Consider the following 137,737-nt stretch of genomic DNA (forward strand, 5'->3'; position numbering starts at 1 on the left):
GTGCTTGTATTTGTTTTGTGTGCACATGGCTTTTGTCTTCTTTCCTATTTGCCATGTGCTCTCGTCAATTGTCTTGACCCCACCCATCTTGTTACCTGATTATTGAAGTAATTTTCCCCACATGTGTTCCCACTCGTTACCATCCTCATTAGCTCCCTATTTATTGTCCTTGTGTTTGCAGTCTGGTGGCTAGTTCGTTGTTGAATATTTGTCTGTGTATATTGTGCCTTGCCTTGCCAGTCAAGTTTGTCTGTTTTTCCCCATGGGGTAGTTTTTGTTTGTTTGTTTTATTTGTATTACTATTAAATAGCCCTTCTCTCTGCATCATTGAGTCCTCGCCTCATCCCTCTACCCAAACCCTGACTCTACTGTATTAGTGCACTACAAAGACTCTAAATGTCTACCTTTTCTAGGCATGTTCCCCGAACTATACCTTAAGACGCTGCTTAAGGTCAACATTCTTACATGTGAAGTTACAGGTGCTGTCCATGACAGTGGTGCTGAATTAGTTTATATCAATGGCAGTGTTGAACGCATTACATGTAATGCAAGTTGCATAATCAGATTACTTTTTTAAAGTAAGTAGTAAAGTAACACATTACTTTTTACTTTACAAAAACAATATCTGAGTTACTTTTTTATTCCAATTTATTGATTGACAGCACTCCTGTCCACATGTTGAGAACAATCTGTTACTGTAGTTCAAAAATAAATATGGATATGCATTAATTAATCTCATTAACACACACACACACACACACAAACACAGATTCAGTATTCCTCACAATTTATACAAATAATGCAGCTCGGAATATGACACAAACCTGCAATAATTAAATGTTTAGCAACACAAATATATTTTATGTATTTAATCCCATTCTATAAACCAATGTCTTTGCTTCTGACCTTTGATGATCCAGTTCAACCATACTAATAAGCAAAGATTACTCTACACACACATTTCAAGTGTGTTGAAATTTGTTCTTCTGCATTCTACTGTAAAGATGCAAAGTTACGTTCCCTTCAACATGAGACGTATTCATTTCACTATTGGTGTAAAAAGGTATTTATATTTGCCAAAATTATAACTTCTTTATTTGAAAAACAAACAAGTCCTGTCCAGATTTAAATAGTAATGCAAAAGTAAATACTTTCCATAAAAAGTAACTAAGTAATGTAATTAGTTACTTTTTTGATGGAGTAATGCAATATTGTAATGCATTACTTTTAAAAGTAACTTTTCCCAAGACTGATAGATGTCTCAAGAATTGATTACTCCCCCTGCAGGGGTGCTTCACTGCATCATCTGTGAAAAAAGCTGTGTTCATTATAAAAGAAGCACTTCAGAAAGAGTCGATTCATCTGGAGTCATGAGATCTTATGAAAATAATCAAAGTGAGTGCTGATGGGTTGGCGATAAGGATATGTGTCCAGTCAATAAGGCCTATTACTCGTGGGATTCTGGCAATGGCATGAAAGCACTGATGCTCCTCCATCACTTTGTGCCTTGTGAAAGGTGTGCAGATATGATATGTACTAAATGGTTCTGCAGGCAGCGTTGTCATTGATTTAAAGGGGGGGTGAAATGCTCGTTTTCACTCAATATCATGTTAATCTTGAGTACCTATAGAGTAGTACTGCATCCTTCATAACTCCAAAAAATATTTAGTTTTATTATATTCATAAGAGAAAGATAGTCTGTACCGATTTTTCCCGGAAAAACACGAGCGCCTGGAGGCGTGACGTGTGGGCGGAGCTAAAGAATCACGAGCGCCAGTTGCGTTGACAGCGTTTGGAAGCTGTGACAGCTGTGAAGGCTGAAACTGAACGAGAGCAGCAGCAGCAAGGACTCGCTCCGAGCAGGGCTCGAACCCGGGTCTCCGATGGGAGGCGGACGCACTAACAAGGAGGCAGAGGTATTTTAAGCAGTTTTACTCACCGCCTGTGGTTCCAACACAGAATCGTGACCCTTTTTCGTTGGGACTGCATCATCCTTAAGAAATAAACGATACGCAAATCCGTCGTCAAACTGGGCTTTGTTTGTAAAACAAGCATTTTAGAAATGCAGGGAACAAACACAAACACTTGCACAACTCTGTTGATGCTCTGTAAAAATAAACTCCATCCACTGGTCCCTTAATGCTGTTTTTTCTTTGGTAATCTGTGCAGGGTTGTCTTGCCCTGGCAACCAAAAACACACTTCTTTTGTGACATTTCGCGACGCTCTCGCTCTGATCAGTGATTGTCTGTGCACAGCCTCTCTCTGCTCTGCTATACGGGAGCGCGCGCTCTTCCGGCAAACGTGCCCTCAGGACTCATATAAGGAAATTCCGCTCCATCTAACATCACACAGAGCCATACTCGAAAAAAACTTTCCGAAACTTGTGACAAACCGGAAGGAGTATTTTTGGAACAGAAATACTCCTTCAAATGTACAATTTAATTTTTGAAACTTTGTCCATGTTTAGCATGGGAATCCAACTCTTTAACAGTGTAAAAAAACTCAGTATGCATGAAATAGCATTTCACCCCCCCCCCCCCCCTTTAAATTAAATTCAATTAAATTTATGGTTTTAGCAGAGGCTTTTCCAACTTACAGTGTATAGACTAATGGTGTGCCAGCTGATGAACCTGTGGATAATAGAATAACTGTATTCATTGCATGAAAACACTTAAGTTAGCCTAAATGAACACTGGGTGTATTACAACTTCAGAATTATATTCGTATAGACTGAGATGTAAAGAACTGTGACTGACACAGATGTCAGTATGCAAATTAGGGGAAAGAAGTGGGCAAATACACAAATATAGAGGAAGTAAAACATGAAATAGGGGTTTTTAGAGTAGTAAACAAATAATGTGATGCTAAATGAGTGACGAAAGCAGATAAAATAGTCATCTGTTTGAAGCTGCAGACAGAAACATCAGACTCAGGAAAGAAATCATGACCTCTAAAGTAAGAATAACTCATAATTTATTCTTAAATAGGATTAGACTTGTTAGTTTAATAATCGTAAATGCTGCTTTTTTTATAATTACATGTTCACGTTTTATTCCTAGATTTCAATATCCAATGCATTTTGTGTTTTTCAAGTAGTTTTCATCTTCAAAAAATGGACCAGACTCTGTATTTCATTCTTCTTCTCATTGGTGAGTGTGTTTGTGGTTTTATTCATGATTTCTAGTTTCATTTGTTATGAAAAGCATTAAAGCAGCGTCTCTCTTTCACAGCTCTCTGCTCCGTATCTGAATGTGTTCAGCGTCAGTATCACTTTATAAATGAGAGGAAGACCTGGACTGAAGCTCAGAGATACTGCAGAGAGAATTACACAGATCTGGCCACCGCTGACAACATGAACGACACGAACGAGCTGAAGAAGAGTGTGAATGATGGAAGTGTTCAGAATATCTGGATTGGGCTGCAGAAGACACATTGTGATGAATGGCACTGGTCTTCAGGTGAACCTGTGCTCTATCTGAACTGGGGACATAAAAAACCAAATCTTGGTGCAGAAGAATGTGTTAAGAATGCAAATGGACAATGGCATGATGTGATATGTAGCACGTCCCTAACTTTTATTTGCAATTCCTCCAATAACAGTAAGTGCATCTCCCTACAATGGCAACAAACATTAATGTATAAAAAGAAGCACAGAGTTTTCGACCCTGCTCCTGGACTCCACTGCCCTGTGAAGTTTCTATCCAACCTGCTTCAGCTTGTGATTATCAGCTGATCCTGAAGAGCTTGATTTGCTGGTTCTGGGGTGTTTGATTAGGGTTGGAGTGAAACTCTGCAGGACTGTGGCTCTCCAGAACAGATGTTGTCCACTGCTGTACACCGTTCTGACACAATACTAATCGCTTCTACATTTTAATGTGGTCATACATATAAACAAGCTGAAGTCAGTTTCTGTAGAGACAAACTAATGTTGGCCTGGAGAGAGAGAGAATAATTCATAATTTCTTTATAAATTTAGCAATTATTTAATTGCCTATAGCAGGGGTCAACAGGGATGTCTGGTGTAGGAAATCAACATAACCCTGTATTCAAATATTATTTAAACTGTGTTAAATATTTTGCAACCTTAAATAATTCATAACTTCTTTATAAATTTAGCAATTATTTAATTGCCTATAGCAGGGGTCAACAGGGATGTCTGGTGTAGGAAATCAACATAACCCTTTATTCAAATATTATTTAAACTGTGTTAAATATTTTGCAACCTTATATATATAAATATATTAAATTATATTCATGCATTTAGTAGTACTTAATTTTTACATATCATGTGTTCCCGGGGAATCGAACCCCCAACCTTGCGCTTGCATGCTATATATATATATATATATATATATATATAATGGTTTTATATTTTGAAAAATATAAAACAATATAATTTTAATGGTTTAATCAAACATGTAGGGTCATTAATAACTAATAGCACCTCCGGTCATCAGTTTTGGACACTACTGAATGGAATTCTGTCTCTTCTTGATGTTTACGAACAAAACTCTGGTTCAGTTCTTGTCTTATCGATGTAATTTTATTGTGTTCACTTTTACCCATATTACAATATTTTGTTTTGAGATTTTTACTCTCAGAAATGAGTCTTTTTAAGTAGATGTTTCAAAACAAATACAAATTTGTGATCACTAGCTTCAGAGTCTGTGATAAACACCTGAACACTGTGAGCTGTGAGATACATTCAGCTTTCAGTATCTCAACACAAAATAAGTATTTAAATGATGTGTTTCTGATGATAACCATGAAGTATTTAAGAATAATGAACAAACTGATTGATGAATCTGTTTTCATCTGTTTTTCTTAAAGCAATCACAGAACTTGTCTTTGTCGATCAGCTGAAGAGTTGGAGAGCCGCTCAGAGTTACTGCAGACAGAATCACATTGATCTGATCAGTGTGAGGAACCAGAACGAGAATCAACAGGTTCAGCAGTTCATTAGTGACAGATATTTATCTGGATCATGGATCTGGATCGGTCTGTTCAGAGACTCATGGCAGTGGTCAGATCAGAGTGACTCTTCATTCAGAGACTGGGACACTCGTGAACCTGATAATAATGGAGGAAATGAAAACTGTACAGCTGTTGAACTGAATGCTCAGGGGAAATGGAATGACGTCTCTTGCACCAATCAATATCCTTTTGTGTGTTATGAAAGTGAGTAGATCTTCACAACACACACTCCATCGGTCATGGTTTGGCAAGGGAGGACCTAGATACCGAATTAACAGGGAGAAGAGTTTATAAACAAGAGTGAGAACTAGGAATGTGCACATCGATGCTGCAGTATCGATATATCGACACTCAGAAGGTTCTGTTTTGGTATTGATATTTTCTGCAAAGTATCGATACTTAATTTTATTTATAATTTCTTTCTAAATAAATGTTTTAAGTAGTGTGTGCAGGCCAATCGGGACGGTGTGTGTATGATATAAAAAGAAAAGGTCTCGCGGACCCGGTGGTATGACGTTAACACCGATTGGTCTGCGGCTGCACGCAGTGCAATGTGCCATTCACCATCACAATACGGCATGCATGGTTGCGACTTGTGCGAAATATGACAGCAGTACCGCCGCTCCCTATACGCAGTCTGCGTAGGGCACCAACTCCCAGTGGGGGCACCATCCCAGCTGCTCAATAAAAGAACCATTCTTCCATCCGCGCTCACGACCGCTTGCACCTCATGTTTGCGGCTGAATGTTCATACTTGATGGATGGACATCAATGCCCGGTTAAAGGACATCAGCAATCCGGCCTAGAAAAAAGAAAACTATGAAAAAACGAAGTTGGCTTGATGTTGGACAGTCTCAAATTTAGGCACCGTCTCTAAAGTTACATGTGATATTGGTATACACTTTTCTAACGTCAGTAGCATTTGAGGAGAATGACTTACAGCCATAAAAACAAATGTAATGGTTCATATAGGTGTCAGCTATAATGCACAGTTGAATTGAATGTTTGATATTTCTTAAAATAAACTGTAAATCATATGTAAATTGTGCTACTTTTTTACATGGGCTCAAACACAAATTTGAAGCTCAGTAGCATTTGAGAAAGACTTGCAGTCATTAAACAATTGTAATGTGTTCATTTAGGTGTCAGCTACAATGCACACCTCATACATTTTTAACATATATTAAAAAAAAAAATCATAAGACACTTAGGTAAAAATGAGGCCTGTTTATCACTTTCAGGCACATTCCTGTGAAAGTTTTTTTTCCTCAGGTTCCCTTACGAAAATTACCCAAGGTTTTAACAATAACACCACAAATCATCATTCTTGTAGCCATAGTAACTGCATATACATATATATCACAAGCTCACAAGGCAAAAGGAAAAGGCAAAAGGAGACCTGGTAAAAGCTCAAGGAACCACAGGCTTGACCGACCCTGTTGATGGGAACTCTTGAAGCACCAAGATGCCTGTCAGGTCAGAAGAACCAGCGACCAGGGAGGACCAACCCAGACAATAAAACAGGAGAGACAAGAGATAGACAGATCAAAAGCAAACCAATGCCTAGGGAGAAAAGAAAACTTAAACAAAAAATAAAATACTACAAAAAAAAAAAAAAAAAAGACTGGACCTAAATGAAAACAAAAGGATAACAATTGGAAGAAGCTAGGAATAACTAGAACTACCAAAAAAAAAAAAAAAAAAAAAAAAAAAAAGCAGCTACGATAATGAAAAAAAAAATAAATAAATAAATAAATATGAGAACTAAAATAAAAACTAAAGACTGGAACTAGACTACAGACAGAAACAAACAAAAACTAGAAAAAAAAGAGAGAACTAGACAAGATGCAATATACTGAATAAAGAGTATAAAAAGACTAAATATGCAAGCTAGAGACTGCACACACAAAATAAACCAGCAAAGACCAGAGGGAAATGAGCATAATATAAAGGGAGCAGAGCACACAAGGATCAGGTGAACACAATTAGACAAACAAGAACTAAACAAGGGGGTGTTGTGATTGAAAATGAGTAGGCAGGACAAGAAGAGCACACGGCCAACATAAACAAATACACAACCATGTGCTCAGGCACAAAATAAACAGAAACACATTAAACAAAGATAGGTCAGACCCTGTTAATGGCAGGGCAGGATTCTGACACCATCATCACCTCCAGATCTCTTAAAGTTCACTCTACATGTCTGACATGACAAATTCATCCCCAGTGTTTGTTCTGCATGTTGTTTTTGATCAGTCTCTCTCTAGTTTCTGCTTGTGCTTGGTTTATCTGCAGATCCTGAACTGATTGTGATCAGAGAGAATGTGACGTGGTCTGAAGCTCTGAGATACTGCAGACAGAATCATGTGGATCTGGTCTCGGTTCATTCAGAAGAGATGCAGCGTCGTGTGATGAACGTGGTTAAACGTGCGTCTACTGCGGATGTGTGGTTGGGTTAACGTCACTCCTGCACTGTGGGCATCTGGTTCTGGGTGAGTGGAGATACCGTGTGCTATCAGAACAGGGCTCCAGGGAACGGCACATCAGAGGAGGACTGTGAACACACAGTGAGATCTGGAGCAGTTCAGTCTGGAGGAGATCAGCGCTGGATCAGTCTTCCTGAGACTCACAAACTCAACTTCATCTGCACAACTTAGAAAGAGTAAAGAACATGTGAATGCCTGCATGTTTACTTCCTTTATCTTCCTCTTTCCAGGTGTGAAGGTTAAATTCGTGTACTATTTTTCTACAGATAATGTTATATACATAGTTCATGCAATCTTTCAGTAATATATTACTGAGCTGTGAAGTGTAGATGGTCTGTATTTCTCCAGGTGGATGAATCTGTGTAGGTGGAGGTTGGTTAAGGACTTACAGTTAGAACTGCTGTTTTTAATGTGTTTGCTTTTACAAACTCTTTCAAAATGTACTTTTGTGTTTTATTCAGTAACGGCAGAATTTTGAGACATTCATCTGCCAGTTTAATTTTATTAGGGGTCCATAAGCACATCATCTTTATATCATTAGATAAATTGTTGTAATGTTTTCTTTTAGTGTTATAATGAGAAAATGTGCTCTAATCAAAGTAAAAGTAAATTAATCAATGTGACGGAAGTGTATAATATGCTTTTTGAGTGTTTTTTGTTTGTTTGTTTTTTGGGTACGATGGTGTGGCTACCTCTATCTTATGTTTAACTATTTTATGTATTATAAATGTACAGTAACTTTAGTAAATACTTTTTGCCTGAGATTGTGTGAGCTCTGTGTTTCTCAGCAGAATGAATTCAGGGTTATTGTTAAAAAGGAAGAGGTGAAGGTAGGGTATACAATATCTTGTGTTTGTCTCCATGAACTCAGGATCAAAGATTGAGCAGATGATGATCACTATCATGATACTAACAAAGTCTAGTTGGATTGGTTTGGTTTTGTCAACTCAAAACTCCCATCATGGTTATGCTCCTGGTTTCTGAAAACTTTTTTACATTTTACTGTCACCCCGTCCCGAACACGGGACACCTAGGTTACGTCACTATATTACAATTAAATCTAATCTAATCTTGTCAAACTATACATCGTTGGAAAGGTCTAAAGCCCCGTTCACACCAAGAATGATAACTACAAAGATAACTATAAAGATAACGATATTAGCGTCCACACCAGCTAATTATATCGTCTGTTTATCCTGAGCGCATGTGCGTCTGCCGCTTTAAATCCTCGAGCTCGTTACAGCAGGATGGATTCTGATTGGATGTCAATGTTTGTATCGTTCTGAAAATCGTTCTGAAAATGATTCCAACGATACCGTTTCTCTATGCCTTTATCGTTATAGTTGTAGTGTGGACTCTGCTATTCTTTAATATTAAAAACGATTTTTAGAACTATATCTTTATCGTTATCTTTATAGTTATCGTGCTTGGTGTGAACGGGCCTTAAGACTCCAAAATATATAATTTAGCAATGTTTTTTTTTTTTTTTTTTTAATATTACGTAGGTAAAGTAAAAGATTAATTTATGACAAGACTGCACACTCAAAAATCTACATTATAACAGGAGTTTTGACCTTGGTTTAAAAAAAAAAAAGACTTCCTTGTTGCCTTTTTCTCTATCACATTTCAGAAATCATCAGAAATGATATATCGACTGAAAACTTTAAATCACAAAATTCATCCTTTAAAACCCATTTTAAAATCAGACATTGCATTACCATGTAAACGGTACATCAATATCATGTTACAAAATGTTTTCATTCATGAATTATACACATTTAAGTTTGGATCGTGCACTATAAAGTATATGTTCAAAAACGTGAGTGACAGTTAAGGGGTAATCTTACTTTTAGGGATGAATCAAAAACACAAAAAGGTTCTGTTGGTGTCTGAACCCCAGAATTTAAAAAAAATAATAATATACATGTATGACTTAATACTTCATGGTTAAGTTCATCTGTTTCAGGATTTTACACAGAAACGCTTTGTTGTTCATTGACGTCATGAGCGGGCAGCAAAGGAAAACACAAATGAGGAGAGATGAGATAAAGTCAACATTTAACCACAGACCTGGGGCCTGTTCTTTGTACGTCGCTAGCTGGATTTGAATGTTGATGATTTGGCGTGATCTTGGATCACTTGGTTCTTCGAAGCTCATCCCGGAGCTGCTGTCATAGCAACAGGTCCGTAAGCTTAAACATGCTCGGGAGCAGCTTATTTCATGTAAACAGGATTAGATCACTTCTTTTCAACCAGAACTGATACTCAAAATATGTCTGCTACCACCGCTACTTTATTACAAGAGTATCATACTGATCCAGGGATAATAATTTAAAATAATAATCACTAAAAAAATTATAAAAAATAATATAAAAATGCTGTGTAGTCGATAACAGCCTACTATAGACACAGCCAGTTTTACTCACTGAAATATTTATTTGTCATAAAATTATTACTTCATAATTGTAATAGAGTCTTACACACATGCTACACAGATAATAGAGTCGTGCATTATTTTGAGTAATGACTGCTATTATAAGAGAGGCTTGATGGAGTGCAGGAGATGCAGATAACATGATATTGACCCTTAAGAACCTTTCATTAATGCTGTCACGTAACAAATCTGTCCAAATATAAAATGAAATGAATAGATAACTTCTACATTTAAATAAAAATCTAAAGACTGCACAACTATTATTAATTGCGAATCTAAATAATTGGGAATCATGAAAAAAAATTATAATAAAATAAAAACATGTATCTATTATCTCTTTCATGTATCTATTATAACATTTATGTAGTTTTGTTTGCTTGGCTGTTTCCTTATAAAAGTCGAGAAATTTGTCAAGTTTTTCGCCGGGTGTAATTTTAAATTATATGACGTCATTACGTTGCCGTCTTGCCACCAGCCAATCGCTGCACTGCTGATCATGGTTTCGAGTATCGATACATATCCCCTTTTAAGACAACACATGAACGTGCAATTATCTCAGATAACTCAATCCAGCGATACTAATCATACACAACAGGTGGGTTTGAAGAACCCAATTAGCCGGATCATGATTAGCCAAATGATATCATCTTGGATGTGTCATTTGATCTCGGATGTAATAAGCGACGTACGAAGAACGGGCCCCAGATGATTTCTATGTATGGCACCATTTGTCACTTTTGTAATCAAGCCTATGGATGGATATTCCGGACTTATTTAAAAAGGAACTGTAGATTGTACTTTTCAACTGTTTTCCATATGTGGACACAAAATTGTGACATAATCGAAACGCAAATTTAAAATGAAAAAGCAAAGTCCATTTGCAACTTTATTTCCAATATCTTATGAGTTATATTTAAATAACAATATTAATTACCAATAGGGCTGCACAATATTGGAAAAAAACGGACATTTCAATATATAGTCTGTGATATATTTTGTGATGTGTATAAATATGGGAAAATTACTTTTGAATCCATAGCTGCCAGAACAATTAATAGAGACACACTACTGCAACACTGTATACACTGTAATCAGTGAGTAAAATTTGAGAAATGTAAATAACATCAAGTAAAAAAACACATCAAGAAGAACAAAATAGTGAAATAAAGCAACTATTATCAACCTGGTACAACAAATAAATATGTAATTCTAAGAACAATTGCCTTGAATGTGCAGCAAAAGACAACTTGCAAAAAAGTAGATCTGTTTTTGAAAATCAACTCATCATCATGACGAGGGTCCTCACACATTTTATGTTTCTAAACGAAACATGGCTTGAAGACAACTGCAGTGCAACAGTCCTCAATGAAGCAGCCCCTCCTAACTTCACTTACATGAGTGTCTTCAGGACTGTTAGGAGAGGTGGGGGTGTAGCTGCACTATTTAAAGATGTCTATCAATGCAAGCAAGTGTCATTTGGTCAGTACTTGTCTTTTGGATATCTAGGGATTGTGCTGAAAGGTGCTCCACGCATTTTGTTTATTATTATTTATTATTATTTTGCCTCCAAAATACTCTCCAACCTTTGTTGAAGATGTCACAGAAATGTTATCAATGATTTCCTCAGAGTTTGACTGGTTTGCTACTGCAGGGGATTTTAATATTCACATAGATAATGCAGAAAACAAAACTACAAAAGAAATGATAACGGTTCTAAACACTTTTGACCTGATTCAGCATGTGCATGGACCCACACACAAAGGTGGACACACTCTGGATCTAATCATCAGTAGGAGTCTAAACATTTCATCCATTGTTATTAAGGACATAGCACTATCTGATAACTTCTGTATTTTCTTTGATATATTGATCTCTGCTACCACTGAATCTAGATCTGTCTCTGTAAGAAGGAGATGCATTAACGAGAACACAAGTGTATTATTTATGGAGGCTATTTCTTTAACACCAAGCATTTCTGCAGACTCTGTTGATATTCTCCTTGATTCCTTCAACTCAAAAGTTAAGAATGTTATTGATGATATTGCTCCAATAATAGTCAAGTAATGCAGAGGTCAGACAGATTCGCCAAAATATCAAAATGATACTTTGTCTATTTTTGAAACAATTGATAGCAAAATTCTGGAAGACCTAGTGCAGCAACTAAAATCGTCAACCTGTTGTCTTGACACACTTCCCACATCTTTTTTCAAAAGTGTGCTTGACTGCTTCAAAGCAGATCTCTTAGAAGTGGTGAATGCCTCACTTCTTTCTGGGACGTTTCCAAACTCCTAAAAAACTGCAGTTGTTAAGCCCCTCCTGAAAAAGACCAATCTTGAGAACACAATTTTGAGCAATTTTAGACCAATATCTAATCTTCCTTTTATAGGCAAAATTATAGAAAAGGTAGTTTTTAATCAGCTGAACAAATACTTAAACTCAAATGGATACCTGGACAATTTTCAATCTGGTTTCCGACCGCATCACAGCACAGAGACAGCATTCATTAAGATAATAAACGATATTCGCTTAAATTGTGACTCTGGCAAAATATCGGTGCTGGTATTGCTAGACCTCAGTGCTGCGTTTGACACTGTCGATCATAACATACTACTAGAGAGACTGGAAAACTGGGTCGGGCTTTCTGGGATGGTACTCAAATGGTTCAGATCATACTTAGAAGGGAGAGGCTATTGTGTGAGTCTAGGAGAGCATAAGTCTAAGTGGACGTCCATGACATGCGGAGTCCCACAAGGCTCAATTCTTGCACCGCTCTTGTTTAGCCTGTATATGCTCCCACTAAGTCAAATAATGAGAAAGAACCAAATTGCCTATCACAGCTATGATGATGATTCCCAGATTTACCTAGCCTTATCTCCAAATGACTACAGCCCCATTGACTCCCTCTGCCAATGCATTGATTAAATTAATAGTTGGATGTACCAGAACTATCTTCAGTTAAATAAGGAAAAAACTGAAGTCATTGCATTTGGAAACAAAGATTAAGTGTTCAAGGTGAATGCATACCTTAACTCTAGGGCTCAAACAACTAAAATTGATTCTGGAGTGATTCTGGAGACAGACCTTAGTTTCAGTAGTCATGTCAAAGCAGTAACTAAATCAGCATACTATCATTTAAAAAACATTGCAAGAATTAGATGTTTTGTTTCCAGCCAAGACTTTGAGAAACTTGTTCATGCCTTCATCACCAGCAGGGTGGACTATTGTAATGGGCTCCTCACTGGCCTTCCCAAAAAGACCATTAGACAGCTGCAGCTCATCCAGAACACTGCTGCCAGGATTCTGACTAGAACCAGAGAATCTGAGCATAACACACCAGTCCTTAGGTCCTTACACTGATTGATTTTAAAGTACTTTTACTCGTATATAATTCACTAAATGACCTTGGACCGAAATATATTGCAGATATGCTCACTGAATATAAGCCTAACAGAGCACTCAGATCACTAGGATCGAGTCAGTTAGAAATACCAAGGGTTCACACAAAACAAGGGGAGTCTGCCTTTAGTTACTATGCTGCCCGCAGTTGGAATCAGCTTCCAGAAGAGATCAGATGTGCTAAAACACTAGTCACGTTTAAATTTAGACTTAAAACTCATCTGTTTAGCTGTGCATTTATTGAATGAGCACTGTGCAATGTCCGAACTGATTGCACTATATTTTCACTGTTTTATATATTTTTTATTTTTCTTATCATTTTCTAACTGTTTTTAAATGTTTTAATAATTTTAAAAGTTTTAAAATTGCTTGTTTTATTTGTATTTTCTTCTTCATGATTATTTTACTTTCTTTTATGTAAAGCACTTTGAATTACCATTGTGTACGAAATGTGCTATATAAATAAACTTGCCTTGCGTTGCATTGCCTTGCCTAAGGAGAAAGTTGAGGGGCCAGTGGGCAATTTTAAAGGCTACACATAATTTAGACCATATTAAGCAAAATATCTGTTTGCTTATGAGTCTCGTATAAGTCTGTCTGTTTCGTTTTCTTCCAATACTGCTTCATTGCCCCAGTCTTCCTCTTCAACAATCTTCGGTTGCCTCTCTCTCCTCAGACAAGGAATGTTATGGAGCACTACACAAGCAACTACAATGTCACATGCCCTAGGTGGAGTTACTGCTTCAGGCACTGAAACCTTGACTTTATCAGCCCAAATGCCATCTCTATACGACCTCTTGTGCGTGCATGGGCAATGTTGTAGCGGTGCTGTGCCTCTGTCTGGGGCTCCTGATAGGGAGTCAAGAGGTAAGGCAGGCATGGGTATCCCTTGTCTCCCAGCAAAACTCCTGAGAATTCTCCTGCATAGATGGAATGAATATAAATAGATTTTTTTTGTTGGTTTTTTTTTTTAAAGACTTTTTGCGATTTAAGTGATTACTAGCATACCTCTTGCTAGTTGCTGGTAGAGAGATGAGGCTCTAAAGATTCTGGAGTCATGCACAGAGCCTGGCCATTTGGGCTCTACATTTTTGATGATGCAATCTGCATCACTAATCATCTAAAACAAATTAAACCTGTAGGTCACTACATTTTAATTGCAATGAAATAAACACTGGTGCCCAGCTTAGTACAGAACACTCTAGGTGTTAGGGTGCTAGAGCATAGCCTTCAATATCATCTCAGTGGGACCGTACCTGTACATTGATGCTGTGTACTGATTTCCTATTCACAAAGTCTGCTTCATGTGGACCAGACGGACACTTAATATTTACATGGGTGCAGTCCAATGCACCGATAAAATTTGGGAAACTTAGGAAATTTTTTTGTTTTAAATATGTCCCATGTAAAATCAACAGTCAAAAATATATTTCCATGTTTTATAGTTATTTTAACTTACCAGCTATTCCATAAAAGGCATGTTTAATGGTACGAATAGCTTTGTGGCCAGGGAATGTGATGAACACATTGAGTAGTCTTATTAAAGAAAGGTACACAGTTCGTACAGAGCGGCAAACTGATGCTTTGCTGATATTCTCTGCATCTCCAACTGTGTACAAAAATGTTCCACTGGCAAAAAAGCGAAGTGCAATGCACACTGTCAGTGGGACTGTGAGCGCTCTGTTGCGGCGTGTATTATTTGCACTGTATGGGCTTAGTAATCTACAAATATATGCAATCTCATCTATATCACTCACACAGGTAGCTGTCATTAAAAGCCAATGGGTCTGACCTGTCTCTGAAAGTTCTCTCTCTTTGAAATGCCCTCCGCAAGACTATAGCTCCCTCATCCACCACCTCATCTATGAAAGAACACGCCATGGTTAAGTTTGGAGACAAGTTCAGTTCCCTCTATACTTTTAATTAATTACCCAACTCACCAATTAAACAAACAAGTTTTGAACATTTCTTAGTGTATTTATACCTTATAATTTCTTACACTTACATTTCCTTATTTATTTATAAAAAAAAAAAAAAAAAAAAAAATATATATATATTCATAGTGGTTAAGTAAAATAAAATGACATCGAAATACCAGCAGGTGAGTTTAAATGTTATGCTCGTTAAGCCTGAAATCAGACTTAGCCCGACAGTTAGCCTGACCCGGACCAGGTTAATTTGCCAGCATAAGTTGCCGGGGTAACTGAGTTTGAACTTTTTTAAGTTTGATCTATGAAACCGAATCTACCAAAAATAAGCCTGACTAACCGAAATAAGCCTGGCTTATACTCTAATCTTGGTTTATTGAACAGCCCCTAGGTATGTTCATTATTTTTATTTATTTTTTTGTTTTTGTTTTTGTGTGTGTCTTGAGAATATTCAGTTAAAAAAGCTAATTTGTTTTGGCATGTTACTTATATCATGTTAGGAATAAACTAAACATTTAGAATTTTTATCTAAGTGTGTTTCTTCTGAGTTTCTTTATGTGAGTTGTTACGCTCATTTGTTTTTAAGTCTCTCACAAACAGACAAAAAATAAGCCTCAACAGCGCAACCTTAATAATAATTTCCGATTGTTCAAATGGTCAAAATGTGGGGCCCCAGGCAATCGCTTGCCTTGACATTGCTACACCTCGGCGTAGATCTACAAAGATTTTCAAGTGCTAATTAAGTTATGATGCTTTTGGGAAACAGACCGTAATATTAAAATGTCGTAAAATCATTTTTAGAAGCTGCTGGAAAAACGCAAGTCAGGAATGACACTCTATTCACTTAATAGGGCTAGAAACTGTTCTATTTAGCTGCTGCAGTTTGCCCAGAGACTTCAGTATTTGATTACATGGTAATCCTTAATTTTTTTTTTAATGTTGCCAGATAAGAGAAACTAAAAAAAAAAAAAAAAAATAATATTTAATATATATTTTTTTAATATTATACACAACATAACTAAGAAACGAGCCTCATAAAGCTCTACCTTGCTGAATTGAAGAAAGTGGTGAATCTGACTGGTTTCTACTACATAAATAAATAACTATATTGTGATTCCCAGTAAAAACTGAGGCTTTACAGATCTACAGCAGTATGCTGTACAGTATACGTACACATTCTCACTCCCAGCCCGTCACGTATTGACGCTTTGTCAGGACCCCTTGGCGTCACTTTTAGGTACTGCTTCTGGTTTAGGTACTCCTTTAGGTCATTTTTTTTTGATGTGCAGGATCTCCTTTGCTTGAAATAAAAACTATTGCGTCAATATGCCGATGTGAAAGGCAGTGGGAATTTTACTGTCATGACTAACTATTATATTGGGTAATAACATTGTCATCATTGCATATGTATGTATTTTCATTTATGAGGTTTGTTTATTTTTTTTCTGATTTCCTTTCAGGAGCTGGGGTCCAATGAGTGGAGGATGTTTTTTTGGTGGTGGTGCTGCTGCTTCAACGTTTGCCGTGTGACACTTTTTGAAGTGTGTGCGTTTGTGATCTGAGTTTATGGTGTGGTGTGTAGAAGTGTGCTTTTGGATAACTAGTGCTGATTACTCTGGTGGGTAACCTCAGCCCTGTAAGTTAGTGTATTTTGTTTCTTGTTTTTTTTGTTTTGTTTTTTTATGGTGAGAGTATAAACTGATTTTGTGTAATGTTTTGTTTATTTCTGGTGTAAATTCGTTTTGTTTCAATTAATTTAGTGTTATTTGATTATTTTCTTTAATGTGAATTTGTTACAATTTTGTTTAGTGTGTTTGTTTTTCATGGTCATTGGAGCGTTGCTGCCAGAGAATGCACCCCATGACCAGACAATTTTAAATGCCTTTCCTATTTTAAAATTCAGTGTTTCAATAAACTTTTTGTATTTTTGATATCCACATTTTCCACCTACCTTAATTTATGAGAATCGGATCTGTGTGACCTAATAACAAACTTTGGGGTTATTTTTATTTCCCGGGTGACCTGGGTGGCATAGTCAACAAACTCAAATGTGTTTAAACTGTACCGCCCCCTCCGCCACACATATTTAATTCAATTAATTTCAAGCTTATTTGTATAGCGCTATTTTTGATACAAATCATTGTAAAGCAACTTTATAGAAAATTCTGTTTCGACAATATTTAGTAGGAGCTTATAAGTGGTGGCTGTCAGTTTATGTGCATATGACAGGAATTTTCAGAAAATTCAGAAAGACATAGTCAACCAGACAATGAACACTTAACAGCAACTATTATATGATGCAATCACACTTGTAGCAATATTTGTTAGTTCTGTTGTTGATTCAGGGTTAGCATCATCTGAGGTCCTTTGAGAAGTTGACATGATCTCTTCTCCGGGTGTTCTGGATCCAGACTGAAGCTTTTTCTTCTCTGTTCAACAGAATAATTAAGAACAGCGGTTATAGTAAAAACTATAGAAAACACTTGTGCCTCTACATTTTCCTCTTTCTCACCAGCCTCTGTCTTCTGGCTTGCTGTTCCCTGCTCTCTTTCTGTCACTTACATTTTCCTCTTTTCTTCCTCTATCTCCATCTCTTCATCTGATCTATTACTTTCCACTCTCTGTCCATCTAGGAACAAGGCTCAATTTACTATTTCAACATTAATCTATTATTTTAACCATCAGTACTACTCTTGCACCTAATCAATAAGTCCACCTTAAATGTTGATACAAAACATTAAAAAAACTGATACACTGGAATATAGTGATTAATATTATTATTACTGTAGTAGTTCTTGTTGTCTAAAATTGAACACCTTTGCAATGTTAACAAATGACAGGCTACATGTGTTATTCATCTCCTTCACACTGCACTTTGATGGCAGGTATATTATTCATTTTATAATGACATTGATATTTGTAAATTTATTTCCAGAGAGATATTATTGTGTTTACAGGGTAAAGTGGTCTTGCTGTCATAAACACTGTTGCTATTGTAGAAAAAATATATATTTGTGTCACATTTAAAATATAATTATATTTTAATTCCTTTCTGAATTGTTTTTTATTTTCATAATGATAATTCAGACAATGAGAAAACCTGAATAAGCCTTACCAGTGTTATGATAATTATTTTTAAGGCACTCTGCGTGTTAAAAAATAAATAAATACTGTAATATAATAAAAGTTTAGTCAAATAACATAAAAAGACCAGACCCCTCGATCAGGGGCGTCATGCATTCATGATTTTTGAGGGGGCACATTGGGGGGTATAAGTCATGCTACGAAAGCACTGTATAACTGATATAGGATTATGTTTTATTTATTTTTCCTTTAATTCAAAACAATTCTAAACATGCTTAATATATCAGGAAATATCTCGATTCTCAAACGTGAAAGTAAACGCGTTTTGCACCTTTATAGATTGTTATTTGATCAATATATGGAATTGTTATTTGATCAATATATGGAAAAGTAGTGTTATCTATTAACTACACATAATACCCCGACTTTTTACTTAAGTGCCATAAAATATTTTCAATATGACTGAATTTGCATTTAATGTAAATTTTAATAACAATATTGTAAGTTACTTATTTTAACACTTTCATTTTACAGAGAGTAAAGAAAATTTACATTATCAAAGAACATTTTCATTCAGTCTAGCCAGAGTTCAGGCACTCCCATTACAATCACTGAAGCACTTTACATTAAATTATGCACATCTGCACTTTTGTTGTTTCTGATGAGAGAATTCGCTAAATAATTCAGTCAGCGAGCAAGTGAACAAAACATCGCGTTTCAGTGGCGACTATTCTGCATGTCTCTGATTGGCCATTGCATTTATAAGCGCAACAGAATCTTTTCTGATTGGTTATCATGAAGCGTTATACGAACGCGTCTATCTCTTGCTCAGCTCCAGCCAGCGAACACAGATTTGAATTTAGCATTGAATTTGGAAGCTGCGTTTAAAATCCACTTTGCCCAGAACTCTTATTAAATAATTTAAATAATGTTTATAAGTATGTAATTCTGTTAAATAAGGTTCATTTTCATATTGATTGATACCGACTGACGTAAGTCAGATGTAAGTATGGAAATGAATGGAAAGAGATATACACAAATATAGAGGAAGTGAATATGAAATAGGGTTTTTAGACTAGGAAACAAATAATGTGATGCTAAATGAGTGATGAGAGCAGATATAATAATCATTACACAGTTTGAAGCTGAGGACATAAACATCAGACTCAGGACAGAAACACACAACCTCTAAAGTAAGAATAACTCACAAGTTCATTCTTTAACTAGAATTAGACTTTGAGAAGTTAATATTGTCTGACTTGTTGTGAATCCTGTCATGCCGCTAAGATTTTTTTTTTTTTTTTTCATAATGTTTTACTCTAAAATGAAAATGAGTGTATTCGATTTTTTTAATGCATTTTTTTCATCTTCAGAAATGGGCCAGACTCTGTATTTCATTCTTCTTCTCATTGGTGAGTGTGTTTGTGGTTTTATTCATGATTTCTAGTTTCATTAGGTTTGATCCTGTTATGAAAAGCATTAAAGCAGCGTCTCTCTTTCACAGCTCTCTGCTCCGTATCTGAATGTGTTCAGCGTCAGTATCACTTTATAAATGAGAACAAGACCTGGACTGAAGCTCAGAGATACTGCAGAGAGAATTACACAGATCTGGCCACCGCTGACAACATGAACGACACGAACGAGCTGAAGAAGAGTGTGAATGACGGAAGTGTTCAGAAAATCTGGATTGGGCTGCAGAAGACGGGTCGTGATGAATGGCACTGGTCTTCAGGTGAACCTGCGCTCTATCTGAACTGGGCTCCTGGACAACCAAATCTTGGTGCAGAAGAATGTGTTATGATGGAAAGTGGACAATGGTATGCTGAGGGATGTAGCACGCCCCTAACTTTTATTTGCAGTTCCTCCAATAACAGTAAGTGCATCTCCCTACAATGGCAACAAACATTAATGTATAAAAAGAAGCACAGAGTTTTTGACCCTGCTCCTGGAGGTCCACTGCCCTGTGAAGTTTCTATCCAACCTGCTTCAGCTTGTGATTATCAGCTGATGCTGAAGAGTTTGATTTGCTGGTTCTGGTGTGTTTGATTAGGGTTGGAGTGAAACTCTGCATTTCTGGAATTCTGTCTCTTCTTGACGTTTACGAACAAAACTCTGGTTCAGTTCTTGTACCATCGTAGTAATTTTATTGTGTTGACTTTTACCCATATTACAATATTTTGTTTTGAGATTTTTATTGTCAGAAATTAGTCTTTTTAGGTAGATGTTTCAAAACAAATAAAATTTGTGATCCATTCAGCTTTCAGTATCTCAACACAAAATCAAAAATCTTTAAATGATGTGTTTCTGATGATAACCATGAAGCATCTTAAGAATAATGAACAAACTGATTGATGAATCTGTTTTTATCTGTTTTTCTTAAAGCAGACACAGAACTTGTCTTTGTCAATCAGGCGATGAATTGGAGAGACGCTCAGAGTTACTGCAGACAGAATCACATTGATCTGGTCATTGTGAGGAACCAGAACGAGAATCAACAGGTTCAGCAGTTCATTACTGATAATCATTCATCTGAATCATGGATCTGGATCGGTCTGTTCAGAGACTCATGGCAGTGGTCAGATCAGAGTAACTCTTCATTCAGAGACTGGGACACTGGTGAACCTGATAATAATGGAGGAAATGAAAACTGTGCAGCTCTTAATGCTCAGAGAAAATGGTTTGACGTCTTTTGCACCAATCAATATCCTTTTGTGTGTTATGAAGGTGAGTAGATCTTCACTAAACACACACACTCCATCATCACCTCCAGATCTCTTAAAGTTCACTCTACATGTCTGACATGACAAATTCATCCCCAGTGTTTGTTCTGCATGTTGTTTTTGATCAGTCTCTCTCTAGTTTCTGCTTGTGCTTGGTTTATCTGCAGATCCTGAACTGATTGTGATCCGAGAGAATGTGACGTGGTCTGAAGCTCTGAGATACTACAGACAGAATCATGTGGATCTGGTCTCGGTTCATTCAGAAGAGATGCAGCGTCGTGTGATGAACGTGGTTAAACTGGCGTCTACTGCGGAGGTGTGGTTGGGTTTACGTCACTCCTGTATTTTGGGCATCTGGTACTGGGTGAGTGGAGATACTGTGTGCTATCAGAACTGGGCTCCAGGGAACGGCACATCAGAGGAGGACTGTGAACACACAGTGAGATCTGGAGCAGTTCAGTCTGGAGGAGATCAGCGCTGGATCAGTCTTCCTGAGACTCACAAACTCAACTTCATCTGCACAACTTATGAAGAGTGAAAGGAAACACAGAACTTTATGCAAGATAAGAAGAGCTTGTGTGTTTACTCCCTATAAACTTTCATTCACCACTTTGTAAAGTAATAATTTGAATAATATTTGTGTCAACAGGCAGTCGCACCTGAGGGTTAAAAATACAGAAACATTGTGCTCACTGAGCGCATGTGTGTGTGTGTGTGTCTTTTTCTTACTTCATTGAGTTTTGTGACGGTCAAAGAGCATCATAGACTCTCAATTAGATATACATTTATACTAGTTTATATTTATTATGATACAAATAAAATAACTGAAGTGTGTGATATGAGGTTTATTAAATTCATTTGTGTTTTAAAGATCTGTGTATGTTACTGCAGATACTTCTCTTTCTTATATTGAGTTTCATGTAACAGTGTCTTAAGATTATAAATGACTTGTTGAATATGAATCAGTGAGCACCAACATTGTGCGTCTCAGCTAAATGAACTAATGTTTATTCTTTGAGGAGAGAATGTTGGGTATAACATCTCTAGAAGTATTTTACACTAAATATTAAAGAATGTGTCAAAACATCAGCTCAAATAAACTCCTGTACAACCAGCAATCTCATCTCTTTCTTTGACTGTTTCCTAACACCAGAATTATAAAATCCAACTTGGTTTCAATCATAATTCATTAATATGTTTGATTGGAACGGTGACTCCATTGCAGGAAAAAATAAATAAATAAAATTAGCACTGTTAAAAAATGAGAAATAAACTGATGACTATATGTTGCTAATTAGATCAAATTTATAATCTGTCACTCTGGAATTAGGACTTTTCGCTGACTTTTTGTCTTCCTCTGTTGAACCATGGATATACTCAAACTATTTTGCATCCTTTCCGCACTTTTCTCATATCTCTCAGTACCTTGCGTTACTTCATGCACAAACAATGTTTTAGTAATCACTGAGACATGTTTGCGTAACTCTATTCCCTACCCTGACCTACATTTATGGGGAAATCGAAGGGAAGTCGTGGACTAATGGTTAGAGAGTTGGTCTCCCAACTGAAAGGTTGTGAGTTCGAGTCCCGGGCCGGCAGGAATTGTAGGTGGGGGGTGCATGTACAGTTCTCTCTCCACCTTCAATACCATGACTTAAGTGCCCTTGAGCAAGGCATTGAACCCCCAACTGCTCCCTGGGTGCCGCAGCATAAATGGATGCCCACTGCTCTGAGTGTGTTCACAGTGTGTGTGTATTCACTGCTCTGTGTGTGTGCACTTCGGATGGGTTAAATGCAGAGCACAAATTCTTAAATGTCACTTGGTTACAACCTGTTTTGGCAGAATAGGTCATCTAAGGGTGGGGTGGTGGCTAATCTTTTCATTGCACCTTTCACCAGGTCAGAGTTGATCATACTTGGCGATCTAAACTGGGACATGCTTAAGCCCCCTGAGAATGTTGTACAACAATTTGACTGCCTAAACCTTCATCAAATCATAAATCTACCAACTAGATACAACCCAAAAAAGTTGTGACAAGGCTACACTGATAGATGTTGTTTTTACAAACACCCCACTCATGTACCTTTCAGGTGTTTTTTGCAATGACCTCATGACCACTGTTTCATTGACTGTGTTAGGAAACAAACTTCTGTCAAACAGCCTCTCGTAATCACTACTAAATGCATTTTGAAACATTTTGATGCTCAAGCCTTCTTACGTGATCTGACCAATGTAAACTGGTATAGAGTCAACCTCATTCCCACCGTGAATGATGCATGGTTGTTTTTTAAAGATCTTCTTACTGCTGTGATCAACGAACATGCCCCAAACAAAAATATATGCATAATAAACTGCAAAAGCCCATGGATTAATCGTGATTTAGCTGTTCTGCTTCAGCAAAAAAATACAGCCTGGAACAAAGCATGTACGACACATTCTGTCGAAGACAAACTTTTATTTCGCCAAATTAGGAATAAGGCCACACAAGCAGTAAGGGAGTCTAAAGCTGGATTCTTTAAAAAACAGTTCACACTTTGTGGTGTGAATCCAAAAGCATTTTGGAATATGGTAAAACAACTTGAAAACAAACCCGGACCATACCATTGTCCCTAAAAGTGGATGACATTGTTGTTGTCACTAATAAAAATTCCATGGCTGAAGCATTCAATCACCACTTCATAAATTCTGCCTTTGTTTCCAATGCACTAAACCTTAATGCTACAGTCCCAGCAGTTTCTAATACCTGCAGCCTTTAAGCCCCTTCTCACAGTTTTTCTATTCGGCCTGTTTTAGTGGGAGAAGTCCTGAAGGAATTGACTGCTCTGGATCCCAATAAAGTAGCTGGGTCAGATGATCTTGCCGCCTTTTTCATTAAAATAGCTGCCCCTGTCATTGCGGCTCCTCTTACAGCCCTCATTAATCTCTCCCTCCATACAGCCGAGATTCCACCTGCTTGGAAAGAAGCAGTTGTGCTTCCCCTGTATAAGGGTGGTGAACAGGCTGACCCAAACAATTACAGGCCAATCTCCGTCTTGCCTTGTGTGTCTAAAATTCTGGAAAAACTTCTGGACAAACAACACTGTGCTGCTATTTTCATTGACCTTGCAAAAGCTTTTGACTCCGTGGACCACAATACACTCATCCACAGACTTAGCAGCATTGGTGTCACTGATCACTCACTGGTTTGGTTCTCAAATTATATGTCTCACCGGGTTCAACGTGTAAGATTTGAAAACTGCTTCTCCCATTCTCTCCAAGTTACCAGGGGTGTCCCCCAAGGCTCCATATTTGGCCCTACACTATTCTTAATTTATATTAATAACATTCCCCAGGCAGTTGGTAATTCACTCATTCACTTATATTCTGATGATACAATCCTTTATGCCACAGGTTCCTCCCCTGAGGCTGTTCAAGCTACCCTGCAAGATAGCTTTGACCAACTACAGCAGTCTTTTACACATCTCAAACTCACTCTCAATACCTCCAAATCAAATATAATGTGGTTTTACCATAAGGGTACTACGCCTCCTCCTGCAGTTAACATCACTACCTGCAAGGGGACTATTCTAGAACAAGTCACTGTATATAACTACTTGGGCATCTAGTTGGAAACTTTACTTTCTTTCACCATTCACATATCAAAGCTTCAATCAAAAGTCAAAGACAAGCTTGGGTTCCTTTACAGAAGCCGCTCTTCATTCACCACCTCTGCCAGACTTACTCTCATTCAAATGACCATTCTACCCATGTTACACTATGGAGACACTATATACAGGGTTGCTTGCAAGTCCTCTCTTTCAAAACTTGATGCTCTTTATCATTCTGCTATCAGGTTTGCCACAAATGCACCCTTCAATACACACCACTGTGCTTTATATTCATCTGTTAACTGGCCCTCCCTTCACAATCGCCGTAAAATTCACTGGTTCACCTTCATTTACAAGACACTTCTTGGCCACTCACCTCCCTTCTTAGGTCACCTGCTGCAGCCAAAGCCCATCACATATAACACTCGGTCCTCACTTCATCTTCAACTAAACATTCCCAAAAACTAATTCTGGGTTTGGTCTTACATCTTTTCAATCTGCTGCCGCTCGCGATTGGAATGCTCTGCAAAACATTGTCAAGCTAGATAAACTAATTTCATCCTTCAAAACTAGTATATCATACTTGTTCACAGACAAATGCAGTTGCTTCAGTACATCATTATCTAAGTATTTTATTATTATTATTATTATTTTTTTTTTTTACAGTAAATAGATTGATGATGTTTGTTGTTTTAATATGTATTTATGTAAATGCTAACCTGTGTTTCTAATGTTCTGTATTTATTTTAGCCCTACTTCCCTTTCCCTAAGTGGTCCTTCCGCTTGTCAGGCCACCATTGTAAATAAGAACCTGTTCTTAATGACTTGCCTGTAAAAATAAAGGTTGAATGAATGAATGAATAAACAGTTTAACCAAAATTATTTTACATTTGTGTGTAAAGTCTGTCAGAAATATCTGTGTACCTGATGGCAGCTGTCACACACAATACAAACAGGAAATCATCAAAGACCATAATCTCATTTAACAACAGCAACTTTCACCTTCGTGGACTTTAAAGGGGAAGCAGTTACAGTGTAACTTTCCTGTTTTTGCAATAAAACTGATATATTAGACTGAATGAAATGTAAATAAATACAATAACACTCACTGTTTATCCCAATGTTTCAAATCAGAGATGCAAATATTGTCCAGCCTGAATGTCTAAATTTGGTCTGGACATAAACAAATGAATGAGGATGTATTTGTATGCAAAAATAAGCATATTTTATCTGAGATCTAAGTCGTGCCTGCAAAATTAGCAGAAAGAACTATATTCCAAACACTGTGGGCACAAGCTACTCTCCTCAAGACTTCAATGACACCAAAGTGCACCTTTACAAACACAACAGATTAATCACCAAAGTATCTCAGGAAAAACACTCAATGTGCAGGGTTTACTCCACGAGAGTCAATCTGACTTCAGGAGACAACGAGGAACAGTAAACATGATATCTTCTGCCTGACAACCTCAAGAGAAGTGACAGGAAACACTGACCTTAACACTGCAATCATAGACTCAACCAAGGCATTCAATACCGTATGTTGTGAGGGGCTTTTGAAGATCATGAGTAAGTTTGGTTACCCTAAAAGATTAATTTGCATAGCATGCCAATTCCAAAACAGCATTGTGTGCTTGATGATAGAGATCTAGCTTTCACAGTTATAAATGGAGAGAAGCAAAGCCGTGTGTTTGCCCCCACACTGTTCAGCATAGATAAGATCAAGGTCCATGTGGCCAGACTATGTCTTTATCCTAACATTACGCCATATTTGCTGATGACTCCGCCCTGAATAAGTGAAGTTCTTATGACATGCAGGACGCCACGGAACTGTTCTTCACTGCATGCAACAACTTTGGCTCGACTATTAGCATACTGAAAACTGTGGTGATGTACCAGCCTACACTACTGGAACTACACTACACTACCAGCCTACGATCAGGAATTTCATATGCTTCTGTGTCGACCATTCTGGCTACTAAGGGAATTTACAGCGGTCATATTCACAGCTGTTTACATTCCTCGTCAAGCCAACACAGACCAGGCACTCAATGAACTGTATCGGGATATAAGTGAGCAGGAAACCGCGTACCCAGATGTGGCATTTGTCACGGGGGACTTTAACAAAGCCAAATTCAGAACGAAAACTCCAAAATATTTCCAACACATCAAGTCAAGTCAAGTCACCTTTATTTATATAGCACTTTAAACAAAATACATTGCGTCAAAGCAACTGAACAACATTCATTAGGAAAACAGTGTCTCAATAATGCAAATTGACAGCTAAAGGCAGTTCATCATTGAATTCATTGATGTCATCTCTGTTCAGTTAAATAGTGTCTGTGCATTTATTTGCAATCAAGTCAACGATATCGCTGTAAATGAAGTGACCCCAACTAAGCAAGCCAGAGGCGATGGCGACAAGGAACCGGAACTCCATCGGTGACAGAATGGAGAAAAAACCTTGGCAGAAACCAGGCTCAGTTGGGGGGCCAGTTCTCCTCTGACCAGACGAAACCAGTAGTTCAATTCCAGACTGCAGCAAAGTCAGATTGTGCAGAAGAATCATCTGTTTCGTGTGGTCTTGTCCTGGTGCTCCTCTGAGACAAGGTCTTTACAAGGGGATCTGTATCTGGGGCTCTAGTTGTCCTGGTCTCCGCTGTCTTTCAGGGCAGTAGAAGTCCTTTCTAGGTGCTGATCTACCATCTGGTCTGGATACGTACTGGATCCGGGTCACTGCAGTGACCCTCTGATCTGGACACAGACTGGATCTGGTGGCCACGGTGACCTCGGAATAAGAGAGAAACAGACTAATATTAGCGTAGATGCCATTAAGAAGCATGTGGCAGGGCATCAACAACATCACAGACTGTAAAGGGAATAAACCAGCTTCTGTGAACATCGTCACCGCTCTACCGGATGAGCTTAATAACTTTTATGCTCGTTTCGAGGCTCACAACACGGCACACAGAGAGCGCTCCCACGGCTGCTGCAGAAGATGTGAGGTCACTCGCCGTCTCTGTCGCGGATGTAACCCGATCCTTCCGATGTGTAAATATCTGTAAAGCTGCGGGTCCCGATGGCATCCTAGGTCTTGTGCTCAGAGCATGCACAGTCCAACTAGTCGGTGTTTTCACATACATTTTCAACCTCTCCCTCTGTCCGTCTGTGGTTCCCTCATGCTTCAGAAAACATTCTCACTCCCAGCTCGTCACATATTGACGCTTAGTCAGGACCCCTTGGCATCACTTTCTGACACAAAGGGTACACTGTTAGGTCATTTTTTGATGTGCAGGTTCTCTGTTAGTTTAGATAAAAAAAAAATGTGAAAGGCACTGGGAATTTTATTATCATGACTAACTTTGGTATTTTATATTGTTCAGAAGTTATAGGTTTAGGGTAAAACTGGGGTTGTATTCCAGTCAAAGCATAAATTTATATAAAATTATTATTATTAATTTCAAATGCATGCAAACCATTAAACTAAGGCAAACAACTGGAAAGAATTGAGGACCCTGCATGTCAAAAAGTGATGCTAAAATGATACCCCTGAACAATGAAAATGATGCTAAAGGTGTATGTTGAGCGTCAAATCGTGATGTCAAAAGATCCTGACCAAGTGTCAATGAGTTAGGAGTGATAATGTGTTGTGTAAGCAGGTTCTACAGTAAACATTTGTAAACATACAGTAATAGTGTTTTGTAAACTACAGAAGTTTGTTACAGTGTTGTTTTAGGATGATTTTGGTGTTTTTTTTATTTTTTATCTGTAGTTGTTTAAGTCTGTCAGAAACGTCTCTGCTGTGGCAGCTGTCACACTGTTGCTATGCAACAGGAGGATGGCAGGAAGAGTTGGTGATGCAAACAGGAAGTAGACTCATTTAACAACATTAAGTTCAATCTTTGTGAACTTCGCGTCACTGGACCTTTAAATTGAAACACATTTACAGTCTCATTTTTCTGCAATAAAACAAAACTAATGAATAAGACTGAATGACGTAATCAAATGGGACTAAAATAATACACTCATTGTTTATGCTTCAGTTTCACGTCAGTGATGTAAATACTGTCCATCCTGAACATCTACATGTGCTGTGGACATAAACAAATGAATGAGGATGTGTTTACATGCAAACATATTCATGTTTCATAAACAAAACAAAACAAAATCCAGTAAACAGCAGGAGTAGGAAACAAAAATATTAGGATTTTCACAAAGAAATGAAATCTAAATCTTTGCACTCCATTCAATCACAGTCTAGTATCTAGATTGAGTATCTAGACAGAGAACATCAGACACATTTCTTCTGAAACAGAAGCAGATGATGGTATTTTATTTTGGATGATGAGAGTCTTTTCTAACATTATAAATGGACCTCAGGGTAATAAATACACAATATGAGCAGATTAATGGAGGCTGGTGTCTGTTGTTCATGTCTGCTGTGTCTCATCTTCACCAGCAGAGCCCTCGGCTCTAAAGAGGAAAATGAAGGACAAGAATCTCTCTTTCTCTCTTTCCTCTTCATCTTGTGTTTTTTATTATTATTTCTAAAACTCTTCTCACAATAATCACAAGTATTCTATCTTCTCACACAATGGTGCCTCAAACTGAGGTTTTAAATGTTAAAATGGTAATTAAATAATGTTTAGAAGTATGTAATTCTGTTAAATAATGTTCCTTTTCATATCGACTGATACTGACTGACGTAAGTCAGATGTAAGTATGGAAATTAATGGAAAGAGATATACACAAATATAGAGGAAGTGAATATGAAATAAGGTTTTTAGACTAGGAAACAAATAATGTGATACTAAATGAGTGATGAGAGCAGATATAATAATCATTACACAGTTTGAAGCTGAGGACAGAAACATCAGACTCAGGACAGAAACACAACCTTTAAAGTAAGAATAACTCATAAGTTCATTCTTTAACTAGAATTAGGCTTTGAGAGGCTTATATTATCTGTTATGGTATTATCTGATTTGAATCCTGTCATGCTGCTAAGATCTTTGTTTTAAATTTATTTTTAATTCATAATGTTTTCCTCTAAGATGATTTTTTTTTTTTTTATGCATTTCTTCCTCAGAAATGGACCAAACACTGTATTTCACTCTTCTTCTCATTGGTGAGTGTGTTTGTGGTTTTATTCATGATTTCTAGTTTCATTAGGTTTGATCCTGTTATGAAAAGCATTAAAGCAGCGTCTCTCTTTCACAGCTCTCTGCTCCGTATCTGAATGTGTTCAGCATCAGTATCACTTTATAAATGAGAACAAGACCTGGACTGAAGCTCAGAGATACTGCAGAGAGAAACACACAGATCTGGCCACCGCTGACAACATGAACGACACGAACGAGCTGAAGAAGAGTGTGAATGATGGAAGTGTTAAGAAAATCTGGATTGGGCTGCAGAAGACGGGTCGTGATGAATTGCACTGGTCTTCAGGTGAACCTGTGCTCTATCTGAACTGGGCTACTGGAATACCAAATCTTGGTTATGAAAAAGAATGTGTTATGATGTCAGGTGGACATTGGTATGCTTTGGGATGTAATATGTCCCTAAGCTGCATTTGCAATTCCTCCAATAACAGTAAGTGCATCTCCCTACAATGGCAACAAACATTAATGTATAAAAAGAAGCATAGAGTTTCTGACCCCTGCTCCTGGAGGTCCACTATGGAGGGATTGTATGGTCAGATTATAAACTAAAAGTCTAAAACTAAAAATCTAAATTTGAAACTTTTAGTCCAAGTAGAAAATTACTTTGGTATTTAGGATTGGGCATTTGGCATTTAGGATTGGGCAGTTTCTATTTAGGGTTGGGCATTTGGTCATTTAGCATTTAGGATTGTGGATTTGGGGATTTAGGATTGGACATTTGAAGATAGAGGATTGGGCATTTGAGGATTGTGTGCGAATTAGGAGGTGCGGCCCAAATACTGGAGGCAGGGTTTGAAAGGGCTGGTGCGCAGAGGCACCTTATGGACAGCAGATATAAATAGAAAATGCCCAATCCTAAATAAAAAATGTCCTATCCTAAATACCAAAGTAATTTTCTACTTGAACTTTACGTTTCAAATTTAGATTTTTAGTTTTAATTTAAGACTTTTAGTTTTAGTCTTTTAGTTAATCTGACCAAATAATTCCTCCATAGTCCACTGCTCTGTGAAGTTTCTATCCAACCTGCTTCAGCTTGTGATTATCAGCTGATCCTGAAGAGCTTGATTTGCTGGTTCTGGTGTGTTTGATTAGGGTTGGAGTGAAACTCTGCAGGACTGTGGCTCTCCAGAACAGATGTTGGCCACTGCTGTACACCGTTCTGACACAATACTAATCGCTTCTACATTTTAATGTGGTCATACATATAAACAAGCTGAAGTCAGTTTCTGTACAGACAAACTAATGTTGGCCTGGAGAGAGAGTGTGAGAGAGAGAGAGAGAGAGAGAGAGAGAGAGGGGAAGAGAGAGACTTTAACTATTAACCCCCCCCCCCTTATTACAAAATATTCAAGGTTTAGCTAAACCTTACATAGATTAAAAAGTAATTTAAAACACAGACATACAACAATAAATAGCACAGAAACAAGGCAAGACAATAGCACAATTAAATATAAATTTGTAAAGCATCATCAAAATCAGATTCACATATGCACTGGTTAACTCCCCAAATGTGATTGAAAGTCTCCAGGTCTTTAACCAAGGAATAGTATGCATATTCCACCTTTAATCTAGTTTTAATTAACCCTTTTAAAATTAACATTACATCAGTTGACCCAGCATTATTTATTTTGCTTTTACGCGAAATCCATATTCCCATTTTTGCTTGCCCAAACAAAAAATTAAACAAAACATGGATCTGTTTCCGTTTCTGCTATACTTTGGACCATATTTAAATAACATGGGTGAAAACACTTCTCCCAAAACTGTACACCATTCTTCTAATTGAGAAAATAAAGGCACAAGCCTCCCACATTCACTCAAAAAAAGTGAAAAAAAGTGAGTGGTTTGATAACATGAATGGAATTTTTTGAATCTATGCAAACTCCTTGTGTTGTGACAACACAATTGAATGAGGTAGAATCTATGTGAAATAGTAATGTCCAACCCAATTTATTCAGTTTGCTTCAACGTAAACCAGTTAAGTTAACTCAACATGTTTTGGTTTATTACAATCTAGCCAAATTTGTTTCACTCTATCAACATAAGGAGGTTTGTTTCAAATTACTCATTTCAATTATGGACAGTGGTTCCACACAATTAGTTCTAGTTACTTTAACACAATATTTTCTATTTAAAGGTGCCATATGCAAAAATTGAGGTAAAAATATCCATAACATGACCTACACGCATCAAAAGAATGAGAAGAAATAAGGGCGATGATGTCATTAAAAAATGTCAAGTTATAGTGCTGCAGAGATATCAACCTTAATTAGCATTAGCATTACTAGCCCCGGCCTAACAGGTGTCGTAATACCAGTTTCGGCCATGGGAGGCGAAATGCGGGCAACATAACCACCAGCCAACCTGCAATACACAAATAACTTGCACGTCTTGTGGGCGTACCTGAACCTGATGTCAATCATGTGGAAAGTACAGCCCACTAGTTAATTTCAGTTCAGGGAAGAGAGAGAAATTATGGCTCAAGCCCTTGGCAAGAGACCACCACCCGCTACAAGAAAACAACCGTGCTCGGAATCACAAATCAAATCCGATAAGAAAAGGAGCCAAACCAGAGTAAACATCAGCACTGCTTTCAATCACTGGAGACAACTGATGGACTTGAACTTGGAACATTTCTTTTCGATTCGTAAGTTAGATGCTGTTAGGATTTCGCTAGAAGTTTGTTTTATATGTTTGTGTATTTGTTTTCGGGAAGTTATAACAGCAATGTATCGAAGGCTGTTTGATAAACGTGCTAATGTTAGCGATGGCTAACCATAGCTGCGTTTGATAATTAGCTAGCTATAACTTAACGTTACTCATTTTATTATATCATAACTAACCTGCTCTGTCTAGTCTGTTATTCTGTGTCCTGTTTGCTTCGTGGTTTTTCTGTGCGTGACAAAATTGATGTGTGGCGTGAAAGTGTGTGAAAAGAGTCAATAGCGTGTGTCTCTCGGTGAATGCTTGAGAGTTGGCACATTAGTTCCCAAGCAGGATAAAGGACAGGTTGATTATTGCCGTTTAGCGTTTTTATTAATCTATGATGTGTCCCTGTTTGCGTACAGGGACATAAAAAATAAATTAAAAGTGATACGTGGACCAAGGTGTCTGAGATTGTTCATTTTAAATAAAGGATCCTAATATTTCGTCCACAACAATATTTAATGAGGTTAACTTATAACTCCTTGTGGTTAGTCTGCACGAGATCAACAAGCTTGTTTGCTTTGCGGCCGCTTTAAATACAAAATAAGCATTCGATCTACGTCAGAGCGTCTGAGCGCTCACAAATCTTTCTGCACCGTCATGAGCAGAATGGCAAGAGCGATTTTTGACACTCTAGATGCCGGCGGTGTGAACGCACAGTTAGGCTTCGGCTATGGCTGTAGTGTTGTTGTGAAAGTAGGGGCGGAGCATAGAGACTATGCCGTTTCTCGTTTGTTACTCTAGAGTAGACCAATTCATTTTATTGAGGCATATTGCCCCCATCTGGTATGGAATGTGGAGTATGACTTGATTTTTTTTGCCAAACATTACTGATGGCACCTTTAAAGTTACTCCCTTCAACAAAGCATTTTTTGTGTGATTTGTCTTGTAATGAGACAAAAGACAAGATGTCACAAATGATCAAAGTGTATTTGTTAAACAATCAATCAATAATTACACACAGTAAAATACAGTTTAAACCACATTACAAACTTACACAAAATAGCAAATAAAATTCTAATTGGCATTCATGGGCAACCAATCAAACCTTATTCCAGGAACAGGAACTGGCTCCAGAAATAACTTCTTCGGTATTCCAACTGTGTACCTGAGTTCAGAAGGGTTGCTCAAGTTCAGCCCATATATCAGTCCCAGAAACATGGTTTTGCAGACTGTAAACTGCTATAGGTCCTGAAGAACTGTATCCTTTAAAACTCCAACTTCTGCTGGACTGTCTTCAATGTAGTAGTAGTAGCCCTTTATTGTCACTAGTCACAAGTACCAGCGAAATTAGCCATCAACCTGTCCATACATACATACATACATACATACAATATGACAGTGGGGTAGACAGGACAGGAAGACAGGGTATTTGAGGAAGAAATAAGTACAGCATAACATTAGGTAAGTGAGGAGAAAAAAACCAACACCCAGACTATGCTCCTTATGGGAGCACAGTATGAGAACAGGAAAAACACCTCAGCACAAAAAAGCACATAATCAATACACCATAGACACACGACTTTGCAACTGGGTACAGAACTTGGGGTGGTTGAGGTAATCCAGCGCAGGCAAACAGCCATCCGGTCCCAGCAGCTTGAAAGCGCTAGTCACAGACCCGCCTGCCAGACTGGAGGAACAAAGCTGCGAAGGCGGGGGATGGGGGTTGGGAGGGTGAATGCATATCTGTATATGTGTAAGAGTTTGTGTATTTGTAGGCCTGGAGAGTTGAGACTCTCTCTAGATGCTTCAGTCCGCAGATTTTACAGCGTCACAGCAAGTTGCCATGGAGACGTCCTTGGTCAGGTCCTAGATAGAGTCAACAATCAGCAGGTGTCTGTGGGAGAGGGTGAAGGAATGCAAGAGAAGTCAAGCTGCCCTGCTCGCCTGGGAGATTTTTGTCATCCAGCCAAGGCTGGTAAAGAAAGCCAAAAGAAGATAAGATACCAGTTGTTTGGTCTAGTAGCCGCATTTCTTTTCACGGTCACTATGATTTTTCATTGTCCATTGGTCTCCAAATTCTCCAATTTCTTTTCCAAATCCGTGAGTTTCTTCATGATGTTATCCATATTGCGGTTAATAGTCTCAGTCTCAATGCTGACCGCTCTGCCCATTACTACAATCATGACGGGCAGCCTTGTGAGGCTTTGGACGGCTGTTCCCGTCTTCTTAATTTTCCGATAACCCAGGGCAAAGCCTAATCCAATCAGCAGAAGACCTGTTATCATGGTTCCGAATAGGTAGATGTCTTCAATGTCCTCCACGGAAAGAGTCGCCAGACACACGACCCGCCAATTCGCCCACGCGTCCATCGTGTAGCCAGCTGCAAACGTTCCAGCAGGGCAGTCAGGTTCCCCCGAACCCAGGCTTCTCATCGAGAAGATGGTGTCAATTGCGTTGAGAGACCAGTTTATCAAATCCATATTCCAGGAGAGCAGTGCAGAGAGAGTCTCTCAAGTAGACAAGACAAGAGAAAACAAGCGAAGCAAGGAAAGGCAGGGAGGAGAGGAAAGAAATGCGACCGCCTCCGTTGAGAGCAAGAGAGAAGTGCTTCTCATTCATCTTCTTATGGGAAATCCAGGCAAGCAGTCAAGATGGGATTCTAACAAACATTACAGTGGAAAATGATACACACATCTGGAACCTGTACGGTAAACAACAGAACTGGAATGTTCCCAGACCCAGAAACAAAGTAAGGACATCAGTAAAACAGTCATGTGACACCAGTGGTTCAACCATAATTTTACAAAGTATTACAAAAATACTTTTTTGTGCAAACAAAACCAAAACAGCGACTTTATTCAACAATTCTTCTCCAAATCGCGTCTTCCACCATTATCAACAGCACGTAAATAAATACGCATGGTGCTGCGGACCTAGAACACGCTGACCTAGAACACGCAAGAACTGAGCCTTGATTACATGCAGAGGAAAGCAATGTTCATGCCTCTTGTTACTATGCATAATGGCGGCATATGTGATTTGGAGAAGAATTGTTGAATAAAGTCGCTATTTTTGTTTTCTTTGCACGAGATGTATTCTTTTACCTTTGTAAAAGTGTGGTTGAAGCATTGATGTCACGTGAACTGTTTTACTGATGTCCTTACTATGACTCTGGGAACATTTCAGTTGCATTGCAGCCTTTATGGAAGTTCAGAAATCTTTCGTATTTTCATAAAAATATTAGGGATGAACCAATTGACAGGACACAAATCGGAAACCGGACGGTTTTTGCTTAAAATATGCGATTGGTAATCGGCCGGTCTTTGGAATTTTTTTTGGCCGATTTTTCCGGAAGTGCGCCCGCGTGCTTCGACTATATTACTTCTGTGTGAAAGCAAACACGTCCCGGGATTGATTCCAGCATTGAACCCGGGTCGGGGACCTAGTAACATTGCTGGGTTCAATCCCGGGACGATCGCTGTGTGAACAAAAGCCAGATCTAATGCCAGATCTAATGCCGTGTCTAAGTGATGACGCACGTTATCGTGCGATTCTTTTACCAGCTGTTTTGAAGGAAGATGCAAACTGTATGAAGCAGAGATCAGTTAGTTCCTCAATTTCCATGGTGACACCGAGATCGTTCGCCAGATTCAGTGAAAGTATTACCTGCCTAATGTTTTCGACTCGTACATTACACGTCACTGGTTTAAAGTCATTGTATGACCACACCGCCATGTTCATAAACAAAGCTTCAAATACTTTCACTGTGCTGAATCAGGGGTCTCCAAACTCGGTCGACATCTCATGGTTAGACATTTATTGATTATTTATCTTTTGCTTTTAAAATATACAAATAATAACAAATAAAGGTAATTACTTCCACTATTGAAAGTCATTATGTATTACTAATACAATTAATTTGTACAAATATATTTGGAACACAAAATGAGATAAGAGAGAAACTCCTATTCGCCATTTGATTAGTTATATGAGTAAGTAGCTGAATGACGAATCATTCTGTCTCTTAACATCTCTTATTGTAAGCCATATGTATAATATAAAGTAAAGGTAAGTGATAGGACATTTTATTTTTGGATAAACATTTTATTAATAAATACAATCTCTCTTAAAATACCTTATTGGGTTATGATAATCAAAACAGTTTGGTTTGATCTAGCGCAGAACTGAAACTTTAATGAAATATTTTCCCCAATTATAAAATGATTTTATTATTAGCTAGAGCCACACTGGAGAGCTGCTTTATAACAGTAAATCAAGTTATAATTCTAGCGACACTGACTCTGTATTTTCATGTTTAATATTGAAAAGCTATCGATTGCATAAAGGACTGTTATATAAATAAACGTGACTGGACTTTTCTTTACTGGAGTGCCTGGAGAACCTCAGAGTTCGTGCAAACATCCACATCGCTGTAATCAAATGTGTTCTTAAGAGCTGCTTTTACATCGCGGTCAGTTTTTTGTTGTGTTTATGCAGTTATTGAGAGGAAGGCGTGCAGTATATATTTACATATTCATCCAAGGTTCAGATCGGATCGGTTTCCTCAAACTGAAGTGCTATCTTCTTCTTTTGAATTGAATCAGGAGAGTGTATTACAATATTGCGCTACAGCGCCACACTGGTCAAACTGCATTATTGGAGGCTTTCAAATTAGGCAGATACGAGATCAAACCACTAACGTTATTCAAAAACATTTGCCGACAATTTTATTTTTATTGTCGACGTTGTCGATAATGTCGAGTAATTGTTTCAGCCCTAGTGTATATATACTAAAGTAAATACATTACAGAGAGTCGTGCGCTTTCACATCTCCCAACCGCTCAAAATCATCTATTAACGGTGCAATAAACCGATTACACAATACTAGACTGCAAAACAAAAGCACCCCAAAACAGAAACTCTAAGAGAAATTAAAGACTTTGACTTAACACAAGAAAAACTTTAGATTGTCTTACCTGACTGGTACCTCTTGCTCCCCTCCGCACCGTCATCATATGCGTTGGAAATCGTCACTTCCGGGTTTTTTTTTAATTACGAAATTAAACCCTTTACGTTAGTTTAACGATTGATAATTAAGTAAAATTAAAAATTAAACAGTTTTAGTTGATTAAACACAATACAATTGTGTTTTGGCGGAAAACTAAATTTATTTGTTTTGTTTTAACAAAACATATACGTGTAAAACGAACAGTGCCACAAATCCATTTTTTTGAGTGTTGAAGAAATAAATGAAAAACAGTTTCAGTCATCCCACAAAAAGGACAATCCTTTCTGGACCTGGGGATCGAGGTGTGCTCTGTATCTGTTTGTAGCTATTAACCCATGCACAACTCTCCACTGAAGGTCTCCGGACCTTTTTTCAATGGGAGGCTTGTACAAGGCCCTCCAGCAACCCTTCGGGGAAGAGCCTGATCCGAATAGCTCTTGCCATTTTGACTCTTTAACTCCTCCTAAAGAGTGAGAGTGTGAAACTTTTACACAGGTGACGTACAGTGCTTTCTTCTCAGTTTTACTGAAAAAGTTCAGTTTGGGTGTCTTGAAGGTCAACAAAGACCCCTCCTTTTCTTCAAATATACCCACATCCGGAATTATTCTTAGTTCAGGAAAAGTTAAATCCATATCTTCATTTGTTGTTTCCACACTGCATTTAAAATCTGTTGATAGGCTCTCGAGAATTTCATTTATCAGTTTTTGTGTCCGACGAATTTATCTTATTCCAATCTTGGAAGCTAGAATTTCAGGAGTCATCCATCCATCTGAAGTTATTAAATGTCCAATGTTTACAACTTCAGCCTTTAAAAGATTCCTCATCGATGGTGATTTTAGGATCGCTGAGTCCACCATAGAATTGTGGATTAGGGGTTCCTCCCTTGACCAGTGACCACCCTCATCCGTGATGTCTCTTGTGATATTAGAAGTCCTCCAGGCTTTGAACACTGAGTGATAAAAGGAAGTTAATCCAGTCAAATCAACATGTTGAATGTCCAGAAGAAACAAGTGTTTATCCAGTCCCATCCCTCCTGCTCTTCTAAGGAGGGCAGAATCTGCTCCAGACCAGCTTACATCCAATCCTTAGAGAAATCTTTTTACTGTCTGTAGTCTGAAAGTCTTAATTCTGCTTTTTATATCCACTAGTCCATGTCCACCTTCTTGTCTGGGTAGAAACAAAGTTGATGCTTTTATTTAGTGGTTACCGGACCAAAAGAAGTCTGTCTGTTTTTGGACTTTTACAACCAAATCTTCAGGAGGTTCCAGAATGTTCATTTTGTGCCATAGCGTTGAGGCTACAAGGTTGTTGCAGACCAGGGCTCTTCCTCTATAGGATAACTGGGGTAGCAGCCAATGCCAGCAAGACAACCGAGCAAACACCTTCTCCACCAGGCCCTCCCAATTCTGGCTCTTATAATCCTCCCTTCCTAAAAACACCCCCAAATATTTTAACACAGATTTTCCCCATTTTAAATTACCTGGCAGAGCTGGAGTGTTATGGTCTAAACCACACCACATTGCATCAGTTTTTGCCCAGTTTACTTTTGCAGATGAAGCTTTACCATAACTTAATAACGACCCAACGAAAGACCCGTTACGGCATCACTTAATTCCGCAAAAGTTAATCCAGATTCCAGTGCTTGCTTATCTTCTTCATTTAAACAAGGAAGATCTTGTAGGAATCCATTTTATGTCGGAATGTCTGTCCTCAGGAGAGTATAAATGTGAACAGAAATTCACTGCTAGTCTACGCATTTCCACAGGTTCAGATGTACATTGTCCATTATCATTCTTCAGGTTATACATTTGGTTAACTTGCATACTCTTGCGTTCTAGATTGAACAAAAAGAGGTGGGACTGTCCATATCCTTCATTGATAAGAATCTTTTTCTCACAAGAGCTCCTTTAACCTTTTCATTTAATATAGAGCTCATTTTAATTTCTTCTCAGACCACTCATGTACATTGGAAGAAAGATCTTCTATCATATTTTTTCAATGGCAAGGATTTCTCTTTCAAGCCATTCCAGAGACCGTTTCAAACTAAAATTAGAGTGAGATGTATACTGCTGACAAAATTCCCTTATGTAAGCCTTACCAACTTCCCACCAAAGAATAACACTATCAAATCTTATTTTCTCTTTTTTCCAGGTCTCCCAAAAATGTTTAAAAGATTCACAAAAACTCCTTTCTTGTAACAATTTGACATTAAAATGCCAGTAAACACTTCTGTTTTTTCTTAGAATTCAAGTTACAGTCAATAGTGATTAATTTGTGATCAGTGAAGGATGTAGGGACAATAGCTGTATTAATAATTCTACTTTTCATACTATTTGATAAGTAGTCTATCCAGTCGTGCTGCTGAAATCCTCCCATCACTAGCCTTTACCCATGTATATTGTTTAACAGAGGGATTATTTTCTCTCCATATATCAGTAAGATTAGAGGTTTTAATAACATTTTCAAGTACTGTTGGTGACTGAAAATGGGGTTCTTCTCCATTTCAATCAAGCAAGGCATTACGTGTGCAGTTCCAGTCCCCAGCTAAGATAGTAAAACCATTACCTTGCTGTTGTCCTAAAAACACTTTCAATTTGTTAAAAAAATAATTCTCTCAGCTCCTATATTAGGTGCATATACACTCACAAATGTAAAGACAAGACCATTTTAATCAACCTTAACTGCTAAAAATCTTCCTGGTTCAATTTCCCTTTTTTCCCAAAACTTTGGCTTTTATAGAGGGAGAAAAGAGAATAGCAGTTCCTGCACTCAGGTTAGTACCATGTGTGAGCACACATTCATTCCTCCACCACAATCGCCAGTCAACCTCATTGTTTACATCACTATGAGTTTCTTGTAAGAAAATAACATCTAATTTCTGTAACTTGATGAATTCTATCGCTGTATCAGCTTTACTCTTATCCCTCATCCCATTAACATTTAGGGATCCCACGCGTAAGGTTTACATAAGAGGGAAAAAGATTAGAAAAAGAAAAATCAGAAAGATATGTGTATTAGCCATAGTAATTAGTTATATTTTCCTCTTTTTGGTTTCCCTTTCCCTGTCTTAGACTTTTTACGAATATCAGTTATATGTTTTTTTAACCTAAAACGTTTCTGTTGTGATAGCTCATCATTATTGCAACTTTTCCTTGCCCACATTACAGAAGAGATAAACTTATCCAGATCTGGGAAAAATTCACTCACTTCCGTGCTTCTACCTTTTGTCTCATCCAGGAAAGTATTAATTTGTGCCACAGTATACAATCCTTCTGTCTCTACTTTTGACATTTCTGACCCTTCAGACCAATGCCCATCATCTTTCACACTATCATCTGTGTACTGAGATAACCCATCCATATCATCCACCGAGCATTGCTCAGCTACTTGTATGCCAGTCTGAGATACACACTCATTTTCTTTTGCTTCCTAAACATCATCATTTTGAGTTATAACAAGCTCAGAACTGCATCCAGCCTGCTCACTACTGTCCACATCCACACCAGCATCGCTTTCACTCACCTCATTATTGTGCCTGTAGACCTCCCCTAACGGCCGTTTGTTTGGTTTCTTAGGTAGTTGTTTATCCTGTGCTGCTGCCGTATTATTCAATTCAATTCAAGTTTATTTGTATAGCGCTTTTTACAAAACAAATCGTTACAAAGCAACTTTACAGAAAATTATGTTTCTACAATATTTAGTAGTAGCTAGTAGTTTGTGCACATTTGACAGGATTTTAGAAAAAATAAAAATAATAATAATAATACAAGACGTAGTCAGCTAGACGATGAACTATCAATATTATTAATTAAGTTATTATATGATGCAGTCACACATTTAGCAATAATTGTTAGTTCTGTTTGTTGATTCAGGGTTAGCATCATCTGAGGTCCTCTGAGGGTCAGCATCATCTCTTCTCAGGTGTTCTGGATCCAGACTGGAGCTTGTGTAAATCCTAGTTACCACGGGATGTAAATCACAGAAACAAAATACAGACATCATTATCATAGCTGCTGATCCAACAAAGTAAAATTGGTTTAACCCAAGCTAATGCATAAGAATGCACCTTTGATCAGATGCAACTACATTCACAATTAAAAAGATACATTATTCGAATGCTTGGCGAAAGAGATGTGTTTTTAATCTAGATTTAAACAGAGAGAGTGTGTCTGAACCCCGAACATCATCAGGAAGGCTATTCCAGAGTTTGGGAGCCAAATGTGAGAAAGCTCTACCTCCTTTAGTGGACTTTGCTATCCTAGGAACGACCAAAAGTCCAGCGTTTTGTGACCTTAGGGTGCGTGATGGATTGTAACATGGTAGAAGGCTAGTTAGGTACGCAGGAGCTAAACCATTTAGGGCCTTATAAGTAATGATAATTTGTAACTGATACGGAACTTAATAGGTAGCCAGTGCAGAGACTGTAAAATTGGGGTAATATGGTCATATTTTCTTGACCTGGTAAGGACTCTAGCTGCTGCATTTTGGACGACCTGTAGCTTGTTTATTGACGAAGCAGGACAACCACCTAGAAGTGCATTACAATAGTCCAGTCAAGAGGTCATGAATGCATGAACTAGCTTTTCTGCATCAGAAACAGATAACATGTTTCGTAGCTTGGCAATGTTTCTAAGATGGAAGAATGCAGTTTTTGTAACATTGGAAATATGATTTTCAAAAGACAAATTGCTGTCTAATATAACACCCAGATTTCTGACTGTAGAGGAAGTAACAGTACATCCGTCTAGTTGCAGATTGTAATCTACAAGATTCTGTGTAGTGTTTTTTGGTCCAATAATTAGTATCTCTGTCTTATCTGAATTTAATTGGAGAAAATTATTTGTCATCCAATCTTTTACATTTTTAACACACTCTGTTAGCTTAGATAATTGGGAAGTTTCATCTGGTCTCGTTGAGATATATAGCGGAGTATCAATAGCATAACAGTGGAAGCTTATTCCATATTTTCTAATAATATTACCAAGGGGCAACATGTATATTGAAAATAGAAGGGGACCTAGGACGGATCCTTGTGGCACTCCATATTTTACTGATGATAAATGAGATGACTCCCCATTTAAGTAAACAAAATGGTAGCGATCGGACAGGTAGGATCTAAACCATCTTAGAGCCTGCCCTTGAATACCTGTATAGTTTTGTAATCGATCTATGAGTATGTCATGATCTATGGTGTCGAACGCAGCACTAAGATCAAGTAAGACTAGAAATGAGATGCAGCCTTGATCTGACGCAAGGAGCAGGTCATTTGTAATTTTAACAAGTGCAGTTTCTGTGCTATGGTGGGGCCTAAAACCTGACTGAAATTCTTCATACAGATCATTTTTATGCAGGAAGGTGCTCAATTGAGCAGACACAACTTTTTCAAAAATTTTTGAAATAAATGGAAGATTTGAAATAGGGCTATAATTTGCCAGTACACTAGGATCTAGTTTTGGTTTCTTAACAAGAGGCTTGATAACCGCCAGCTTGAATGGTTTTGGGACATGACCTAAAGATAACGATGAGTTAATGATATTGAGAAGCGGTTCTTCGGCTACAGGTAACAGCTCTTTCAGTAATTTAGTGGGTACAGGATCTAATAAACATGTTGTTGGTTTAGATACAGTGATAAGTTTATTTAGCTCTTCCTGTCCTATGGTTGTAAAGCACTGCAGTTTATCTTTGGGTGCGATGGATGAAACTGAAGTGTTCGATGCTGTAGAATCTACATTCGCTATTGTATTTCTAATGTTATCTATTTTATCAGTGAAGAAATTCATAAAGTCATTACTATTTAACGTTGGTGGAATATTTGAATCAGGTGGCGTCTGGTAATTTGTTAACTTAGCCACTGTGCTTATCCTCAGTATCACTGGTATCACTGTGATCAGCTGATCCGTTTTCAGTCGCATTAACAGGCAGCTGCTGCTCAACATCCGCTTTTTTATTAGGAAAGGAGAAGCGTTTGTGGCCTATATTTCCACAAGCAAAGCACTTTAGACTTTATACTTGCATACAGCATATATGATCCATCTCCATGACTTACACGGAACGAGATCTCTAATGTGTGCTCCGATGAAGTTAGAAACATTAACACTTGTCTCCTAAACGACAAAACGTGTTTGAGATCAGTAATTTTACATCCCAATGGTATGTTTCTGACAGGACTTGCGATTTTACCGTATCGGGTTAATTCTTTAACAATCCCCTCATTCGAGACAAAAGGCGGTACATTGGAAATAGTGTCTTTAGTTGCCGGAGCCGTTAAAGGAGTAACGGGCACAAACATTTCCTTAATCCATAATCCATTCTCAGTCACCTTGTTAACCAACTGCTCTGTTTTTAAAAACACGATGACTGCTTTGTTCATCCGCGATGCTGAGAGAATATTGTCGAAGCCTATAATTTCTCCCACCACCACAAGAACATCCTCCACGCTCACGCCAAGTTCAGGTACACACCTGCAGCCATTATGCAATGACAGGTGCGAGACTCCTTGACTAACTTCAGAGGTCATACCGTCACACGACAAAAGCCGCGAGCTGCTTTAAATACTCAATCTTAAAACAATTATTATTAAGACCAAAGAGGAAAAAAATAAGAAAACACTTTCAAAATGCTCAATTTACACACTCGCTCTAACGCCCCACTACACTCGTACATACGCACAGAGAGAGAGAGAGAGAGAGAGAGAGAGAATTTCATTGAACACATATTGATTTTTGGGTCATTAATAACTAATAGCACTTCCGGTCATCAGTTTTGGACACTACTGAATGGAATTCTGTCTCTTCTTGACGTTTACGAACAAAACTCTGGTTCAGTTCTTGTATCATCGATGTAATTTTATTGTGTTCACTTTTACCCATATTACATTATTTTGTTTTGGAGATGTTTCTTGTCAGAAATTAGTATTTTTTAAGTAGATGTTTCAAAAACAAATACAAATTTGTGATCACTAGCTTCAGAGTCTGTGATAAAACACCTGAACACCGTCTTTAAATGATGTGTTTCTGATGATAACCATGAAGGAGCTTAAGAATAATGAACAAACCTGATTGATGAATCTGTTTTCATCTGTTTTTCTTAAAGCAGACACTGGACTTGTCTTAGTCAATCAGGCGATGAACTGGAGAGACGCTCAGAGTTACTGCAGACAAAATCACATTGATCTGGTCATTGTGAGGAACCAGAACGAGAATCAACAGGTTCAGCAGTTCATTAGTGATAATCATTTATCAGGATCACAGATCTGGATCGGTCTGTTCAGAGACTCATGGCAGTGGTCAGATCAGAGTGACTCTTCATTCAGAGACTGGGACACTGGTGAACCTGATAATAATGGAGGAAATGAAAGCTGTACAGCTGTTAAACTGAATGCTCAGGGGAAATGGAATGACATCTCTTGCACCAATCAATATCCTTTTCTGTGCTATGAAGGTGAGTAGATCTTCACAACACACACTCCATCGGTTATGGTTTGGCAATGGAGGACCCAGATGCAGAATTAACAGGGAGAACAGTTTATAAACAAGAGTGAGAACTAGGGATGTGCACATCGATGCTGCAGTATCGATATATCGACACTCAGAAGCTTCTATTTTGTTATCGATATTTTCTGCAAAGTATCAATACTTAATTAAACAATGTTTTAAGCAGTGTGTGCAGGCCAATCAGGACGGTGTGTGTATGATATTAAAAGAAAAGGTCTCGCGGACGCGGTGGTATGACGTTAACACCGATTGGTGTATGCACCGATGTACCATTCACCATCACAACGGGACATGCATGGTCGTGACTTGCGCGAAAGATGACAGCAGTAGCGCCGCTCCCTATACGCAGAATACGCAGTCTGCGTAGGGCACCAACTCCCAGAGGGGGCACCATCCCAGTTGCTCAAAAAAAAAAAAAAAAAAAACACATACACTTTTAAAATTACTGTAAAACTTCAAATAATACCCGAGTCCCAAATAGACGCCGGTCTCTTTTAAATGCCTGGTGTGACGACAGGTTTGGGTAAATAAAGGCCGGTCTCAAATAGAGGCCTGGTCTGTTTTTTTTAGTAGTGGGTTGTATTTGATCTTCTCAAACCCGTCAGATCATCTGTTCTATGTTTTGATTAGATTTCACGTGACAGAAACAACAACAGTTCATGAACGACTCACTATGGCAACATAATAAAGAGGTTAACGAACTTTCTTTTAGTCTTCAGTTTTTCTTAATTCTCTCAATACCTCCGTGGAGACAAAATGTATTATTATTTATAAAGTATGATTTGACATTTTAAGCTGACAGTTTTCAAATTTGCCAAACAAAATTCAGGAGAAGCAGCGACATTTCTCGGTTGATACAAAGAGGGATGGATACGGAGCAGCTGAAAAATTCCTTTAAGGTATGCTTGCGCGCGCGTGTGTGTGTGTGTGTGTGTGTGTGTGTGTGTGTGTGTTCGAGGGAGAAAGAGGATGTAATATATTTCATTAACTTCGGGGTGTTATCCTTAGGTATGGACTGACAGTAGCTTCTGATAAAGGTGAGGATCACCTTATCCATTGTTTCAAAGAGGGAGAGCCGTGCGCATCTGGGCGAGAGCTGTGTTTAGTGCAAGCAAGGCAGGCAGAGTTAGCGGAGGCTGGAGAGGGAGAAGTGGAGGAGAGCAACGTGGAGGAGGAATTCGCCAATTAACTTGTAATTGAGGATCGCAGGGATGATGATAGTGATGAATAGAGTAATTTTCTATCACATGATTGCAGTTGTTTTACAGGGTAGCCTTCATTCTTTCTTGTTTTGGGCAACAAGTTCATATGCTCGATGGATTTTATCGGTAATATTGTTCTGCCCATTGCTGTCACATCGTTTCGTTTTTTTTTTTTTTTTATGCTGCCAATAATAGAAGATATTTCTTACACTAAATTATTTGTTAAACACATTTGTTTAGGGGTAAGTTAACTTGTATTGTTCCTCCCATCGCTGTCACATAGTTTCATTTTTTATCATAATTTTTTTTAAGCTGCCAATAGCCAAAGAAATTTCTTACATTAAATGATTTGTTAAACACATTCAAATTAATTATAAATAAAACGTAATATAATGTGGTAACCTCCTACTCTCATCTCAACACTAAATTAAAGGGGGGGTGAAATGCTCATTTTCACTCAATATCCTGTTAATCTTGAGTACCTATAGAGTAGTACTGCATCCTTCATAACTCCAGAAAGTCTTTAGTTTTATTATATTTATAAGAGAAAGATAGTCTGTACCGATTTTTCCCGGAAAAACACGAGCGCCTGGAGGCGTGCCGTGTGGGCGGAGCTAAAGAATCACAAGTAGGCTTTTGCGTTGAGAGCGTTTGGAAGCTGTGACACAGATCCAGAGGCTGAAATTTAACAAGAGCAGCATCAGCAAAGGCGTCTCTATGTGGTATGTACTGAAACTGTATATATTTGCTTAGCAGTTTTGGAAAATGACTAAGTTCCACTTTATGTCGTCTTTTTTTTTTTTAAGCTGTACATGTGGAAAGTGCAGTTTGATGACAACATCGCATGTTGTTTACTTGATGTGCTTACGCGCTGATAGCTAAGTTAACAACACAGAGATATTTGAAGCAGTTTTACTCACCGCATGTGGTTCCAACACACGATCGTGACCCTTTTTCGTTGGGACTGCATTATCCTTAAGAAATAAACGATGTGCAATCCGAAATGCAGGGAACAAACAAAAACACTTGCACAACTCCGTTGATGCTCTGTAAAAATAAACTCCATCCACTGGTCCCTTAATGCTGTTTCTCTTTTGGTAATCTGTGCAGGGTTGTCTTGCCCTGGCAACCAAAAACACACTTCTTTTGTGACTTTTCGTGACGCTCTCGCTCTGATCAGGCTGTGCTCAGCCTCTCAGTGCTCTGCTATACGGGAGCGCGCGCTCTTCCGGCAGAAGTGCCCTTAGGATCCATATAAGGAAATTCCGCTCCATCGAACGTCACACAGAGCCATACTCGAAAAAAACTTTCCGAAACTTGTGACAAACAGGAAGAGGTTTTTTTGGAACAAAAATACTCCTTCAAACGTACAACTTAATTTTTGAAACTTTGTCCATGTTTAGCATGGGAATCCAACTCTTTAACGGTGTAAAAAACTCAATATGCATGAAATAGCATTTCACCCCCCCTTTAAAGGCCTGTCTCTTATAGATGCCTGTCTCAAATACAAGCCGGTGCAGTTCGGCGATTTGGGTAAATAGAAGCCCGGGCTATTATTTGAAGTTTTACAGTATAAGCAGTATCGGTATCATTTACCATGGAAAAAATGTGGTATCACCCATCCCTAGTGAGAACACAAACAGATGAGGCAGGAAGACAGTCCACACAATAGGGCAGACACACGACAGAAGAACAGGCTGGTTGGATAGAGGTAACTCCAGACTCTGTGGCAAAAGGAGACCTGGTAGCAGCTCAAGGAAATACAGGCTTGACCCTGTTGATGGGAACTCTTGAAGCACCAAAAAATCTGTCAGGTCAGAAGAACCAGTGACCAGGGAGGACCAACACAGACAATACAAGAGGAGAGACCAGAGATGGACAGATCAAAAGCAAACGTGCAAACCAATGCCTAGGGAGAAAAGAAAACTTAAAAGAAGAAACAAATAAAATGCTAAAAAAAAAAAAACTGGACCTAAATGAAAACAAAAGGATAACGATTGGAAGCAGCTAGGAATAACTAGAAATACAAAAAAAAACCTTTGCTGAAAAAAAAAATATAAAAAAAAAACCTAAACCACAAAGACTGGAACTATACTACAGACGGAAACAAACAAAAACTACAAAAACAAGAGAGAACTAGACAAGATGCAATATACTGAATAAAGAGTATAAAAAGACTAAATATGCAAGCAAGAGACTGCACACACAAAACAAACCAGCAAAGACCAGAGGGAAATGAGCACAATATAAAGGGAGCAGAGCACATAAGGATCAGGTGAACAATTAGACAAACAAGGACTAAACAAGGGGGCTTTGTGATTGAAAATCAGGAGGCAGGACAAGAGGAGGACACGGCCAACATAAACAAATACACAACCATGTGCTCAGGCACAAAATAAACAGAGACACATTAAACAAAGATAGGTCAGACACTGTTGATGGCAGGGCAGGATTCTGACATCACCTCCAGGTCTCTTAAAGTTCACTCAGAATCAGAAAGAGCTTTATTGCCAAGTATGCTTACGCATACAAGGAATTTGTTTTAGTGACATAAGCTTCCAGTACACAGAGACAACAACACACAGACAAAAAAAAATAAAAAATAAAAATTACAGATTGGCAAATAAATAAGTGTATAAACAATTGTGCTATAAATGATAATGGAATAGGATTGAGTGAGATGCAGAAATGTTCTAGGATGGAGTGTTAACAAATAAATATAAGGATATTGCACGTTTATAAGCATAAGTAGGGAACATTTAACTGTTCATGAGGTAGATTGCCTGGGGGAAGAAACTGTTCTTGTGCCTTGCTGTTCTGGTATTTGCGGCTCTGAGGTGCCAACCAGATGGCAAAAGTTCAAAGATGGGGTGACTTGGATGTGAGGGATCCAGAGTGATTTTCTGAGCCCTTTTCCTCACTCAGGCTTTATACAGTTCTTGAAGGGTGGGCAGGGGAGCACCAATAATCCTTTAAGCAGTCCGAAAAGTTCTCTGTAGTCTTCTGATGTCTGATTTTGTTGCTGAACCAAACCAGACAGTTATTGAGGTACACAGTACAGACTCAATGACGGCTGAGTAGAACTGTTTCAGAAGCTCCTGTGGCAAGTTAAACTTCCTCGGCTGGCGAAGGAAGTACAACCTCTGCTGGGCCTTTTTCACAATGGAGTCAATGTGATTGTCCCACTTCAGGACCTGAGAGATGGTGGTTCCAGTCACAGGTCTGTTCATGATAGTGAGTGGGGAAAGTGCAGGGGGATTTCTCCTAAAGTCCACGATAATCTCCACTGTTTTGAGCGTGCTCAGCTCCAGGTTGTTAAGACTGAACCAAACAGCCAGCTGCTCAACCTCTTGTCTGTAAGCAGACTCATCACCGTCCTGGAAGAGGCTGATGACTGTAGTGTCGTCTACAAACTTTAGGAGCTTGACAGAGGGGTCTTTAGAGGTGCAGTCGTTGGTGTACAGGGAGAAGAGCAGAGGGGAGAGAACACATCCCTGAGGGGCACCAGTGTTGGTGGACCAGCTGTTTGATGTGAATTTCCCCAGTCTCACTAACTGTTGCCTATCTGTCAGAAAGCTGGTGATCCACTGACAGATAGAGCTAGGAACAGAGAGCTGGGTCAGTTTGGTCTGAAGGGCTGTTGGGATGATGGTGTTGAAAGCCGAACTAAAGTCCACAAACAGGATCCTCACATAAGTCCCTGTTTTGTCCAGATGTTGCAGGATGAAGTGCAACCCCATGTTGATTGCATCATCCACGGACCTGTTTGCTCGGTAAGCAAACTGCAGGGGGTCCAATAAGGGTCCAGTGACGTCCTTCAGATAAGCCAGAACCAGTTTTTCAAATGACTTCATGACGACAGATGTTAGAGCCACAGGCCTGTAGTCGTTAAGTAATGTTATCTTGGGTTTCTTTGGGATGGGGATGATGGTGGAGCATTTGAAGTAGGAAGGCACTTCACACAACTCCAGGGATCTGTGAAAAGATGGGGGCCAGCTGGTCAGCACAGATTTTCAGACAAGCTGGTGTAACACGATCTGGGCCTGGTGCTTTTCTTCTTTTGTTCTTCTTGAAGACCTGGCGCACATCATCTTCACAGATTTGAAGAGCAGAAGGTATGTAGAGGGGGATTGCAGGATGTGTTAATGGTTGTGTAGGGAGATGGTCAGAATGGGTGTTGGGGGTTTCAAATCTGCAATAAAACTCATTCAGGTCGTTAGCAAGTTGTTGATTAGCCTCAGTGCAGTGGGATGGTGTCGTAGTTCGTGATGGCTCTCAGACCTCTCCAAACTGAAGCCGAGTCGTTGGAAGTAAACTGGTCTTCCAACTTTTTAGCGTAGGTCTTTTTAGCCACTCTGATCTCTTTGTTCAGTGTGTTCCTGGCCTGATTGTACAAGACCCTGTCCCCATTTGTGTAGGCATCCTCTTTGGCCTGATGAAGATGTCTGAGTTTTACTGTAAACCATGGCTTATCATTGTTGAATGTTAAATAAGTCCTGGTAGGAATGCATACATCCTCACAGAAACTAATATAGGATGTTACAGTCTCTGTGAGTTCGTCCAGATCGGTGGTAGCAGCTTCAAAAACACTCCAATCAGTGATGTCAAAACAAGATTGTGAATCCTGCTCTGTTTCGCAGGTCCATCTCTTCACAGTCCTTACTACAGGTTTAGCAGATTTAAGTTTCTGCTTGTAGGATGGTATAAGATTAACCAGACAGTGATCAGAACGTCCCAAAGCTGCTCGTGGAACAGAGTTATATGCATCCTTTATTGTGGTGTAACAGTGATCCAATATATTACTGTCTCTGGTGGGACATGTAACATGCTGTCTGTATTTTGGCAGTTCACGGGAAAGATTGGCTTTATTAAAGTCCCCAAGAATGATTAAAACAGAGTCCGGGTTTTGTTGTTCAGTCTCTGTGATCTGATCAGTGAGTTTCTGAAAAGCCAGGCTTACTTGTGCTTGCGGAGGAATGTAACCACTAACCAGAATGAACGAGTGAAACTCCCGCGGTGAATAGAACGGCTTCTAGGTAAGGACAGCACATCTTCTTTAACACCGTTACATCTCTACACCACCGTTCATTGATGTAAAAGCATGTCCCGCCGCTGCGCGATTTCCCCATTGATTCTGATTCGCGATCCGCTCTGAACAGCTGAAAGCCCAGCAGATGGAGCGCACTGTCCGGTATGGTGTCATTCAGCCAGGTTTCCGTGAAACACAGAGCAGCAGAGTGTGAGAAATCCTTATTTGTCCGAGAGAGGAGAAGGAGTTTGTCTGTTTTGTTGGGTAGAGAGCGGAGATTTGCCAGATGGATGCAAGGCAACGGCGTTCGAAATCCGCGCTTCCTGAGTCTGACGAGCGCTCCCGCTCGCTCCCCCCGTCTCCGCGTCCTGAAGCGTTTGATCAGCGCAGCCGCTCCTCCGATAACAACGTTCAGTAAAACGTCTGAATAATTTAAATCCGGTAAAAGATCTTGTGGTGTGTTCTGCCGATTGTTCAGCAGTTCATCCCTGGTGAAACTGATCATGTTAAACAAAAAACAGGAAAAACGAACAAAAACAGTACAAACACTGGAGAGCCAAGCACTGAAGCAGCCATGCGCGGCGCCATCGAGTTCTGACTCTACATGTCTGACATGACAAATTCATCCACAGTGTTTGTTCTGCATGTTGTTTTTGATCAGTCTCTCTCTAGTTTTTGCTTGTGCTTGGTTTCATCTACAGATCCTGAAATGATTGTGATCAGAGAGAATTTGACGTGGTCTGAAGCTCTGAGATACTGCAGACAGAATCATGTGGATCTGGTCTCGGTTCATTCAGAAGAGATGCAGCGTCGTGTGATGAACGAGGTTAAACGTGCGTCTACTGCGGAGGTGTGGTTGGGTTTACGTCACTCCTGTATTTTGGGCATCTGGTTCTGGGTGAGTGAAGATACCGTGTGCTATCAGAACTGGGCTCCAGGGAACGGCACATCTGAGGAGGACTGTGAACACACAGTGAGATCTGGAGCAGTTCAGTCTGGAGGAGATCAGCGCTGGATCAGCCTTCCTGAGACTCACAAACTCAACTTCATCTGCACAACTTATGAAGAGTAAAGAACATGTGAATGCCTGTATGTTTATTTCGTTTATCTTCCTCTTTCCAGGTGTGAAGGTTAAATTGGTGTACTATTTTTCTACAGAAAATTTTATATACATAGTTAATACAATCTTTCAGTAATCTATTACTGAGCTGTGAAGTGTAGATGGTCTGGATTTCTCCAGGTGGATCAGTGTAGGTGGTGTTTGGTTAAGGGCTTAGAGTTAGAACTGCTGTTTTTAATGTGTTTGCCTTTACAAACTTTTTCCAAAATGTACTTTTGTGTTGTTCAGTAATGGCAGAATTTTGAGACATTCATCTGCCAGTTTAATTTTATTAGGGGTCCATAAGCACATCATGTTTATATCATTAGATAAATTGTTGTAATGTTTTCTTTTAGTTTTATAATGAGAAAATGTGTTATCATCAAAGTAAAATTAAATTAATCAATGTGACGGAAGTGTATAATATGTTTTTTATGTGTTTTGAGGTTTTTTTTTATTTATTTTTGGGTATGATGGTGTGGCTACTTCTCTCTTATACTTAAATATTTTAAGCATTATACATGTACAGTAACTTTAGTAAATACTTTTGGACTGAGATTGTGTGAGCTCTGTGTTTCTCAGCAGAATTATTTCAGGGATATTGTTAGAAAGGAAGAGGTAAAGGTAGGGTATACAATATCTTGTGTTTGGCTCCCTGAACTCAGGATCGAAGCTTGATCTGACAGATGATGATCACTATCATGGTACAAACAAAGCCTAGTTGGATTGGTTTGGTTTTGTCAACTCAAAACTAATCCCATAACCATACATTTGTTCAACTCCCATCATGGTTATGGGCCTGGTGTCTGAAAACTCGTCCACATCTGTTTTAATCTTACTTTTAGGGCAGAATCTAAAACACAAAAAGGTTTTGTTGGTGTCTGAACCCCTGAATATTAAAAAAAAATAATATACATGTATGACTTAATAGTTCATGTTTAAGTTCATATCTGTTTCAGGGTTTGACACCGAAACACTTTGTTATCCACTGATGTCATGAGCGGGCAGTAACAGAAAACACAAATGAGGAGAGATAAGATAAAGTTAACATTTAAACACAGACCAGGATGTCAATATCTTGTTGTTGAATTATCCTTGAATACTGGCAGCTTTCATAAAACTCTAATAGCATTTTCTGTACTCTAAACATTCAGACATTCATGCGTTGAAAGGAGGGTGTAAAAGACTTACCTAGTTGTCTAATCTTATTCACTTCAACACAAATACAGTGCACTGAAAACAAACACCAGATGATTTCTATGTATGGCACCATTTTGGTCACTTTTGTAATCAAGCCTTTGGAAGGATATTCCGGACATTTTTTAAAAGGAATTGTAGATTGTACTTTTCATATGTGGATACAAAATTGTGACATAATCCAAACGCAAATTTAAAATGAAAAAGCAAACTCAATTTGCAAAAGTATTTCCCATATGTTATGAGTTATATTTAAATAGCAATATTTATTACCAATAGGGCTGCACAATATTGGAAAAAAATATTGGAATATATATATTTTTTTCTGTGATATATTTTGTGATGTGTATGTAACCCTCCTCCTCAATTTCACTTTTTAGGGATTTATCATGTGCATGGGGAAATGAATTGATGATGGATTACTAGAATATAAAATCAGAATGTATACACAGAAAACAAGACCTTTGGGTATTTGACTCTGGCTAGAGTGTAGAGAGGCCTGGTTAGCTTAAATATAGCTATACTGCATTTGCTTTTGTTTTTTTTTTTCTTGTGAGCATAAAACTCCCATGCACATGCACTTAATTTGCCAAATAAATAAATAAATAAAAATAAAAGAATCACACCAATCGAACACAATTAAATATCAGACCACAAAGATTGAATGTTCAACTCAAAATGTATTTATATAAATTTTCAGAAACATGTGAATTTCCCTTTCAACAGGTCCTTATTATCAAATAAAATAACTGAACATTACCCCGGGGTTTTTTTTTTTTCTACTTATAAGGCTCAGTTTTGTGGTACCACAACGATGGCGCGCTTGTTGGAGCTCGGGTGAAATATTTCCAAAGGATATAGTCTTTACTCACAGTTCCTTGGTAAAACAGTTAGATTATTGTGCCCGTCTGTCCAAACCGTTCTGTCCCGTGGTAAGATACGCAATGAAGCTGTCCTGAACCTCCGTCCCGTCCGTGTGCAAACACAAGACACCTCCGGAATCAGCGCGAATCATGAGCACATCTCTTACAGCCACATGTATGGCTGCATCCGACGCACATGGCTATGCAGTAACAGTTCGCACATGGCTATGGCGTTAGCTCTTCAGTAGAGTCTCTGTGGCCGATTTTACCAGCTCCAAAACAAAGCTCAATCTCCCGTTTTAACAGGGTAACACAATGACAATAAATAAATCCCCTGGCTCTTAACTTTGATTAACAGTAATCAATCGTGCAGAACTTGCAATTAGCTCATAGCTCTCCCAATTTTTTTTCATCCCCCCTTTCCGTCTCTCCCCGGTTTCTTTTGTCCCGCCCCCCTCAAAAATCCGGTAGGTTGCCAAACTGCTCTCTGGATGGCACTGATTGGATAATAAACAAACTGACACCTAGCCACCCAATGCAAAATAAAATGACAGAGGGTTCAAAGGTTAATCACAACAGAGGATATTTCAACCCCTTACAATTGTATAACTCAATAAATATGAATTAATATCAAATACTTGTAACAAACAAACAAACAAAAAAAATATTACACACCAAGAACAATTGAACTGGCCCAGTTCTGTTAACAGAACACAATAAACAATATGTAAATTTTGCAGGGTGCTACATGTATAAATTCAGGAATATTACTCTTGAATCCATTGACGCCAGAACAATTAACAGAGACACACTACTGCAACACTGTATACACTGTAATCAGTGAGTAAAATTTGAGAAATGTAAATAACATCAAGTAAAAAAACATCAAGAAGGACAAAATAGTGAAATAAAGCAACTGAAGTTATCAACCTGGTACAACAAATAAATATTTAATTCTAAGAACAATTGCCTTGAATGCGCAGCAAAAGACAACTTGCAAAAAAGTAGATCTGTAGGTCCAGTGCAGAGGTTGTGGAACATGCAGGCTCACATAATCAGCATGACCACCACATCCAGCCTGGTGTTTTGCAGATCTCTCATTCTCCTCCACTTGCATTTGATCCTGCCAAAAGATTACAGTACATGAAGTCAGCTCACACACCAGGAAACAGGAGATAGGCTCTGCATTATGGGCAGTTACTTACCTGCCAAAAGCTTGTTCCACCACAACATGTCCTTTGCAGATCTGTGTGTTCCCGTGCTGATCCTGGGTGGTCAGGGCACCATTGTCCCACTTTGGTGTGATAATAAATGGGTATTTGCGACTAGAATGAGCAAACTGATACACCAATTTCAGGACTAATTAGGACCTTTCTGTCAAGACTGCAGCTGTGCACAGAGCCTATACAGGGGGTAGTGCAAAATAATTTGTTTACTCTAGAAGACTGACATTGGTAGAAGAGGAGAAAGACAGACCAATACAATTGTGGGTTTAAGCTAAATGTTCTTATCCGGCCTATACAGAGGGTACTAAAAATTACAAACTTGTATACACATAGCATCAGTCTTCTCCAAGATGCTACAAAATACTCACCTCCCCATCTTTTCTGCCCATCTCGCGAAGAAGGTGGATTTCCTGAGGATCCTGGAGTCATGTACCCTGCCTGAATATCAGAAGTGGTTAATTGCTGCGTATGCTATGCCCTTTACGGAATGTGCTTGTGGTATATTGGTGCATGACAGTTACAGAATTCAATAAAAAATTACCTGGTTCTCCTACAAAGATGTTCCGAAACCTCCCTTTTCCATCCACAATACCCTGGAGGACTACAGAAAAGTAGCCTTTTCTATTCAGGCAGTCCCCTCCTCTGACAGGTGGCCACTGTATTTGTATGTGGCATCCATGTATGACACCTGCAATACACAATAACAATGCACCGTTTATGACAGATATACAGTTTGACTAGTGGTCTTTTTTGATTGACTATATATTAATTGTATATATTAAAGGGATAGTTCACCCAAAAATGAAAATTATGTCATTAATATCTCACCCTCATGTCGTTCCAAACCAGTGAGACCTCCATTCATCTTTGGAACACAGTTTAAGATATTTTAGATTTAGTCCGAGAGCTCTCAGTCCCTCCATAGAAACTGTGTGTACGGTGTACTGTCCATGTCCAGAAAGGTAAGAAAAACATCATCAAAGTAGTCCATGTGACATCAGAGGGTCAGTTAGAATTTTTTGAAGCATTGAAAATACATTTTGGTCCAAAAATAGCAAAAACAACGACTTTATTCAGCATTGTCTTCTCTTCCGTGTCTGTTGTGAGAGAGAGTTCAAATCAAAACAGTCTGGATATCCAGTTCGCGAACGAATCATTCAGTTCACCAAATCGAACTGAATCGTTTTAAACAGTTCGCATCTCTAATACGCATTACTCCACAAATGTCACATGGACCTCTGATGTCACATGGACTACTTTGATGATGTTTTTCTTACCTTTCTGGACATGGACAGTATACCGTACACAGCTTCAATGGAGGGACAGAAAGCTCTCGGACTAAGTCTAAAATATCTTAAACTGTGTTCTGAATATAAACGGAGGTTTTACGGGTTTGAAACAACATGAGGGTAAGTTATTAATTACATAAATTTGCTATCTGGGTGAACTAACCCTTTAAGTTCAGCTGATTTATATTTTGGGGAAAAATTGCATGATTGGAACGGTGACTCTATTGAAGGAAATAAATAATTAAATCAAATTAGCACTGTTAAAAAATAAGAAATAAACTGTTGACTAATTGATGCTAATTAGATAAAATGAATAAACAGTTTAACCAAACTTATTTTACCTGGAAGAAATACAATTCTGACATTTTTGTGTGTAAAGTCTGTCAGAAATATCTCTACTGTGTACCTGATGGCAGCTGTCACACACTGTCGCTAGGCAACAGGAGCGGTAGGCGGGAACAGCTAGTGATATAAAGAGGAAATCTTCATAGACCATAATCTCATTTAACAACAGTCACTTTCACCTTCGTGGACTTTGAAGGCTGCAGCCTCTGAATTGGGACGCAGTTACAGTGTAACTTTCCTGTTTTTGCAATAAAACGGATATATTAGACTGAATGAAATGTAAATAAATACAATAACACTCACTGTTTATCCCAATGTTTCACATCAGAGATGCAAATATTGTCCAGGCTGAATGTCTAAATTTGGTCTGGACATAAACAAATGAATGAGGATGTGTTTATATGCAAACATAAGCATCTTTTATCTGAGATCTAAGTCGTGCCTGCAAAATTAGCAGAAAGAACTATATTCCAAACACTGTGGGCACAAGCTACTCTCCTCAAGACTTCAAGGACACCAAAGTGCACCTTTACAAACACAAAGGAAACAGACAGATGTGTTATAACCACCAAGGAATCTCAGGAAAAATCCTTGCAAGAATCCTCCTGAACGTCTCACTGTACTTAGAGCAGGGTTTACTCACTAAGAGTCAGTGTGACCTCAGGAGACAACGAGTAACAGTAAACATGATATCTGCTGTAACGGATATGCAGGTCATCGATTCAAGGTGTCTGAACTAATGAATCTAAAACAATGCAAACCCAACGCTTGTAGATTTTGAATTCAGGCATATAAACCCAACTCTTTCTAAATCAAATGCCTGGCCTGGCGCCAGCCTGGCTGGATTTAAATTATTTACGACACTGGACGAGACATTCCAAAGTCACGTGAGCAGCCTCAAAGGAGAAACGACCACATTCTTAAACACACACACACACACACAAACTTTTCTTTAAACTCTTTATGTAAGTCCTTAATGATATGTATTTTGAATATGTTTGTGCCTTGCATAAAATGGTTAATCCTTGTTATGCGAGGATTATAATTTGCTGACTTGTAAATTGGAAATGTTTGTCCTAATTTTAATGTTCTCAAATAGAATCATGAGTTGTAACCCTACCCCTGACCAGCTCATAAAACTTTATGATTCCACTGGGAAACAGGACAGGAAAAACCAGCCCACTGGCACCTTCTCTCAATGTATTCTAAACTGGTACCTTTTCTCAATGTATTCTAATGTATTAAGTATTGCTTTTTGGTGCATTAGATGTTTTCCATAATAAAAAATTGGAGTATCCACAATTTTATTGTGTGTTAATCTTTAAATGCGTGTAATTCTGCATATGAATGTAACGTCGTGTTTTTATCAGTTATATATGTACTTTTCGGTGTCTTTGGAATTGTCATGGTGTGACCCAACTATCCACCTATATGCAAGGTGTGTAAAATGTATTAATCTGGAATTACGAACTTGCTGGAATATCACTGCTGAAATCTTATAAGCCAGAACTTATAAGAGTGGGTGTTTCCCAAGAGACAAAGGAACATTTTCCCGCTTCAGATCACGGACGTTCATTGGTTGTTCACGCGAACAGAGGCGTGAACCATTCGAGCTATAAGAGCTGACCCAGGAAGTTCCTCCCCCTCTTCTGCTCTCTTCGTCTTCTTTGGCGCTTTGACCCCGCTCGTCCTTCTTCGCGGCCTTGGTCCGCTCTCCTATTGTCTGGTCCCTCTCAGCACGGCGACTGAGAGAACAGCCATTCTCATGGCTCCTTCGGGAGCTTTCATCTCCGTTGTTTTTGTTTCTTTTCCTTACTAAGTTTATTCACCTATTCGCCTCTCCACACGAGGAAGACGAATTCTGAAACATTGCTTTGTTGGACCTTTCATATATCGCGAGATTCCGCAGCAGCCCCGGAAGACACGAAAGGACAAAGAACCACGCTCACGCTGTTCACACGCACGCTGGTCTGGTGAGTCTCAAAAGACCACGCTCACACGCATGCTGGACCCATGCAAATATCATTCTCTATGAATATTCAAATGCTGCTTAAAGTTTGTCTATCACCTTTTCAAGGTGTTTTGATCTCTCACCTCTCTCAATCATTCTCTCTCTCTCTCTCTCTCTCTCTCTCTCTTTCTCTCTCTCTCCCTCATTTGGATTCCGTTATATCTTGTACAAAGTTTACTGTCTGTATTGTCGTGCGCGTATTTACTCTGTGTGATTTGTAGTTTGATATATTATTAGTTCAAATATAAAAAAAACAATATATATTCATGATTGCCTCTAAACCGCTCACATTACGAGTCAATGAAATGTCTGATCTTTAGCTACAAGCTCTTTACTGTTTATTAACAAAATTTCATAATGATAGGACAATATTTTCATGTCCAGAGAATATTTTTTCCTTGAATTATAAGAATTGATAACTTTATTGAAAATTGATAAGTTAATCTTACGGCCGTTTGCTGGACAAACCACTGTTTGAGTTGCAGTAATTTACAGTAAGATATATCACTATATATATATATATATCCGACGGGTAAATATCTGTAAGGCTGCTGGTCCCGATGGCATCCTAAGCCTTAATGCTCAGAGCATCCACAGTCCAACTAGCCGGTGTTTTCACAGAAATTTTCAACTTCTCCCTCTGTCTGTCTGTGGTTCCCTCATGCTTCAAAAAACATTCTCACTCCCAGCTCGTCAGATATTTACACTTCGTCAGGACCCCTCTGCATCACTTTCCGATACACAGGATCAGAGATGTATAGTAACGAAGTAGAACTACTTCACTACTGTACTTAAGTACTAAAAGGCGGTATCTGTACTTTACTAGAGTATTATTTTTTTCTCCTACTTCCACTTTTACTTCGGTACATATTTTCGCTGAGTTTAATACTTTTACTCCGATATTTTTTTTTATGTGCTGCATCGTTACTCGTTACAATTATGATGTTACGAATCATTCCATTACAAACCACTGCCAGAACTGTAGATGGCAGTTTGATGAAGCTGGCACATCATTGAGCGAATCAAGCGATTAAGAAGACTGCGCATGCTGACTGAACTGCTGTCTGTGAAGAGAGAAATGAACACCGAACCGAGCCAGATAATGACTCGTTCACGAGTCAAGAACCGGTTGCATCGGTTTTCGGATGACCAGTAACGTTAGTTCTTTCTGACAGTTCGATTCAGTAAACCAGTTGAAGAAAACAGTTCACCGATTCTTTTGCGCTCGATGCAATGGCGTCATTGGCGTTGACTGCACATTGGCTCATAACATTAAGAATCAGTTCAGAATCAATCACCAAAAGAATCAGTTCGGTTCCAGACGCTCTGTGTGTCGGTTTGCTTCACGCTAAATCACACATGCGCAGTATCATCAGCTCATCAGTTCACGAATCGGACGCGTCTGACAGAAACGGTTCTTGACTCGTGAACGAGTCATTATCTGGCTCGGCTCGGTGTTCATCTTCAGTTCTCTCTTCACAGCAGTTCAGTCAGTGTACTGTTTGAGTCAATGAATTACTCCGGGATATTGGTTTGTTTTAACTCAGAGGGAGTGTCAGACACATTAAACAAGTTAAGCTTAATTCATCTGTGGATTAATGCGTATTGGAGACGCGAACTGTTTAAAACGATTCAGTTCGATTTGGTGAACTGTTTCAAAAAGATCCGGTTACATCGAATGATTCGTTCGCGAACCAGATATCACAAACTGCTTTGTTTTTAACTGTCTTACAACAGACACGGAAGAGAAGACAATGCTGAATAAAGTCGTAGTTTTTGCTATTTTTTGACCAAAATGTATTTTCGATGCTTCAAAAAATTCTAAATGACCCTCTGATGTCTTACGGGTTTGAAACAACACAAGGGTAAGTTATCAATGACATCATTTTGCAAATTGGGCTAACTAACCCTAGTAACCTTTTTTGTTTACAAGAAGTTACAGTCAAAGGAATTGTGATTGTCCTTTAGGTTAATCATTTGAAATAGTAAAAACAATATGTTCAAACTTTTGACTATTTTCTTTAATAGCTACATAACACAATACTTCTACTTTTACTTTCAGTACTTGAGTAGTAAATTTTAAAATAGACTACTTGCAATACTTAAGTACAAAAAATGTTGAATACTTTAGTACTTCTACTTAAGTGTGGTGCTTAAAGAGCACTTCTACTTCTACTCAAGTCACTTTTTTGATAGGGCACTTGTACTTTTACTCAAGTATGGTTCTATAGTACTTTATACATCTCTGCACAGGATACACCTCTAGGTCATTTTTTTATGTGCAGGTTCTCCATTAGTTTAGATAAAAATCCTTGGCATCAACATGCCGATGTGAAAGGCACTGGGAATTTTATTGTCATGACTAACTTTCGTAATATATATTGTGTAATAATATTGCCATCATTGCATATATGTTTAAGTGTAATTTTTCATGTAAATAGTCTTAACGGTTTTATTAACGTCATTTTTTGCAAATACTTGTGACTGCACTTTTATTTTCCTGTCTTACTTTATATTGTTCAGAAGTTACAGGTTTAGGGTAAAGCAGGGGTTTTATTCCAGTCAAAGTATAAATTTGTAGACAAATTATTATTATTAATTTTAAATACATGCAAACCATTAAACTAAGACAAACAACTGGAAAGAATTGAGGACCCTGCATGTCAAAAAGTGATGCTAAAAGGATACCCCTGCCCTGAGCATTGAAAATGATGCTAAAGGGGTATGTTGAGCGTCAAATCGTGATGTCAAAGGGTCCTGACCAACTGTCAGTGAGTTAGGAGTGATAATGTGTTGTGTAAGCAGGTTCTACAGTAAACATTTGTTTATTACAACTTCAAGGCACTGGACCTATTGAGACACATTTACAATCAAAATTTTCTGCAATAAAACAAAACAAACAAACTAATGAATAAGACTGAATGACATGTAATCAAATGTGACTAAAATAATAACACTCATTGTTTATGCTTCAGTTTCACGTCAGTGATGTAAATACTGTCCATCCTAAATGTCTAAATGTGCTGTGGACATAAACAAATGAATGAGGATGTGTTAACATGCAAACATATTCATGTTTCATAAACAAGAAAAAAAAATACAATAAACGGCAGGAGTAGGAAACAAAACTATTAGAATTTTGAGATGAAATCTAAATCTTTGGATTCCATTCAATCACAGTCTAGTATCTAGATTGAGTATCAAGACAGAGAACATCAGACACATTTCTCCTGAAACAGAAGTAGATGATGGTATTTTATTTTGGATGATGAGAGTCTTTTCTAACATTATAAATGGACGTCAGGGTAATAAATACACAATATGAGCAGATTAATGGAGACTGGTCTCTGTTGTACCGTGGCCGGGAAGTGCAAAACAACATTACAAAGTGTGAAACACTTTTACAAAGCTTGAGACAAATTTACATGTTGGAATACATTTTTACCAATCATAAAACACAATTACATGGGGAAAACACTTTTACCAAGGACGAAACAAATTTACATTTTAGAAAAAAAAATTAACAAGACGCAAAACACTTTTACCAGTCCCGAAACAAATTTACAATGACAGATTCTTCACGGAAAGGGAATGTACCACACACCGGAAGTGACGCGGTGAAAGGTGTTGTTGTTGTTAACGAGCGCGGTAAATTCGTGTTCTGGCTTAACGTTTATGGTGATCGAACATGGACTGCGAACGAAGGATGTTTTGCCCGTTTTGTGGCAAACAAATGAGCAATTTAACGCGGTTTTGCTTTGCGTGTGGTCGGTGTTTGGAGTTCCTTAAGGACGCGGACCAGACGGAAACACCGGGGACGTCTCGACAGCCGGACAGTGCTAAGCAAAGTAAGTTGTTATTTGTTTGTTTTTTAGTGTAGCAAAATGCTAGTTATCTGAGGCAATGTGAATAAAAATCAGTAATGCTAATGATAATTTTTTGAGATGTTTTGAAACGGAACTCTGTCAATTTCAGCAGAACAACCATGCCCATCATATAGACAGTTCATGGAGTACAGAAGCTCGAAGTCAAAAGAACGGCAGTCTTTTAACTATGGGCCAAAAGGAAGATTTAAGCCTAAAGAAAGAAAACACGTCCAGGTAAATTGTACTGACGGTCCTATACAATTTTGCAATGCTCTATATGTATTTGTGTATTTTTATATTACCTATGTATACATTAATTATATATCTTTGTTATTTTACTAGATAAATGTAGGATTGATGGTGCCACATGAAACTGATGGAACCGATTTAAAACCTCTAAGAGGAAAAACACTCCCGTTATTTACAGACCCGGAGGTAGCAGCACCTGAACTACTGAAACAAGCTGTACAGAAAATGAGAACATTTAACAAGGACATGCACGAAGGACCTTACGTCCTTTTGTATCCAGACTGCTCAGAGGTGGTCCATGTGCCTGGGTCAGAAAGGCCATTCAAATTGGCAGAATATAAAAAGGAGATAGGAAAGGCATATTCCAGGATCACTTTTTTCATTTGCCTAGAAAAACACTATAAAAGAGGTTAGTGGATCTCATAATTCAATATTTTTACATATTTTGATACTCTGCTGGACGATAGATAATGTTTGTTTGGTTTTATTTTTTTTCAGTGGATGATACCTCAGACTCTGATTCTGAAATTGTTATCACAACAAGGAGCACAGCTGAATTCAATCGAGCTGACACTTTGGTACATCAGTTATTTAAAAAAATATATATAGTTGTGTATGTTTGTATTTATTTATGAGATTTTACGCACACAATCTTTGTCCTGGTCAATAATTTAGTGGAAAATGGTTTGTTTTGATTATTTTGCAGTAACTATTATACAGCAACACAGGAAACCATTCAGCATTGATGTACGTGGTAATGGAACAATAATGGAAGCTGTTTTGAATTTATGAATTTTATCTGTTTCCTCTCAGGTTTTTGAACCACAAAATCGAAGTACTCCCAAACTCAAGCTGGAAGATGAAAGGTAGGTGTTGCACACTTGTACAAAAAGGAAATTTCAGGCGTGCATGGGTTGAAATTATTTATTTACTTCTTGACTTGATCTTATTGGGCTACAGTGCTTTTACTACCAGGTAAAGGGCAAATTGAAAATAAATTTCATTTAACTCTCAAAATTGTGATAAAACTACAAGCAGATATTTCACTCCTTATACACATTATACATTTATATTGCTGTTTTGGAAATGTTTTATCACTTTTGTTCACCTGGAAATAAAGCAAGATTGCACATAAGCTCAACGTTGCTACAGGCTGTTTCTGTAACTGACTGAGGTGCCTCCTCACTCCCTAACTAAAGGACCCACAGCTGCTTGGATGAGCTTTACTTAATTCACCTGCAAGAGCTTATTGGTGTGTCCTAAAAACATAACAATAAGCTCTTGCAGGTGAATAAACACAAATGACAAATTAGCCAAACCTTAAAAAAAAAAAATGAGAATGAAGTGGGATATATATATATATATATATATATATATATATATATATATATATATATATATATATATATATATATATATATATATATATAATATTATTTATTTTATTTTTATTTTTTTTCTAGTGGTAATCAACCAATAGGAATCTTGGTGTATACATTATTTGTACATGATTTGACTGTAGGCCCAAAGGACACCTGCTGGTTTTAAGATTGTCTCTCTTTTCATCCATTTGACTTGCTGACGAAGGCTAGATACCAAATTTCATGAGAGTCCTTTTAAATAATCGATCTTTAAGTTGTTGATGTGATCAGAGAATTCACTCTGATGAACTTCAAACAGGAAAGACTGTATGTGTAATGTGATTTATAAAATAATAATCTTTTTTTTTTAAATAAATCTTTCTGTTCCCTATAATGCAACCTTTTACTCAAAACTATATTATAGCCTTTATCATGGAGCTAATCATTTGTATGTTTTATCATGTTTCAGAGATGCACCAGGACATCCATCAACAATTCAGCCAGGACAGGTAATAAGGCAGACTGGCACCAAGACATTTCTTGCTTTCAGTGTTGTTGTTACAGATATTTTAATCTTTTTTTTTTTTTTTAGATAGTTATATCTGATGCTGAGGATGAGGATCTGGAACCACCTGAAAAAAATCCAGAAAAAACGTCTTGCTACAGGTAAATAATAAACAAAAAAAAAATCATAATTTAACTTTATTTAACTGATTTCACGGGGAGTACATTTTTGTTTGTAAGATGTTTTAACATGGAATTGATAATTTCTCAACAGTAAATACACAGACCTGTATTCACCAAATGTTGAGCAAGAGGATGAAGAGCTGGTTGCTGTCAATGTGCAGAATTTCCAACACACAACAATGTAATATGACAGCTTTTGACTATAGCACTCCTGTTTTTTCCCTGTACAATAGTTCTGGTATATCTGGAATATCCACAAAGTAAGTAACTTTTTATCATTACAGGGAGGAGACAGACATTACATTATCTGACATCATAGCAAACCTGTCACTTCCTATTGATCATAAAAGAGTCAGCCGGTTCAACATCTCAAGGGCAAATGTTTGGGATGGGGCAGTCAGAGGTTTCAAGCGTGCAACATATTCAGAAACCTGTGACATGCTGGTCAAATTTACTGATGATACTGGTGTTCTGGAAGAGGGAATTGACACTGGTGGTCCAAGACGAGAGTTTTTAACTCTACTAATGAAACATCTAAAAGACCGGCCCATTTTTGATGGACCAGAAGGACATCGATTCTTGGTCTACAATGCAAAGGGTATGCATATTTGTTAGATGTGTATTATAGGCTACTAATGGTTTGTTAATGATCATTGACCATATATATCACATGACATATGCTTGTATATTACAGTATATAATGCATTGTTTGTTTTAATTTTGCAATATGAATTCATTCACAGCTGTTAGGGAGGATGAATACTACCTGGCAGGAAAGATGATTGCGGTGTCAGTTGTGCATGGAGGTCCAGGACCCCATTTCCTGTCGAAAGATCTTGTACATTATCTTGCAGGCCAGCCTTCATTTAAAGCACCAGTTAATTTAATAACTGATGAAGAAATAGGGAAAGCTTTGCAAGAGGTGAGAATAGCATAAGGCTACGGGATAGTAGGGCAGAGTTTTACATAGTTCCTGCAGTGTTTTGAGACAGTGTTTACTTCCTATATCCAGTACAGAATTTAATTAATTTATTCATTTTTGATGGTGTAAGATTACACTATGCTGTGTATGTATCTCTCAAAAAAAAAATAGGCAAAGAGATAGTGCTAACAGTTACTAACTGGGGTGTTTATGCCCCTTTTCATCTTTTTCAGATTGAGAATGCTGCTTCATTGGATGCTCTGCACGAATGTATGATGAGACACAGTACAATGTTACAGACAGCAGGTTGTCTGAGACATTTGGCTACTGTAGAAGAAAAGAGAGAAATTGTTTCAGACTACCTCCAGTGGTATATTATTGACCGCAACTCATCTGTAATTGACAGGTAAGATGATATTTGTAGTGATGAGATTTTCTTCTTTTTTACAGCAGCCGGTGTCATTCCAGTCTTAGTTTGTAACAATTAATTTTAACGTGCAATGTGAAAATAGGGCTCTTTTAAATCAGTTTTCAACATAACCCCCCCCCCCCCCCCACACACACACACACACACAAATGTATGTTTGTTAAGGTGGATAGTAATTGTAGAGAAAATAATATTTAACAGTTTAATTTAAATTCAGTTGCCACTACACAGCACTGAAACAATGTGTGTGTTCACTCTGTAGATTCAGGGAGGGTCTTTCAACCCTGGGGTTTTTGACTGCACTACAGCAACACCCTACTTTGCTGGCCCCTGCCCTGTGCCACTCTGAAAAGCAACTCACTGCTTTTGATCTTGAGAGACTCTTCAAACCTGACCTCAGTCCTTCGGGGAGTAATCGAAGACTTAAAGAAAGTCAAACCATGGGCTACTGGGCAGACTATCTCCTTGATTGTGAAGGTTAGTTTTAGTTTTTATAACTAGTTAAGAAAACACATGGCAATCAAAGTTGCAAGCAGCATTTATCGGGGTTCAAGCATTGCCAGCCCTTAAGCACATAAGCATCAAAAGACATTACGTTTTATTTAGCAATAATGTAACCACCTAAATCACAGAAGGAAAAGGCCATTACAGGCAATTTACCATAGCCATTTGAAAGTTGACGATGATTGATGAATTTTGCATGCTGCTTTAGAATTTTATGTCTCATATGCTCACCAATTTTGGTGAAGTTCTGAGTTTTCATTTAGGATTTATAGGCTTTTGAGTGTTTTGCCATGCCAATTTTCTAAATGAAATGGCTGTTATGGCTACCCACATGGTAGTTTTTTTTTTTTTTGATAATTATTGATCTAGAGAGTCCAGAGAATTGTACTGCACTGGTTTGGTTGCAACTGAGCTAAAAATCAACGACTAGTTCGTGCAAGTAGGTTTCTCAGATGATAGCAAATTTTTGATGCACAATTTGATTGACAGCAGTAGTTCTTGAGGCAAAGTTGTTTAGTATGAGGATATCTATCAAATGATATGCATCATGTGATAACAGAACTGTAAAACTCACAACCCTATTGTATTGTACAATTACAATAAGGTTTCAGCTCTTTGAGTTTGAACCCCTAATTGTGTATCTGATTTGTTTTTCTTTGCAGAAGGCCAGGCTGCTGTGTCTGTGGAAGATGTTTTGATGTTTGCAACTGGGCTGTCTTCACTTCCCCCATCTGGCTTGGAACCGCTGCCACAAATAGAGTTCCTGGATGACTCTGCTTTCCCAATAGCAAATACATGTTCAAACTCCTTAAAATTACCACTCCTAGACTCATACACTTTGTTTAAGTCACAAATGGACTTTGGAATTCAAAATAGTCCAGGATTTGGCTGTTTTTAAGCTAAATAGATGACCCCTAGAGTTAAGACTCCGTTAACATTGTTGTTAAAGGTTCACTTTAAAGTGCAGTTGCCACAATTGTTTTTATAATGTAACAATATGTGAGCATGTTTTTTTTTTTTCTAACCGTTAACATTTTGAAAGCGTTTTAGATTTTTGACTCTCAAACTGGGATCCCTTTGTGAATCATTGTTTTAGATAAAGAAACAAGTAGTTCAAGAAGTTTTGTTTTCTATACTACAAAAATTTAATAAATACAGATTTTTGACTGATTTACATCACACTTAAAAACAATTAAGCTGTGGGTGACAGATTCATAAACATTGTGTTCAGACAGACAGCAGTATTCCACCACTACAAAAAAAAACTCCCTTTTTGATAATTTCATAGCTGAGCCATTTCTTTTAGTTTCATGTATAGTTCTGATGCAGACTCCCAGTTTTCTGGCTTCTGTAACTGATTGTGTTCCATGGCAAAGTCCAAGTACTCCTGCATGTTAGCGTCCCCACAAGGAGTCATTGACAGGCTAGCCTCAGGAAGGGCATCCAGTTCAGCCTGTTCGATTTGAAATCCGCAGTCTCTGGAGCCAAATCTATGTTAAATAGAAAACATAAGCATTTTTTATGTAAACTAAAACGTTAGAATAATACTTTTATCTGTTTATAATCAATTTATCACCTGTGTGGTAAGTAGTAGAGTTCATTGGGTACTCCTCCTGGACATGCTGCTGTTCTGGAAGGGCGAATCCTGTGACTGTTCCACAGTCTCACACACTCATCCAAGTCCTTCTGAACAACATCACCAAAGCAATATCTCAATAGGCACTGATGCTCATGACTCCCATTGAAGTATCCTGCTTCTCTAAGGTCTGCAAATAACTCCATCCAGAACTGAGACCTATTGAAATTTATACAAATTGTAGTTATACTTGTAACCATATACACATATGTTTGAATAATAAAATCAAAGATTAGTCGTAATAACATTTATGGTCTGCATCTTTTGGTCATTTGATTTTTTTTTTTTTTCATTACTCGTTCGAATGACCAAAAGATGCAATGACAGTTTATGAAGACCACTCACCTTCCCTTTCTAAATATAGACCACCAGGACTCAATACGCTGGTTATTTATAGATGAGCCGTACATGTGGCTGGACGCGCCAGAGTAGTAGTCACTGTGATGGTGGCGTAGCGTACATTGAATTGCAGCCATCATGCCGTTCTCAGTGCCGCAATCAGTCCTCAGTCTCATGGGGATGACACCGAGGTTTCGCACACATGACATGAAAAAGTAAGCAATCACTGTTGGGTTATTGTTTGTTGGTCCACATTCAAGCCACAGTACTTTACGTGAAAATCCATCTATGCATCCCGATATGGCCAAACCGAATGGCTTAAGTTTATCATAACCATCTGCGTGCCACATATAGTTAGGTCCCATTGAGTGGTAAATTCTTCTTGTAAACCTTCTGCGTGTTCTGCTCTCACACCCTCGAGGATTAAGCTCCCGGAGCATATTCATCACATCATCCCTCTTCACTCGAAAATTGTACTTTTGTTTAAGTACCTGCCACATCGTGCGGTAGCCAAATAGTTGTCCAGGTCCACGAAGTTCCAATCTGATGGCGTTCCTCACGGAGTTTAGAGAGGAATAAGACTTTCTGCGGTACAACCCGGCTTCGTTCAGTTTACTTTTAAGAGTCCTCAAGCTGATGTTTACACCGTGTAGACTTGACATCATGTCCACGATTACAGCGTACGAGTGGCCCTCGTTAAAATATTGAACACATTGATGCAGTATGTCTGGTGTTTCCGTCTGGTCCGTGTCCTTAAGGAACTCCAAACACCGACCACACGCAAAGCAAAACCGCGTTAAACTGCTCATTTGTTTGCCACAAAACGGGCAAAACATCCTTCGTCCGCAGTCCATGCTCGATCCGCGCTCATTAACAACAACAACACCTTTCACCGCGTCACTTCCGGTGTGTGGTACATTCCCTTTCCGTGAAGAATCTGTCATTGTAAATTTGTTTCGGGACTGGTAAAAGTGTTTTGGGTCTTGTTAATTTTTTTTCTAAAATGTAAATTTGTTTCGTCCTTGGTAAAAGTGTTTTCCCCATGTAATTGTGTTTTATGATTGGTAAAAATGTTTTCCAAAAAGTAAATTTGTCTCAAGGTTTGTAAAAGTGTTTCACACTTTGTAATGTTGTTTTGCACTTCCCGGCCACCGTACTGTTGCTCATGTCTGCTGTGTCTCATCTTCACCAGCAGAGGCCTCTGCTCTGAAGAGGAAAAAGAAGGACAAGAATCTCTCTTTCCTCTTCATCTTGTCTTTTTTATTATTATTTCTAAAACTCTTCTCACAATAATCACAAGTATTCTGTCATCTCACACAATGGTGCCTCAAACTGAGGTTTTAAGCGTTAAAATTGTAATTAAATAATGTTTATAAGTATGTAATTCTGTTAAATAAGGTTCATTTTCATATTGACTGATACAGGCTGACGTAAGTCAGATGTAAGTATGGAAATTAATGGAAAGAGATATACACAAATATAGAGGAAGTGAATATGAAATAGGGTTTTTAGACTAGTAAACAAATAATGTGATACTAAATGAGTGATGAGAGCAGATATAATAATCATTACACAGTTTGAAGCAGAGGACAGAAACATCAGACTCAGGACAGAAACACAACCTCTTAAGTAAGAATAACTCTTAAGTTCATTCTTTAACTAGAATTAGACTTTGAGAAGTTAATATTATCTGACTTGTTGTGAATCCTGTCATGCCGCTAAGATTTTTTTTTTTTCATAATGTTTTACTCTAAAATGAAAATGAGTGTTTTAGATTTTTTTAATGCATTTTTTCATCTTCAGAAATGGACCAGACTCTGTATTTCATTCTTCTTCTCATTGGTGAGTGTGTTTGTGGTTTTATTCATGATTTCTAGTTTCATTAGGTTTGATCCTGTTATGAAAAGCATTAAAGCAGCGTCTCTCTTTCACAGCTCTCTGCTCCGTATCTGAATGTGTTCAGCATCAGTATCACTTTATAAATGAGAAGAAGACCTGGACTGAAGCTCAGAGATACTGCAGAGAGAAATACACAGATCTGGCCACCGCTGACAACATGAACGACACAAACGAGCTGAAGAAGAGTGTGAATGATTCAAGTGTTCAGTATTTCTGGATTGGGCTGCAGAAGACGGGTCGTGATGAATGGCACTGGTCTTCAGGTGAACCTGTGCTCTATCTGAACTGGGCGCCTGGACAACCAAATCTTGGTGCAGAAGAATGCGTTATGATGACCGATGGACAGTGGCATGATGGAAGATGTAGCACGCTCCTAACTTTTATTTGTAATTCCTCCAATAACAGTAAGTGCATCTCCCTACAATGACAAAAAATATTAATGTATAAAAAGAAGCACAGAGTTTTTGACCCTGCTCCTGGACTCCACTGCCCTGTGAAGTTTCTATCCAACCTGCTTCAGCTTGTGATTATCAGCTGATCCTGAAGAGCTTGATTTGCTGGTTCTGGGGTGTTTGATTAGGGTTGGAGTGAAACTCTGCAGGACTGTGGCTCTCCAGAACAGATGTTGTCCACTGCTGTACACCGTTCTGACACAATACTAATCGCTTCTACATTTTAATGTGGTCATACATATAAACAAGCTGAAGTCAGTTTCTGTAGAGACAAACTAATGTTGGCCTGGAGAGAGAGAGAATAATTCATAATTTCTTCATTCTTCAATTTAATAATTATTTAATTGATAAATGTAATAGGCATATAGCAGGGGTCAACAGGGATGTCTGGCATTGGAAATCAACATAATCCTTTATTCAAATATTATTTAAACTGTGTTAAATATTTTGCAACCTTATATTGCTGAAAAAAAACCTATTATATAAAACTATTTTATATATATATATATATATATATATATATATATATATATATATATATATATATATATATATATATATATATTAGGGGTGTAACGATACGCGTATTTGTATTGAACCGTTCGGTATGAAGCTTTCGGTTCGGTACGCGGTACGCATTATGTACCGAACGGTTCGTTGGACTACTTAATTATATTTGAAAAAAAAAAAGTTAAATATAATGATATGCGTTCAACAAGGTAGTCCAATAACCCAAACGACGTAACAGGCAACGCCCCTGACACCCCCGAAGAAGAATAAAACACCAACTTATATGTTTATGTTAGGCTACTCAGTCAGGTGCTCGCTCACTCAGTACGCGCTGAGTGAGCGAGCAGTTCATGCACGGTACGCGGTGGCCAAGTCGTTTAACAGACCAGAAATAGAAGATCCTCCAATAACTAACAGGTCTGGCGTTTGGGTGCACTTGGATTCCCTGTAAGCTATAATGGTGATGGCAAGAGAGTGGTGGATAAAAAAACAAAGGTATGTCGCATCTGCTACACAAGCAAAAAAAAAAAAAACGCCACCGGGAATGATTGAAACATGTCAACTCATTTACGCCGACACCACCTTAGTGTGTCAGTATCTGGGAAAAGACGAAAAAGAGCAGAAACATACACGCAACATACTATCCCCACAGCATTTAGACAGACATTTCCAACTGACTCAAACAGGGCAAAAGACATCACCACGGCGATTGGTAGGCCTCATTTACATTATAGCCGCGGATATTAGACCTTACTATTTACCATTCATTCTATCATCACCATTATAGCTTACAGGGAATCCAAAGTGCACCCATACACCAGACCTGTTGGTTATTGGAGGATCTTCTATTTCTGGTCTGTTAAATTAATTAGACATTTTGCAACGAGCCTTCAGGCCGTTCACATATCGCGCCTAAAAACGCGTGGAAAACGCTAGGTGCATCTTTCTCCTTCTTTCGAAAGCACTCGGGCAGAAGCACCCCTGAGGCGTCTGCCTTTGCTAAGCAACAATGACGTGCTCTCTCCAAGAAGACGCGGAAATTTCAGCAAAGGATAAATGGATTTGCAGCTCTAAAAATCGCTTGCAGTAGGCTAGCTCAGCTACTAAATTTATTTCAAAATTGCAATCCATATACAACTATGATCAGCTGTTCCTTCATCTTGACTGAGCTTTCAACGTTGTTACAGGAAAGGATGAAGCTGACTGGTTAGTTCTGGTCACATGACCCGCGGTGCGCTTGGTGCACCCGCGGCATTCTGAAAAGTTGAGATGTCTTTACATTTTGCTGTATCTAAAACGAACTGAACAGTGACATCAGTGTATCGTATAGAACCGAACTGTGAATTTTGTGAACCGTTACACCCCTAATATATATATATATGTATATATATATATATATATATATGGTAAATGGACTGCATTTATATAACACTTTCAACATGGCCATCCAAAGCGCTTTACAATTTGCCTCACATTCACCCATCCACTCACCGACTGCGGTGTCAGCCATTCAAGGTGCCATCCAGCTCGTCAGGAGCAGCTGGGGTTAGGTGTCTTGCTCAAGGACACCTCGACACTTGGTCAGGCGGAGCCGGGGATCGAACCACCGACCTTCCAGTTTTTTAGGCAACCTACATGACCCACTGAGCCACTGCCGCCCTATATATTTTTTTTTCAGCAATATTTAGAAATTATGAATTAAAAATTGTGTTTCTTAATCATAATTTATTTATATATTAATTTATAATTAATAATTATTTAATTTAAAAAACTTATAAATGGGGATGTCTAGTGTAGTAAATCAACATAACCCTTTATTCAAGTATTATTAAAACTGTGTTAAATATTTTATAATGGTTTTGTATATGGTTTTGTATTTTGAAAAATATAAAATAATAATATAATTGTAATGGTTTAATCAAACATGTAGTTAATAACTAATAGCACCTCCGATCATCAGTTTTGGACACTACTGAATGGAATTCTGTCTCTTCTTGATGTTTACGGACAAAACTCTTGTTCAGTTCTTGTATTATCAATGTAATTTTATTGTGTTCAGTTTTACCCATATTACAATATTTTGTTTTGAGATTTTTATTCAACGAAATTAGTATTTTTTAAGTAGAGGTTTCAAAACAAATACAAATTTATGATCACTAGCTTCAGAGTCTGTGATAAACACCTGAACACTGTGAGCTGTGAGATACATTTAGCTTTCAGTATCTGAACACAAAACCAGTCTTTAATGTGATGTGTTTCTGATGATAACCATGAAGCATCTTAAGAATAATGAACAAACTGATTGATGAATCTGTTTTCATCTGTTTTTCTTAAAGCAAACACAGAACTTGTCTTTATCGATCAGAAGAAGAGTTGGAGAGAGGCTCAGAGTTACTGCAGACAGAATCACACTGATCTGGTCAGTGTGAGGAACCAGAACGAGAATCAACAGGTTCAGCAGTTCATTAGTGATAATAACTCATCTGGATCATGGATCTGGATCGGTCTGTTCAGAGGCTCATGGCAGTGGTCAGATCAGAGTGACTCTTCATTCAGAGACTGGGACATTGGTGAACCTGATAATTGGGGAAGTAATGAAAACTGTGCATCTGTCAAACATGACTCTCAGGGACGATGGTTTGACGTCTCTTGCACCAAAAAAATATCCTTTTGTGTGTTATGAAGGTGAGTAGATCTTCACTAAACACACACACTCCATCATCACCTCCAGATCTCTAAAGTTCATTCTACATGTCTGACATGACAAATTCATCCCCAGTTTTTCTTCTGCATGTTGTTTTTGATCAGTCTCTCTATAGTTTCTGCTTGTGTTTTGTTTTATCTGCAGATCCTGAACTGATTGTGATCAGAGAGAATGTGACGTGGTCTGAAGCTCTGAGATACTGCAGACAGCATCATGTGGATCTGGTCTCGGTTCATTCAGAAGAGATGCAGCGTCGTGTGATGAACGTGGTTAAACTGGCGTCTACTGCGGAGGTGTGGTTGGGTTTACGTCACTCCTGCACTGTGGGCATCTGGTTCTGGGTGAGTGGAGAGAGCGTGTGCTATCAGAACTGGGCTCCAGGGAACGGCATATCAGAGGAGGACTGTGAACACACAGTGAGATCTGGAGCAGTTCAGTCTGGAGGAGATCACCGCTGGATCAGTCTTCCTGAGACTCACAAACTCAACTTCATCTGCACAACTTATGAAGAGTGAAAGGAAACACAGAACTTTCACATGAGATATAAAATGCTCAGTGTTGCTTTAACTTCATTAATCACTTTGTAAAGCAATATTTCTACATATAATATTTTCTAACTCAGCAGGCAGGCACACCTGGAGGTCAAAAGCAGAAATCTTTTGTTCAGATGTTTGTTTAAAGGGGGGGGGGGGGTGAAATGCTCGTTTTCACTCAATATCCTGTTAATCTTGAGTACCTATAGAGTAGTACTGCATCCTTCATAACTCCAAAAAGTCTTTAGTTTTATTATATTCATAAGAAAAAGATAGTCTGTACCGTTTTTTCCCAGAAAAACATGACCGACTGGAGGTGTGACGTGTGGGCGAAGCTAAAGAATCACGAGCGCCAGTAGGCTTTTGCATTGAGAGCATTTGAAAGCTGTGACTTTACCTTGAGGAAAAAACCATCATCCAAAACAAACCATGGCTAAGAGTCAGATTCAGCCGTTTATTTATGATCCAGAATCAGATCCCGAGGCTGAAACTGAACGAGAGCAGCAGCAGCAGCAACGACTCGCTCCGAGCGGGGCTCGAACCCGGGTCTCCGATGGGAGGCGGACGCACTAACAAGGAGGCAGAGATATTTTAAGCAGTTTTACTCACCGCCTGTGGTTCCAAAACACAATCGTCACCCTTTTTCGTTGGGATTGCATCATCCTTAAGAAATAAACGATACACAAATCCGTCGTCAAACTGGGCCTTGTTTGTAAAACAAGCATTTTCGAAATGCAGGGAACAAACACAAACACTTGCACAACTCCATTGATGCTCTGTAAAAATAAACTCCATCCACTGGTCCCGTAATACTGTTTTTTCTTTGGTAATCTGTGCAGGGTTGTCTTGCCCTGGCAACCAAAAACACACTCTTTTGTAACATTTCGCGACGCTCTCGCTCTGATCAGTGAATGTCTGTTGTGCTCTCTTTGCTCTGCTATACGGGAGCGTACGCTCTTCCGACAGACGTGCCTCAGGACCCATATAAGGAAATTCCGCTCCATCTAACGTCACACAGAGCCATACTAGAAAAAAAAAAACTTGCCGAAACTTGTGACAAACCGGAAGGAGTTTTTTTGGAACAGAAATACTCCTTCAAACGTACAACTTAATTTTTGAAACTTTGTCCATGTTTAGCATGGGAATCCAACTCTTTAGCAGTGTAAAAAACTCAGTACGCATGAAATAGCATTTCACCCCCCCCCCCCCCTTTTAATATTTTAAACAGTTTAAAACAACTTTTATTGGCTGCACAGTAAATTGAAAGAATTGTTCTAATGAGGGTCTGTTTTTTTCAGCAGGTGGGTGAATTTCTGTTGATGTTTCAATGTGATTCCTGTGGGTTTGTTTGCTTAATAATAAGAGCCTCATATTTCACTTTTAGAAAGTCTTTCAACATTTCTTAAAAACAACAACAACAACTCATATATACATATATTCATATACCCATTATTAGGTATACCTGTTTTCTTTCTATTTTATTATGAGATCATTCAGGATTTATAGTTTCTTATTTGTGTTTCAAGGATCTCTGTTGATATGGATACTTATTTTTCTCTCATACTAGTTATTATGTGCTTTATCTTATTTCAATATTGTTTATTCTTTTAGCAGGGATGGTTGGGAGTAAAATATGTACAATAGGTTTGTGCTAAAAATAAAAGTAAAAGTATAAATGTCAACAACAGCAGCTCAGATAAACTCACGTAAAACCAGCAATCTAATCTTATTTTAACTATTTTGAATTATCATTCAGTTACATCATAGAGCAAAAATGGTTTAAATCCTTTTTTTTTTTTTTTTTTTTTCAGGCATAGTGTAACTTTCCTGAAGCTGATTAAGAAGCACAATTAAACATTCATTATCTACATTTATTATTGCAAATGTTTACAATTTGATTACCATGATAGTAAGAAAAATTACATTGGCATATATATATATATATATATATATATATATATATATATATATATATATACAGTACAGACCAAAAGTTTGGACACACCTTCTCATTCAAAGAGTTTTCTTTATTTTCATGACTATGAAGGCATCAAAACATCTCTAGTTTACGTATGTAACCCTAGTTCCTCAAGGGAAAGAGACGCTGCGTCGAGCAACGTTTTGGGGAACGCGCTTAGCGTGAGCGACTCTGAATATCGTGTGTAATCAGTCCAATGGAAGAGTGTGACATCACAGGCGGGGTGACGTAAGCGACCAGGAAGCTATAAAAGCACGTACCACGCAGCTGGCGTCAGCTTTGAGTACCAGCAAGCGCCGGCAGGGGTGCCGGTGTATGGCTCCGAGACGCAGCGTCTCATTCCCTCAATGAACTAGGGTTACATACGTAACCTGGAGACATTCCTCTTCAGGAACTCGAGCTGCGTTGAACAACGCTTTGGGGAACGAGTACCAATGCCGCCAGACTACCAAACCCCTGCCTAGTGTGTATCCGAAGAGCACAGCTTGAGCACAGGATGAGAGGACAGAAACGCCTAGAGTGACTGGAATGTCTAGGCCATAGAATTTAACAAACATAGAAGGCATTGCAGATGTCCAGCATGGATACACCTGCTAGGAAGGCCTTGGAGGCCGCCATACCCCAAGTAGAGTGAGCCTTGACTCCCGACAGCGGGGGACGACCAGAGGACTCATAGGTGTTGTTAATAGCCTCGACTATCCAACGACTAATAGTCTGCTTAGAAGCAGGAGAACCCCTCTTGGGGGGACCGTAGCATACAAGCAATTGGTCAGTTTTTCTCCACAGGCCAGCTCTGTGGACGTATGCATCCAGCGCTCGAACTGGACACATACAATTTAGCTTCGCTTGGTAATGCTCCCGAAAGGGAGGAGGACAGAAGGCCTGCAGCACTAAAGGTCGTGGTGTAACAGAGGGAACTTTAGGAACATATCACGCTCGAGGGTATATGAATGCTTTGGTCATGCCAGGTACAAACTCAAGATAAGTGGGGGCCACAGAGAGGGCCTGAAGATCTCCTACTCTCCGCAGAGAGGTGATAGCCAACAGAAATGAGGTTTTAAGTTTAAGATGTCTGTCTGAAATATCTTGACTGGGTTCAAACTGGGGTTTGCACATTGCCTCTAACACCACAACCAAGTCCCACGGGGGAATACGGGATCGTACTGAAGGTCTCAGCCTCAGCACACTGCGGAGGAAACATGTAACTAGGGGGTGTCTTCCCAACTGGCCATCGAGAAGGGTGTGGTAGGCTGCAATGGCCGCCACGTAAACCTTCAGCTTGGAGTGGGTCAACCCTGCAGAGAGCCTGGCCTGTAGAAACTCCAGAACTGTACCGACGGGTCAGTTTGCTGGGTCTAGCTGGCGGTCTCTGCACCATGAGGTGAAGAGTTTCCACATCAGGGCCTACAGTTTCCTCGTTGAGGAAGCTCTGGATTGGAGGAGGGTCTCAACAACCTCGGTTGAGAGACCAGCTGCTAATTGTTGTGCCCCCTCAGGGGCCACAAACACAGCTTCCACAACTCTGGGCAAGGGTGAATTATAGTGCCCTGCGCCTGTGAGAGTAGGTCTGTCCTGATCAGTATCTCACATGGAGACCTGTCGAGGAGCGAGACCAGGTCTGCGAACCATACTCGGCCCGACCAGAATGAGTCCCAGAGGAGCTGGATGAACTAGAGAGAACCAAAGGGGACATTGTGATGTCTCTTGAGTCGCAAAAAGGTCTACTTGAGCCCTGCCAAACTGATAGGTCGCCTTGTTGTCACATACAAGCTACACCCACCAACGTGTTATTGGGCAAGTTAGGATTACAAAAGACTATCATCACTCATCAGTTTCAGTGGCATGGATGATAAAGTGTGAGTCATAATCTTTTTGACCTGATCAACCTGAGTCCGAACCTGCCTTTTGGTGAACTTTTTTTCTCCCTTGTCAAATTTCCGATCACATCAGAAAAACATTGATTTTTTTTTTTATTAAAAAATAAGGAAATAATCAAAAAGTTGAAAATGTTGTATTCTAGGGCTTTTATTACAATTAGGTGGCATCTATTTAATTAATTTGAATTTTAATCATTAAAAAAATATATATTTTTATATAATGTATTATAATGCTTGCAATACAGGTACATATGATTGACACTATTTGCAATAAGTAATTAGCAGAAATTCCTGCTTTTTTAACATTCTAAGTGTAAAAAGCATCGATCTCCCAAATTGCAACCACTAATTTTGTATTTAATGCACTTTTATTGTGTGGAATTTTATTAGTAGTGAAACCAAAGATAAGTGGGACTGAAGTGGAACTATTGAAGGTATAGTTCAAGAACACTTTAAATATCTTGGCTTTAAAGACAAAGAACAGGCCTCATCGACAGTGATATTAAAACACATTTTAGGCTTAATATTAAGAAATTTTGCATTGTGTGCAAGTGGTACTCCAAATAAAGTTTAATTATATTTTTTATCAGTTTCAAGTGATATGTCAGTAAACATTGTTAACATATGTTAATAGATTTGAATTATATTTAGTATGAAATAAATGTATTTAAATTTAAACAGCTATATTACCTTTTTACTAGGCTAACCTTTTAATAAACCATTTTATGACCTTTCAAGACAATCATCAAGTAATAAATATTTGATAAATATCAATAAATATCAAATTGAGCCAAAGTATTAATCCAATAATTTGGAAGTATTTCAAAAACAAGAATGAACAAAAAGGAATATCATTCCCAAGGCCAAATCCAGATATTGATGCAACACTTCCTTAATTCACTCATTGCTATACGAAATCTGAAGCGCTGTTTCATGATAATGTTTTATTAATATGGTGCTTTATGTATATGGTTACAATGGTGCCATGACACTGGTGGAAGTAAGGTTTAGCAATGGAGGCCAGCTAATAGGAGCTCTCAAGAGGCAGAATAGAGGCTTTGGTCTTTAGCATCTTTGCTAGAGCTCCTGCTCCCCATGAAACACTGGTTCAAAACCTGCTCAGAGCATGGTTACATTTTAGGTGCAGTATAAAGCCTGTACCTGTACCTTTCTCTGAAAGGTCTGTTGAAGATGGGTTAGGTGCTCCTTCCTTTTATGGCTGTAGATGACTACTTCATCCAGGTAGGCTGCCACCCACTCTTCACAGCCCCACAGTACCTGGTCCATTACTCATTGAAAGGTTGCAGGTGCCCCATGCAGACCAAAGGGTAGAACGATGAAATAGTATAATCCAACTGGTTTTCTCAAGGCAGTGAGAGGCTTGGAGATCGGACCGAGGGGCACCTGCCAGTACCCCTTACAAAGGTCCAGTGTCGTAATGCACTGGACCTGCCCTATTCACTCCAACAGGTTATCAATCCTTGGCATAGGGTAGGCATCGAACTTCGACTAGGAACTCAGCATGTGTCTCCTCAGTCTACTGTGGGACGTGTTAATGTCCAAAAAAAAAAAAAAAAACACAAACAAAACCAAAAGAGATGACTTAACCCGCAGATTTTCTTTAGTATAACTTGGATATTGACAAGTGTTAAGTCCAAACCATTATATATATATAAACAAAGTACCAAAATGAACTAAACAACGACATAATAAACATATTTTTATAACAGATTTTCCACTTGTATCTAACAATACACAAAGTTGTTTTTGTTTTTTTAGCTCACGGCACCTCAATAGCATTTCAATCAGGACCACTTCCGTCAAGTATATTTAATGACAATTATAATTGCATACAGTTAATGTTGGCGGTATGGTTATGTTCTAGGCAACACTCCAAACGCCTGTCCATGCAGCCATGCTTGGACAGAGTGGGGAGAGTAGCTAGACAAAACCCCCTGGGATACAGAACAGAACCATTATAAGCATACATAATTACAATTCACAATTACATGGGTTGTAAACGAAATGCGATAGAGAATGCTTCCAATGAAGACACTGTAAAGAAAGAACAAGTTAGATCAGATTACAGGTTCAGTTGGTGGAGTTGGGGTTGGAGGAGGGAGTTAATTGCAAGCAGCAATGCGATGGAGAGACACTGAATAATGGGAATTTAAATAGACCACAGGTGATAAGTGTCGAGACTGGATTGGTACACGTCAGGAGCAGCTGACTGTCAGCTGATGCAAGCATGACTAACATGACCTGACTGAACTAACACGATGCTCAATGTTTGCTCGACTTGGTTAACAAGTCCCGTTTGAAGATTTAAAGACCAGACTCCGCCCATTTCCAGGCATGACCACTAATAGTGGTTATGTCACGAACGCACACACAAACAGATACAGATGCAGTGTTTTATTGGGGGAATCCAAGAATCAATGTCCAGTCAGGCAAAAGGTAAATATCCAAAAAGGCAGTTCAAAACAAGAAACCAAACACTAGGGAACACAAAGAAGCAGAGTGACATAAATCAAGGACTCCGTAACAATGCCAGAAACAAACAGGGTATAGATGGACAGATGCAAACAATGTGAGTGGGAACAGCTGTGTGCAATGAAGTGATTAATCCAGATAAGGGCTTGAGTGAGATGCAGGACTGAAGTTGGGTGACGATAAGGGGAAGTGAGACCTCTTGTGGACACCCAAGAAAATGGAAAAGTTCAGGGGCCCAGGGCAGTGATGACAGAGCAGGAATCCAGGGCGGAGCAGATGGAGCACCATAGCCATGCAGACAAGACAGTAGCCCACCAGGGTGGCACAGAGGACCACCACAGCCGTGTTATAGAGACAGAAGCCCACCAGGGCAGAACAGAAGACCAACACAGTGAAGTCGATGGCACCGGAGAGCAAGTCTGGTCAGGTAAGACTGAAACAGAGAACATGAACAGGTTAAGGGTGGCCACTGTGGCCATGAAGAGATGGTAGATAGCCTGCAAAGGCCATGACAGGGCAGGTGGTGAGTTTATAGGTGGCCTACATAGCTGGGACGAGAGGGTAGATGGCCCTCCAAAGGTTCTGCAGCAGTTGCCACCACCTCTGGAGGTTCCACAGCCGTAACAGTCTCCTTGACGGCAATAGAACAGGCTGAGAGAGCATTGCTGGGAACAACAGACAGGATGTGACAAGGCTCTGGAAGTTCAGCTGAGACATGACTAGGCCCTGAAGAACAGTAGTGATTTGACTGGGCTCATAAAGACCAACCGTGACTTGACCCTGTTCACAGAGATCAATGGTGACTTGATTTGACTCATGAGGTTTAACTGTGGTTTTACTTGACTCATGGGTGTTAATGGTGACTTGAGCTGACTCTGGAAAGTCAACGGTAACTTGACCTGACTCTGGATAGTCAATGGCGACTTGACATGGGGACCAGGGACCTGATCAAGTAGTAGCTGAGCAATCCCAAGATCTTACGTAGTTCACCTTCAGTGCTTGGTCACTTGTCCTTCAAAGCTGTTACAGCAGCTGTGTTGGCTGGGTCTATGTGACTACCCTCTGCAGACACAATTCTGCCCAGGTATCTCACTTCATCCTTGAACATGTTGAATTTATGTGGCTTTAATATAATCCCATTTGTACATAATTGCCTCAGTACTCTCCTCACTGCCTTCACTTGGTCATCAAATGTTTTGTGAAGACAACGTCCAGATATGGCACACAGATTTCGTCTCTCATTCCCTCCAAACATTTCTCCATGAACTTCTGGAACACTGCTGGAGCATTCATAAGGTCAAAAGGGATGCAAATCCATTCATATAAACCCCAGGCAGTTGTGAATGCTGTTAGTGGCCTGCTATCTGGGGTCATGAAGCCTTGGTGATACGCTTTCCCTTGGTCGAGCAGAGGGACCCAAGAATTGCCCCCCAGGCCATTTAAGACGTCCTGCACTCGAGGAATCGGCTGGCGGTCAGGTACTGTCTTCCGATTCAGGTCCGTGTAATCTATAAACAGTCTGAGGCTGCCATCCTTTTCCCGGACACACACAATTGGTGAAGAAAAAGAGGATTTGGACTTCTCTACCCACCTTTGAGCTATTAAGTCCTGTAGGTAGTCTTTCATCTCCTGGTACAAGGGCCTTGGAGCTGAACTGTATGTCCGAGCTACAGGTGTACTGTCATTCAAGGAGAGACTCATTTGAAGTACCTTTGCCAAACCAATGTCATTGTCAGATTTTGAGAAAACCTGGCACTCTTCCCTTAACATCTGCTTTACTTGTTGTTGTTGCCGTGCAGTTAGATGGCTCAAGTCAATTGGTGGGGCCCACAGGCTGTCCCACAAGATGTAGGCATTCAGGTGTTTCTGTTGCCTCAGAAATATACCTCAGTCTAACTTCCGGTATGTAGCTGTCTTTCCACTGCTCATCAATAATACACTCCTGGGAACCTGTGTCCCATAAAGCTTCTGTCTCATGTCCTTGCAAATAGCAGGCCACCAGGCATTGCTTGCCAACTAGGGAGGTTACTGGGGAGTGCTGATTAACTCAGCATTTGGGTGTTATTTTTCTGTCTATCTCATGAGGCACAGGGTATTGCAGTTTGGTTTTGAATTGTCGTGTTGTGTGTTGTCGGGACAAGCTTGTCTCTTGGGTCACTCCCTGTCCCTTTGTAGCAACCCTTCCCCATTTAACTGGATCTCCCTCGAGTTTCTCTCACCCTGTACTCTGCACCCAGCTGGGCCAAAACTGCTTTCTGTCTGGGTTGGGTCTGGGCTATATAAGGCTCAGGTGTGGCTCAGATTGGGGGATTCTGGTTTACTTAATGCTGAGAATTGGTACCAAAGAACAGTTTTGGCCCAGTTCAGGGCCAGTTAAGGGTGATTAACTGCCTGAGATATGGCCCAATGTGTGGCCCTAGTCTTTAATCCAGTTCTGGGCCACATCAGGGCCATCATTCTTTGCGGTACTTGCAAATTAAAGAACTAAAGTTCTATCATTAAATAGTGCTTAATACCATAATATAATGCTTGACTGACTGATTAAGCAGCTAAGTGTGTGTGTGTGTAAAATAGTACATCACTCTGGCGAGGAAACAGAAATTTCACTAGCCATTGCTACTACTATTGAAAAAAATTATAAAACTTTATTTTTTAAAGACATAAATCACACAATATTTCTTTCATGTTTTAATTTTAATAGCAAAAAAATTATTTTGAAATGTGTTTAAATTTCATTCATTAAAAGACAAATTAAATTTGGGTGAAATTATACATTATACAATTATATTAATTGTAGAAAAACTTTAAACACAATTGTAAGAATGACATTGGCTTTATTTTTAGTGATAAAAAGTTGTTGTTTCTTTAATTAGCATATTTTTGTGTTTTGCTTTGGTACTGAAATTGGTACAGAGAACCGTGGATTTTCACTGGTCTCTATACCAAATACTGAAATTTTGGTACCGTGACAACACTACAGGGGTGTTCAACTGAATTTTAACATTTTGTGATGGCCTCATTGTATGTTATATTGTATTTCTTTACATGGACAGTATCTAACGGATTTTGTAAGTGGAACAATAACTCAAAGACCTCTGGCTCTTTCTATATTGTGTACACTGCTGTGGCTGTCTCACTTTCCATATCTTCTTGTTCTGCCTCTGTCTCTTCTCTATCTGTCTCCCTTTATTATTGTCTCAATCTAGGGTGACCACCCGTCCCGCGTATCGCGTACGCGCACAGCGTTTGGAGCCCAGTTCATGCATCCCACAAATTGAGACTGTGTCACGCATAAACAATGCTTGCTCAAAAAAAGTTGATCGCTCTATATCCTCGCGCCCCAGGTAGCCAAACAAATATTACTTTACAGTTCAGCACGCTACTGCGAGAGCGGGAGCGAGCGAGTTTAAATGAGAGATAAAGTTTACATTTTGATTATTTCTGTTTTAACGTTTTTCCTACATTGTTTATATGGAATGGCAAGTCTGCCAAATTAAATAAATACATAAATGCATAAATAAATATACAAATACATGTAAAAAAGAAAAAAGAAATAATTATTAACACATTTATTTCCTTATTTATGTATATATTTATTTTTTCCCATTTTTATTTATTTCTTCTTTTATTTATATATACATTTATTCATTTATACATTTATTTATTTATACATTTATTTACTTTTACATTTATTTATTTCTACATTTACGTATTTCTACATTTATTTATTTCTTCATTTATTTCTTCCTACATTTCTTCCTGCGTAGGGTAATGAGGAGGGTGTGGTTTACCTCAGACATAGCAATCAAGCTCAGAGTAAGCGAAGGCGAAGGGTTGACGCCACAGTAACACCCTGTGGCGAAATACAATAAGTATCACGGACGTTGATACAGTCTGTGGATGCGAGGTATATGGTTAAAATCTTACTGTGTGTCATGGATAGGCTAGTCTTTATTCCGGACATGGCCGTAGAACATCGTTTGGTCTGGATTTGTAAAATGTCCTGGGCTAACAAACATGAAACAGGGACTCTGAAACGGAAGCGCTTGATATTTTCCATTTTTCGGTCAAAACTCACGGAAAGGAAGCAGGGCATATAGGCTACAGTGAAGTCGCACAAGCATATTGGTCAATGCTTTTGAAACGAGACCATTACATTTGAATGTAGCCTAATTTCCAAAAACAATACTGACAGCAACAGCCTTATTAAATGTATGAACGTCACATTAATCCACATCGATAAATTCAGTTAGAGGATAAGACTGTAGCCTATAGGGCAGTTAGCCTACCAATAAAATCCAAGCTGTGCTTCATCAGAGCCATCAATACAGAAGAGATCTTAATGCATTTACACAGCAATTAGCTTACAAGTGCATAGAAATATTATAAAGTGTGTTAGGTCTACATTTTGAAGACATAATTATTACATGATGGAATCAATGAAGTGATAGCCTACGTTTAATATGAAACTACAACAGACACCAGGTGGCAGAAAGTCACTGTCTTAATGAGTGGGTTCAATCCACTCGTTTGATACACCGAATCAAAAACAACTCGACGTGTTGAAGCGATTTGTTTCTGATCATTTATATTTAGGCCTATGTGTTATCTAAATAATTATAATAGCCTAATAATAATAAATACATGACCAAATGTTCAAAAAGTCATGTTTGGCGCCATGTTCGGGGAAACAACATAATTGTTGATAGGCTATATTTTTCGGGGCCATGGGTTTAATGCGCAAACCTGCGTGACCATATAGCAACTATTCAGAAATGGAAATTACGAATGCATTAATGTTTTGTTTTGAATTTAAGAAAAGTCGATTGAATATTTACAGGTTTGCATCTTGTCATTATTTTCAGAATAGTAACGTCTTTGTAACCAACCACAGTGATCAAATGTCGAAGCTATCTCTATCTAATAGGCTACTTCAAAGATCAAATCAAATTATCTATTTTCTGTAGCCCAAAAACTGCCAAAATCATAAAAAATAGCTAGTAGCCTACATAACTTTTTTAATTTGTATTATTATTATTATTATCATTCTTTCTTTCTTTTTATTATTATTATTATTAGGCTATTGTTATCATCATCATCATCAGCTGGCAAACCATTATGGAATCTATTTAAAGGGAATGATTGTGGTGGGGAGTTTGGTCAAACTATTGCAGTGATAGTCTACTGCGAATATAACGGGATGAAATAAAAGACGGCGCCGTCCACAGAGACATTTCTATGAGCACTATTTCATCCGTGAAAACCTTAGTCCCCTGGCTATCATGTCAGAATCTGCAATTCAAAATATATTTTGCCTGCCATGGCAGCAAATTCAGCAGCTTTTAGATATTGTTGTTGTTCCGACTTTGTCAAGACAAACCCGACGGAGCTCAGCCCCGAAATTCAACTGCTGTCGCTCTTCTCTTTCTTTTCTTTCCGCAGTAGCTGTTGATTATGTTTTGCGTGTTGCGCTTTTATTGAGATCATCCAAAATTAGTGATTTACACCAATAATGTGATGCGGGCAATTAACCCTTCTTGTATAGGCCTAGTAAATGAATAGGCTACTATGGCAAAATATATTGTCAGTCTAGCCTATAAATGGTAGCCATACTATAATGCCAGTTATAGTGTAGTGGGTTGATTCACCCACTATCAGTGAGTCTGCCCATAGGGTGGGGGCACCGCCGCGCAAGGCAATGTCCCACATTGTCCCTCAGAAACATACCCCTTGTCCCCCATTGGGTTTATTAGCAGGTGGTCACCCTATCTCAATCTGAATATGTTCTGACTCAGTTCCATGATCTTCACTTTGATTTATTTGAGTTGACTCTGAGGCAGAATCATCTTAATATAGAACATTAATAACAAACCTTTTACAATCATATTGTAAATACTGTTGAATGCTAATTTAATTTATGAATCTGTAAATGTCTATCTTTCCTCTTTGCACTATACTATAGCACAGGGATACTCAAGCTCAGTCCTGGAGGGCCATGATTTTAGCTCCAACTTGTGTCTAACACACCAGTCAGGAAGTCTCTTTTATGCTTATTAAGAGCCTGATTAGCTGTTCAGGTGGCTATAATTGAGGTTGAAGCTAGGTTGGTTGAAACTCTGCAGGACAGCAGTCCTCAAGGGCAGGACTGGACACCTCAGCTTGAGCTGCTACTTTCATACTTTCATACATTTTTTTTTGGAATGAATGTATTAGACATTTAATTGAATATTATACAGCATAAATCTATACATAATATTTTAGGCTACTATGCTAATTTAAATTTTTTTTAGAACTTTTTCAGTAGCCAATATTGCATTTAGATTATGTATAGTCCTACTATTAATATGATCTAAATTAAATATTAAACATAAAATATGATACATATTACAGATTACTGGTATCAACTAAGAAAATAGATTATGATGGGTAATGTATAGGAAATTTGACATCTTCACAATAAAAAAATGCAAATTGTAAGCATATTGCATAGTTACTTAGAATAATTTGTTTTATTTGCGATAAAGTGTAGTACATTGAAAGATGCAATGCTGTCACACAAAGAAATTATGAACACATGCAAAAACAAGAGTGGACCAGTGCAATATGAACAACTGATTATGTTGTAGTCAATGTCAGTGCTTTTGAGATTTTTTTCAAAATCTTATTTAAAGGATGAATTTTGAGATTTTAAATTTTCAGTAGATATGTAATTTCTGATGATTTCTAAAATGTGATAGAGAAAAGGCAACAAGGAAGTCTTTTTTTTTTAAACCAAGGTCAAAACTCCTGTTATAATGTAGATTTTTGAGGGTGCACTCTTGTCATAAATTAATCTATTACCCACATAGCAAACGGACTTGGCCCAAATGTGGCCTCAAGCTGGCACTGCTGGCCTAATGTCGGCAATGTCATGTACCCTTTCAGCCAGAGCCATGTGCGGCAATGACGGCACGGCGGGGATCCGGCAAACAACATGAGGGCCGATTGTTGCTGGGAGGAGTCAGATCAGTCCAGTGATATGTGGCCCAAATCAGGCTAAGATCTGGCAGCATATTATGTGACCCATGATAAACAAAATAAATACAATATTGCATGATAATGGTTAATCTGGCTAATTGGGTTCTTCGAACACACCTGTTGTGTATGATTAGTATCGCTGGATTGAGTTATCTGAGATAATTGAGCGTTCATGTGTTGGCTCAAAAGGGGATATGTATCGATACTCGAAACCATGATCAGCAGTGCAGCGATTGCAAGACGGCAATGTAATGACGTCATATAATTTCAAATGACACCCGACGAAAAACATGACAAATTTCGGGACTTTTATATGGAAACAGCCAAGCAAACCAAACTACATAAATGTTATAATAGATACTTGAAACAGATAATAGATACATGTTTTTATTTTATTTAGAATTTTTTTTTATGATTCCCAATTATTTAGATTCGCAATTTATAATAGTTGTGCAGTCTTTACATTTTTATTTCAATGTAGAAATGATCTATTCATTTCATTTTATATTTGGACAGATTTGTTACGTGAAAGCATTAATGAAAGTTTCTTAAGGGTCAATATCATGTTATCTGCATCTCCTGCGCTCCATCAAGCCTCTCTTATAATATAATCATCACTCAAAATAATGCACGACTCTATTATCTGTATAGCATGTGTGTAAGACTCTAATAAAACTATGAAGTAATAATTTTATGACAAATAAATATTTCAGTGAGTAAAACTGGCTGTCAATAGTAGGCTGTTATGGACTACACAGCATTTTTATATTATTTTTAAATACTTTTTTTAATGATTATTATTTTGAATTATTGTCCCTGGATCAGTACGATACTCTTGTAATAAAGTAGCGGTGGTAGCAGACATATTTTGAGTATCAGTTCTGGTTGAAAAGAAGCGATCTAATCCTGTTTACATGAAATAAGCTGCTCCCGAGCAGGTTTAAGCTAACGGACCTGTTGCTATGACAGCAGCTCCGGGATGAGCTTCGAAGAACCAAATGATCCAAGATCACGCCAAATCGTCAACAATCAAATCCAGCTAACTGAGTTAACGACGTAAGAAGAATGGGCCCCAGTATGTCAATATATCTTGTTGTTGAATGATCCTTGAATACTGGCAGCTTTTTCAGTGCCCTGAAAACAAACACCAGATGATTTCTATGTATGTCACCATTTTGGTCACTTTTGTAATCAAGCCTATGGAAGGATATTCCGGACATTTTTTAAAAGGAATTGTAGATTGTACATTTCAACTGTTTTCCATATGTGGACACAAAATTGTGACATAATCCAAACGCAAATTTAAATTGAAAAAAGCCATTTGCAACTTTATTTCCCATATCTTATGTGTTATATTTAAATAACAATATTAATTACAAATAGGGCTGCACAATATTGGAAAAAAACTGACATTGCAATATACAGTATGTGATATATTTTGTGATGTGTACAAATATGGGAAAATTACTCTTGAATCCATTGCTGCCAGAACAATTACCAGAGACACACTACTGCAGCACTGTATACACTGTAATCAGTGGGTACAATTTTTTTTTTTTCATAATGTTTTACTCTAAAATGAAAATGAGTGTATTAGATTTTTTTAATGCATTTTTTCATCTTCAGAAATGGACCAAACTCTGTATTTCATTCTTCTTCTCATTGGTGAGTGTGTTTGTGGTTTTATTCATGATTTCTAGTTTCATTTGGTTTGATCCTGTTATGAAAAGCATTAAAGCAGCGTCTCTCTTTCACAGCTCTCTGCTCCGTATCTGAATGTGTTCAGCGTCAGTATCACTTTATAAATGAGGAGAAGACCTGGACTGAAGCTCAGAGATACTGCAGAGAGAAATACACAGATCTGGCCACCGCTGACAACATGAACGACACGAACGAGCTGAAGAAGAGTGTGAATGATGGAAGTGTTCAGAATATCTGGATTGGGCTGAAGAGGGCGAGTCGTGATGAATGGCACTGGTCTTCAGGTGAACCTGTGCTCTATCTGAACTGGGGACATAAACAACCAAATCTTGGTGCAGAAGAATGCGTTATTATGTCAAATGGACAATGGCATGATGTGATATGTAGCACGTCCCTAATTTTTCTTTGCAATTCCTCCATTAACAGTAAGTGCATCTCCCTACAATGACAACAAACATTAATGTATAAAAAGAAGCACAGAGTTTTTGACCCTGCTCCTGGAGGTCCACTGCTCTGTGAAGTTTCTCTCCAACCTGCTTCAGCTTGTGATTATCAGCTGATCCTGAAGAGCTTGATTTGCTGGTTCTGGGGTGTTTGATTAGGGTTGGAGTGAAACTCTGCAGGACTGTGACTCTCCAGAACAGATGTTGTCCACTGCTGTACACCGTTCTGACACAATACTAATCGCTTCTACATTTTAATGTGGTCATACATATAAACAAGCTGAAGTCAAAGAGACAAACTAATGTTGGCCTGGAGAGAGAGAGAGAGAGAGAGAGAGAGAGAGAGAGAGAGAGAGAGAGAGTAGAGATTTTTTTTTGATTTTTCAATCATCTTTATTTATCAAAAATATTCACATAAAAACAATTGTAAATCTTGTTACAACATTTTTTTTTTTTTTTTTTTTTTAGTGGAGTGCAAAATGAAGTTCATTCTCAATGACAGAACACAATGCTCCTCTGTGACACCATATCCCTTCAAAAACATTTAAAGAATCCATTGCTTTGTAAAAACGAAAATCAATTACAATCCTTGATTTGATCATTGCTGCAAACACCTTTTCAACATTGTATTCACTTTTTTGCTCAATTTTATCTCTTCTACTGATATAAATCGCCATTTTGGCTTTACCCAAAATAAAATTCAACAAATGACACTCATGCTTTCGCCTTTGAACATATTTAAAACTTAAAATAAAAGTTTGTGCAGAAAACTCCTCATTAAAACAACTAAAAAGATTCTGTAAACAATCAAATAAAGGTTTTAGTCTTGAACAGTATAGAAAGGTGTGAAAAACAGTTTCTCTCTGGCAACAAAAAGGACATTCTTTGCCAACATCTGGATTTAAAACAGAAATAAAAGCATTAACGGCAATAATGCCGTGTAAAATTCGCCATTGTAAATCTCCATCTCTTTTAGCTAACGGTGGCTTGTACAATGCTCTCCACTCTGGTCTGACATCATCACTCATCTTTAGAACATTACGCCATGGTGTGTCAACTCTTTCATGTAGCTCTTTCTTGTTAAAAGATTTTACACAAGCTTTGTAAAACATTTTTCCATTGCTTTCACACAAATCTGTCAACTTTTCAGATTTTAGACTAATTCCTACATATTCACCTAAATTTGGTGAAAGAGACAGATTTGGAAACGGATCACTCTCGTTAGGGATAACTTCCCCTTCACGGCAATCTTGAAGCATTGCTTTCTCTTCAGTTGTAAAGGCAGAGTACAGTTTTTTTAACACTTGTGCCACAATTCGAACAGATCTAACCCCCAATAAAACAGCTACCTCTTCAGCTTTTTCAAAGCTTGGACCAGACACTTTAATTAAACACCCAAGGGTTGTGATCTTAGATTTAATAAAGTCTGCTGATATTGTCCCACACGCTCCTAGAATGTCCAACCGTGATCCATAAATCAGAGGTTCCTTCAACAGCCAAAACAATGATGACGGAGAATCAGTTCTTTTGATTTGAAAGTAGTCCCAGACTTTAAAAAGATTCTTGTAAAACTGTGGTAATCTGGAGGTGTTGATTTCTCCGGGATTTAACAAGAACAATGACTTGTCCAAACATAGTCCTCCAGCGGTCTTTAGAATCGTCCTGGTCACCGGTCTCCAGCTTAAAGTCTCTGGACCAGTGAGGAAACGCTGTATGAACTGTAGCCGGAAAGCTGCAGTCCTGCTCTGCAGATGTACAAGCCCTTGTCCTCCTTCCTCTTTTGGCAAATACAATACATTATGAGGTATCCAATGCATCTTTTCCCAAAAAAAGTCTACTAAAAGGGACTGAATTTTAACAATTATCGATACAGGTGGATCAATGCATGCCAGTCGGTGCCAAAGAGAAGACGCTACTAAATTATTAATGATCAGAGTACGTCCTCTATATGATAAACTCTTAACGATCCATTTCCATTTCAATAGGCGACCTTTAATTTTTTCAACTGTTCCCTCCCAATTTTTTTGAACAGTTGTTTCATCTCCTAAAAACACTCCTGAATATCTTAAACCATCTTTTCTCCAACTTAATCCACTTGGGAGTGCTGGTACCCTTCTTTCCCACTTTCCTATTAGCACTGCTTCGCTTTTACCCCAATTAATTCTTGCTGAAGATATGGTTTCAAACTCTCTTAATGTTTTTAATAATAAATCCACGTCACTTTGCTTACTAAGTATAATGACCACATCATCAGCGTATGCTGACAAACACAAAGTGCTGTTACAGGCTGGTAAAGATACCCCTTCTAAAACTCTTTTACAGAGAACACCCCTGTCGTACACCATGACACACTTTAAAAGGAGCACATAAGCCACCGTTAACCTTCAGTAGACTCTCAATGTCATTATAAAGAATTTTAATATAACCTATAAAATCAGAGCTAAAACCAAATGCTTGCAAAGTTTTCCAAAGGTAATCGTGTTCTACAAGATCGAACGCTTTCTCTTGATCCAAGGAAATCAAACCCATATCGATTCCCAATATTTTTGACACATCAAATAAGTCTCTTATAAAATAGATATTATCAAAGATTGATCTTCCCGGTACGCAGTATGACTATCCAGAATGGATTACCTCTTCCAAAACCTTTCCTAGTCTAGTAGCTAGAACTTTTGAGAGCAATTTATAGTCACAGCACAATAATGACACAGGTCGCCAGTTTTTTATGTCTCTCACATCACTTTTTTTTGGCAGCAGGGTGAGGACCGCCCTTCTACAGCTCAGCGGCAGAAGTCCTCCGACTAGACTGTCGCTGAGAACCGCCAGCAGATCCTCCCCTATCACAGGCCAAAAGGCTTTATAGAACTCAACTGGGATTCCGTCGATCCCAGGAGCCTTTCCGTTCTCCATACTCTGGAGGGCTTCATGCAACTCTTCAAGGCTTATACCTCTCTTGAGTTCTGCATTAGAGTCCTCAGAGACCTTTGGTAGCTCTTCATAAAAACACTGCTCAACCACATGATCTTCTCTGTGCTCACAACTATAAAGTTTTTCATAAAATTTGTTTGCTCTTTTCCGAATTTCAATAGGGTCTGATTCAAGAGAACCGGTCTCAGAAAACAAAGAATGTATAAAGCGTTTCTGACCGTTCTTTTTTTCTAGACTAAAGAAAAATTTTGATGGCACGTCCATCTGGTCTATATCATTAAAACGTGATCGCACTAGCGCCCCCTGTGCCTTTATTCTTTGTATGTCAGACAAAGCAGATTTCTTTAAAAAAAGGGATTCAATATGTGTTTGATTTCCACTTAACTGTGCTGTTTCTTGAAATTTAAAAATTTCCTCTTCTAATTGTTTCATGGATCTTATTATATCTTTTGTGACATTGTGAGTATACTGTTGACATAATTGTTTGGTTTGTATTTTGCCATACTCCCACCACTTTTGTAGCGACTGAAAATCATCTTTTTCTTTCCTAAAATTCTTCCAAAAACAATTGAAAGTTTCTCCAAAATTTGCATCACTTAATAAATTATTGTTAAAGTGCCAGTATGCACTTTTCGGTTTAACAGAGTGTAAAGTAACTGTACATACTGTATAACAAGACTATGATCGGAAAAACCAACTGGAATTATGAAACAATTTTTAAAAGTACTAAGATGGTGTTTAAAACAGTAGAATCTATCCAGACGTGCTAAAGACAACCTGTTATCACGAGCATGTGCCCATGTATACTGCTTTAGATTCCCATTTAGACTCCTCCACACGTCACATAAGTCATTTGTTTCAATAATCTCAATAAGTCGCTTGCGAGAAAGTAAATGTGGCTCTACATGATTTCTATCCAAACTACTTTCTGCACAATTAAAATCTCCACCTAAAAATAACTGCTCTTCACCATTACATTTGTTCAGCGTCTCACAAAGGGTGTATAAAAAGCTCATTCTTTCTGTTGGTAAAGTTGGAGCATATGCACATATAAAAATAAAAGTGTGATTCTCAACCTTGACTCGAATCTTTAACAATCTTCCTTTCACAACCTCTTCTATCTCAGTAGAGCAGGGAGTAAAACTATTGGAAAATAAAATAGCAACACCACCGCTAAGTGAGGATTTGTGACTAAAAAAAGAGAGACCTTTAAATTCTTTCGACCATTCATCTACATTTGCTGTGTCACTATGTGTTTCTTGTAAAAGTAAAACATCAAGTTGTTTCTGATTCATAGTGTTATATATTAATGTGCGTTTTATACATTCTCTTGCTCCATTCACATTTAGAGATGCAATGCGAATGTCATCCATTTGAAAAAGAAATAGACTTAAACTATAAAGAAAAAAACAGCCATAGAGGGCCAAAAAAAGAATCCTTTGTACTAAATTTTTAATTTGGTCACAAACTTTTTTAACCTATAGACTTCCTTATTTGTGAAACATCCCTCAGTCATGAAAGCCCTCGTATTTTCCACAAAACGTTTTATGTCTGGAAAATAGTCAGCAACCTGTACTCCTCTCACGTTTTTTGACACCTTTAAAAACTTCTTGATTTCCCCAGCATCATACTCTAGACATGTCCATTCAGTCTGAGAACAACTAGAAGCACCGGAATCTGAGACATCGCTCTCATTACCCTCATCTCCATCAACTTCAAACTCATTTTCATTTTCTTTTTTTCTAGTTTGCTTTGATTCAGAGACCTCATCAATCTTTTTCCTCTTTAAAGGGGTTTTGAAAACTGCCTGATCTATGTCCCTAAACATCATTAGATCGTCACTTAAGTTGACTTTCTCTGAAGGAGACTTTGAATCAGACACTTTGTTATCATGTGAAACATCCATACTGTCAGCAGCCTTAGGCTCACCTTTTTCAAGCACAGGGATAGATGAATCATTCTCCCGATTCTTCCCAGCCTTGTCCTGATTCACCTCAGTCTGTGAGTGAGGAAGTGTTTCAGTTTGGTCGCTAGTGGATGGCCCTGGATCAGAAACATTATCTGTGCTGACTTGGTCACAGGCTTCACCTGAAACATCTGGTTTATTTGTACCGTTGTTATCTGGGCAAACTCGTAATATGTGGCCCGTTTTCCCGCAGCCAAAACACCTCATCACATCCGTACTAACAAAAACAGTATAATGAAAGTCATCGACTCTGAGTTTCAAATTCAGATTGAGTTCGTCTCGGTTATCTTTCAGGATCATGTAAGTGAACCTCCTGAAAGATACCACATGTTTGATTAAGTCTGATTTGCTGCCAAAAAACATCTTTTTCACTGGGCTGACTATCTTTCCGAAACGCGACAGTTCTTTTGTCAGCATTTCGTCTTTTATGAACGGCGGAACATTAGACAAAGTGACTTTCTTAGCGGGGAAGCACCGGGGTGAATAAACCGCTAATAACTATACCTCTCTCCACTACTTCGTTTGCTTTCTCAACAGAATTTAAAAACAAAACAATTGCATTATTCATCCTAGATGCCGCTAAAATACAGTCATGACCAACAATATTTCCGACGGCCAATATGCATTCCTCCACATTCACTGCGGACACCACTTTGACTCCGTGGCGCCGCGTGAGAGAATCTAAACTAGTGTTTGTGTTCTGGGCTGCCATGCTTCCAGTGAATGGGTGATACACTGGTTGCTAACGACCAGCCCCTCCTCCAAGGGAGCCTTACTTCCCCACCCGATGCTCCACAAATATCAACTAAATAAAGAATTGAAAGAAGAAAAAGGAAATTTTCGCCACAGCGGGCATAAACCATTCACACTTACAACGCGCTCTCAACGCTCACCCAACAAACGCTCACGCAACAAACGCACACGCACGTGCACGTGCACGAGAGAGAGAGAGAGAGAGAGAGAGAGAGAGAGAGAGAGAGAGAGAATTTCATTGAACACATATTGATTTTTTGACACTTGGGTGAAATGTGTAAATGTGCGATTGGAGCATAATTTTATTTTTTTTTGTTTGTTTTTTAGCAATATTTATAAATGATGAATTCAAAAATGTCAAACTGTTTTGGCAAGTGTTTCTTAATCATAATTCATAATTTATTTATACATTTATTTATAATTAATAATTATTTAATTTATAAATTTAGTAGCATATAGTAGGGGTCATGGGGATGTCTGGTGTAGAAAATCAACATACGGTAACCCTTTATTCAAGTATTATTAAAACTGTTAAATATTTTATAACACACACACACACATACAATATATATATATTGAAAAAATATAAAATAATAATATAATTTTTAATATAATTTTAATAACTAATAGCACCTCCGGTCATAAGTTTTGGACACTACTGAATGGAATTCTGTCTCTTCTTGATGTTTACGAACAAAACTTTTGTTCAGTTCTTGTCTCGTCAATGTAATTTTATTGTTTTCACTTTTACCCATATTACAATATTTAGTTTTGGAGATTTTTATTGTCAGAAATGAGTCTTTTTAAGTAGATGTTTCAAAACAAATACAAATTTGTGATCACTAGCTTCAGAGTCTGTGATAAACACCTGAACACTGTGAGCTGTGAGATACATTCAGCTTTCAGGATCTCAACACAAAATCAGTCTTTAAATGATGTGTTTCTGATGATAACCATGAAGCAGCTCAAGAATAATGAACAAACTGATTGATGAATCTGTTTTCATCTGTTTTTCTTAAAGCAGACACAGAACTTGTCTTAGTCAATCAGGCGATGAACTGGAGAAACGCTCAGAGTTACTGCAGACAGAATCACATTGATCTGGTCAGTGTGAGGAACCAGAACGAGAATCAACAGGTTCAGCAGTTCATTAGTCACAGATATTTATCAGGATCATGGATCTGGATCGGTCTGTTCAGAGGCTCATGGCAGTGGTCAGATCAGAGTGACTCTTCATTCAGAGACTGGGACACTGGTGAACCTGATAATAATGGAGGAAATGAAAACTGTGCAGCTCTTAATGCTCAGAGAAAATGGTTTGACGTCTCTTGCACCAATCAATATCCTTTTGTGTGTTATGAAGGTGAGTAGATCTTCACTAAACACACACACTCCATCATCACCTCCAGATCTCTTCAAGTTCACTCTACATGTCTGACATGACAAATTCATCCCCAGTGTTTGTTCTGCATGTTGTTTTTGATCAGTCTCTCTCTAGTTTCTGCTTGTGTTTGGTTTGTTTTCCAGATAAACTTATTGTGATCCGAGAGAATGTGACGTGGTCTGAAGCTCTGAGATACTGCAGACAGAATCATGTGGATCTGGTCTCGATTCATTCAGAAGAGATGCAGCGTCGTGTAATGAACGTGGTTAAACTGGCGTCTACTGCGGAGGTGTGGTTGGGTTTACGTTACTCTCACATTGTGGGCATCTGGTACTGGGTGAGTGGAGATACCGTGTGCTATCAGAACTGGGCTCCAGGGAACGGCACATCAGAGGAGGACTGTGAACACACAGTGAGATCTGGAGCAGTTCAGTCTGGAGGAGATCAGCGCTGGATCAGCCTTCCTGAGACTCACAAACTCAACTTTATCTGCACAACTTATGAAGAGTAAAGAACATGTGAATGCCTGTATGTTAATTTCTATTATTTTCCTGTTTCCAGTTGTTAAGGTTAAATACATGTGTAAGTTTTTTTTTTTTTTTTTCTACAGATTATGTTAGATGAATAGTTCATGCAATCTTTCATTAACATATTATTGTGCTGTGAAGTGTAGATGGTCTGTAAATCTCCAGGTGGATAAATCAGTGTGATTCCTGTAGGTGGTGTTTGGTTAAGGGCTTAAAGTTAGAACTGCTGTTTTTAATGTTTAAAAATTTACCTTTGTGCTATTCAGTAACGACATAATTTCTGTCTGTCAGTTTAATTTTGTGAGGGGTCAATAAGGGTATCATATTTATATAATAAGATAATCTGAAATCTGTGTACTGTTTTCTTTTAGTTTTATGAGAAAATGTGCTATTATCAAATTTAAATTAAATTAATGAATGCGACGAAAGAGTATAATATGAGTAAAATTATATATTTTTTATGTTTTGAGAATTTTTGTATCATGATGTGGCTGCTTCTCTCTTATGCTTAAAGATTTTATGTATTATAAATATGAAGTAACTTTAGAAAATACTTTTTGACTGAGCGTGTCTGTTTGTCTCAGCAGAATGAATTCAGGTTTATCCTTAGAAATGAAGAGGTGCAGGTAGGGTATACAATATTGTAATGTGCTTGTGCTTGTGCATGTTTGTCGTGGCTTTAACTGAAATAAATAACCCAAATAAAACCATTGAATACTGACAAGCTTTTTACCCCCGACTTTATTCTCTATTGACATACTACCTCTCCTTTCTTTTTCAGCCTTGCTCCCCATCAGAATAAAAATCTTCATAACAACATGGGGCACTTCTAACACAAAAGTAAAATTGTTTAATTTTTAACTTTAATATCTTGTTTTGCTCCATGAACTCGGGATCAAAGGTTAAACTGTGAAATAGTTTGGAGCAGAATAATGAAAGAGGCATCGTCTCAGCTTGCAGGAAACTTTACTGAAACAATACATTTTAATGACAAACAAATCACGTTGAAAGCATAACAAAACAGCCGTAGAGCCAAGACACAGACTACTGCTCTAGCTCAACCCACTACCTGCTCACTCCCGCCACTGCTCATGGGTAATGTAGTTTGTTTGAATATATTGTAGAGGCTAACAACAAACAATCACAAACATTAATGCAATGTGGCAGGGGAGGCGTGGTTCAGCGAGGTCTGCGACGGGAGAGCAAATGAAGAGACGAGCAGTGGGAAGTGGTTCAAGTGAGAAACAAGTAACACCTGGTTCTCGTTGTAGTGATTGGGGAAGCGCTATTTAAGCCGCCCGAGGACCGGCAGAGAGAGAGAGACCTGAGGACTCGGGGAAGGACACAGCAGCAGCAGCAGCGCTAAAAGTGAAACCGTAGTGGCGAGTGAATGAACGTGAAAGTTTATGCGCATGTGGCGCGACTTTGTTTTCTGTTTTATTTTCTCTTTGAAACAACCTTGTTTTATTTTATTTTTGAAACAAGTCATTTTTTTATTCCATTTTTTATTTCATTCCATTATCATTTATAGCACAATTGTTTATACACTTATTTATTTGCCAATTTGTAAATCTCTCTTTTTTTTTTTTTTTTTTTTTGTTGTCTCTGTGTACTGGAAGCCTTTGTCACTAAAACAAATTCCTTGAATGCGTAAGCATACTTGGCAATAAAGCTCTTTCTGATTCTGATTCTGATAAAATCTTCCTCGAGCCTCAGTACGCCGACCCTGGTCTCCTTGCTTCCACACACGCAGCAAACGTGAACCTGATTACACTGGTGCCGAAACGCGGGAAGGAAAGAGAAACACACCACCATGCCGACCCCGTCAGGCCCATCGGGTTCGCCATTTGCGGACATCATCACGGCACTCGCGGGCCTGCATCAGGAGCAACATCAAGCCCTGCTGGCTGTTCCGGAGCTTGCTGGACCTGTCACCTCTCGCCCTCGCAGCTCACTGAAATCGGGCATTTGCAGTCCGAATTTGCCAATGTGTTTTTGCCTCTAACGGGTCGTACTAATCTGATTCAGCACCATATTGAGACAGACCCGGGCGTGGTGGTTCACAACCGGCTATATAGATTACCTGAACACAAAAAAAGGTAGTTCAGGCTGAATTAGAAGCTATGCTAGGGATGGGAGTAATTGAGGAGTCCCACAGTCATTGGGTGAGCCCGATAGTTTTGGTGCCTAAAACGGACGGCTCGGTGCGCTTTTGTGTGGACTACCGCAGTGTCAAATTTTGAGTTGCTCGATCAGTTAGGCACGGCTCGCTTTTACTTGACATTGGACTTAACAAAGGGATATTGACAGATCCTCTTATCTCCCATGTCCAAAGAAAAAACAGCCTTCACCACGCCGTTTGGATTGCACCAATTTGTGATGCTTCCGTTCGGTTTGTTTGGGGCCCCGTCTACGTTTCAGCGTCTCATGGATCGGGTGCTAAGATCCCATGCTGCATATGCCGCAGCCTATCTGGATGATATCATCATCTATAGTGGAGACTGGCAGTGCGCAGTTGGGCAGGTGGAGGTAAGGCATCTGGGCTTCCACTTGGGTCACGGGCAGGTGCGTCCCCAAATTGACAAGACGGCAGTGATTGCAGCCTGCCCCAGGCCCAAGACCAAAAAGGAGGTGAGGCAGTTCCTGGGGCTGGCGGGATATTACAGGAGGTTTATCCCTGACTATTCGGACCTCACCAGCCCACTGACTAACCTCACTAAAAAGGGGGTACCAGATACGGTCCAGTGGACGGAGCAGTGCCAACAGGCCTTCACACGGGTTAATTCTGCCCTGTGTGGTGGACCGCTCCTGCACTCTCCTAACTTTTCTCTTCCCTTTTTGTTGCAGACTGAGGCATCGGACAGGGGGCTGGGCGCGGTCCTGTCCCAGGAGGTGGAGGGGGTGGACCGTCCGGTGCTGTACATTAGTCGAAAGCTCTTGAAGAGGGAGACTAAGTACAGCATCATAGAGAAGGAGTGTTTGGCCATCAGATGGGCGGTTCTCACCCTTCGCTATTACCTCCTGAGGCGGGAGTTCACCCTCTGCTCGGACCACGCGCCCCTCCAGTGGCTCCAATGCATGAAGGATACCAACGCGCGAATCACTCGTTGGTATCTGGCTCTGCAGCCGTTTAAGTTTAAGTAAGGTGATTCACAGGCTGGGGGCGCAGATGGCTGTGGCCGACTTCCTCTCCAGGAATGGGGGAGGGAGCTGCAGGCCAGATGGCTCCCCGGCCTGAGTCGGGCGGTGGGGGTATGTGGCGGGGGAGGCGTGGTTCAGCGAGGTCTGCGATGGGAGAGCGAGTGAAGAGACGAGCGGTGGTAAGTGGTTCAAGTGAGAAACAAGTAACATCTGGTTGTAGTGATTGGCGTGGGGAAGCGCTATTTAAGCTGCCTGAGGATCGGCAGAGAGACAGAGACCTGAGGATTCAGGGAAGGACGCAGCAGCAGCACTGTAAGTGAAACCGTAGTGGCAAGTAAACAAACGTGAACGTGAAAGTTTATGCGCATGTGGCGCGACTTTGTTTTCTGTTTTATTTTCTTTTTGAAAAAATAAAATCTTCCTGGAGCCTCAGTACGTCGACCCTGGTCTCCTTCCTTCACACAGGTAGCAAATGTGAACCTGATTACATGCAATTATAATAATTTAACCTTGGTTATAATTAATCAACGTCAATCAACTACAAATTATAAATAGCAACACCCAGCTTTTGTGTTTACACATTGGTGAGTGGATCTTAAATTCATTAAGTAGTACCTGCGCCAATGAGTCCAAATTTCATTTAGCAGCCTCTGACTGTATTTCCATCTTTTTGTCAAGGTTTCTCGACTCTGAGCAGCAGGCTGAGTGTTAGATGCCATGGGTTTTGGTAGTAAAGATGTTAGTCGGTTACCAACCAGAAAATTACCAGGTGTCAGTGGCTTTTAACACAAGCCTCTACTTCAGTTAAGATGGTGGTTAACTCTTCAAAATTCATTGAGACTATATCCAAGATCCTCTTAAGGCATGACTTTGCTGACCTTACAAGATGTTCCCAGAAACCGCCCCACCAAGCTTCTCTCTTGGCTATGTACTTACATGTTATACCTTTTTCAGCATAGAAAATTCTGAGATCAGGCTCTTTGATTGACTTCCATAGCTCCTTCAGATCTCGATCAGCTCATTTGGTCGAAGGTCTTGCATTATCTGAGTATATGACTTTACATATACTCCCCTCCTAAGTCCCCTCCTGGCTATGAACCACTTTAGCACTAAAAGGAAGTTCCCTGTGCTTTGACTTGAGACTAGTTCCAAATGAATGGCCCTATTGACAGCGCAAGTGAAAAGTGCTATGTATGCTTTACTCGTACCATTACTGGTCTTTACCATGAGCGGCCCAGCAAAATCCACACCAGTAGTTTCAAAAGGAGGAGATTCAATGACTCTATCCCTCAGTAAAGGGGCAGTAGCCTGCCGCACTGGCTTGGCTTTAAAAACCTCTAGCAGATGAACACCTTCTGACTATCTACCCTTTTAAATCCAAAATCTGTCTCTGACTTGCATGAGTGTATCTCTTGTACCAGAGAGCAAACCCTTCTGATGACAGTTTTGAATCAAATGTTCACAATACCCGTGTTTAGCAGGTAATATCCATGGGTGCTGCTCTCTAAAGGTGAGATCAGATTGCTGTAGCTTTCCTCCCACGCTCAGTACTCTCTTTTCTCTTCAAAACATCTGTCACCTTGCGCAATTCAAACTCAAAGTCATCGTGGTCTTGCCTCCATATCAATCCCAACACTTTCAGTGCAATGCTGTGTGTCTCTGAATCTGCTGTGCTCTCAACCTGGCTTTTCATCCATCTCACTCTTAGGTATGAGGAGTTGGTCGTCCACTAATTGAAAAAATAAGATTTGAATATCCAATAATCGAGATAAAATGATTATTGTGCCCCATTCCTCCCCCTTTTTTTTCCTCTTTAAAAGCCAATTTTCCCTGTGCAAATCAGTAAAATCATGTAACGTGAGATTTGCAACATGGGACATGCTTGAATTTCTAAGAATATTTATTTGTGTTTTTAAAAGCATGAAAGAGAACTTGCTGCTCCTCAAGAAGATATAAGCGCTCAGAGATGAACAGAACACGGACGTCTTTTTGCTCAAAGTGTGCGCCTAATCGGTCAAGTGCATGCAAAAATTTGTCAAAATGCTGCGCTTGGTGATTATTCATGTTTAAATTCATCGTCAGTAATAAATGAATGTAAAGAGTTGAGATGCAAAGTACACGTGTAACAGCAATTTGGATCTGTGCGGCTCTTAAAGTGACAACAGGCTATGTTTTATTTTACATTTGATTATTAATTTCTGCAGTAGGCTGAACGCTACATGAATCTTTTCATATAAACTGCAATAAATACAAACTTAAACTGAAATGAGAAATTATTAATAAATGGTATACTGAATAAATGAAATAATCATAGAGCTTGAGACTTGCATAAAAAAAAAAAAAACATTAAAGCACAATTTGTTTAATTTGTATCTTTTTCTATTTCTATTGTATTTGTTCTTTTGTTTTGTTTTTATTACTGACAGTTTAATTATTTTCAATAGTTTTGAGGACTTTTTGTTTCTTTGAAATTCTGCTGGTCTTTATAATGTAAAAATCATGGCAAGTCAAGTCCGCTTTGTCAATTCTTCAATGTACAGCACATATATACAGATAATTGAAATTGCGTTACTCTCAGGCCCTTGGTGCATACAGATAACACTAAAAACTCGGACATTAAATAAAGATAATAAAAAATAAAGTACAACTGTACAAATATACAAATAGGTCATGTAAAAAGAAAGATAAGTAAAGCAGCACAAGGCACATGTGTCACAGTTTCTGGTCTGTGTTTCCCTGGTTGTCCACTAGTGGTCCCAATTCCCCATAGGCACCTCACCTCAGGCACTACTGTTGATCTAAATTCAGTCTTTGTCGCCTCACAATTCAATCACAGGGCTGAATACCAGTTGCCTTGTCAAAAAATCTTTATTGCCATATGTATCAGGCAGACTGTAGGAGAGAAACTTGTTGTCTTTGCCAGCTGTGTGTTCTTTCTCTGTTTCTCCGTTTCTCAGTTTCTCTGAGGCTTTAACAGTGACCATAGCTTATATACCACTGACCAAGTTCCTTAAAAAGGAACAGAAACATGTTTGTTTGTTTAAAATAGAATGTATACTTCATGCTTACATCAGTTGGTATATTTATACATACATACATTGGTGGAAAGAAGAAGCCACCCTATGCATCAGTGGAACACATTACATGTACACACGTTCCTTCATGTACACATTCTGGTATGGTCAAAATTAGCTCCTCTCCCTGTGTCTGTCATATGATCCTACATGTTCATGCAGACTTTAACTCATGCAGTAAAACTTTAAATCATGCACTAAAACGTCACAAGCAAATATAAGTGATATTAAAATAAGACATTTTTGGTCTACACTACAGTTCCCACATAGCTTTGTCCCTTCATCACAGTTAATTGCACACCTTTTATTGCACTCAGCTGTCTCCACTTCCTTCATTATCCTGTCTATATAGACCGATCTGTTTTCTTTCGGTGTCATGGAGTCCTTATTTTCCGTCACCTTATTTTTTTTGCGTTCCTTGTATTCTCTAGTTTCTTGTTTCCTGTTTGTTTTGTTTCCTGACTGATTTCATGGTTTTGACAACCTGCTTGTTTTGGATATTGATTTTTGGATACCCATTAAACACTCGTCTCTCGTCTCCTGTGTCCTATAGTTACAACATGGCAGACAGAGTGCAAACCAGTGAAGTAAACAAACAGTACAGATATAATGATTGTAGCAACCTTATTTACAGGAAATACATATTTGCTATGTAACACTATCTTTAAATCACTCATATAAAGTTTTGGTCATATGGCCCCCTCATAACAGTGTTAAATAATCGTGATTACAATATTGACCAAAATAATCGTGATTATGATTTTTGCCATAATCTAGCAGGCATAATACAGTTTTAGGCTGTTCAGACTCATATTGGTTGAGATGGGTTCTGATGGTCGCTGCTTATAGAAAGGGGCTAGATGCAACTCCAAACACAACTCTGTTCATTCTCATGATCCCAAACTCACTTTCAGAATTCTGTGATGAGGGATCTTAAGTCCATAAGAACCTCACAACATCTCTATCCCTCTCTTTCAATCTTATCTGCAGAAAAGCCTTTGCAATATCAGCTGTGAAGACGACTTTGTGAAGGTGGAATTTAATAAACCCAGATTTACTTCATGTGCTTAAGTTAGGCCCGATGAGCAAACAGTCATTGGGACAAAGATACACTCTAAACAGAGCATCAGAGCACATTCTCAGAGCCTTTTTTATGCTTAATTTCAAGGTTGTATCCATGAATAATTCTTATTCTTATAATATATTAATATTCTTATTATACATTCTTGTTAGGAAAACCAGAGGGTTATGGTCCGTATAAACAACTATAGGTTGTATAAATCAACTATACAGAGGTCCTGTGATAATAATAGTCCTGTGCGAATCGGCATCTCTGTGATTTGGCCAGGATTTGGCAGGTCGTATATATTTTTCGAGGTTTTTGTTTCCTGTGCACCTTTTTATCCATCTTTCGCGAAGAAAGCAGCTGCACTGTACTGTTTGATAGTATTTTGGGTGCTGTCATATCACTACACCATACGATTTGCAGACAGAGAAAGCTGAAAAGGTTTTGAGGTTAATGTGTTACAAATTAATCAAACATAAAGCTTCAGATATTATTTTAACCTGGTGAAATGTAAATGACACAGCGCACGAGACTATATTTCAAAACCATAACCTAACCATAGCCGCCAAGTGGTACCAGTCACAACACACACTGGTCCAACTAACCAATCACAGCACATCTCATATTTCAGAAGGCGGAATTTTCAATTGATGCAGGAACTATTCCAGCCGTTCATGCCAGACTGAAGAGAGAGGTGTTGTAATAATGTAAAATATGTGAAAAAATATGTGTTTTTCGAGCAACCTAGTATGAGAGCCTGTTCTAGTACACACTCCCAGATAAAGACTTTTTAAAAGAGCATAAGCACCCCTTTAAATAAGTGGACCTGATATACCTACAGGGTGCCAAAATATCACTCCCTAAACCTGTCCCTTTGAACTGGTCTGACTGAATATTTACTGTTTGTATCCATTAAAAAATGTACATACAAATGAAAAAGGCAGTTCAACACTTGAATCCAGTGATGTCATCATCCAGCTCAATTCAGTTTAAATGGTATCTGTGAAATAAAGTTGATGATATCGCTGAAAATGAAGTGTCTCCAGCTAAGCAAGCCAGAGGCGACAGCGGCAAGGAACCCAAACTCCATCGGTGACAGAATGGAGAAAAAACCTTGGGAGAAACCAGGCTCAGTCGTGGGGCCAGTTCTCCTCTGACCAGATGAAACCACCCTTAGGTAAAAGTAGTATACTTCAAGTGTATTTCATTAAGTGTACTTAAGTGAAGTATATTCAAGTATATTTTTAAGTATACTTTAAGTATAACAGTAGCAATTTTTGAGTACACAACAATTTTACCTCTATGTTTGTAGTTTCTACTGCAATTATACTAAAAGTGAACGTACAGGTATACAGACAGTTTACTAATTAAATACTTTGTAGTTCGTATTAGTAGCTGGTGTCTTTTTCTTCTTCACTTGTTTTTTCACTTGAAGATGTGTTTTAGCGTCCTCTACAATATAATAATGAAAGCACAGATTCTAGGAATAGCTCAAATATATTTAGAATTTTTGTTAGTATAAGTCAAGTATACTTAAATGTAATTTTAAGTATATTCATTAGGAGTACATAAATAAAGCATACTTTCCTATTTTTATCTAAAAAGAAGTATACTAATAGCACACTTGAATAAACTTATTTTTCGTAGGGGCAGCAGTTCAATTCCAGGCTTCAGCAAAGTCACACACTCAACTGGTTCCTGTGGTATTGCCCTGGTGGCTGTCTAGGAGACAAGTTATTGACTGTGGATCTGTCTCTGGAGCTCATCTAGTTGTCTTGGTCTTCCACTAACACTCAGGGATGTAGAGGTCCTTTCTAGGTGCTGATCCACCATCTGATCTGGATACAGACTGGATCTGGTGGCTACGGTGACCTCGGAACAAGAGAGAAACAGACTAATATTAGCGTAGATGCCATTCTTCTAATGATGTAGCAAGTACATCGGGTGTTATTGGAAGTGTTTCCGGTTCTGGTTTACCTAATTAATGCAGCCTAAAATTCCTTTAATGGATTTTAATATTAGAAATGTGTTAATGTGTTATTTGTAAACCATGTTAAAGTGATGGGTCTTTAATCTAGATTTAAACTGCAAGAGTGTGTCTGCCTCACAAACAATGTTAGGTAGGTTATTCCAGAGTTTGGGCGCTAAATAGTTTATGGTGTGAGGATCCACACATCTGCTCAAAAAGTGAAACAGCCAAGAGTTCCATGCAGGAGACGGACAAATGTAACATAGTCACACATGTACCAGTTATCCTAATTTAAGACACACGGTCTAAAATTCATAGCAAAGCACTCGGGTGTTTTATAAGAATACACTTAACTAGCCAATGTGCACATGTAGTAGCACAAACAACTATACAGTGTGTTATATGGGCACAATGTGTTTTAAACGGTTACATTTTTAAATCATATCTGACAGCAGAGAGACACACAGCAGCGAGAGTTCTGGTGCAGAGCTCCAGAGACCCTCACACACGGCATGGGGTATCTGTCTATAGAAACCCCTCCACCCTGCAATGGCCAAAGAGTAAATGTAGCAAGTGTTTGGCTTCACAAAGAGATCAAAGCCCTTTGTTTTGTGGAATGGCATTTGCATTGCAAGAGTTCCTGAGTGGTTGGCTTCACAAATATTTAATTTTGTAAGGAAATAATTTCATTCCTTTCAATGGGGTGCATTCTTACATGTGCTAATGCTTCTTTTAAAATAAAAACATTATTCTTCATATAATTTATCTTTATTCCACATTCTCTGTCACTTGTCTGTGAAAGGGCTGTTTTAATAGAGTTTGGCAACTGTACATGCGTCCATGCTTAATATCATGTTAATAAGTGTATAATTGTATAATTATACAGGGCCCAACGTGGCCTCACTCTCCTGGGCATGAGAGTAGGATGGCTTCCTCTATTCCGGTTCTCCGTGACCTTGACAGGCTGAGCTCCAGAGGGTTTTTAAGAGCAACGCTTGGTAAAGGTGGTCTCACTCTGGCAGGCATGAGAGTAAGATAATGCCCTCTACTCCGGTTCTCCGTGACCATGAAGGCTGAGCTCCAGGGGCTTTTTTGAGTGATGCAGGCCCAATGTGGCCTCACTCTCTTGGGCATGAGAGTAAGGTGACGCCGGTTCTCCATGAGAGTGAAGGCTCCATTCGTGGGGTGACCAGCGGCAGGTTTCAAGGGTCCAGGGCCTTCGGTACCCCCAAGCCCACACAGCACAATGAAGGTGAAGGATGGCACCCACCGGCCCGTCTCATTCGCACCGCTGGGCAGGTGGAGCTAGAGTATGTGCGATGGTACCCATAAGATGGTGATCTATGCATTAGCAGAGCGAAGCCACAGGAAACCCTGGTTGAGGCCCACAGCGGTCCTGATGTATACAGACCTGGGTATAGGGGCGAAAGACTAATCAAACCATCTAGTAGCTGGTTCCCTCCAAAATTTCCCTCAAGGTAGCTGGTGCTTTATCCGGTAAAAATGAATGACTAGAGGCCTTGGGGCCAAAATGATCTCAAACTATTCTCAAACTTTAAATGGGTACGAAGCCCAGCTCTCTGGCTTGGAGCCTGGGTGTGGAATGCAAGACACCTAGTGGGCCACTTTTGGTAAGCAGAACTGGCACTGGGGAATGAACTGAACACCGGGTTAATGAGCCCAATGCCGATGCTCATCAGACCCCAGAAAAGGTGTTGGTTGATACAGACAGCCGGTCGGTGGCCATGGAATTTGGAATCCACTAAGGAGTGTGTAAAACTCACCTAAAAATGGATAGCACAGGAGCGTCATGCCCATATCCGGCTGTCAACAGCAAGAAAAGGTATCAAGGGATATCAAGGGCGGTGGTGCGAAAGCCTTTCGGGATAAGGATTGGTTTCGGGATAAGTATTGGCTCTAAGGGCTGGGTCAGTCGGGCTGAAGTGTGAAGTGGGGCTGGGCCTGCGCCACGGCTGAGGGAGCGGCCTCACCGCAGCACCCACCACTCCCGCCTCCGGAATGCGGCACTAGGCGCACTTGTTCAGGAAGTAAAGTAACCCACGCATGCGTAACACACGAGAACCATGGGTGGCAGGGGAACGTTGATATGTGCTGAATTACACCATGCAATAAACATTCATTCACTATGCTGTGCATAATAGCACCAAAATAACAAAAATATTACATCTATGCTCAGTCGCGTTGTGTTCTCAATGCGTTTTCCGTGTGCGTTTGCGATTACGTTAGGTGACTGCAAACGCACCTGGGTTTAATACAACTATTGAGTGTCAAAGCAGACCAAAACCTAAACATAAGATTTTTCAAAAAGAAATCAATTCTTTTAAAAAAAAAGTAACAGTGTATTAATTTTCACATTCCAGTTAAATACTTTTAAGTACATAATGAGAACATAAGACACATTTATCTGAAATAGAAGCAGTAGAAGATGAGGTTATCATTTTAGTTGGGATAATGAAAAGAGCAAAAAGAAGATAAAAACTTTACCCCATAAAGAAAAAAAAAAGATTTTTCCCCAAATCTTACTCGCTTTTCATAATTTGTGAGTAACTTGAAAACACTTTTTTCAATAAACATGCTCTCTCAACAATCACATGCATTACTTCATCTCACACTCAGTTTTATCTTTTACTGAAAATGAAAATGCTCTCAGTAACCACTACCACCTGTCTTCACTAATTTGCTCAATCCTCATCAGTCAAGGGTGTGTTTCCTGATAACCTGACTCTTATGGGTTTTAAAATCTGTCCTGGAGGACCCCCAGCCCTGCACATTTTATATGTCATCCTCATCAATCACACCTGATTCAACTCTAAGCTCAAAAGTAGAGATTGCAAGAACTAAATTGAGTGTGTCTGATAAGGGTCCTTCTGGACAGGTTTGAAAACTACTATATTAGTGCACTACAAAGACTTTAAATGTCTACCTTTTCTAGGCATGTTCCCCGAACTATACCTTAAGACGCTTAAGATCAACATTCTTACATGTGAAGTTACAGGTGCTGTCCATGACAGTGGTGCTGAATTAGTTTATATCAATGGCAGTGTTGAACGCATTACATGTAATGCAAGTTACATAATCAGATTACTTTTTTAAAGTAACTAGTAAAGTAACACATTACTTTAGAGTACACCTTAAAGAATATCTGAGTTACTTTTTTATTCCAATTTATTGATTGACAGCTCTCCTGACCACATGTTGAGAAAAATCTGTTACTGTAGTTCTAAAATAAACATGGATATGCAGTAATTAATCTCACTAACACACACAAACACAAACACAGATTCTGTTTTCCTCTAAATTTATAAAAATAATGCAGCTCGGAATATGACACAAACCTGCAATAATTAAATGTTTAACAACACAAATATATTTTATGTATTTAATCCCATTCTATAAACCAATGTCTTTGCTTCTGACCTTCGATGATCCAGTTCAACCATACTAATAAGCAAAAATTACTCTACACACACATTTGTGAGTCTATTTTTTATTGCTGAAGTGTGTTGAAATTTGTTCTTCTGCATTCTACTGTAAAGATGCAAAGTTACGTTCCCTTCAACATGAGACGTATTAATTTCACTATTGGTGTAAAAAGGTATTTATATTTGCCAAAATTATAACTTCTTTATTTGAAAAACAAACAAGCAAGTCATGTCCAGATTTAAATAGTAATGCAAAAGTAATCACTTTTCATAAAAAGGAACTAAGTAATGTAATTAGTTACTTTTTGATGGAGTAATGCAATATTGTAATGCATTACTTTTAAAAGTAACTTTTCCCAAGACTGATAGATGTCTCAAGAATTGATTACTCACCCTGCAGGGGTGCTTCACTGCATCATCTGTGAAAAAAAGCAGTGTTCATTATAAAAGAAGCACTTCAGAAAGAGTCAATTCATCTGGAGTCATGAGATCTTGTGAAAATAATCAAAATGAAGGCCTGGTCGAGTGCTGATGGGTTGGCGATATGGATATGTTTCCAGTCAAAAAGGCCTATTACTCGTGGGATTCTGGCAATGGCATGAAAGCACTGATGCTCCTCCATCACTTTGTGCCTTGTGAAAGGTGTGCAGATATGATATGTACTAAATGGTTCTGCAGGCAGCGTTGCCATTGATTTAAATTCAATTCAATTAAATTTATGCATTTAGCAGACGCTTTTATCCAACTTACAGTGTATAGACTCCTAAACATTTACTGACTAATGGTGTGCCAGCTGATGAACCTGTGGATAATAGAATAACTGTATTCATTGCATGAAAACACTTAAGTTAGCCTAAATGAACACTGGGTCTATTACAACTTCAGAATTATATTCGTATAGACTGAGATGTAAAGAACTGTGACTGACTGACACAGATGTCAGAATGCAAATTAGGGGAAAGAAGTGGGCAAATACACAAATATAGAGGAAGTAAAATATTAAATAGGGGTTTTTAGAGTAGTAAACAAATAATGTAATGCTAAATGAGTGTCGAGAGCAGATATAATAATCATCTGTTTGAAGCTGAGGAAAGAAACATCAGACTCAGGACAGAAACACACAACCTCTAAAGTAAGAATTACTCAGAATTTATTTTTAAATAGAATTAGACTTGTTAGTTTAATAATCGTAAATGCTGCTTTTTTTATAATTACATGTTCATGTTTTATTCCTAGATTTCAATATTCAATGCATTTTGTGTTTTTCAAGTTTTCATCTTCAGAAATGAACCAGACTCTGTATTTCATTCTTCTTCTCATTGGTGAGTGTGTTTGTGGTTTTATTCATGATTTCTAGTTTCATTAGGTTTGATCCTGTTATGAAAATCATTAAAGCAGCGTCTCTCTTTCACAGCTCTCTGCTCCGTATCTGAATGTGTTCAGCGTCAGTATCACTTTATAAATGAGAAGAAGACCTGGACTGAAGCTCAGAGATACTGCAGAGAGAAATACACAGATCTGGCCACCGCTGACAACATGAACGACACAAACGAGCTGAAGAAGAGTGTGAATGATGGAAGTGTTCAGGATATCTGGATTGGGCTGCAGAAGACGGGTCGTGATGAATGGCACTGGTCTTCAGGTGAACCTGTGCTCTATCTGAACTGGGGACATAAACAACCAAATCTTGGTGCAGAAGAATGCGTTATTATGTCAAATGGACAATGGCATGATGTGATATGTAGCATGCCCCTAACTTTTATTTGCAATTCCTCCAATAACAGTAAGTGCATCTCCCTACAAAGGCAACACACATTAATGTATAAAAAGAAGCACAGAGTTTTCGACCCTGCTCCTGGACTCCACTGCCCTGTGAAGTTTCTCTCCAACCTGCTTCAGCTTGTGATTATCAGCTGATCCTGAAGAGCTTGATTTGCTGGTTCTGGGGTGTTTGATTAGGGTTGGAGTGAAACTCTGCAGGACTGTGACTCTCCAGAACAGATGTTGTCCACTGCTGTACACCGTTCTGACACAATACTAATCGCTTCTACATTTTAATGTGGTCATACATATAAACAAGCTGAAATCAGTTTCTGTAGAGACAAACTAATGTCGGCCTTGAGAGGGAGAGAATAATTCATAATTTCTTTATAAATTTTATAATTATTTAATTGATAAATGTAATAGGCTTATAGCAGGGGTCAACAGGGATGTCTGGTGTAGGAAATCAACATAACCCTTTATTCAAATATTATTTAAACTGTGTTAAATATTTGGCAACCTTATATATATGTCAACAATGGTTTTATATTTTGAAAACTATAAATCAATATAATTTTAATGGTTTAATCAAACATGTAGGGTCATTAATAACTAATAACATCTCCGGTCATCAGTTTTGGACACTACTGAATGGAATTCTGCCTTTTCTTGATGTTTACGAACAAAACTCTGGTTCAGTTCTTGTCTCGTCAATGTAATTTTATTGTGTTCACTTTCACCCATATTACAATATTTTGTTTTGAGATTTCTATTCTCAGAAATGAGTCTTTTTAAGTAGATGTTTCAAAACAAATACAAATTTGTGATCACTAGCTTCAGAGTCTGTGATAAACACCTGAACACTGTGAGCTGTGTGTTACATTCAGCTTTCAGTATCTGAACACAAAACCAGTCTTTAAATGATGTGTTTCTGGTGATAACCATGAAGCATCTTAAGAATAATGAACAAACTGATTGATGAATCTGTTTTCATCTGTTTTTCTTAAAGCAGACACAGAACTTGTCTTTGTCAATCAGGCGATGAACTGGAGAAACGCTCAGAGTTACTGCAGACAGAATCACATTGATCTGGTCAGTGTGAGGAACCAGAACGAGAATCAACAGGTTCAGCAGTTCATTAGTGATAATCATTCATCTGGATCACAGATCTGGATTGGTCTGTTCAGAGGCTCATGGCAGTGGTCAGATCAGAGTGACTCTTCATTCAGAGACTGGAACACTGGTGAACCTAATAATTGGGGAGGAAATGAAAACTGTGCAGCTCTTAATGCTCAGAGAAAATGGTTTGACGTCTCTTGCACCAATCAATATCCTTTTGTGTGTTATGAAGGTGAGTAGATCTTCACTAAACACACACTCCATCATCACCTCCAGATCTCTTAAAGTTCACTCTACATGTCTGACATGACAAATTCATCCCCAGTGTTTGTTCTGCATGTTGTTTTTGATCAGTCTCTCTCTAGTTTCTGCTTGTGTTTGGTTTGTTTTCCAGATAAACTTATTGTGATCCGAGAGAATGTGACGTGGTCTGAAGCTCTGAGATACTGCAGACAGAATCATGTGGATCTGGTCTCGGTTCATTCAGAAGAGATGCAGCGTCGTGTGATGAACGTGGTTAAACTGGCGTCTACTGCGGAGGTGTGGTTGGGTTTACGTCACTCCTGTATTTTGGGCATCTGGTTCTGGGTGAGTGGAGATACCGTGTGCTATCAGAACTGGGCTCCAGGGAACGGCACATCAGAGGAGGACTGTGAACACACAGTGAGATCTGGAGCAGTTCAGTCTGGAGGAGATCAGCGCTGGATCAGTCTTCCTGAGACTCACAAACTCAACTTCATCTGCACAACTTATGAAGAGTGAAAGGAAACACAGAACTTCCATGTGAGATATAAAATGCCTGTGTTGCTTTAACTTCATTAATCACTTTGTAAAGCAATACTTGTACATATAATATGGTCTAACTCAGCAGGCAATCACATGTTGAGGTTAAAGGCAGAAATCTTTTGCTCATATGTTTGTTAATATAGTTTAAACAGTTTAAAACAATAACTTTAATTGACTGCTCTGTAATTTGATTGAATTGTTCTTATGAGGGTCTGTTTTTTGCAGGTGGGTGAATTTCTGTTGATGTTTCAATGTGATTCCTGTGGGTTTGTTTGCTTAATATTAAGAGCCTCATATTTCGCTTTTAGAAACTCTTTCAACATTTCTTCAAAAAAAAAAAAATAATAATAAAAAAATATATACACATACTCATATACCCATTATTAGGTATACCTGTTTTCTTTCTATTTTATTATGAGATAATTCAGGATTTATAGTTTCTTATTTGTTTTTCAATGATCTCTGTTGGTGTGGATACTTCTTTTTCTCTGATACCAGTTATTATGTGCTTTAGCTAATTTGAATATTGTTTATCCTTTAAGCAGGGATGGTTGGGAGTAAAATATTTACAATACGTTTGTGCTAAATATAAAATTAAAACATAAATGTCAACAACAGCAGCTCAGATAAACTCATGTAAAACCAGCAATATAATCTTATTTATCTATTTTAAATGATCATTTAATTACATCATAGAACAAAAATGGTTTAAAAGCTATTTATTCTTCAATAAAAAAATAAAAAAATTGAGGCATAGTGTAACTTCCCTGTTGTTGTTACTTGTTTATTAAAATGGAGCTGATTGAAAAGCACAATTGAACATTCATTATCTACATTTATTTTTGCAAATGTTTACAATTTGATTCCCATGATATTACATTGACATACTTATATATATGTGCATTGGCTATTTTTATTCATTGTTTGTTTTTAGGAGACAAACTAAAAAAACTACGGAGTAACAAACAAGACTTGTATGTAATGGGATGTGACTTGATCAATAACACTCACTGTCCTTCTATTTCACGTAAGAGATGTAAATAAAGTCCAGCCTGAACGGCTAAATGTCATGCAGACATAAGCAAATGAACGAGGATGTGTTCACATGCAAACATATTCATATTTTGGAAACAAGCAAACAAAAACACACAGTAAACAGCAGGAGTATGAAAGAAAACCAAATGAGAATTTTTCACAAAGAAAATCTTCTAAAACAAAATGACAATGTTTTAATTCTCACATTTCAATCAAGCTTTTAGACTGAGAAAATAAGACATATATTCTGAAACAGCAGCAGCAGAAGATGATATTTCAGTTGGGATACTGGGAGTCCAGCAACATTTTCTAGCATTATAAATGGAGAATAGATATGAGCACTTTAATGCAGGGTGGTCAGAGTCTTCATCTCATTTCTGTTCTGTACGTCTGCCATGGTCTCGTTTTCACCACCAGGGGTCTCGTCTCTCGCCCAGTCCCCTTTACGACTCAGTTTGACGGACAGCTTGGTGAAAACAGAGCTCTCTGCATTAGAGCCACGACTGCTGCGGGTGGAGGCCGACTCAGAGTTGGTTCCTTCAAAGAGTTTGGCCATGAAGCCCAGACCAGCCTGACGGATGTGAGAGCTTCCAGCAAACACATACAGGACGGGGTTCACACTGCTGCTCATGAAGGCGAACGCTGTCACATTGGGACGGCCCACTTTTGCCGCTTTTAAAACAGAAGAGGAGGAGCCCTGGATCACACCAATCACCTGTGGGAACAGATCAGCAAGAGAGAAAAGGCACTTTTGTGGGCTGACATAAAATGTGAGAAAACTGACTTCATATATTCATAGGGCACAGGGAGTGGGGGTGCTGAGGGAGCTACAGCACCCCATGTTTTTTTCTTCTGTGGGCAACTGTTTAACTGTTGGGAATACTAATTAATTTACATTAAGTGCAAATAGGTTGCCTTGTTGGTAAATACAACTTCACCCACAAACGTGTGATTGGGCGAGTCAAGATTACAAAAGACAATCATCACTCATCAGTTTCAGTGGCATGGATGATAAAGTGTGCGTCATACTCTTTTTGATGCAATCAACATGAACCAGCCTTTTGGCGAACTTTTTTTTCTCCTGTCAAATTTCAGATCACATCAGAAAAGCATACATTTTTTAATAAAAAATAAGGAAATAATAAAAAAAGTGTAAAAAATAGAGTATTTGGAAGAAATTGACACAACACTTCCTTAATGCGCTCATATCTATAAGAAATCTGAAGCGTTTTTTCATGATAATTTTATGAATATGGTTACATTGGTGCCATGACCCTGGTGGAAGTAAGGTTTAGTTTTGCAATGGAGGCCAGCTATTATGAGCTCTCAAGAGGTAGACTAGAGGCTTCGGTCTTTAGCATCCTTGCTAGTGCTCCTGCCTCCCATGAAACACTGGTTCAAAACCTGCTCAGAGCATGGGTACATTTTAGGTGCAGAATAAAGCACAACAGAATCCTGGTTTGAACATTTTCCCATGCCATGTTAATCATGGTCATGTGACAGCAGTAAGATATTCAGGGTATCCCAGTGACCCTCTCTGTGAAATCCAGTCTAAAGTCTTGTGAGATAGCAAGTATCAAAATTTGATGAAAAGCATGGTGATTTGATTATTTCAGTCTTTGACATGGTTTTACTTAGTCAGTAATAAAGATATCAAGGTTGCATTTGCACAGAACATTCTTTACCATATGAAGTGATTTTTTTGTTGTTGTAGAAAACAGTCAATCACACACAAAAAAAAAATACTAATAATAACTTTAGCTGGGTTTTCACAGCCAGGATCACATATTGCGAGGTCTGGCTCACCTGTAGGATGTTGATGAGGTGATACGGCAGCCAGAAGACGGCAAACGCAACGATGATGAGGAGGATGAGAGCGTTTCCTCTTCCTTTGCGCTGGAACATTGCGCTACGCAGCCGACAGATCACTGAGATGTAGCAGAACAGGATGAAGGTGAAGGGCAGCAGGAAACCCACGATAGTCTCAAAAAGGTACTGAAAGATTTCATGAGAGTCGCTCTCCCAATGGTACGGCATACACACATGCAACCTTGGATGGAATTGCGTCACAGTACTGTAGGTGCAAAGAAAATGTGAAAAACACAATGTCAGATAAAAAGAAGGACAAAAAGAAGATTACAATTATTTATGAAACCAATTGTGCTGGTCCCAGTTTTTGATACAATGTGCGAAGGTTAATTTGGAAATGTATTTTGTTTTTATTTTTATTTAAAATGTGATAAGTAGTGTAACTATTTCAATTGATTTATTAAAGTAGTGCAACTGATTACTTTTTGATTACTTTTCTAAATTTCTAATAAATATTTTTATCTGTTATTCTCAAATCAAACAAGCATGTGTCCTATTCTGTGTCCCAGACTTCTGGAACATATCGAAGAGCAGTCAATGCAATTTGGAAATTATATGTTTTTTTTTATATAAAAATGATTAAAAATAGTAAATTATATTAATCTGAAAGTGTAAAAAGGCAAACATGATTTCTTTAAGGGGTAGGTTACAATTACGCATTATGAACTGAACTGAGATGGCAAGATTTTTCTGAGGCATTATTTTTACATAAAATTAACTAATTAAAATGACCATGTGTACGTGTATGGCATCATTTATCCCACAACCCTTAACATGAAACATGGTTTTATTACAAATAAAACATGGTTACTAAACTTTAACCAAGGTAACCAAAAAATTTAACCATGGTTTTGCAACAATAACCTAAGTTTAACCTTTGTTTTTGTAGTAAAACTTTGTTTTAGAAATCGTCGTCTCAACCTCAGATGTCACGCCCACAGACCATTGAATAAACGTCTGATGCATATGGGACACAAACATAGAAACACTTCAGGAGTGTTGAAGTCGTTATCGGATTGGTTGAATTTTACAGGATTTCTGCAAGAAGTGTGTGTCGCGTTTTTTAACGTTCCGTCTGGAAACAAAGATACTGTAGTGCCAAACCCTCTCACGAAAGAAGAAAGCCACAGTGTTTATAACTGTGACAGCGAGCACTTATCAGGATCAACTGAACACCGATTTTCAAAAGTATTTGAAATATTTAAAGTTTGTGGCATAGAATCTTTAAAATATCTCTGAGAGTTTAACATACTGGTCTGTTATTGTGGCGACATCTCCATGCCTTGAAACGTGATGATGAACAAAACTAACTTTGATTGGTTGTTTGACATGTCAGTCAAACAGTCTATTGAGCGTGCCTCGGCCAATGAAAGCTATCATATCACCATGAAGGTCTGCCTACGCGAGACTATACAAATGGAAATCAATAGACAAAAAAAAAAAAAAACTTGTTGCCACACTTTTACCTTAACAAATCCATGGTTATATTTTTTAAGGGAACATCAATAAGGAAAATACAAAAAAACACTTTCATTGTCTTTATAATTCTTATTTTTACATTAAAAATAAGTGCTAAATGAGCGCATTTACATTCACGTTCTTAAGCCGATTATGCTTAATGAGCCGAAAAACACTCTTGGTCATGTAAATGTGATAACTCATTTTATTTTATTGGAGTAAGGTCATAAACGGTGTAAACATAAACCTGTCACAATAGGTACTTTTTTGCCTTTTATGCCGATTTTGCATGTAAACGCAATAACGAGTTTTATGTTGGCTTATTAAAGTGTGCATGTGTGATACATTATACGCATTTTAGTGTCGATTTAAGAGCATCTAGACCAAATGTCTTGCAGTAAAGAAAGAAGGAAATATATCACAAAAGAAAACGTATTCATTACTCAGAAAATCATACAAATGTGTTCTCATCTTGTGCAGAATAAGTAGAAATAGTTCTGTCACAATGTTGCATTTATAACTGCATGAGAGGATATGAGCTGTAAGTTTCCTGACATGTTGCAAGTTGACATATTGCAAGCTTAATTTCACAACTGACAAATGTATGGAAGCAGATATGCAAATTATTATAATCTGATGTCCCTACAGGGAAACAACCTGATTTATTAATAAAGACATGTACATGCAGCTTACTTGTGTTGACAGGTTACTGATGTGCATGTAAACAGGCAAAACTGGTTATTTTAATAAACTGATATTTGTAAGTTATCAGCTTACTGGTATGCATGTAAACATACTCATTGACTCCCAAAGTTTCGCTTAAGATTTGTTTTTATAAACCCCTCCTTTACGTAACGCCAATCTGCACTGATTGATCTGATTGGTTGATTTCATTTTCATTCCATCATGCCTGTAAATGCCTGATAAAGCAGCGTTTGTGAGCGCAGTGCTGCTTTGTGTACAGCGTTACCAGGGAAACAGCTATTTTCACTGTTCCAAAAGCAGCACCTAGTGGCAAAGAATACATTTACATTTTCATTCAGACCAATGCGAAAATCTACTGATCATCAAATTTACCCAGGTGGGCAGGCAATATGCTAATGTTTCAGGTTGATGTCAACATAAAACACTTGGGATTCTTTTTAAAAACAACTCGTTTAAATCATGGACGTAGGTTTGGTCTCAGCTTTGGTTTTTTGATAATTCCCCCCCCCCCCCCCCGGAATTATTTTGTTAACTTACCGATAACTTACTGATAACTTACCGTCGGCATCGTTAACATGCGCGCGCTCACAAACCACCCGCTCGCTGCTAGTGCAAGAACAAAAGTAGTCCCGGCCCGCGCGTGTAGCCTGTCAGATACCACGCCGCCAATCAAATTACGGCGTTTCTTGTACCGTCGTCGTCCTGGCCGTTAGAATCGATCCAAATAGCAGTGCAAAGGAGCTTGCTAAATATTGGTGGGGACAAATTTGTCATCTCAAAATATTGATAGGGACTAGTACATAGCGTCCCCCCCTAAACCTACGCCCATGGTTTAAATGATTTAGAATCAATTCTTTCTTTTGAGAGACAACAATTTTCTACGCGGTGCACTTTCAGATTTAAAACTGTGCAGGATGTTTTCATTCACTTATTCACAGGTAATTTTCAAAAATCCATAATGGAGGCACTTTAAGTAAAAGCACAGAAGTACTTTCTTTTAAAAGTAGCCTACTTATGTTCTAAAAGGAAATATACTTTTTTTAAGTCGACTGACTGTTTTATTATTGTTGAATGCAAGCATTCCGACTCTGAAGCAGCTCAAAAATGCATTATGCCCTACTGAATACACTGACTAGCTTGTAGTATATTTGGAATAAAGAGCTTTTAGAATGTTAAAAACCTCTAGAAGTGATTAGTGTGCGCTAACAAACAAAGAATAAATTAATAAATTATTTTAAAATGAACACCCTTAGCCACCCATACAAGAGCAGGAGGATCAGTGGGAAATTATGGCCTAGTGGTAATAGAGTTTGACTCCTAACCCTAAGGTTGTGGGTTTTAGTCTTGGGCTGGCAATACAACGACTGAGGTTTCCTTGAGCAAGGCACCAAACCCCCACTGCTCCATGTGTGTTCACTGCTGTGTGTGTGCATTTTGGATGGATTAAATGCAGAGCATGAATTCTGAGTATGGGTCACAATTCCTGGCTGTATGTCACTTCGTTTTAAAATTGTGTGGGGCAGCTGTGGCCTAATAGAGAGCTGGACTAGTTACCAGAAGGTTGCCGGTTTGAGTCCCGGTGATGGCAGGAGATGTAGGTGGGAGGGAGTTAATGAACAGTGCTCTCTCACACCCTCTATACCCATGGATGAAGTGCCCTTGAGCAAGGCTCTGAACCCCCAGTTGCTCACCGGGTGCTGGATCTATATCTGCCCTCTGCTATAGCTGCCCACTGCTCTGGGTGTGTGTTCATGTGTGTGTGCACTTGAATGAGTTAAATGCAGAGCACCAACCATACTTGGCAAATGTCACGACTTTCACTTTCATTATATGATCTCACACAGCTCTGACAGTGTGTGCACACATCCACATTTGAGCCGAGTGGACAGTGAAAATGCTGTATAAAGAAGAAAAAAATTCACCCACTGATTTTTAAAGCTGCTATATTATAACAACTGCCTACTCTGAGGACCTCAATAGAAATGTAGTGTAGAGAAAAGTATATTTGTCTTTCAGATGTAATGACATTAAAGGCATAGGTTGTTACTGATTTAACTGCTTGATGAAAGTGTGATTTGTGTTTCAGTGTGACACTTGAACGTACCGATAGAACGGCATGGGCAAAGCCATCAGAAAAGCCATCACCCAGATGCCCAACATGATGGACAGGATCCTTTTCTTGGTCCTCAACCTCTGAGACAGAAACGGCTTTGTGACGGCCAGCCAGCGGTCCATGCTCATCAGACAGATCAGGTAGATGGAAGCGAACATGTTGACACAGCACAGGTAATGGACCGTCTTACACATGGTGGCCCCAAACTCCCAGTGTAGTCGATTCACCAGGAAGCGGATGAACAGCGGAGCGCTCAGGAGAACCAGCGCATCCGCCACGGCCAGATTCAGGATCAGCAGACATGTGACAGAGCGGCGGCGCACTCGACACAGAACCGACCACACCACAAACAGGTTCCCGGGGAACCCAAACACGAAGGCAATGACCAGGATAGAGATCCCGATCTGATGGGACAGGGGCAGGGATGCTGTGGAAGGCAAGGCGGGTGAGATGGAGGACCGAGCTGGTCCAGATAGGGATGAGGAATTTGCAGGAACAGGAGTGGCCATTTGGTTCGGAGTTAACAGTGATGTTTCTCGTATATGCTGTAGAGATAAAGTAAAAAAAGACAAGATCACTTTCCTTTTTGCCTTATACAGGTCTATCTATCTATCTATCTATCTATCTATCTATCTATCTATCTATCTATCTATCTATCTATCTAGTTGTTATTTGTTTTGCTGTGTTAGCAGTAGTAACATTGCCCAACACAAAGCTCAGTTCCCCTTTTGGTTTGTTGTAAAAAAAAAACAAAAAAAAAACAATACTATATATTACTGGGATTTTTATATGTATATGCCACAGAACATTTACATTTGAGTTTATCTGTCAAATCATTATACAAAACAAACTAAAAAATCCTTAAGCATTAATCATGAATTACTGGAACAGTTATTGAAAAGTTAAGGAAACTTTTTTGAACCTTTCGACATCGCTCAGTTGACGCTTTTTCTTGCTTTCAGGAAAACCTAGCACAATGACACACTGCATCCGTCTGTTTGTTCAAAGTTTAACTTCTCTAATTTAACAGAACATATTAATGTGACATGTGTGGCATGAAACCCTGAAGAGGCACTGTTTTTTTTTAGCACACCCCAAGCTGTTACACACACACGCTGTTTCCTAATCAAAATATGCTTATGGCTGCAGTTATTGCATTTAAAAAAAAAACAAAACAAAAAAAAGATCCTTATGGTGGCCTACTCACTTGAACTTTTGTAAATAGGCAATGATTTTAGTTAAAGTTTGTATTATAGGTTAAGGTCATGTATTGTCTTTTTACATCAGTTATACTGTTAGACATCTATATTCTGTGAAGCATTTCCTGCTGATAGGGGTGTTAACCATGTTTTTACACATTTATGACAGATAAGATCAATTGCTCATCTAGCAATGTTAACTGTTGTAAAGTCTTTAAAAACATTTCAAGCACAAACTGACATTATATATCTGATGTTTAGATAAAAAGGTCACCAAGTCCAATTTACTCTCAATAAAACATGACCAAAATACTTTATTTTGTATTGTGGACCCCCTTGTGTAGGGGGTCCACTCACAAATGTGCACACACACACACACACACACAGACCTGAATATGAATGCACTTCAAAAGCCTTACCTCAATTGCCTTTAATCTTGTCCGCAGACGAGCTCCTTAGCGCATATATAGCCTATAGAATCAGTTTTGTCTCAGCGTCTCAGAAGTGTCCTTATCATTAACATCTTTTAAATAGTGGTGCTATTTAACGTCATCGCTTCCTCTTCACACTCAGTGCTTTAGAAACAACCAATTGCCTCAGACAGGAAAGAGCAAAGAACACTTAACATGCACAAAAAAAAGAAAGGAAAAAGAAATGATATGACTTGGTTCATTTGTTTTGGTTATCTTTTCTTTATGTCGCATTTTGTCCTCCTCTTCTGTGCTTTTTAACTCTTTCTCTCTTATTTGAATTAATTTGAAGCCGTGTCCCGTGATAATACTGATAATGTGCCTGTGTAATACTTCGATTTCCAAATGCACCGCACTGTTGTCATAACAGGGTAGTGTGACCGTTTCCAGCTCCTGGACTGTTGTAACCAGGATGGGCCGTTCACACGCAACACCCAGACCCAGCCGGGGCACTTTTGCCTAATCTTGCCGCCCTGAAGACTCTCCTCTTATCTGAATGAAACAGACGAGGCTTTTCTTTACTATGCGGTTTACTGTGCACTGCAAGCATGTCTCTAGCTATATTTCAAAGTCAGACTCACATAATATTATTCCAATCAAATTAACCATGGTTTCTTTATGGTAAAAGTGTAGCAATTAAGGGTTTTTTTTTGTTTGCTTTTTTTTTTTTTTTTGGTGTATTGATTAGCACCACAGTTACCACTGATTTACCACATATACCCTGGTTAAACTATGGTCAGTGGTTGGTTAATTTTCGCAATGGGCATATCATTCAGTACGGTCTCAGAGAAACACAACGCTGCTCGTGCAAACCTCATGCTCTTTAGTGAGATGTTGCATCATTATCAATTGCTTAGGTCACTTCAAACTTCTAGTTCCTTTCGTAGCCTATATTACTGAACAATATGTCCTTGACCGGCCTTAACAATATGTTAAAATGGAAATTAGATCAAAAAGTCACCCAAGTGTCCACTTTTTAAGGTCAGCAAATGACCACTAAATGACCACTTACAGAAACTAAAACTGAAGTGATGAATTGGACAACTCTGGTTTAATTAACATTAAAATAATTGAGAATGATAAAAAACGTATGATTTTCTACAGATCACTGTGATGTGAAATAATCGATTTATTGAGAGTCAGGTTTCATTTCCTCATTTTCAGAATTTACATCTGTTAACATTATTCATCATTACACTTTATGTACAATCTGAACATTATTAAACATCTGATCAGTTCACACACATTTTATGACATACTGTATATTAAAGCCACAAGACTGGTATTTACAAAAGTTCAACTGATCATAATCGAAGTGCTTAATTTTTTTTATTTGATCTCTAAAGCTCCCTGTAATCCCAAAACTCAAACGTGAGCACACATGGGAGACATGCATCGTAATCTTCACATTTAAAGGGTTAGTTCATAAAAAGATGAAAATTACCCCAAGATTCTCTCACCTTAAAGCCATTCATATATGACGCGCGTCAATGATAGAGTGGCATTCCAGCGGATGATATAGGATATTTCATGATGAATGGATTTATTTTGCTTAAAAATGTTGATGACTATTCACTGCCATTAGACAGCTTGAAGAGCCATGACATTTTTAATATAACTCAGATGGCATTCATCTGAAAGTAGAAAATCCTACACCCCTTGTGGTGAGTAAATCATGGGGTGATTTTCATTTTTGTGTAAACTGTCCCTTTAACACGAAATCATTGCATTTAATATGACTGATAATATAGTATGTTTATTTATTTTTTTTAATGGTTCAGACATAAGTAAATACATAAATCTTTAAACTTTGATTTACCTCATTCATTGTTGCAATGACCAAAAAAAAGTCTCACAGCCTGATTCACCCTCCTTTACTGTCATATGGGTTCACTCAAAATGTCATGGCAATTTCAATGTATTTTTATTTGTATATATAATACAGTTGTAAAGTATCTATTTGAGTGCAACCTGTCAAATCTTGTAACAAAATCCTTAAAAGTTGACCATGCACTGCTGGAAATGTCATGGAAAAGTGAAATTAATTTGAAAAGAAAACAGGACTTGGATACTAGGTTCTCTCTTGATTTCAGTGTCAACCCAACGTTTACCCTCTCAGTCTTGAATCGCTGGACCCCTCCATGCAGGTGGTCTTACTCTGGCATGATCTGAATGGTTCAGCTCTCTCTCAGTTGTGTGGTGCCCTCTAGTGGAAAAACACATGAAGTATCCCAGGTGGGATTTGTGGGCTTTCTTTGTCATGTTTTAGAAGTTAGATCCTGTTCCTTGTTTAGCCCATTAGTCAATGTGTAAAACTTGTGTGGCCGTCTCAGTTCTCGGTCTGGTGATGGTTTGACACTGAGTCTTTAGTTCTCTTTTGTTTTTGGGTACACAATTGGTACAGTTTGTATTTTATGATATAAGCTTGGATTGACCTCCCTCTGTTAGAAAAGCACAAGCTGTCCTGATTTACCCACCATGAAACACTGGAACAACACACAGCCCGACGCTCTCACTGTAGATTGAGTTCCCCTTAACACGCCGCAGCCAGATGCTCACTTACCATTTTTCTGTGGCACAACTTTATTAACCGAGTTTGCATTAGTGGGGGTGGTGGTGGAATCCGAGTCTTTGTCTTTGAGACTTTCTCCTTCATCGGTGTCTTTCTCTCGATCGCGGCTGTTCTGGTTGCTGCGCCGGGTCCTTCGCGTCGTTTCCAGCGCCGTTCCATCGAACAGCCGTGCCATGAAGGCCAGGCCCTCCCGCCGGATGAACGACTTCCCAGCGAAGGTGTAGAGGACGGGGTTTATGCAGCTGCTGACGAAGGCCACGGTAGAGGTGAGTGCTCGCATCTTCGCCCTGATGTGTTTTAGGCTGTCGAAGGAAGGACAATGTGAGACGTTATAAAAGCAGTTTAAAAACCTATAGGTTTGCTTTGGGTTCCTTGGGTTTGGAATGTATAACCTAATGACAATATTTTCTTGTTATAGATACTTTACGGCAGAATTTGTTTGCCATTTTGAAGCATTGCTTTCCTGGTCAAAGTTACTAAATGAAATTAGTTAATTTTACTTAAATATTAGCTACTTTAAAGGGTCATATGATGTAATTTCATGTTTTCCTTTATCTTTAGAGTGTAACAAGCTGTTTGTGCATATAAGATCCGTAAAACCTCAAAGATTAAAGTCTCAAACCTAAAGATATGTTCTTTCTGAAAGTTAAGACTCATCCACCCCTTCCCAAAACACCTCATTCTAACACGGCCACACAAATCTACGTCACTGTGTGGGAAGATTTCCATAACATCGCCCAAATGTATACTTATTTCTAGCAACTTCATATGACCCCTTTAAAGTTGATTGCACTTAATGCATAATAACCATAGGTTGCTGAGATCGTGGTGTGAGTTTTTTAAGTTGCTCACTTTTTTTTTGTGGGAGAATCTTCTGGATATAAAGCAGCAGCCACCTGTGTGAGAAAAACACGATTAGATTGTTTTCACATTTGAGAAATGGAGTGTTTAATGGACAGACACAAACCTGCACCATGTTAATGATGTGGTACGGCAGCCAGAAGAGTCCGAAGGAGATGATGATCACCAGGATCAGTTTCTCGCTCCGGATGCGTCTGCGAAAGCGTGTCTTGCGTATTCTGCGCAGGATGCACACGTAACTGCCTATGATCACGCCGTATGGCAACAAGAAGCCCAGTAATGTTTCCATACCATACTGCATCACCTCCTGCAGATCAACAACACTGGCATGAAATAACAGAGCCGTAATGGGAAATTAACAAACAGATATCTGTAGATATTTTGCTCTTGATCTTTTTATAGAAAATATGTCTGTCAGAAGGTTTGTTGGACACATTCAAACAAGAAAAATTTAGTTCTCTGCCAAATGTTTTTGGCACAAAACAATATTTGTGGCAGGAACCTCATGCAGCATCATAATGTCATGATGTGGAGAAGCTCTTTACAGACAGGAAGGTTCAAACTGCCAAATGAATATGAGAATAATCTAAAAATCAGAACTTGAACAACTCATAAGGCCCCAGTTACTGCCGTTCACCAATAATTCCCTTCCAAACTGACAGAGCCTCACAAGGAGAACTTCCAAACCTGGTCAGACCACATTCTGACGTGGTTACATGACATAGTCAGCCAAGGGTTGAGCCAGTCCTCCCAAGATGTTCTTGAACCATTTTGGACACGGAAGGACCCCCATCCAATTGGGAATTAAATATAAAAGTATTTAAAATTAAAATTGTGAAAAATATTGTAGGTAACTCAATTAATTTGGAAGAGAGGGTTTACAGATCACAATGCAAATGGGAGAAGCCTCATGTTACATTCGTCTCGATCGCTGATGACAACATGCCGGATCAATACTGTTCATGTATCGCAACTGATACTTGACTGCCATTGGTTCACCTGCATTCGAGGGGAGGGGCTTACCAATAGGTCAAATTTATCGGAAAAGAAGTTAATTACTCAAAGCTTTTAAAAAACTGTTTACGTTGTGGCCATGTAGTGGTGATAAAAATGTATAACAAAGAGTTTTGTTCTCTAACATTCAGTCAGGGGTTTCACTTCGGGTTCTGCAACTGATTCTTTGTTTTGTTTTATTCTATATAAATTATGGTCATTGTTAGAGTCATTAATTTGTGTGTGTGTACCGGCAACAAAATAATTAAAGTAAATGAAACCTAAATTCATAAATTAAATCTACGATCTATCTTTTTAAAAATCTGCCTCAGTCCTTAGACTGTTATTTCGTAGGCAACGTTCATGTGATCTTAAATGGATACTCCACCCCAAAATGAAAATGTAGTCATTAATCACCTACCCCCAACAGCTTCATTCATCTTCATCTTCAGTGCTCCTACTTGATTGTTAAACTGTTTAATGTTGAGTTTATTGGATTATATGTTGTGTAACGTATTGTTTGAATTCCCGTGTTGTTAACTATATTTAAGATTTGTTCTTTGGCTCTTGTTTATAGAAACCATACAATTATGGTTTGGTTCATATGCCTCTGTTGATGAATAATGATCATGTATTGAGTACTGGATCCCCTGTGTTTTAATGGACACGCCTCCCAGCATCACACATTCCTGAACCAACGCACGTCCAAACTTTACAGCCTAGATGTACAAACCTGTTTAAACGTTCCCGGAACAGAATCAGCCAAAGATGCTTCTACAAGCACAAATGATGCTTGAGGCTTAATTGACTTAAGTGACACCAAAACAGTATTTTGCACATTCAAACTGTCATGTATGTTGTGCAAATCAAATACCAACTCACTGCAATATCAAGTTGCAACTATTATTAAGATTATTTATTTTATTTTATTTTTCAAAATTGCATCTGACTCAAATACAAATTTATAACATTACTCCATCCAGTGAAAAAGTCATCTCATCTGAATCAGGAGAGAAATATGCAAAGATCAAGCGATGTTCACAAGCCAGAACATTCTGATGTGAGAGGAAATGGTATTTTTCACTGGAGGAAGCATTGTGGAGTGGTGTGGATTATTATGATGTTTTTATCAGCTGTTTGGAATCCATTGAAGCATACGATGGAATTGAAGAAAACAAACTCCTCTACATCTTGCATGGCCTGAGGATTTGTGCGTTATTTGTGTAATTTTCAGTCTCATGAAGAGCTTCATTCAATTAACTGTGCTTTGTTTTTCTTGGATGTGCATGTAATAATTTTTGATCTGAAATAATGATGTAGAGTAGACTTACATATCGTGGTTGTGGATGAAAGCAGTCACACACAAGACTCTGAGACTCTTTGTTGACCTCTTTGATGTTCCTGAAAACCAAAACGGGCACAGAGAGTCCCAAAGCGAGCACCCAGAGTCCTGCCAGCAGCTGCGTGAGCATCCTGCGGTCCGTCAGCACACCAACACTCTTCGGCCACACTATTGCCACCAGCCTGTGGAGACTCATCAGCATGATCAGAAATATGGAAGCGTACATGTTGGCACAGCAGAGGTAGAACAGGACTTTGCACAGCAATAAGCCGAAGATCCAACTGCGCTGAAACAAATAAACCATGAAGAAAGGCGTCAGCAACATGAGGAAGCCATCGGCGAAGGCGAGGTTCAGGATCAGAAGGATGGTGATGGAGCGACGCCGCGCTCGAGCCAAGATGCTCCAGATGATGAAGACGTTCCCGGGGACGCCGAGGAGGAACACAAGGCCAAGGATCAACGTGCCAGTGACCGCTCCACTGGTGTTGCTCAAGATCGTCTCGCTTCCATTAGTTGTGTTAGAGTTTACTGGATCCATCTTGGCAATCTAAGAGTAAAAAAGAGAATGTTTTCTCAGTTGCAGTGACTGTATAGCTTGTTTTTGTAAGGGTATGCATACTTATGTCATTTTCTTATTTTAGTTTATTTTTTTTATATATAAATTCACAGGTTTGTGACAGTTGTTTGTGCTTTGTCATTATGGTACACAGCATGTGGATTGATGTAGAAAAAAATAAATAATTTAAAGCAGTTTAACACAAAAGAGCTTCAGAGTTCATGTTTGGTCTGTCTTGAGAGATTTATACACAAGTTAGAAATCTCTAATCTTTATGGAGAAAATAAATGGTATGTTCTTGCTGCATATGACCCGTTGCAGAAGTTGTTCCAGGATCTTCTAATAACCCGCCCTAATATAATATTTAATAACTATTGATAAACCACAATGCCAGCTGAAAATCTGTGGATGTATATCAAGAGCAAACACATTTGTTTGCATTTTGGATATATTTTCGATATTAGATCATAAGGAGGGTGGAAGCCACTGTAAATGACATTTGTGGTCTTCAGACAGAAGCACAGGTCAGAGAGTAGTAGCCTCAGCACATTTCAGTTGAAAAATCATGTCCACAAAGCCACTTACTGTACATTAGTGAAGGCATTAGCACACGGCGGACACTGACATGCTCCCTGATGCATTACAAACGCAAAGATTAGCTCAAGTGATAAGAGGAGACTGCGTAACATGATCGTTATCTTCTCATAACAGATCTCCACAATTCAATATGACTGCAAATCATCCATTTAAAAGACACCAATGTGGTTCACCGAGAAAGAAAACAGATGACCACAACCCTGCATCCATTAGAGGTCCTCGGGGAGAGGAAAGAAAAGAACACAAAAAGTGAAAGTCTAGAAGACGCTGAATGAATATGTGAAGGGTTTGTGCCAGTGTTTGTATGAAGACCCACTTCTGACCGCAAACCTTACATGTCTATCACTGCAGGAAATTCATACAGGAAATGATTTGTGATAATTTAAGCTAGGGGTTTTTACTAGAAGGTAAACCTGCATGTTATCAGCTGCCATCTAACAAGGATGTGACACGATACAAATGACTAGTTAGCTTTCAAGCACATCATTTTATCCACTTGATATTAGTTTGTGTTGTGTTATAGTTTCTCCTAATGTCTGGTATTGTTTTTGTCAGTTGTTAAAAGGCAAGCAAATGTTTGCTGAGATATTGAGTGCTTACTGAATAATAAATCAATCATGCACTGAAATAAAGTTCTCAAAAATACCTTTTAAATCCTCGTTTTAATTACAAGATATATTCTATTTCAATACGAATTGTATTAATAGTTAAATAATATTATTATTACAAGTAAATAAACTACTACAGAATGCAAATATAAAATATTTCTTCATGTCTGCATAACATTATTAGTAATAGTTCAGTCATCAAAGTTGTGAAATAACACAAAAAAGGAGTTATGGGAATGATTTGGTGGCCAAAATGTGACACCATTGTAAACTCAGTAAAAGATAGAAAGAAATTTAAAGAACTAAAACACATTTACACAACATCTTTAGTAATAGTAAGGTCCTCAAAGTTAGGAAATAAAAAGGAGTTATGGAAATGATGTGGTGACCTGGGCTGCGTTTCCCAAATGCAACGTAAGCCAAAATTTATCGTAAAATCTTTTATCACAAATGAAGCTAGTATTAATTTAGGCTTTTGGGGAAACACAGTCCTGTGCAATAAGCACACCATGATGCTTTTCCAATACGCACTTCAAATCTTACATTAAATAGCATTAATAAATAGTTATTTGACTTGATTTGACACATATGTGCTCTATTTAATCGAAAGTGAACTGAAGTCTGCAGGTCAGAAGGTTTTAAAGGTGTGTTTAAAGATGCAAAACTATCAACAGATGACATGCACAAGACTAAGTGTTTATCTCTTCAGCAGACCACATCAGGCATTTCCATCAATCAGTGTATTCCTGCTTCAGTACCCACTTCAAACGTCAATCTGGAGCACAAAACCATGTATATCTGCAGAACCTGGTTTTGGGGCCTGCTGGCATGAGTCTTAGAAATGATGGTTGTGTAAGCAGACCTTATTTCCTCCTGACCTTTACATTAGCTGTTTGTCACAAAGCTGCTTAGATTTAATCACAGTCACTGATGAGTTGTCTAGTCTAACCATTAATGTTGCAACTCTTTCTGTGGTCGGATACAACAGCAGGAGGTCAGGGTTAAGAGTATACTGATTTCAATCGTCAAAGTGACAGTTCAGCCTGAATTTAAAGGCGTCATCGGTTACTCAAATCAGTAAGACTTTCTAATGTCAAACACAAAAGGAAAATTGTTCAAAACTAGTCATGTTGCTTTAGCCTTCAGATCTCATATAGCATTGCATCCTCTGTAAGTCTTCATTATTTGACTCACCTTCTTCAGATTCAGCTAATTAACTCCGATCTCTATGAACTGAGCTACGCCTGTCTGACCAGAATTGAAAACCCCTTGTTTATGGTAGTTTAGGGCTTTTCTGGAACCTGAAAGCAGCTTTTGTTATGTGAGAAACCACAGTTTGAATAAAGATAATGGTTTTCCATTGTGTTCCTCAGAGGGAAGTCAGTCAAACAGCATTAGGGTGAATAAGATACACTTTTCATTTCAGGAGACCTGAAATGCTATCAGTTTAACAAATCAGAAATGAGCTACAGGGATGAATAAGTATCATGCAATATTTAAGCTTTAAGTCGGTAGCACTTTATTTTACAGTCCTGTTCCTCATGTACATACTATGTACTTGTTATAATAATTACAATTACTATGTATTAACTAGGTACTAACCCTGAACCTACCCCTAAACCTAACCCTACCCCATGTAGTTACCTTGTATTACCAGAACTTTCTTAGATAAATACACTGTAAATACATTATAAGTACATGTTAGTACACGTACTGTTAAATAAAGTGCAACCTTTAAGTCTCTGTGTATAAATATTAAGGTTATAATATTATAACCAATTTTGAAGTTAAAAAAAAATACTTTTCACAATTTACATTGGGTTATAATTTCTTTAAATGACAAAAAAAAGTGCATCATCAAAAGCAGATTATCTTAAGACGATATAAAATCATTACTATTACTCAAAACATGTTAAACATGTGAAAAAATAAAAATGCTAAAATATAATGTCCGAGTAGATGAGGAGAGGCATAACATGGCAACAAATAAAGAAATGGGAAAAATTCAGTGCAAGAGCCAATCGTGACACACAAAGTACATTTTGCCTATAAAACACAACAATTAGAAAGTAAATGTGATTAAAAAATAATTACATAAAACACATTTTTTTTTTAGGTTGGTCATATTTCAAAACAAATTTAATTTGTTGGAGACAAAAGTCAGAAAATGTCATCACCGTTTGTTGCAACACTATTCTATGACCGTATAGAGTATGTCATATATTTACATTCAGTTCGATGGGAAAACGGTGCAGAAGTTGGAATTCTGTAACAAGTTTTTCCACATAAAGCCTGCTTCCTGATAGCGAGACCAGACATGAACACTGCCCCATAAATGCGCTACAGAGATCTTTCACAATTCTTCCTAATTCCAGCAAAACCTAACTCATACAAAACCAGGATCAGACGGAAGAAAGGCAGAAAGATAACGAGATTTGCTGAAGTGAAGTTCATTCATTCCCATTTCAATGCGGCCAGTGTGTGGACTCTGTTCAGTGTTTGTCTAGCACACGTCTGGGAGACTCGACACAGTCTGAGACATACACCTCAAACAGACGTGAAAATCCACTCACACTCACTAACAAAGACCAACACGCCCTCGGTGGGAACACAGTAGAGTAATGAGCGCTTGACTACACCTGCGTACAGCGACACACACCTGTTTCTGAATCACACACAACAAACATACGCACTCGTGGCTTTGTGTAAAATCATGTTCAATACTGACTTTTACAAGAATAAATCCAGTGCATTATCCTCGTTTCCTCGTGACCACCTCGAAAGGTTAATGTTACTCAACAGTTCATTAAGCTGATGATGTGTTGTACAGCACTGGCCTGAAACACAGGCAGCGAGTCTTAACAAGCTTTACACAGATGACAATATTCTACTGACATGCATGGAAAAAAATGTTTGTGCAAAGATGTGCGCTGACATGCGGGGATAACCAGACACACTTTTCCTGGATTGTTGATAGTGATCTTAATAAAAAAAAAAAACAGCACTGATTGCTGTCTACACTCCAAATATAGCACAGGCTGTGTAATGTGGGAGTGTGGTAAATAAATACAACTAACATGGTGCAGTCATAGTCATATCATAATCACCATATTTATGTGCCATGGTATTTGTAGGTTATGTGTCTCATGTCCAACACAGTACCATGTTTTGCAGACATGCATGTTGCCATAAGATTCACATTATTTACAAGTACTTTTTCTATCACTTTTATTATGTTTAACTAATTACACACAATTATTACCATTTATACAAAGCGCCGCATTGCTTTTTAATGACATATCATTGAACATGTTTACAGTGTTTTACTGCAGCATGTTAGGAGCAAAGATGTATTTACTGCAGTTGACACCTGACACTGTTATTTACTTGGCAATCTCTGGGACAAGTCTCCTGGTTTTTATCCAAAATAACTTAAGGTGAGACACTGCAGGCAAAAACACTGTTTTTTCAAGAACCTGTTAATTTTGAGATTTTGGGCTTTTTGGTTTTTCATAAAGTGCTTTTTCAAACTAGTGGAAGGAAAACATCCAAAAGACACTGTTAAGTGTTTCTTTTTTAGCACTTTATCTGTTTGTGTCAATAGATTTCAATTACAATACATATTTTTAAAGACCGTTTTCTCAAAATGAGTTTTTTCTTCAACACTGAGCCATAAATCTCCACTTCAGTAGCACTTACACACACCAAACTTGACATTTTTATTCCTGTCTATATTCTGAAGGTTTTTACAGAGGGATTTGTTCATATATATTTTCCTTGATTATATAAAACATTTTAACCACATGGGGGTAAGTGATTAATAACTACATTTGTAATTCTGGGGTGCAGTAGGCGTATCTCTTTAAGGTTTCTCTGGCCCTTGAGGTTCACTGTCCTGCCTGAACATTTCTAGTAATCCTGAAGATCTTGATTGGCCTGTTCAGGTGTTTTCACTTTGGTTTGTTGGATCAGAGTTTTATGGGTGTAATGGAACCACTGATTCCACTTAAGAGCCTTTATTTTTAAAAAGTGGTCACTGGTTTCAGATGACATCCTAAAGACATCCTATTTCCTTATTTCTTTATAGATGATAGTAAGCCAACATATCATACATAATTTCAAAAAAATTCCTTGAGCACCACTTAATGAAAAAAAAAAAGACTTAAAATAATAATCTGTACTTTATCTTAAACCCATATTCTACTACTACAAATCATTGTAGTTCAAGTGTTGCAACATAATGGTCATAAATTCAATTCCCTGAGAGCACACATATGGGCAAAAAGTTTACCTTGAATGATCTGAATAAAACACCTACTGAATGCATAAATGTTATATTGAACACATAAAAACAGATATGGTAGGCTATATAGATATTCAGTGAATAAAAATATAGCTTATTTAAAGACATTTCACCAGCTTTCTTAATATGACAAGCATGTTTTTATATCTCTATGGGTGTAAACACACTGATAATAATTAACAGTGATCTTCAATTCGACTCAGATATTATCAGAGAGCAGGAAATGAGTCTTACCTTATACTTCCAGTGGTTTACAGCTATGAGTGAAAGCTAAGTTTAGACGTCCCCTTTTCTTTCTTTCTTACTTCCTCCACATGCAATTCAGTTCCCTGGTGATCTCACTGATCTGTCTGTCCTTCCTCTCTACAGTCAAGATATTTCTGTGGCTCTTTCTACATTCTGTGCAGCCTCTTGTCGGTGGGTTATCTCTCTCTCTTTTAGAGGCGGAGTATCTTATCATTTGATCATCTTAACAGGTTTCGAAATACACAGCTGTAAATGACACACCTCCAGAAGAGACAAAGCACACACACACACACACACACACACACACGCCTACCTTTGTTTGATCAAGCCTCCACTCCTGTTAGTAATGTCTGAATCAGCATCCTGCACTCACACAGATGCTTGTACAAACGTGTGTTAGCACACAGAAAACTCATGCAGTTTAAATCTAGATTAAAGACCCATCTCTTTAACCTGGCCTACACATAACAATCCGTTAAAGGATTTTTAGGCTGCATTAATTAGGTAAACCAGACCTGGGAACACTTCCCATAACACCCGATGTACTTGCTACATCTTTAGAAGAATGGCATAACGCTAATATTAGTCTGTTCCTCTCTTATTCTGACGTCACCGTAGCCACCAGATCCAGTCTGTGTCCAGATCAGAGGATCACTGCAGTCACCCGGATCCAGATCCTTTTCTGCAGCCTGGAATTGAACTACTGGTTTCGTCTGGTCAGAGGAGAACTGACCCCCCCAACTGAGCCTGGTTTCTCCCAAGGTTTTTTTCTCCATTCTGTCACCGATGGAGTTTCGGTTCCTTGCCGCTGTCGCCTCTGGCTTGTTTAGTTGGGGTCACTTCATCTACAGTGATATCGTTGACTTGATTGAAAATAAATTCACAGACACTATTTAAACTGAACAGAGATGACATCACTGAATTCAATGATGAACTTAACTGTCATTTTGCATTATTGACACAGTTTTCCTAATGAATGTTGTTCAGTTGCTTTGATGCAATGTATTTTGTTTAAAGCGCTATATAAATAAAGGTGACTTGACTTGACAAAAACACACATTTACTTGGGTACCAAAGTACACAATGAACTGCCACTGACTTCTGCTATACAGTACAACTATAACATTTAATGCTGTTTCACTACTTGTGTAGCTTCGATCATTTTTTTTTATTTTCTTTTTTTTTTGCATGGTCCAAAGATCTATTCTGTTATATCTTCACTCCTGATCTTACTATCTTACCAATTATTACACAGAATCTGACATTTTTTCCCCCAATAAAAATCCGGGAGAGTAGATTAACTTTGGTGTACTTGAACTTGAAAAAGATGTACTGTATATTGACATCTTTCCGCTGTTGAAACATACCCTTTGATGTTCTTCCTTGTTTATTTTAACGCCATAACTACTCAAGAGGAGGAGATGATCACTTCATGTGCCACTTGAACTGCGACACTACAGCAATCTGTCATGACACAAGAGCCACAAAATGGCATTTATTCTTTGAATTTCTTTAAAAAATTAATTAATTAATGTTTGTTTCATAGCAAAAGTAACCTGCTCTGGTTGTCCATTTCTTCTGTGTGGTGTTTGTGAAAGGTCAATTGGCAATGAGATTTACAAAGAAGTCTTTGAATCATCCATTCAACAGAATGTATTCCTTTAAACAATAGGCTTTAATGGGGAGATATATTCTGACAGAAACCTTCACTGGTGTGTTAAACAGAGACTCAGTGGTTTGGGACAATGTATAATACTTGTTTCAATGAATGAATGGCAATAACTTTACAGCTATTTTCCTGTTTTCATTCATAATCTCAATGTGATTTTAATGGAAACTCAGTTGGCCTTCCTTTTCTGGCAAGTACTTCATGACACTTATAATGTAAGTCCTTCCAGTCAGCGGTAGTGTCGTGATCAGGTTCCTGCAGGTTTTGTTTCAATCATCTTTATGAGGGTCTCGGCAGGGAAATGACGTGTGTTGTGGTATATAAGTGATTCTGAGTGCAGTTTTAATTGATCCCGTATTTTAGGAAACATTTTACATTGAACATGATTAATGTAAAACGTTTTTGACGTTTAAATTCGTCCTATACAGTGTATTGCACTTAT

At 38.5% G+C, this 137,737-nt stretch overlaps 7 protein-coding genes and 1 pseudogene across 8 annotated transcripts; 5 read left to right on the forward strand and 3 right to left on the reverse strand.

Moving 5' to 3' along the window:
• The first annotated feature begins 3,113 nt into the window (after window positions 1–3,113).
• LOC127961741 (C-type mannose receptor 2-like) lies at window positions 3,114–52,453 on the forward strand (annotated as a pseudogene).
• LOC127961739 (macrophage mannose receptor 1-like) lies at window positions 29,703–52,286 on the forward strand. The gene is made up of 4 exons (XM_052560983.1): window positions 29,703–29,739; window positions 29,832–30,203; window positions 44,526–44,870; window positions 51,856–52,286. Exons 1-4 carry the CDS (start codon window positions 29,703–29,705, stop codon window positions 52,224–52,226), a joined length of 1,125 nt encoding a protein of 374 aa, XP_052416943.1. The 3' UTR covers window positions 52,227–52,286.
• Window positions 52,454–62,540: 10,087 nt separating the features above from the next.
• Window positions 62,541–68,121, forward strand: LOC127961735 (G2/M phase-specific E3 ubiquitin-protein ligase-like). 2 transcript variants are annotated; one of them, XM_052560978.1, is made up of 13 exons: window positions 62,541–63,032; window positions 63,160–63,284; window positions 63,393–63,708; window positions 63,798–63,877; window positions 64,113–64,165; window positions 65,130–65,169; window positions 65,253–65,326; window positions 65,439–65,528; window positions 65,632–65,945; window positions 66,091–66,269; window positions 66,503–66,675; window positions 66,959–67,173; window positions 67,863–68,121. In XM_052560978.1, the coding sequence occupies exons 1-13, from the start codon at window positions 62,873–62,875 to the stop codon at window positions 68,096–68,098; spliced, it is 2,055 nt and encodes a 684-aa protein (XP_052416938.1). In that variant the 5' UTR covers window positions 62,541–62,872; the 3' UTR covers window positions 68,099–68,121. The 2 variants fall into 2 exon arrangements, with proteins under 2 accessions (XP_052416938.1, XP_052416939.1); XM_052560979.1 differs by lacking the exon at window positions 67,863–68,121 and having other exon boundaries at window positions 66,959–67,178.
• Window positions 68,122–68,330: 209 nt separating this feature from the next.
• LOC127961736 (uncharacterized) lies at window positions 68,331–70,325 on the reverse strand. Its single transcript, XM_052560980.1, has 3 exons — window positions 69,182–70,325; window positions 68,777–68,995; window positions 68,331–68,690 (listed from the first exon to the last, which is right to left on the reverse strand). Exons 1-3 carry the CDS (start codon window positions 70,117–70,119, stop codon window positions 68,483–68,485), a joined length of 1,365 nt encoding a protein of 454 aa, XP_052416940.1. The 5' UTR covers window positions 70,120–70,325; the 3' UTR covers window positions 68,331–68,482.
• Window positions 70,326–90,266: 19,941 nt separating this feature from the next.
• On the forward strand, window positions 90,267–98,543 carry LOC127961743 (macrophage mannose receptor 1-like). The gene is made up of 3 exons (XM_052560986.1): window positions 90,267–90,303; window positions 90,396–90,623; window positions 97,957–98,543. Exons 1-3 carry the CDS (start codon window positions 90,267–90,269, stop codon window positions 98,322–98,324), a joined length of 633 nt encoding a protein of 210 aa, XP_052416946.1. The 3' UTR covers window positions 98,325–98,543.
• A 13,775-nt stretch (window positions 98,544–112,318) lies between these two features.
• On the forward strand, window positions 112,319–114,993 carry LOC127961738 (C-type mannose receptor 2-like). Its single transcript, XM_052560982.1, has 4 exons — window positions 112,319–112,355; window positions 112,448–112,816; window positions 113,813–114,145; window positions 114,308–114,993. The coding sequence occupies exons 1-4, from the start codon at window positions 112,319–112,321 to the stop codon at window positions 114,673–114,675; spliced, it is 1,107 nt and encodes a 368-aa protein (XP_052416942.1). The 3' UTR covers window positions 114,676–114,993.
• Window positions 114,994–115,458: 465 nt separating this feature from the next.
• On the reverse strand, window positions 115,459–123,952 carry LOC127962209 (leukotriene B4 receptor 1). Its single transcript, XM_052561715.1, has 4 exons — window positions 123,498–123,952; window positions 121,871–122,424; window positions 117,541–117,808; window positions 115,459–116,449 (listed from the first exon to the last, which is right to left on the reverse strand). The coding sequence occupies exons 2-4, from the start codon at window positions 122,386–122,388 to the stop codon at window positions 116,078–116,080; spliced, it is 1,158 nt and encodes a 385-aa protein (XP_052417675.1). The 5' UTR covers window positions 122,389–122,424; window positions 123,498–123,952; the 3' UTR covers window positions 115,459–116,077.
• A 720-nt stretch (window positions 123,953–124,672) lies between these two features.
• On the reverse strand, window positions 124,673–135,782 carry LOC127961460 (leukotriene B4 receptor 1-like). Its single transcript, XM_052560577.1, has 5 exons — window positions 135,615–135,782; window positions 129,306–129,863; window positions 127,088–127,288; window positions 126,973–127,016; window positions 124,673–126,422 (listed from the first exon to the last, which is right to left on the reverse strand). Exons 2-5 carry the CDS (start codon window positions 129,852–129,854, stop codon window positions 126,104–126,106), a joined length of 1,113 nt encoding a protein of 370 aa, XP_052416537.1. The 5' UTR covers window positions 129,855–129,863; window positions 135,615–135,782; the 3' UTR covers window positions 124,673–126,103.
• Between the last annotated feature and the right edge of the window lie 1,955 nt (window positions 135,783–137,737).

This window comes from Carassius gibelio, chromosome B7, assembly GCF_023724105.1.
Source record: "Carassius gibelio isolate Cgi1373 ecotype wild population from Czech Republic chromosome B7, carGib1.2-hapl.c, whole genome shotgun sequence".
Lineage (NCBI taxonomy): Eukaryota > Metazoa > Chordata > Actinopteri > Cypriniformes > Cyprinidae > Carassius > Carassius gibelio.

Bases quoted from the DNA above. Each gene is read 5' to 3' on its own strand.
- LOC127961460 (XM_052560577.1), bottom strand. From the start codon at position 129,854: ATGGATCCAGTAAACTCTAACACAACTAATGGAAGCGAGACGATCTTG. The intron at 127,017-127,087 runs GTTTGTGTCTGT...TTTCTCACACAG, and splicing joins ACATCATTAACATGGTGCAG to GTGGCTGCTGCTTTATATCC. The intron at 126,423-126,972 runs GTGAGCAACTTA...TTCCTTCGACAG, and splicing joins GATTCTCCCACAAAAAAAAA to CCTAAAACACATCAGGGCGA.
- LOC127961738 (XM_052560982.1), top strand. From the start codon at position 112,319: ATGAACCAGACTCTGTATTTCATTCTTCTTCTCATTG. The intron at 112,356-112,447 runs GTGAGTGTGTTT...TCTCTTTCACAG, and splicing joins TTTCATTCTTCTTCTCATTG to CTCTCTGCTCCGTATCTGAA. The intron at 112,817-113,812 runs GTAAGTGCATCT...AAGCAGACACAG, and splicing joins TTGCAATTCCTCCAATAACA to AACTTGTCTTTGTCAATCAG.
- LOC127961739 (XM_052560983.1), top strand. From the start codon at position 29,703: ATGGACCAAACACTGTATTTCACTCTTCTTCTCATTG. The intron at 30,204-44,525 runs GTAAGTGCATCT...TTCTTAAAGCAG, and splicing joins TTGCAATTCCTCCAATAACA to ACACTGGACTTGTCTTAGTC. The intron at 44,871-51,855 runs GTGAGTAGATCT...TTTCATCTACAG, and splicing joins TCCTTTTCTGTGCTATGAAG to ATCCTGAAATGATTGTGATC.
- LOC127962209 (XM_052561715.1), bottom strand. From the start codon at position 122,388: ATGGCCACTCCTGTTCCTGCAAATTCCTCATCCCTATCTGGACCAGCT. The intron at 117,809-121,870 runs GTACGTTCAAGT...TTGCACCTACAG, and splicing joins TTGCCCATGCCGTTCTATCG to TACTGTGACGCAATTCCATC. The intron at 116,450-117,540 runs GTGAGCCAGACC...CTGTTCCCACAG, and splicing joins ACCTCATCAACATCCTACAG to GTGATTGGTGTGATCCAGGG.
- LOC127961736 (XM_052560980.1), bottom strand. From the start codon at position 70,119: ATGACAGATTCTTCACGGAAAGGGAATGTACCACACACCGGAAGTGAC. The intron at 68,996-69,181 runs GTGAGTGGTCTT...AAATTTCAATAG, and splicing joins TCTATATTTAGAAAGGGAAG to GTCTCAGTTCTGGATGGAGT. The intron at 68,691-68,776 runs GTGATAAATTGA...TATTTAACATAG, and splicing joins CTCTACTACTTACCACACAG to ATTTGGCTCCAGAGACTGCG.
- LOC127961735 (XM_052560978.1), top strand. From the start codon at position 62,873: ATGGACTGCGAACGAAGGATGTTTTGCCCGTTTTGTGGCAAACAAATG. The intron at 63,285-63,392 runs GTAAATTGTACT...TTATTTTACTAG, and splicing joins AAGAAAGAAAACACGTCCAG to ATAAATGTAGGATTGATGGT. The intron at 63,709-63,797 runs GTTAGTGGATCT...ATTTTTTTTCAG, and splicing joins AGAAAAACACTATAAAAGAG to TGGATGATACCTCAGACTCT.
- LOC127961743 (XM_052560986.1), top strand. From the start codon at position 90,267: ATGGACCAAACTCTGTATTTCATTCTTCTTCTCATTG. The intron at 90,304-90,395 runs GTGAGTGTGTTT...TCTCTTTCACAG, and splicing joins TTTCATTCTTCTTCTCATTG to CTCTCTGCTCCGTATCTGAA. The intron at 90,624-97,956 runs GTGAACCTGTGC...TTTGTTTTCCAG, and splicing joins TGAATGGCACTGGTCTTCAG to ATAAACTTATTGTGATCCGA.